General features: G+C 50.0%; 1 protein-coding gene, 2 long non-coding RNA genes and 1 pseudogene across 11 annotated transcripts in view; 2 read left to right on the plus strand and 2 right to left on the minus strand.

The window, feature by feature from the left end:
• Positions 1-5,781: 5,781 nt before the first annotated feature.
• ESRRB (estrogen related receptor beta) lies at positions 5,782-120,159 on the plus strand. 5 transcript variants are annotated; one of them, XM_077910093.1, is made up of 8 exons: positions 60,386-60,857; positions 60,973-61,343; positions 62,574-62,983; positions 81,045-81,161; positions 102,070-102,180; positions 102,630-102,791; positions 111,120-111,389; positions 117,089-120,159. In XM_077910093.1, the coding sequence occupies exons 2-8, from the start codon at positions 61,111-61,113 to the stop codon at positions 117,331-117,333; spliced, it is 1,548 nt and encodes a 515-aa protein (XP_077766219.1). In that variant the 5' UTR covers positions 60,386-60,857; positions 60,973-61,110; the 3' UTR covers positions 117,334-120,159. The 5 variants fall into 5 exon arrangements, with proteins under 5 accessions (XP_077766224.1, XP_077766222.1, XP_077766219.1 ...); XM_077910094.1 differs by lacking the exon at positions 117,089-120,159 and adding an exon at positions 112,198-113,519; XM_077910098.1 differs by lacking the exons at positions 60,386-60,857; positions 60,973-61,343 and adding an exon at positions 5,782-6,079.
• LOC144320149 (small ribosomal subunit protein uS10 pseudogene) lies at positions 36,403-36,848 on the minus strand (annotated as a pseudogene).
• Positions 120,160-127,176: 7,017 nt separating the features above from the next.
• LOC144320941 (uncharacterized) lies at positions 127,177-132,845 on the minus strand. Of its 5 annotated transcripts, none has more exons than XR_013386558.1 (5): positions 132,705-132,845; positions 131,479-131,622; positions 130,319-130,372; positions 128,651-128,740; positions 127,177-128,426 (listed from the first exon to the last, which is right to left on the minus strand). It is a non-coding gene; the product is annotated as an uncharacterized LOC144320941 (long non-coding RNA). The 5 variants fall into 5 exon arrangements; XR_013386557.1 differs by having other exon boundaries at positions 128,651-128,782; XR_013386559.1 differs by lacking the exon at positions 130,319-130,372 and having other exon boundaries at positions 127,178-128,426.
• LOC144320940 (uncharacterized) overlaps positions 132,791-141,898 on the plus strand; it is a 10,884-nt gene continuing 1,776 nt past the window's right edge. The window contains exon 1 of the long non-coding RNA XR_013386556.1: positions 132,791-133,066. This is a non-coding gene — a long non-coding RNA (uncharacterized LOC144320940). The remainder of the gene's footprint in view (positions 133,067-141,898) is intronic.

Raw genomic sequence — 141,898 nt, forward strand, 5'->3', positions numbered from 1 at the left:
ACATGTGGGGATCCCTGGGTGGCTCAGCGGTTTACTGCCTGTCTTCGGCCCGGAATGTGATCCTGAAGTTCTGGGATTGAGTTCCACTTCAGGCTCCCCTGCATAGAGCCTGCTTCTCCCCCTGCCTGTGTCTCTACCTTTCTCCCTTTCTATGTCTCTCATAAATAAATAAATAAAATCTTAAAAAAAAAAAAAAACAGGAATGAACATGTGTTGGCTAAATATATAAACATGGGGATAGGTTGGCCTTTAGTGACTTCCCAGAGGCTGTGTTCCTAAAGTCCTCTTACCCATCAGTTGATTGGACCTAAGCACTATTTTCCCAGTTACCCACTGCACCTTGGTTCTCAGGCTGACTTATGAAAGCTTCTTATTTTGTCATAGGATGCAGCATTGGTATGGACGCTGTGAAGGTGACATGGAATAGACAGACAGCACAGGTTTTGGGGTGAGCCAGAATTGGGTTCTAATCTCAGATTGTCTTCTGGCTTTTCACACTTTCAGAGCTTCAGTTTTTCTCTTCAATAGATAAAATGAGACGGATGATATGCACCGCAGGTGTAAGGTGGGCTCGATGGCCATATGTGAGGGCAAGGTGGCAGGCCAATGCTGAGCACCTGGCACAGAGTGGGTGCTCAGTACCTGTCCAACCCCATAGCCCTGTTCACTCCTGGTTGTTGAGCCTGGAGCCTCCTAGTAGAGTTGGCATTCTCCAATGAACTATGAAAGAGAGGGAAAGAATTAAAATGTTACAATACTAGTGATGGACCAAAACAGGGCATCAACCAGGGAATAATGAATAAGAAATAGAATTTCTGTCTTCATTGCTGGGATTTGGTAAAAGGCAGAACTATTCAACTGGAGAGGAATGAAGTAGATGGGGGCATGGTGAAGATGCTGAGGGGATTTGGGAGCTCCGGGATGGTTGTCACTGATCTGTTTGGATATGAGTTCCCTTAAAACTATCTTAAGGAAATGTGGACTTTGGTCTTTTTCTGTTTCTCAGGATGGCTAGCCCAGCAGGGGATGGGCTGAAACAAGGAACAATCAGACAAAAGGAGGGATGGTGGGCAGACCTTGAATATTTGACACCTGGACCCACTCTTCTCTGTGCAACAAAATTATCCTTAGTATAATCATGGAATAACTAATAGCATTATTTTCCCGATTTGTTAACTTAGAAACAAGCCATAACACTATAGAACACCAAAGATGTTCTACACCAAAGATAGGATGCAAACCCAGTGAAACTTGTCACGTGAGGACTATTCTTGAACTAACAAATATCACAACGCATAGTTCCCTTACACGCCTTCAAATGTTAAATGCAAACGAAAACTCCAAGTGGTCACATAGAAGAAAAGGACTGAAGCACTTCAAGTGACTTCTCAGTCTTTTTTTTTTTAAGATTTTTATTTATTTATTTATTTGATAGAGAAAGTGCACAAGCAGGGGAAGCAGCAGAAGCAGACTCCCTGCAGAGTAGGGAGACTGCCGTGCTGGGGTGGGGGGATCATGACCTGAGCCAAAGGTGGATGCTTAACTGACTGAGGCACCCAGGTGTCCCCCTCCTCTTTTTAAACTTTCTCTGCCTTTAGAATCTCTGCCACTGTCATCATTTCTTTTAAATCCACCCGTCGAAAACAGGATTGGCATAGCACCACAGACACTCAGACACCCTTGCACTTTGTGACTGTGAACAATTGTGAACCCCACTAGGAATTACTCTTGAGGACCACCCACCTGCTGCCGTAGCCAAGTACAGCTAAGTTAGTGTGTGTGTGGCTGACTTTGTAACTTCCACACGGAATACAATTTGTATTGAAAACTAGGTAAAGAAAATATGCTAATTTTGAATTTACATATATTATTAAAATGCAACAGCAATCACAACTCAGACCAACAAGAAATTTTCTCAGGGAGAAGAATTTTTCACAGACATTATTTTGACTTGCTGGAGTAAGGTGATGACACAAAGTAGCTTTTACTCAGCTTTACTCTTGTTTTTACATCTCTATAGATGATGACCCTCTTACTATTTGCATTCAAGGTGGCCTGTTGCCATTGGTCTACCACGTTGGTAACCCAACAGCCATTCCTGCTGCCTCTTCTAACAGAAGTGGATTCGATTAGTTTGTCACTGAATACTAATGTAGCCAGGAAAAGTGAGTCTCCCCTCAGCTTCAGGGAGTGAATGTATTTGAAACCAATCATGGTGATCCATTCCTTCTCTGACAGTGATGGGTTTGGGGTGAGCACATGCCTGGATTCTGGCCAAGAAGATGTGAGGCCAAGTTGGCTGGCCTAGGGATGAGGAATTCTTAGGAGAGATTTTCCTCTGGGCTAAAAGCAAATCAAAACCACCAAGGGAAAAGCAAACTAATGACATCAAGATTTTTTAAAAGTCATAAAGGTCAATATTTTCCCCCCAACATAAGCACACATATGCACACCCTCCCTTCCTGGAGTTGGACACAGTTAGATGAGAAAGGGATACTGACACCCCAAGAAATATCCTTCCACTGTGAGGGAATGAGGCGAGGGTAAAAGCCAATATGCCAAAGGTGGCAGACCAAAAAGGCGAAACCACCTGCCCCTGGAATTTTGCTGTGTGAGATTGTAGACCCCGTCCACCTGAAGCCATTGGACTCTTCTGGTGCTTGAAGCCAAAAGTCCCTTAGAGTTGGGGGAGGTGTATGAGGGGCGAGGATGGTCACCTGACAAGTAGCTGAGCTCAGTATGAAGAAAACCAGGGAAAGGGAGAGCGTCATATGTACTGGGCCTCCTGAGTATGGAAGAAGAAAGAAAGGTGAGTGGGGGAGGGGGAGGGTTGGTTAGCTCCAGATGACACCATTCACCTGAACATTTTGGCAGCCAAATCAGAAGCATAATGTCTAAGTGGATGGTGAGTGGGTGGGTGGAACAGAGTCCATGTGGGCCTTTGTAACCTGGAGGGTCTGTAACTCATGTAGAGACGAGCCATAGCAATCCAGGGATCATTGTGCTCGTTATGCTCCCTCTCCTCTCACCAAGGAAAGGGGTAGTAGATAATAAAATAGTTTAAATTGAGAGAACGTCAGTGACCCTAAACCATTTGCTGACTGTCTTTATCTGAGCCCCAGTCCCCTGGAAAACAGAGCCTGAGGCAAGCATTAAAATGCTGACACTTCATTTGGAAGGCGCAAGCCCAGGGAAGCTAGAAGGAGGAAGTGAGGTGAAGGCTGATGCCAAGCAGTGTGGCATGGTGTTGCTGCTATGCTGGCTGCCATTTCCTACCCAGCCTCAGAGAGACTTTGAGGGTTTCTTGGCACTCCTGTCTTTTGTAGAAGGTTTAAACAAAGAAATTACAGCATGAAACAGCAGACAGCATAAAAACTGAGGAATTCAGAGAGCTACCCCCTGAACTTCTAGGGTGCATTAGGTGGTCCCTCAGTGGGCCAGGTTTCATGCACTGGAAGTAGAGGGGGAACAGCCTGAGTGGGCTGCTGACCAAGAGAGAGAAAGGGAGGTGGTTGAGGAAATGGAGACAGTCCCTACAGAAAGAGAGAGAGAGAGAGAGAGAGAGAGAGAGAGATGGTGTCTGGACCCAAGCCTTTGCCCTGCAAACCCATCCCTCCTCATCCCGAGCTTGTCCCTCTTCGTGCGGGGCTCAGACACCTGCGGGAGGCCTTTGACACCTTCTCCAGCCCTCTCCAAGTCCTTTCCATATCACCTTTCCAGTCTGCCTTTGAAGCAAGTCCCTGAAGGCTGAGCATAAAATTCCATTTGTGCTTTTAGTAAAGGAGAGTAAAGAGGAATTATTGCTGCTCCTTGCTCGGCTGGGTTTTGTAGAATTACCCCAAAGCAGTGTTTGTCATGCCATTGAGCTGGAGGCCCATGCTTAATATGCTATCTGTTCTGACCCCAGATGTCTCTCTGCATCGCTGCCCTCCCGCCAGCTCTCCTGTGGGCCGGCTCACTCTAGGGTCACTGCTGACAAGTGTGTTACCGGTGTTTATCCATATTAAATCTTGTATCGTTGACTGCCTTTTACCCACCCCTGTAAACTCAATTTGGTTCTTCTGCAGTTTCCCTTCTTGCCTTGTCTTGTCCTTCTCTGGAAGGCAAACCCTCCTAAGTCAGGAGTTCTACCGAAGCTTCACATTCCCAACTGTTGATGAAGAATAAAGATGTTAGCGAATGTTCTGCTACAGAGCTCGGGCCTTCATCGGGAATTGCTACTGACCCGTTTGTAATTACGCCATTCAGAGTTCACCAATGGGACTGGTTTCATTACGGTATACATTTGTGAAGGTAGTGGTTGGGCGGCACTTTCCCATATAAGAACACAGGTAAAAGCTATCATCTCAATCATGTTTTATACAGCGAGAGCACTTTACAGTTTATAAACCATGTACATTTGATTTTTTTCCTCAAACCTAAAAGCATTTGCTGTTTTTTCCCCTCTCTCCATAAAGCATTTTATTAGAGCAAAAATAAAATGCATTTTATTCTGAAAAAATAATGAAATCAGAAGCTCCACCTTAATTGAGCCATTAGGAAATGAAAACACATTTGAATGTTCCCAGTTTTGAATCTGGTGTCGTTAATGCTGGGGAGACAAGCTTAGCCAACATGTTTCTTTGTTCCCACTTAATACTAACCCTTGACATGTGTGTGGTACTTTAGAATTCATTTTCCCAAAGTTTCACGTACCTTATGATTTCTCTAGGAAAAGTATTCTTGAGAATAGAAATATGCGCGGAAGCATAATTTGTGAGTTGCAAAGCAAACTGTTCGTTCTTTCTGTGGTCCGTGTTGACCAGGAGGTTTTTGCAGTTAAAACTACCAACAACCACAGAAGGTGTCTTTTTTTCCCAACAATGGGACCCTAGAAACAAACCGTGGATTCGACTATTCAAAACCAATTCTGTTGTATACTTACATTGATGAAAAAGTCACAAGAAATTGGATGATAAATTAATATGTGACACAGATGAAAATAAGGTCAAAGTTCTTTGTTATAAGTAAAAACCCCACATGCACTGTAATGGAAAATATTTAATTAGATCATTCATTCAATCAATAGCTAGTTATTCAATGCCTCTTAGGTCCCAGGTACTATCAAGGCATATTCTCTGTGTCTGCCCCCCACTCCTCCTCCTCCTCCTTTTCCCCCCCAGAAATTTGGCAGAGGACAAAGCTATCACATTCCTGATGTGTTCCTATTCTCCTGCCAGTCAGAAGGGAAAAAGATCTTTGTTTCTTTGGAGAGACCTATCTCACCTTTCTCATCTCCCCAACTTGCCTGTTCGCTGTAGTTGCCATCTCACATAGGACCTGCGGGAAGAAGGAATCTTTTTGGTAGGCAGAGAACTTTAATATACTATTCAGCTGTGTTGGTGAGAATGGGATCTTGAGACTTAGAGAAAAAAAATGAATACGGGAGCTTCGAAATATCTGGAAGCAATTCCAAGACCCCCGGTAGGGATTTCTGATCATGAAATGGATGGTGGTGGTGAGAGGAAACCCAAGCATTTACTCATCCAAGACATCTCCTTCATACTTTATCTTTGGTGTCATGGCGGCAGCGCTAATATACACGAGCCTTCTTGCCCCAATAATGGGCCATTACAGCTTCAGGAAAAGCCATCATGTTTCCGCAGCATTTATCTGTCAGCAGGAGACTATTATGGGAGCACAAGCCCACATTGTATTAGCGTTATCAGTTAATTATGATCCTTAGGACATGTGCCAGCCAATGGGCTGACGGTCTGCTGACCACCACTCAGGAATATAACCCCACACCCCAAATCCAGGCATGTGAGAAGAGAGGGGGCCCAAAGAGGTATGTGGCTGGGGACATTTTCCCTGGCCAGGAGTCCATGATCAGTGGAAATGGCCTGATCAGTGACGTACCCAGGGATGCACAGGTTAGGCTCGCGGTCTAGGCCAGGCCCACCTTAGTCACCGTGGATGGTCAATGGATGCACTTCCTGGACTCGCCTTCCCCAGCCCTTTCTCTGGGGTAGATCGGAAACAGGCTTGGATTGTGACTCAGACACTTCTACGGAGACATCTTCTCCTTCCCGGGCCATTGGTAAGGCGTGGCTACCTGCCTTGTGTGTTTCCCAATCATCTCGCCTGGAAGTGTGGGTTCGGGGAATATGAAGGTGAAGCACTAGGGTGGCATCACCAAACAACCAGTGTCCTACATTCACTCCACTTAAGGAGTCTGTGGCCCACTCTTCAAAAATTCTTGTTGGTTCTTATCTTTTAGTAATGAAGCCATCAGGTCCTCCACTCTCCCGGGGCCCATGCTGAGCTCACCAGCTCCTGCTAAGTCACCCCGCCTAAAAGATGGGGAAAGCCTCTGCTTATGGTGGGTACAGGACAACACACCACAGGGAGGGGTGCTCAGATTCTTTCAAGAATCTGAGAGACACTGCTTGCTGCTGCCTTATGTGTGTAGAAATGACTGGTGTCAGGGGAGGCTGCCACGAGAGGGGGAAGGTACCACCAAGCCTAGGTTCTGCTAACGGTGGAGATTTTCACCAGGCCAGTGGCAAGGGCTGCTGGGAGGGGTGGGGGGAGAGCTGTGGAGATCATGGCAAGGCCACTCCGGTGGCTATCAAGGTCCAGGTATAGGCACAAGGACAGCCCATTTTAAGGACTCAGCCAGACTGGGGTGGAAGAGAGCCGATGGTCAGTGTGGATCCGTGTTCAGCTATCCTTGACACACTTGGTTGTTTTTTGTACCTGGAGGAGCAGAGTGGGCCAGGCTGTGTCTGGGTATGTTTTCCCACTTATCTGCCAGCTGGAGCATTTCTCATGGTGGGACAGCAGGTCAGGAAATTGGTGTCCACCAACCAAGCAGTGCTTCCTTTTTCTCCCAGGAAACCATGTGGGGACACAGCAGCCTGGTCCCCATCATCTATCAGGCGGAAGTATGTATGGAGGGTGTTGCCGATGGCAATGTCCTTGTTTGGCTTCATATTCCTTAGCAAAGAGCAAGGAATATGAAGGGAGGAATGGGGAGGGAAAGTGAAGGGACGTGTGTACAAAGGTTTGAGAGTTGATAAGTAGAAATCCAGGCATCAAAGATAGGATACCTGCCAGTTATTCACTGGGTGACCTTGTGTAGGTCAGTTCTCCACACAGGGAAATTTCTAAGTTTCCTTATTCGTAAAGTCCGATGATGGTTCTCAGTGATTCTCCAAGCCCCTCCCAGCTGTAAGGTTCTGTAAATGTAATAAATATCTATTTAAAGGAGTTTGTTGCAAGAACAAAGTGATTGCTGTCCCCATACACCATTCACAATTACTTTGTCTAATACCTTTCGTCCCAGTTCCCCTTGGCTGGCATGCCTATCTGGGGGTGCCAGTATTGGGACACAAGATAGTAAAGGGGTGGGTGGCTTAGAGCTTGGGGCTCAGGGTGGATTACAAACGGCACCTGCTCTGGGTGAGCGGTGCCACTACGAAATAACTGGTTGAATGAATTTCAGGGTTGGAGGCACCCAAGTCCCCCTCACCCACTCATTCTACCTCCACCCCTACCCCACCACCCCCACCTTCGTGTTCTGGAGAAGAGACACCTTGGTAAGATCACACAGAGACGTCAGGAACAGATTGTGGGGTCTTTTGCACTCCGGATGGCACTGCCATCTCTCCAGGTAGAGGCATGGGACCAGCCTCTGGCTTGGGGGAAGGAACCCCATCCTCTGTGAGCTGGGTGAGGACAGAGTGGAGAAAGACTGGTCCCATGAACAATGTGGGACCCCATGGGGTTTGCCTGGAGAACCACAGGAAAAGCTGGCCCTGCCAGGCTAGATCAGGTCACCTGTCCCCTAGCTGGCCTGCCCTCTTCTCCCCTCCAGCTGGGTCTACCCCGCTCTCTTGCCAAGAAGGGAGAGAGAAAGAACTCTGCCCCTAGGCTATCGGTGAGGCAGCTGGACAAGCCCTATGGAGAAGGAAGCAGGTCTCAGGACCTCATTCCCTCCCTGGAGCCCAGTCAGCTATACCCAGAGAGAAGCCCTCAGTTACTTTCCTCCTTCTGCCTTGGATGCGGGCAGTGATTGTGTGTGAGCGGTAGCCTAGCTTTGAAAGCAACAAAACCTCCTATTTTCCCTCATTTGCCCCCAGCGGCTCTGAATCCACTGACCCGAGCTGTGAAGTTGTTTTTCTTTTCAGGTTCTATCAAGTGTGTTCTGTCTCTAGTTAAAAATGGTGCACCCACACAGAGCAAGGAGCCACGGACCCCATACAACCTAACCCCCTTCTGGTGCGGCCAGCCTGTCCCCCAGCAGGCCCTACTACGCCGCCCCAAATTGCCACGCTTCTATTCATTCAACAAAATAGTTATCAAGCAGCTGCTCTGTACCCAACACCATTAAGCACTGGGGATTCTCTGGGAAACAAAAAGAGACATGGTCCCTTACCCTCATAGGGCTTATAATCTAGTGGGGGGTGGGTGTTTCTCATACGGATCCATATATAATCCCGCCTGAATAGCAGGGCTGGCCAGGAGGCAGCGAGTTCTAGGTAGCAGGTACAAACACTGAGGGTAGTAGTATGGCACGGGCTGAGGAGGGGCACAGAGGGACACACGGCCGGCTGTCCTGCAAGGCCTTCCCTTGGGGGGCCTCTTTCCCAACTGCAACAAAGGCACACTTGGGTGCTGTGTGCTTGGAGAAGGGGTTTCAGGAGGCTGGACAGGATCCAGAGAAAGCAGTCACTGAGGTCTTGGCAAGACGCGGTGGTTGTGTAGAGGCCACAGTTAATGAAAGAGTCTCCGCACCCTGTCTCTAATACAACCAAGTACCTATGTGATTAAAAAAAAAAAAATCCGGGGCTGGGGGTTCTGCTGACAGAGCAGACATCTTCATCCATCTCTCTGTGAGATGCCTGCCTGAGCCCCGAGCCTGGAGAATCCCATGCGTTCGTTCCTCCACTTCAGCACATATGAAAAATCTCAGCTCCGTTTCCCAGCCTGCACGCGCTTGCATTTATCCAAGTCAAGTATCATCTGTGGCCCTGCTGCCCAAGCCCCAGCCCCTCCGGGCGCCTGGCCCCTCCCGGGCTTTCTCACCAGCCTCCCTGCTTTTATTCCTGAAATGCTTGAATACTGCCTGCAGTTACACTCCATTTAGACCTTATTTTGATGATAAAAGTATGTCTTTCCCCCCCCTACCGCTCATTGTCTTCTGTAGAATGTAGGAGAATAAGGTGGTGGTCTCTCCTGAGGGCATCCCGCCTCCCAGCCACAACCCCCCCCCTTTAAATAATTCTATACCTATCTGCTCCCCACACTCATTTGAACCATCAAATTATTATCTCTGGGGCTGGCACATCTCAAAAGATGAAAAGCCCCAGAAGAAGGACTGGGGCATAACTTACAGCTTGTTTTGGTACCCGTGGCAGCCCGTCACATTCAGGTTCCTGGAGGCAGCAGCAGACAGGGACACAGGTGTGTTTGTAGCTGGGGATTCAGGTGTGTATGCTGAAGCGTCTGGTTGCGGGGCCTCCAAGTTCATGTGGCAGGTAAGTTGGTTGTTTTAACCACAACTGTATTTTCCTAAGCAGACAGGGATTTATTTGCCCACGTCTGCGTCCTCAGTACATTTCTGAGAGTTGCCAATGACGAGCGTCATTTTCTACATCTAGAGAGCAGTTTTTTGGATGCACGTCCTGCGTCCAGCCGTAGGAGCGCAGTTCAGGACCAACTGGCCCAGGTGACGCGGTGGGAAGGGAATCTGTGCCTCTCCTGCTCTGACTACGCCTCACCTGCCGCTCTGACCCTTTGCACTTCTGTGCACCAAGCACAGGGCTTGAGGCCGGGAATTCCCAAGGCCCTGGCCTCCACCGGGTGTGACAGTGGAGGAATGTGACTCCTTTTTAATTTGCAAGACAGACCCATTCTAAAGGGCTGGGAGAGACAGAGAGAGAGAGAGAGAGAGAGAGAGAGAGAGAGAGAGAGAGAGAGAGAGAGGTGAGTTTGCTAGGCCTGCCGGTTAAAGGACAGGATGCAGGTGGGGGGAATATGTAAACAGCACATCTGTCAACCCCCCCAGTCCCACTAGCCAGTTGGACAATTTTTTTTTTTCTTCTTCCATGGCGAGAGGACAGGCCTTGTGGCTCTCCCGCTCAGTCCTCTTACTCCTCAGGAGGTGGGGACCTCGCCCGAGCGTCTGGTTCCATTGAAGTCTCCCCGGCTCCCCCCCCTCCCCCCACCCCTGCTCGAGTCTGTCACTTTAAGTCCAGCCCCTGAGAGATAGCCAATAGGAGCCAAACCATACATCAGTCTCCCAGCCTTAAAGCTACAGTAGGGCTAGTGGGCTCCAAGTCGCGGTGCCCGAGCCGCCTCCACGGCGTCGCGTCCCCTGTGCCCGCCCGCGCGTGTGCATGAGTGGGAGCGCGGGGCTGTGCGCAGCTCGGGCTCGGCCGCCTGCCGCCCTCGCGCCCCGCCACGGCGCTTGCTCCCACTCTGCCTTCTCCCGCGCGCGGTGCCCCTGCCCGGGCTCGCACCTCGCCCGTGCCCTTCACTCGCTCTTCCGCCCGACTGCCCCGCCGCCGTTCTCCACCAACTGGGAATGCTAAGACGGGACTGATGGACGTGTCAGAACTCTGCATCCCGGACCCCCTCGGCTACCACAACCAGTAGGTGCTCAGTTTTGCGGTCCGGGGGGCGGGGGTGTCGGTCCGTCTGCCCTTCTTGCCTGTCCGGCTGTCTCCGTCCTGGGTGTCGCAGTTCTCCTTCTAGGCATTTTGGAAGTGGCAGGAATCCCGGGGGCGCTCGGGGGGGACGTCGGGGGAGGGAGGGAGAGGGGGCCGCACGCTTCCTGGGTTTCCTTCTCGCGGTGGGGGTGGGGGTGGGGATGGGGATGGGGATGGGGGTAAACCCGCCACTAACTTTTCCCGCACCCCCTTTTACTAAACCCTTACTTTTGGGTAAGAGCCGCGCCTTCCCATTCGCTCTTTCTCTCCGCTCTTCCCCCGCGGCGAGAAAAATATTTGAGTTTCTGTGGACTAGGGAGGAGCCAGCCCGGCACAGGTGCGCGGATGTCGCAAGGATGTCCCAAGGATGTCCCGTCCCGTCCGAGAAAGCCTCCTCGGGGGAGTCCTTAGGACTTGAATGTCGATTTCCGTGCTGGGAAACCAAAGATGGTCGGGGCGACGGGGGCGAGCTCCAACGGGCGGCGCGGGCTGGGGAACTGCAGGCGCCGCGGTCCCGGAGGGGCGCCCCGAGGTGCGCACGGCCCGGCCCGGGGCGCAGCGCGCTCCGCACACCCCGCCGGGGGCCCCCCGCATGCCACCGGGGGTGGGGCCCGCCGGAGCGGGGCTGCGGGCGGAGGCAAAGTTGGCTCGCGGCTTTGGGGAGGCTGCGTGCGGCGGACCTGGCGGGGTGGTGTCCGCGCCCCCCGGGGCACCGTAGCGCTCGCGGCGCGGGAGCCCCGGGTTGTCCGAGCGGCGTGGGCGTGGGCGGCGGCGGCGGCGGGAGCTGCGGGACCTCGACTCCCAGGCCCCGCGGGTGGCGGGGTCCGGCGGCGCGCCGGGCGCTCACGCGGGGGAAAGTGGAGAACCGATCCCGCGACCGGCGTGTCCAGCCCGGGCTCCCCGGGGTCCTGCCCGCGCCCCCCGCGGTTTCCCCGGCGAGGGCCCCCGCGCGCGTCGCCGCACCTGCTCGGGGACCCGCCTCGCTCTCCCCGCCGGCTCCCCGCGTGCCGCCGCGCTCGGGGCCGGGGTCCCGCGTCCGTGTGCCGGCGCGCGCGGAGGGGACGCTCGGAAGGCTCGCAGGGGTAAGAAAATGGGAACTCCGGGTCTCCCGGACCTGCTTAACTTCGTGCTCTTCTTCCTCTTTTTTTTTTTTTTATTCTTTTTCCTGAAGCAAACTAAACTACCAAAGTCAGTGCTGGCTCCGCCACCCTTTCATTCGGTACCCCACCTCCCCCCGCCCCCCCAAGGAACCACGACATCCCTGCAATAAACGCTCTGGATAATGTGGGGTTCCAGCAAGTGTGCTTAAACCCCTCCTGGCTGCACAGACCGCCTCCACCCCGGTGGACCACGCGCGAGCGCGGAGGCAACTTCACAGCAGCGGCTCCTGTCGATGACCAGACCGCCCCAGCCTCCGCGCTGACCTCTTTGGTTACAGTTCTCGGATTTCCCCGGGGCAGAGGGTCCTTTGGGCGCCGCCAGAGTGTCGGAAGGAGGAGAGGACTTGGGATGGGCGATAAGGGGAATCTTTAATTATAATGAATTCAGCTTGCCATCAGCCTGAAAAGTGCCTTTTCGCTCTCTTTTAAAGGTTACGCTGACCCCAGCTGCTGTGGCGGGTGGGGGTGGGGGTGGGGATGGGGGTAGTGCCCCACGGTGCTCCTCCTAACTAAGCAGCGGAGCGGGGCCAACGAAGCCTCCGGGCGGGTGGGTGCATGGGGCTGGGAACCGTGTTTGATGCTTGTGGGGGCATTTTCTCACATAACAGCAAGTACCACAAATATTGGATATTTAAATTATTTAGGCTCCCTCTCTTCAGAGGTGACTTCTTTAGCCGAGCTTGAGATATCTATGTATTTGTCCCTGGCTCGCGTCACAGCCAATAAATATGAAGATTCGTATGGGGGAAGTACATCCTTGGATTATGTTGACCAGAAAAGCAAGGAGAGATGGAGGATTTAGCAGCTGGGTAATCCATCGAGGTGACGGCAACCCTGGCTTGAGTTTGAGGAGAAATATGGGCAAAGAGGGAATGTCAGGGAAGCAGCCAAAGGGGAATGATGGGGCCGAGGTCCTGGGTGTCTGGGAAGGGTCTGAAGTGGAAATCATTCGTGAAGTAAGTCTGACAGTGCTTTGAATTCTCTAGCCTCCCGGGTTTCTTTGCAAAGAATTCACTTCTCACTCCACGGGACACGGGAAAAGCCAGAATTATACCCGCCAACTCTTCGGAGGAACTAAGCGTCCCTATGAGATCCCATTTCTCAAAAGCCCAGGCAGGACATGCTGGGCGGCAGCAGCTTTGGGGAACTGGTCCCGTGCAGAGATGTGCGCCTCCCGGTGAGGGTTTGCATCTGCTGTGGTGCAGGGGTGCAGAATTTCCAGGACGAGCGTGTGTGGAGGTCAGAGGCTGGAGTGTGGGGGAGGCGTCTTTCTGACCTCAGCCCCTATCCACCGCTGCCCCCCCACCGTGGGGGGGCTTCATGACATGTAGCTTTGGAGCCCTTGGTAGCAAAGTACCAAACCGGGGAGACTGCATTCTTTGGTTTGTTGGAAGGACAGGAGAAGGAACCATCCATTACCCTTGGTGATGATTGTTCTGGGGGAACATAGACATGAGTGGGTTCCTGTGCTCTCTACACACAGTTTCCACCCATGTGGCTTAGTTGACATTCCTGGACTTGAGAAAAGCCAAGAGCACAGGGACCACAGCTCAGCCGGAAAGAACTCTCTAGCCCTCTTCTCACTTGGTAACACACAGGGAACATTTTTTTTTTAATGCTTTAGTGTTATTCTCACTATCCCAGGTGAGAAATTAACACACGTGCGTGCACACACGCGCGCACACACATGCACCCCACACAGATACATCATACCTTCATACCTTTCTCTCCTTCATTTTCATTTTCCTGTAGCCAATCCTGTAGGTGACTCCATTACCATTTCTAATCAATATTTTATGTACATATATAATCAGCCAGGGTAGGAGTGAGTGTGCTGGCCTGCGTGTGCCTATGTACAAATGTGTCCGGGACACGACCAGCTGGAGACCTCTCGGCGTCGGCAAAACCAAGGGAGCGGGGTTGGGGGGGGCTGCCTCACCTACCCTCTGTCCATCCGTCCGATGACCACTTTGCTGTGGTTAAAGAAACAAAGAACAAGCTGTCCTGAAGGAAAAATATGTGGGTTCACACGTAGGAAGAAATGCCACATGGTAATTCAGAATCAGTGACCCAGAGAAAAACAAAGGGGAAATTAATTTTTAATGGTACATTTAAAAATAAATCAGAATGAGGACATTAGTCTTGGTTTTCCAAGGGAGGGGCTCTAGGAAATAAACCTTTAATGTGCCTGCCACCCTTCTGGAGGTGTGGGCTGCCGCGGAAGAGGATGGGGTGATGGGAGGCTGGACTTGTTCGTGCCCCAAGGCAATGAGCTAGGAGGAACCGGGTCAGCGTGGAGGGCCCCAGTCCCAGGGAAGGCCCTTTCCAGCTCAGTGAGATCCTGACATCAACTGGAAATTTCCTCTTGGAGCTTATTAGTTCCCAACTCCGTGTTAGAAACAGTCCTCTATTATACCAATAATTAGGAACTATGAAAAGATGCTTCGTAAAAGATAGAGAGAGATGAGGAAACACCTTGGCCCACCAAACAGGAACCTTTTCATTCTCCTGATTGGGAGTAATCAATAAATATTCCATTTAGGCTGCGAGAGGAGGGACAGAGGGGACCTTTTGGGGAGGTGCCAGGGAGGTGGCCGTGATAGAGATTTCGTGTTTTGTGGTCCACCCCTACCTTCTTGGGGTGCCTCCCGTCCTCCCTCCGGGGGCCCTTGTAACTTTGGAGTGTTTGAGTTCCTGATCACTGTACCTTTGGCCAAATTTTTTTTTTTTTTTTTTTAAGATAATCTAAACTCATGGAAAAAGTTTGTCTTCTTCTCTTTGGTCCTCTGCAAAATGCCTTGTGTCTTTGGAGCGCTTGGCACTGGAAAGATCTGCGGGAGTCGGGCAGGCCACAGGACAGGGTGTGTGAGGGAGAGCCAGACGGTGTGTGCGTCGGGGTGGGCCGTGGAGTTAGCTGTGGGAACCTGCCGATTCAGGAAACAATTCAGAAGACAGTCAAGCAGTTACACAAGACACAGGACGCTTTTGACGCAGTCCTGCAGTGCCCTTCTCTAGAACTTGTCTTCCCAGATGCCTGAAGTGGCTTCCTTAACATGACTGAAATTATTTGTGGTTCGATCTTCAGGGGAAGGAACAGCATCACTTGGACCATAACCTACTCCTTCCAAGCGATGTCCAGCCCTGAACACCTGAACCCCCCAAGCTGTCACCTTCCCACACCTACCTGCCAGCATAGGTCTCTGTCCATCTCTCCCCCTCCCCAAGTGAGAGAGCTGGACCTGGGTTGGGGGCGGGGAGGGAGGTTCTGCACGGAATCTGCCAGAACAACTCACAGCTCCATTGGGAGCTTGTCTGGGGGTCTGGTGGCTCTTGACTGAATGTTCCTGCGGGAGACCCCGGCACGGCTTGAGCATTCCACCCCTGGTGTCCTCTGCAGCCACTCTCATTCCTAGAGGGTGTGCGGCCAACGAGGGGGCTGGGCCTGGAGAGTCAACACACTGTGCCAGGATGCCCTCGAGGGTGCAACCTGGGGACCGGCAGGGACCCAACGAATCTGAGCCTACATCCCGCCATTTGCCGATTTCTAGGCATAATCAAATGTCTTTGTAAAAGCAAGTGCTGATGACCCCTGACTGGGCTTCGGCTCCGGTGAGTTTCCCTTTCCCAGTCCCTGTGGCCTCATACCTCCTGGGAGCTGTCATATTCCTGGCCATTCTGCAGAGGAGGGGCCCACAGGCTTCAGTGGTCGGTGCTGGTGTCCCTTGTCGTGGCTGGGGTGGGATTATATCCTGGTGGCCCCATTGGTTGGTGTGGTCTGGTCTCCGTGCAGGGAGGTTGTGGTGTTTATAATTGCAAATGTAATTAGCAGACCAGCTCTGGGGGACTGGGATGCTCAACTTCTCTGCGTATCACGGTGACCCCTGTGATGGCTGGCCGGGTGGATTAACCCTAACCCGGCCAGCCTGTCCCTTCCTTCTGGTGGGGCCGCTGACCTTTCACTGATAATGGCAGAGCATCCTGGGTAACTGGTGGCAGAGCCAGACCCCTTCCTCAGAAGGGAAGTCAAGGCAGTGACTGGGGAAGGTCCCTAGTTGCGGGGTTATTTCCTCCCAAGGCCACTGGGCAAGTGATCCTTGCCTCTTGTGACAAGCATGACCCTGTATAGCGAGCCACTCTGGAACATTCTCTCCCTCACTTTCCTGACCATACTAGCAAGATGTGCTCAGAAGACTTTGGGTCCACGCTGGTCGGTGGCTCTGGGGGCTTTGTGGGAGGAAGCAGGGCTGCAGAGGGGACACGTGGTGACTTTCAGCAGTGTTCCTGACACTCAGTGGGCAGGGGAGAGGTGACCGCCTGCTGGCTCTCCGTTTCTGCTTGGGCATTCCACAGAACTGGACAGCCACGGCCGGGCCTGCTCGGGCCATGTGGGGAGCCAGGCCATAAGTGAGGGCACGGGTTTTAGTTTGGCCCAGAGACCCCCAGCCCATCATCTGACAAAAGACATCGGAAAACCAGACCAGTAGGGAGACAGGGAGCCACACGGCCTTTTTTGGTACTTGCCCATCTAGATCACCTTTCTGTACGGATCAGGATTAGAATAGAAAGGATCTTAACTGCACCTTTATTTATAAGCAATGGCTTACAGGAGTGTCAGGCCCTTTCCTGTTGCTGTTAATGCTTCTCTTGTAGAAGATAGCGCTGAACCCCAAAATATCGAAGGCTGCGTCCGTTCCTAGAAGAGCTTCCACTGTGTGTATGTGGAAGAGTGTGTTACGGTGGAATTCCCCATGAAGATGGGAGTAACAGGGGGCAAGGGGCTCTGCTCTTGAAACACAGTCCCTGCTGCCTGCCACCGTACCCCTTGCCTGGGCTGAGGTCAGGCTGTGGCCACATTCCAGTGGGGGCTGCCAAGCCTTGGGGTTTTTCCATGGAGTGGAAGGCAACTCCATAGGACCCAAGGGCCGGCTGTCCCTGCAGCTGGAGGAGTTCACTCTTTCTTAAGATCCTGTCTTCAGTTTTCTGGCCCCGGGTGAGGTGGGGAGACTCCAGAGAGGGTGGAAAGGCAGTGCTGTCCTTCTCTGGAATAACAGACGGCCACACTCAAAGGAGCATTTGGGCAGTTCTGTTCCAGGTTCTCAACTTCCCCTTCTCTTCCTGCAGATAGCCACAAAGAGCTGATAGCCTAATGAATCAAATGTTTTCCTAAATCGAGGAAAATCATACCGTTAGTGTGCACATGGGACTTTCAGTATGGAATTGGACAAGGTGAAAAAAATCTATTGGCTAAATGTCTTAAATTCAGAGTTCTGTGAGCTTGAGTTAAAAACAAACCCCAAACAAAAGTTTTCCTGGAGGTCAGAGCCATTCATTTTTTTTTATCCTCATTTTGCTGTGCTTTTTAACTATACATATTTTAGTCCCAAAGAAATTCCTCTCTCTCTCTCTCTCACTCACTCTCATTCTCTCTCTAAATTTCTCTCTTCTGTTCCTTAGGACTTTAAAATATTCTATTCAATATTGTCATTCAGCATCCCTGGGATTGAGCCCTTTTTTCTGGGAATGGTTTTCTGGATAATGTTATTTTACTTTCAATGTCATTTCATCCAGAGGTCAAAAGGCAGTTAAACAAACTCCGACAAGGTTTTGTTTTTATCTTCTGGTTTCAAATGTGATCAATTTTCATTTAAAACTGTATCAGGGTCCTCTCGTGCCAGTGACGGCAGTGGTCGGCTGCACGCCTGGCTGTCCGTGTTTACTGAAACACTGCATTGAAAATTGCACGAATATGAAGTGCCCAATTGAAGTCAACTTTTCTGTGCTAAGTGTAATTTTTGACTTGGCTCTTCTTTTTTTTTAATTGCTTGAATTAACTTGAATTCATAAATCATTTTTTTCTTGTTAATTTTTTAACATTTTGTGATATTTATTTAGATTTGCGTTTTAGGTATTTTCACCGGGTTTGTAGTTTTATTTTTTTTATTTTTTTTATTTTTTGGGGGGGTTTGTAGTTTTAAAAAGATCCCTGGAAAGGGGATTGTGAGCCTCGCAGGTCTTTTCATGTGTTCTTGGTTTCCGAAGGGCAAAGAACAAATGCAGGGCTGTGGGGCAGGGTGGAGGATGCGAAAGCTCGTGTTTTGGGCATGATCTCTCTCATGTCTTATCATGTAACGTTCCTTTGTCTTTAATTCTTTTTCCCCTCTATTTTCATTCCAGTTTGCTCTGGTCTGCTCTTGTCCTTTTATCCCTCTGTGATTTTTATGTGTTTCGGAGGAAGGAGTGTAGGATCTGTGCGTCTGTCTACCTGCGTGAATGTGTGTGTCCGCTTGCGTGTGTGCACACAGGGAGTGTGTGGGTATGTTCCTGCAGTTTGGAGGTGCTGAACCTGATTAGTCAGGGGGAGTCCCAAAGCGGAATGCCTGTTGTCCACCCTGTTCTGATTCAGCCATCAATACCCTTAACCCACCTTAACCCCTTAACATGTCTCCTGCTCCCATGTTTTGGGGGAGACAGCAGGAAGGGTCACAGACCCCCTGTTCACCCGAAGATCCCCCAGGGTAGAGGTGTCTGTTGCCTGAGAACAAGGCGATAGGGACTGGAGGTGTGGGTGAGGGTATCAGGAAGCTCTAAACTTTATTCAAAACCAATTTTTCTGTCTCTCATCTCATCTCATCTCACTGCCCAGCGCTTTGAGCTGGAGTTTGGTATCTTAGCGATGCAGAGTGAATGAGCTGGCGTATGCTTTTGTTTTTGCCTCCGTAATCGATCAGCAGAAAACATTCCCTTTTGATGGTGAAACATCCCCTCAGCACACATGCAGAGTGCGGTATTTATCCCTTCCTTTTCGCCTCACTCTTTGTCATCTGTCTCTTGGGTGTGTTGACATTGTCTACCTAAGCAGTCAAGCTAACAAGCTTTGCCAGAAACAACACCGCTTTTACAGAAATAATAGCAATAATGCGATGGTTGCAATAATTATGACAACGGTAATAACAGCTTGCAGCTTTTTCTTCCCCAAAAGCGCACAGCAATTCTCATAACGGGTTTTTCTCATAGTAACCCGGTGAGGCTTGCCGTGTCTTGCCCCCACCGTCCCCCCCTCCCCCTAACATAAATGTTTTGCTGCAAACAAAAATATGCAAAGGCTTCAGGTTTGCACGTCTACATTCATTCAGGAGTTAAAGCTGCCTGGTCTCTGAAATATGAGCAGACGGGTAGAAGAGAATATGGTGTTAGGCACACGGCCCCCCTGAGAAATGCTGGGTGTGTTGCCTTTGAACTAGGGAGGGAGAACTGTTTCTGTTTCTTGTAAGGGATGCGGTGTCAGGTCTGACCCCACTGCCACGAGCTTCTAGGTCCATGCCATGCTCTGCCTCTCGGTCCCCCCACCTTCCTCAGTTCTTCTGGCGGCAACCTCGGGAGAGGTTTTAGACCAAAGGCACACAGAGGACAAGGGGGGTTATGGCTTGGCGTGTGTGAATAGATGGGAAAAGGACTGTGTGGAAAGAGGCAGAGTCACCTCGCCACCCTTGATCGCCTTCCTGGCCATTCAGTTTCTTGGAGGCTGTCTCTCCCTGCTCCTGGGCACCTGGACCTGCCCTCTGGAGGCAGAGATTAGAGGGAGGGCACCAGGGAGCTGACCCGCTGGATCCCTGTGACCCCTCTTGTGACTCCTCGTGCTCACTCCCAGACCCGGACCAGCTCATCTGCACACTCTGCTCATCTGTGCATTACTTTTGAAGTAGGCGCTGCCTTTGTTATGTCCTCTCCCTTTCCTTTCCTTTTTTTTTTTTTTTTGTATGTGTGCCTTGGAAAAAGGAGACAGCCTAATACACCAGCCTAATATAATAGGGAGTGCCTAATAAACCAGAGTCCCGCGGCTGGCTCTGGTTTTTTTTTTTTTTTTTACTTTAATATTCTTACTTGTGTCCTTACTCAATTTTTTTTCTCTCTCCCTAAACAAAACAAACCAGACCCAAAGCTCTGGGCTTTGGGTTATTAATTGATTATTAACTGATTTAACAAACAAAACATCCTACCCCCAAGGAATCCCAGCAAGAGTCTGGCTGTGCCGCTCAGGTCAAGAGCTGCCTTTTCCCCTCAATCGGTGAGAAACGTTACAGCTTCAATTCCCTTGTTGGACCCCGAGTAAAAAATTAATTCATGAATAATAAAAACCAATCAGTCTTGTTGAGTTTAAGAAGGATTAGGAGAAAGGGTGTTTTTTCTTACAGAGAACATTTGGAATCTGCGTGTCATTGTCACCGAGTGTTCGGAGTAGCTTGCGTGTGTGCCTTTCTTCACAGCAAATGAGCTGTTTATTATCCCAAGGTGTAGCGTATCTTTCTCAGTTGTAAGGCCAACTTGCTGAGGACTATTATGGGTTTCCCACCCACTTCTCTCCCACAGTCCCATAACCTGTGATAATTCATTGAAATTAAGACAGTTTCCTGTGTAAGTGGCACATAACCAAACAGCAACACTGCTGGCATTGCCTAGGAATACGCCCCTCCATGAATGCCAGGGGGTCTTCTTGGTTTTCCTCCCCTTCCTTTGCCTGGAAAGTAATTGACCAGAAATTTACATGCCTTTGCCAGAACTAGAGAAATTAGACTTGTAGGTTCTCTTTTTACTTTCTATTAATGGTATCTCCCTCCCAGGGTTGTTGTGAGGAGTAAACAGAGGTAATTCACAAGTGCTGGGCAAGTAGTGGGTGTCTTAAAGGTTCCAGGCTCTCACTAATTTTTTGACGTCATCTTTTGGAAGTTACTTTTCATTCCTTTGACATAACCTCACAATGATAGTCCTCCTCAGCAGTGAGATTGGGGTGCGTGAACTGATTACTTCATTTAATGCGATCAATGTGGCTTGGGTTTCCATATGTAACACAAGGAGATTAGAGAAGGAATTATGATGTGGGCCTGGGATGATGAATAGGAACTATTCTCTGAATGAATCTCTGTATCTTCCACCCTGTAGGTAGAGTTGCCCAATAAAATACAAGACACCCAGTTAAATTTGGACTTTAGATAAACAACAAATTATTTTTTAGGGTTATGGCCCTGTGCAATATTTGCCAAATCTGGCAATGCAATCATAGGTGTTTTTCTTAAGTTGGTCTGATTAAGAACTACATGTCCTTTATTTTTTCTGCTTTTGACAAAGTCCAAGAGAACAATTAGGTGTTTAGTTGTTTTTCAAATTGTCTTTTAAATGACTTTTTGCCCACACTAACTTGTTAGGTTGGCCACATCCTTAGAAGTTAGCGGTACAACTGTTTTCTGTCATCCAGCTATATTGATACAATTGCAATCAGGTAAGTAAATCTGCCCAATGAGGTCTCCTAACATAGCAGCTCAGAGCTACTGAATTTTGCTTTAGGGGGCAGAGCAGGGTAAGCAGAGTCCTTTTGGAAACACGCCTTTGCATGAGGAGCAGGTCAAGGGCCTACGGCTAGAACCTGAGCTCCTGGCAACTGGAAGCTCCCCTTGCTGCACCTGGGAGGCCAAAAGCTGAGGTCTCTTGCTACCTTCCCACAAAGGGCAGGAGGCTGACCCTTTGGAGACAGCCTCCAAGGAGGCTGGGGGGTGGTGGGTGGGGGGCGGTGGGGAGACTGCCCAAATGAGCATCAAGTGGTTTAGGGAGGACAAGGGGTTGCACCTGAAACAGCCAACTGGAAACATGGAGAGACTGGGGCTCCCCAGTGGGGGGATGAACGAACCCCAGCTGCTTTTGCCTCTCGGAGCAGCACAGTCACAGAGCCTGGGTAAACACAACCATTGTTTTAAGCCCGCTACCCTCGCAGCCCCGAGTAGGGGAAATGGAAGAGCTCTAGAGCCCCCTACAGGCCCTCGGTGGCACTGCACCTCATGGGTGACAGTCCCACTACGGAGCCTTCCCAGGGCAGGAGGGAGCGTGGAGGCTCCCACAGGGTGAGCCTGCAGAAGCTCCCGGAGGAGTGAGCCCCTGACTTCAGCGTCAGGAAGCAGCTCTGGTTTTGCTCCTGCCTTTCGGAGCCGTGCTTCAGGCTCTTCAGCGCGCAGCTGCCTCCCAGTGAGGTGCTGCCCCGGCCCACACATCCACACGTGCGTGCACACCTGCACATGCACACATGCACAACACACTCGCTATGTCTGTGGCTTGCCTGGCCTCCGAACAGGCTGGAAAGGCTCAAGCCTCATTCAGGGTGAGGAAAGCCCTCCAGCTGCTGGATGCGCAGAAGCAATGGGCCGGCACCCCTTCAGAGTCTGATACTCATATTCAGATTCTCTTCTCCAAGACACCTAACTCCCTGGAGAATCAGTGTAGGGTTTGCTGGAAGAAAAGTTTTGGCGGAGATGAGGGAGCCAAAAACAAACTGTCAGATCAGAGGCGGGCAATTGTAATAATAGTAATAGTAGCAGTCATCACAATTTGTTAAGCACTTACTATGTGCTGGGCCTTGTCCTAAGAATATTTGATGTACTATTAACTTACTGCTTCCTCACAACAGCCCTGTGAAGGAGATCTTATTGCCCTCCTCAGTTTACTGGTAGGGAAACTGGGGGACAGAGACATTAGGTCACTTGCCCCAGGTCACACAGCTGGCTAAGCTGGGATTTACTCAGAAGCAACCTGGTTGCGTGCCTGCACTCCTCACTATGTTATGTGTCATTTGTGTCTAGAACTTCAGCTCTCTAATTCCAGCTTCGAGAACACCCCTTCTTACCCATGTGGGCCCGACACGTGTGTAAAGTGTAGGGTGGAGGTGGAAGGGGAAAATTGCGCTCCATGTCTTGGAAGAATTGGCCCTGGAGATTAGGTCCCTCTTCCCCCCTCAGCCCAGCACAGGGAAAGGCTGCAGAAAGGAGCTTTGGGTCCTCCTAACATCATTCTCCCAGGGCCCATGGCCAACACTCAGGGCTCCCTGATGGTCTGATCCACCTCATGCCTCCCTCTAAGTGTGTCCTAATGCATTTGGTTGCTTAATCCTCTAATCTCATGCCCTCCCCTTGTTCTGTTCACCACTGGTCCTCTAACCCCTAGGTCTGGAATCTCAGTGATGGACAGTTGTGTCCAACCTGGGCACCTGGGGGTACCACACACCAGCACCTGCAAAAGAGCATTCCAGCATTGCCTTCAAACCTACTTCTCCCCAGGTCCTCCTTAATCTCTCTCCCTCCCTTGATGCAGGGGCACCCAGCCAAGATAAGGGGCATCACTTTGGTTCTGCTCTCTCTCCTCATTGACCAACGCCTGCCCTAGATGGACAGATTTTACCTAAATATACACTCAATCTCATCTTCCCTATTCATACTGTCGCTTACTTACTCTCCAGCCCCCAGTCTGCCTGGCAGAGACTTCTGTTTATCCTTTCAACCCTGCTCATGTATTCCCCTCTGGTGGGGCCAGCCCTGAGCCCTCCTGGGGCAGTTGAACTCTCTCCTTCCGGACCCCCACTGGGTCGTAATCTGCTGGATTTGAATGCATCTCTCCCCACTGGATCATAAACCCTGGGAGTAAAAGCTTATCTGTGTGTCTGTGTTGCCTGCGACAGCACCTGCCTGGTACAGAGTAGGTGCTTGATGCATGTTGGTGGAGCTGACGTAGGGAGATCTGAGGTGGATGAAGGGGAATTCTGGGGCATGAGGAACAAGTAGAAGGCCATGGGAAAAGTGGCCAGGCGGGGCCCAGTTCTGTGGGTCTGTGGCCTGGTTGATCATTGGAGCAGATCTGGCCGGCTCGATGGGCATCCATGCCCTTCTTGGGGGCAGCACGTATAGTGGTTAGGAGGAAAGGCTCTGGCCACAGACTGAGTTTTAAGTCCTGGCCCCAGTGGGGTGCTGGAGCCAGCTCAAACTGGCCTGGGAGAGTCAATGGCTTGGGAGAGGGGATCGTTAACATTTATAGGAATTTTGTAAGCTGTTCGTCAAACACAACTGTTACTAAAAATGAAATTATATAGGGACATCTGGGTGGCTCAGCGGTTGAGCATCTGCCTTTGGCTCAGGGCATCATCCCTGGTGTCCTGGGATGGAGTCCCGTGTCGGGCTCCCTGCGAGGAGCCTGCTTCTCCCTCTGCCTGTGTCTCTGCCTCTGTGTGTGTGTGTGTGTGTCTCTCATGAATAAATAAATTAAAAAAAAAAGAAATTATATAAACTTGCAGCTAAATACATTGTATGAGCGACAAAGGTAATAAGTACTCAAAACTCATTACTCCCTGATATTTTGCTACCTTTTGCGTTCTTGAAGTAAATTTGCATCTAACAGATCTGCACAGTGGAGATGCCATGTGATGGGTCATTACTGACTGTGTCTTCACAGTAGTGCCATGTCAGTGGTGTCACATGGGTGGCTTGCAGTTGGCTCTGAGGGCAGTATGGACACCATGGAAATTGGCAGATGCTACAAATGGGTCCCCTTTTCCAGCCAGTAGGCAGGTATTTACCACCACCACCACCCCCACCCGCCTAGCTGCCAGACCTCTCAGCTCTGGGCCCCTGGATAAGTGACTTCATCCCTGGGCCTCAGACTTCTCATCCACAGTGATCCCCTTGTTGGACTCCTGTAAAGATGAAAAATTGACCCACATCAACTGCTAAGAGTAGAGACTGGCACACAGTAGTACCTACACGCCTTGGCTCTCTTTAGTATTTCTTCCTCCCTGATCCAGGCATAGCCCTATCCAAATTCTGTCTGAAACTGAGAATCTTCACAGTGGAGTGTGAGCTATGTGCCTGGGGTGTGAGGGGATTGCTTTCCCGTGCTGGACCCTTACCCGAGGGATTTGACTGTTGTTGCTAAAGAGGGGAGCAGAAAACACTAGTTTTCTTTCCATGGGGAAGAGGCCCTGATGGAGAGGTTTGCTCAAGCCTCCAGCCAGAGGGGTTTGTGCCCCAGACCCCGTGAGGAACTGGGTCTGCAGCAGCTGCCAACGTGGCCGACAGGTGAGGCCGGCACAGGTGAGGTCAGGAGAGAGATGGAGCAGGTGCCAAGAACAGCCAAGCTTCAGTGTGAAGGGAGGCTCTGCAGGGGCTGCAGCAGGTCCCAAAGACCGTGTGAGGGGCAGCTCCTCTCCCCGGGAATGCTGGAGAGTGCAGCCATGCCCACAAAGGCAAGTGGGAGTTGAGGGACTATCTAGACCACTCCCAAGTTAGTGTCCCAAGTTGGAAACAGCTTGAGTTGAGGCTGCATTGGCTGTGCTGTAGTTTGTGGGGATGCCACAGGAAATTGGGGAGTTGAGAGCATCTAGTCTGTAGCTCCTAGGGCATCCGAGGCCCAGGAGAGGGCTGGAGTGCACTAGGGCTGTCCTAGACTCATCCTTGCAGGTTCCTCAGGGTCCTGGAGGAGGGCTTTGCCCCAGCAGTTACCTGGAAACATATTCAGGCTCAGATCTCTGGTCAGGAGGCCCAGCTCAGTGACTTAGTGACACGCACAGCTCCTGGGCCAGCCCAGCCCACTTTCAATGGTAAGTGAACTGCAAGCCTATAGACACCAGGTAATGGCTAAGTCTACACAGCTTTATAGACTGGAAGGCTTGTCTGGTCACTGAGGTCTCATTTCATTCTTTGAATCCCTGGTCTGTAGAGAAATGCTTTTGGAAATGGCAGAAGAGCTTTCAGTAAATATAAGGTAAAGCTTGAGAAAATTTGTGCAATGGCTGAATTGCTGGTGGCCACCAGGACAGCTGTACATGTTGTTCACTGACAAAGAGTGCCTGGTTGAGGGGGTAGGTCTCAACCTAGTTTTTGTAATTCATGCCAGGGCACCCATGGCAGAGAGGAAAGGGGGTGAGTATCCAAGGGGTTCAAGGCCTAGAGGGGGATGAGGAGCCCCAGGCCCTGACTCCTAGTGGGAGCAGCACCCCTGGCTTACACCAACCCTGGTTCTCTATAGGCCGCTGTTCCTGTCTGCCCAGCACCACCCCTGCAGCCTGAATTTAGACTTGATAACTCTTCAGAAAGCTTTCTCTTCTGTTTAACTATAGCTCCCAGTCAGTCCCCCACAGCTCCCAGCAGGCAAGAGGCAGGAAGGGACACCCAGGCTCTGCTCTTCCTGCTGTACTTGATTCAGGATGCCCACGGGAGCAGAGACATACTGGGACCCTGTGCTGCCAGACTTAACGTGCCAGATATGTGTGGGCGTGGAGGTGGGCGAGCGGGGGGCCCTGGCCGGCAGGGCCACATTGGAGGGGAAGGGTCACTTGGTCCCTGGATTCCAAAAGTAGATTCTGGGCTGTGCTGGAGCTTGGCAACTTGGAGGGGACTGGAGGGGGAGGGAACTGCTATTTCTCTCACAGACCCCTGTGGTTCAGGACCAAGTCTCCTGACACTCTTCTTGGCACATTAATGTGGTCCCAAGCCGAACCTCTCTGCTGACCCAGGGCTCAGGAAACGGGAGCACCACCCCTGAGAAGGGCATGTGGCTCAGGTGGCCGCCACCAGGTCCTTCTAACAGGACAGCTGTGCAACGGGCAGGGCATCTGTAAGTGTCCATGCTGTGCTGGGCTGAGGCCCCTTCCCAGGAAGGAAGGAGGAAGAGCCGAGTACAGCACCCCCTCACTGCTGCCCGGGTCAGCTGCCCTGGATGGCATTGGCCTTCGTGGAGAGGAGCTGCTAGAGAGAGGTCGGTGTGTTGGAACTGGGACATGGGGCCTGTGGTCGGCACCTCGGAGGGCCTCTGTGTGGGTCTGCGGGGCAGGGACGCACCAGAGGCCACTTGCCTGCGTGTGGCAGAGAGAGCCCTGCTTTGGTCTGTGTGGTGCCGTGGCCAACATCTAGCAGGCCTGGACAGGGGGATTGAGATATTCATCTCCCCTGTATACCCTGAGCCCCTCAGCTCCACACCTGACCAGCAGAGCGGTCCCAGGAGGAGACCCTGCAGGCTTGATGTGGGGCCACAGTCAGGGACCTGCCCTGCCCTCCCTAGGGACAGGCAACCCTCAGCAAAAAGGCTGTCATCACCCCGGCAAGCGCCTCCCACTTGGCTCAGTGAGACGTCCCTGTCCCCGTGTGCTTGTGGCCTTCAGCCTGGCTCACCCCTCCCCTACCCCTCGTAACCTCCTCAGACTTTGCCAGCTACTTTTCCTGCTGGTAATAGTAATAAAAATAGGTACATGTGGTCTGGGTCTGGGATCTCTCTCTCTCTCTTTCTTTGGTCTCTACCTGCGTTTTAAAATTTTTACATTTTATGACCTCTAGACATTGTGTGCAATACCTTTATTGTGCAAGAGAAAAAGTTGCCTGGGCTAAGAGCAGTCCAAGAAATTAGGGATCCGTGGCAGCCCAGCCATGTCCACAGCGGGACCGGAGGTCAGGCCAGGAGGGGGGTCCCCCGGACGGTGTCTGTGTTGGGGGTGTGGCCAGGTGTGGGCAGCTGCACCTGGGTGAGTCTGAAGGGTTTCTCAGCAGCGGCTGGGCTGGCGGCAGGTGCCCAGGTACCTGCAGGAGCCGAATCAGAAGCCTCCCCACAGAGGGCGGGAGAACCTGAGGGTGCCTCGGTGGGCTCAGGCTAGGATCTATCCGTGCAGTCTTGCCCTGGGGGACACTTTAGATCCTGGCCTGTGCGGTAACCTCTGCTCCTGGCCACGCAGGTGAGGCCAGAGATCGTGCCCGGGACAGGTAGGCTTGGCCACGCCAGGCTAAACCAGTTTCTCACTGATTCTGCACTTCTTTCCTTTTTCTCCATCGTACTTTCTTCCTCGCCCCCTGTTTCTGCCTCTGTCATCCTTGCCCGTATATTCCTCTGCCCCTGCCAAGGACAACAGTCGTGATTGCTAATATCGACTAGATGCCCCCTGTGAGCCAGGCACCTGCGCACCTGCACACTGCTTCTCGCGGCTCCCCACACCTCTCCGTCTCTCTTTCTGGGAACTTCTGAGAGTCCTGTCTGGCTGGGGTGTGAGACTTCCTGCTTCCCTGAGGAAGGAGGCAGAATGTGGAGGCTGGGGGAGCCCCGCGAGGCTCACTGGCACCTAAGCTCTCATTTTACAGGTAGTAAAGCAAAGCCCGGAGTGTGTGAGGCCTTGTCTCAGGTTGAGCCTGGGCTGGATGTGTAGAATGAAAGACTGGGCCCCAGCCTTTTGGCCTCCCACCCCCACCCCTGCCCTCCAGCACTTTGTCCTCCACTGCCTGGCTCTCTGGATGGCCATTCTCTTTGACCGTTTGCTTCGCAAGGGCCTCCCTGGCCTCGTGGTTGTGAGGACTAGGAAGTGTGAGCCTCAGGACTAAGTAGTACAGATCCCCAACTCCACATTCCACTGCCATGCCATGGGCCTGCCCCAGGCCAGGCCACGAGATGGTAGGAGATAGAGAACCAGAGGAGGGCTGGACAGATGGACAGGAACAATTTTGAGTTTAAAAAATATATATATATATCAAGGAATGGAAAGAGTTTTAATAGACAGAAACTGGTAGGATGAAAGATGACCTGGTCATTCTGGACAAGTTGACCTCCCTCCTCCTCCACCTGGTTCCTCTGCCCTATGCCTCCTGATGCAGGCCTGCGCCCCCTTCACACTCCCCTCCCTCTCCTTAGGCTTTGCTCGGTGCCTGCACGTGGTCAGGAGCTCCTCTCCCGGTGAGGGTGTGGAGGAGAGGGTAGGGGATTTGAGTCACGGGATAATCAAGACCATGTCATCTGTCTGGCTCATGTTGGCCTTCCTGATGCCCCATCCCCTGCTTGGATGAAGAGAGGAGTGTACTGCCCTGCTGCCAACCCTGCGGCGCTCGCAGGCAGCATTCCAGCTCTGTAGCTCACGTCCACAGTCAGCACCTAACTGGCCATCCCCTATCTGAGGTCGTCGTCAGGGTCTGGCGATATTGGGTGTATATTGACGGCTGTGACCAAGCTGGCAAGGCTAGAGAAGGCCTCCGGGGAGGGGGGAGAGGGAGCCTCCTGCGTCATGACTCACACTAGGTGGACACATGGGGACAGACGAGCCCCATGTGGTTGTGGTGGACAGGGTGGGCCTTTGATGGTCCTACAGGCCTGAATTCACCTGGCTCCTCCTGCCCCCTTGCTAAGTAGCCTTGGGCAAGTCACCTAACCTCCCTGTGCCCAGCTGGACTCATCTGAGAAACAGATTACCAATTGTTCCCTTCCGGGGTGGTGGGAAGATCTGATCAAATCATTCTTATGAAATGTTCACACGAGGGTATCGTCAGGCCCTCTCCCCGTCGGCCCTGGCCCAAGCGATCTCTGGAAACATTGCTGTGGTCATCGAAGGGAAAAATGCAAATCCATTTAAAGGTATTACTGAATTGTGAGTTCATTATGTGTTTTTCCAACTAACAAAGAATAAGGGGACTAAGATCATGATACGGGGGGGAATCAACAAATGTTTTGATATTAAGAAGAGGCCCTCCCAGGTCCACATGAAGTGACAGGAAATTCAGGCAGCAGAGAGTTCAGTGGGGAAAGGTTGGGGCTGAACAAAATATACAGTTGACCCTCCAACAGCCTCGAGGTGAGGGCACCAGCACCCCCCCACCGTGCAGTAGAAGATCTAAGTGTAACTCCTGACTCCCCCCAAACTTAACTATTAACAGCCTGCTCATGACAGTATACTGACAGTATAAACTGTCAGCTAACACGTATTTTATACATCTATACGTATTGTATACTATTTTCTTACAATGAAGTAAGCAGAGAAAAGAAAAATGTTATAAGAAAATCCCAAGGAAGAGAAAATACATTTTATGGTGTTGTACTGTTTATTGAAAAGTTTTGTATAGGAGTGGACCCACACTGTTCAAACGCGTGGTGTTCAAGGGCCAACTGCGTAGAAAAGTCACATTTGTGGTTTTCTTTTTTTTTTTTTTTTAATTCCTAATGCTGGGCATCTGCCTTGGAAACTTCTGGAAAGAGACAGCCAAAGCCGTCTTTTGAGTTACCTCTGGGGAATCTGCTTGAGGATGCTGGAATTGGGAGAGATTTTTACTTTTTTTTTTTTTAGATTTTTACTTTTGACATTGCCCTTTTGATTGTTTGCAAGTAAGTATTCTATGATGAAAACGACTTTTAATTAAAAGTTTACGGAAGCCAAAGCATGCAAGCAAACTAACGGACCCTCCTGAGAAAACTTCCAAACCAGAGGGGCCCTCTGCAAACTCGGAAGGGAGTGCTCAGGACAGAGGACCTTCCAGAAGCTGGGCTGTCCTTGTCCCGGCTGCCTGCCCAGCTGCTTCCCCTTGTCGCCTCGAGGGCACTGTGCACCTCGCCAGGTGGCACGTGTGCTAGAAGCAGCCCCAAAGACCCCCCTGGAGCGGGGGAGCCCGCAGGCAGGCAGGGCCACAGGGCCTGCTGGCGAGGACAGCGGATGGGCGGCCGGGGCTCTGCCCGCCTGGCAAGGGTGGGCCTCTCCACCACAGTCTTCCTACACTTCACGCCTCACAGAGCCACTGGGGGATCGTGACTGGGCAAGTGGGCGGCTTCTCCCCTGCCTAGGAAGCCATTAATCTCGCGTCTCCACAGCCACTTGTCCTCCCCACCCGCCCTCACCCCCCCCAGCCGCCCTGGCACCGACCGACTCTTGAAAAGGACATGAAAGGGCCCTGGGCTTCTCTCCATGGTGGACCATGACCCTGGAAAATACCATCTGGCTTTTTTGTGTGTCTTCTGACACCAATTCCCCAGGTCGGGACACATCAAAGAGAGCTGTGTATGTCTGGGGACATTTCTCATTGTTATTCCTTTGGCAGGGCTTTTAGATTCAAGGTCACAGGCAAACTCAAGACTCAAGACTCCAGAGGCTGCGTGTGGGGCCTGGCACCTTCCAGTCCGATGGATGCTGGGGGGGAGAGGGCTTGCAGGGGGCCACCCGGGGCCTCCCAGAGGGCAGGACCCTATTCACTGCACAGGGCAGGCCGGTACCCCCCCCCCCCCCCCCCCCCCGCCCCCAGGCAAGGCCAGGCAGCAGAACTTCCTGGCGTTACCCGCTCTGCATTTACTTCTCTGCAGCCCGACTGTAACCACACAAAACAGCCAGGGTGTCAGGTACCCAATCTGGGTGCTAGCAAATGTGTAGAGTTTGACCTGGGCCCTAGGACCCTTGGCTTTGGCCTCAGATCTGTATTTTCTTTAAGAAGGCGGAGGTTGGTAATAAATTAAAAAAAAAGAAAAAAAAAGAAGGCGGAGGTTGGGATGCCTGGGTGGCTCAGTGGTTGAGCGTCTGCCTTCAGCTCAGGGCGTGATCCTGGAGATCTGGAATCAAGTCCCACATTGGGGTCCCCACAGGGAGCCTGCTTCTCCCTCTGCCTATGTCTCTGCCTCTCTCTGTCTCTCATGAATAAATAAATAAAATCTTAAAAAAAATAAAGAAGGCAGAGGTTGCTGGCTTTAGAGTAATTCCAAAATAGGGTTATCTGAGCTAAAGTACTTTTGTGCAAAAGGGAGGGTCTTCGATAGCCTGGGTATTTGGTACTTAGAAGCAGACGACACTCTGAGTAGTGAGGAGTCCATCGCCAGAGGTATGGAAGTGGAAAGGGGAACGGTTTGGAAGTCCTTGGAGGCTACAGCCTTGGGCAGGGGATTGAGCTCTCTGTTGTACACTTTGCTTGTCTCAAGTAAGACCCTGAATTTCCTATCAGTGGGGAGCAGATGGTGGGCCTGAGAGGGGCTGCATCGGACATTGCCTCACTTTTCCCTTTTGATCTTCCCAAAGCGGGGCAGGGCCTCCTAAACCAGCTTGCACATGTTGGAAAATTGGCTCAGTAACCCTAATAGCCAATGCACATCTGCATGTTTACTATGTGCCAGGCTCCGCACTGCACGCTTCTATCTATTTTTTTTTGGTCTTTGAATCTCAACTGTACTACAAAGTAGGCACATGTGATTCATTTTTAGGTGAAAAGACAGGGATTCAGAGCTGTTGAGCAGCATCCCCAAAGTCACAGAGCTAACAAAGGGCAAAACCAGAATTTGAACCCAGATCCACCTCCCGAGTCCTCTCTGCTGGACACACTTGTGGATGACAGATGGTTCCCCGCGATATCCTTTCTTTCTTTGTTGGAAATTGTTTGGTTCTTTTTGCCACTGTTGATGCCCATCAGAGTTCAAAGGCAGTCAAGAGACTGGGTGGTCTCTGCTTTGCGGTTTACTGCCTTGGCAGATCTAGCAGGTGGCTGCAGGGGAGAGGGCTCTCAGCGGCACCACCCAAGGCTGCTGCTGTTTTTGGAGGGGATGTAGGGGAAATAGAAAGGACTCAGTTGCATAGATGGGTTAGGGATTATTTTAATCCTCATTTTGTAAATGGAGAGCCTATGGCCCCCTAGTGTCCTGCTACAGTCAGAAGTTGAGGTGGAAGCTAGCGCCAGGCCCCTCCATGCATGTCTGGCTCCAGCCCTGCCTCAGTCTCCCTCCTTTCCAGATGGGCCCAAACAGCAGAAGCTGACCATTTAGGAGGAGATGGTGACGAAGCTGTGCACAGGGGAAAGAGGCTGGATAATTTGCTGGCTGGCTGGTAGCTTTTTAACATCAGCATCCCTATCTTTGTTTAAATAGCTAAAGCGCGGGATGCCTGGGTGGCTCAGCGGTTGAGCCAGGACGTGACCTCGGAGTCCCGGGATCGAGTCCCACGTCAGGCTCCCTGCATGGAGCCTGCTTCTCCCTCTGCCTGGGTCTCTGCCTCTCTATCTCTCTGTGTCTCTCATGAATAAATAAATAAAATCTTAAAAAAAAAAATAGCTGAAGTGCTGTGACCCACCCGACAAGAAGCTCTGTATTGTGGAGTCTGAGGCCCTCACCTGGCCCCTTTGGTCGGTCTGTGATCATAGACATGTGACTCAGCCCCTGAGCCTCCATTTTCTCATCTGCATGATGGGGATGATAGCACCCCATCTCATTGGGTACCTGTGAGGATTAGGTGAACTCTAGTCCAACACGGGTGAGATGTGACCCCCAGGAGGCCTGTCCCAGGAGCACCTCCATCCCTCACTCCTCCTCAGTAGGCCGGTGGAGTCTGCATCACCTCTGGGCTCGCTGGTGGCCAATCTTCTTCCTTTGAGGGTGGATTTAATTTTAATACCGCCAAGGTCATTTGGAGACAAGGGTAGGGAATTACTGGGTGATGAAGCTGAGCAAAGCGATTTTTGATTACAAAGAGAAGTGAGGATGGGACTCTATTTCTCATATAATCTGGCTCCAAAGGCAGGTCCCCAGAGGAGCTCCAGAAATGCTTTGACCAAAGACAGCATCCCAGGGAGCTGGGGAGAGGTGCTCAAGGTGACCCCGCTGAAGGGGACAGCACTCACCGGGGTATATAAATATCAGTTGGTCACAATTGGTCTCCCGACGTCACAGTCACACTCCACTGCTCCTGACCAGCTGCCATCACTTCGTGGAGCAAACTTGGTGGGAACTCATGTAGGCATCCCAGGGAACCCGGGGAACTGTGGCCGCCACGGGTCAGGCTCAGTCCCTGCTCCATGCAGAATACGTAACGGCCCAGCAAGATACCTCTAACTTTCTTGTCTTACCAGCCAAAGCTGCAAACAACCCAGCAGAACCCATGCTGCTGCTTTGACCAAGAGCCGCCAAATGAGCCAGAGCTTTCAAGAGACTAGCTGGAGGCAAAAGGGAAGAGGGACACATGCCCTGTTGCAGACTGTCTCCCCTTTGCTGTCCTGCCCACTGCTCCCTTGCGGTGTGTTCAATACATTTCTATCTCCCTTAAAAAAAAAAAAAAAAGGAAGAGGGACACACTCCCCTCCTGATGCCTGGTATGTTGTTTGCTCTTGAGAATTAGCCTGGCAATGAGAACCCTAAAAGTGGGCACTTGATTCCCCTTTACTTGTACTGCCATCCCCTGGCATTTTGCCTCTGGCAAAACATTTGGAGAAACTGTTACAGAAAAGGTAGAGATTTACAAGTTTTGACTAAGAAAACGGCAAGCGGAGAACACAGCGTGGGGAGACGGGCAGCGCCTGGGGGCAGAGAACACTCAGCAGCGGCAGATGGACCGACTGGCCAGTCTGAAGTCTGCAGAAATGAGAGCAAAAGGAGGAAAGTGAGAGTGGCCCTGGGAGCCTTCCAGAAGGACTCTGCCCTTTATCCTGAGATTATGGCCTTCCTCATTTGGGGTGTTTGTTTTTAAAAAGATTTTATTATTTATTCATGAGAGACAGAGAGAGGCAGAGACATAGGCAGAGGGAGAAGCAGGCTCCCTTCAGGGAGCCCATTGTGGGACTCGATCCCCGGACCCAGGGTCACAACCTGGGCCAAAGGCAGATGCTCAACCACTGAGCCACCCAAGAGCCCCTCACTTGGGGTGTTAACATAGCTTTTCTTCTGTAAAATAATGGTTAGACTAGATTCTTTTGTTTTTTTTTTAATGTTCTTACTTGATAAAATAGTCAACCCTGTATTGGTTCCCAAATCCAGTGGTGTTGAGTGGAGTAGAGTTTACCCTGTGAAATTGAAAGATGGGAACCCCTGGCTTAGAACCCCGAACCCAGAACTATAGGCTCTGCCGGGAACCCGGGGAAGGAAAGTGCAGACACGAGAACCCAGCCTTCCCACCTGCTGTCCTAGAAGGAGAGGCTTCCACAAGATGGGGCTCGGTCCATCCAGGATGCCCCCCTTCTGTGGAGCCCTGCTCCTCATGCTCTTCACAGGGCAGCGAATTCAAAGTCGCAGAGAGAGGGCTTTTGTTTCTTCACCCCTTTGGCCGGGTACCACGTGGAGCGCTGTCCTCACCCTCCCTGGATTCAGGGAGATGCCAGCTGCCCATCTGCAAAGAAAGGCCCCTCAGTCCCCTTGTGGCACCTGCACTTCAGGTCTGGGGTCCTCTTGAGACCGCCACCATCCCAGATACTCACGGGGGAGAAGCAAGAGGAGAAAAGCCCTAACCTCCTGGTGGCAAAGCCAAAGGGAACAAGAAAGGAAAATCTCAGACAGAATGGGAGTTTCATTTATGAAAGAGCATGCCTTCTGAATCCCCATTCTGGTCTTTTCCACCTGGAACATTTCAGATGAAGAGATCATGAGGAATGGAGACCCCAGTGATACATTACCTCAGAGAGCACCTTGAGGTTTAGGCACGGGGTAGGAGCAGCGGTTGGGACCGAGGCCTGCAGCCCTCTTAGATTCTCACCCTTGACTGCAGTGTCCCTTGAAGCCTACATGGAACTTAGGGCCTACAAGGTGTTCTGGGGTGGGGTGGGTGGAGAGGTTTCTGTGGTTAATTTGTCAGGGTCCCAGAGAAACAGCAAATAGAATGAGTGTGTGTGTGTGTGTGTGTGTGTACATGTATATATAGAGAGAGCGAGAGGGAGATTTTTGAGGAATCCGCTCATGCTGACAAGTCCCAGGATCTGCAGGTGAGTCAGCAAGTCCAAAGGCCTAAACCCAGGAGAGCCAGTGGTATAGAGCCAGAGGCCAGCCGGCTTGAGACCCCAGAGGAGGTGGTGTTTCAGTTTGAATCCAAAGGCAGGAAAAAGCCAATGTCCCAACTGGAAGGGGGTCAGGCAGGAGAAATTCTCTCTTACTTGGGACAGAGTTGGCCTTTTTGTTCTGTGTAGGCTTTCAGCAGATGCAACAAGGCGCACCCCCATTTGGGAGAGCAGTCTGCTTCCTTCAAGTCTGTCTATTAATTAATTAATTTTTAAAAGAACTTATTTATTTATTCATGAGAGACACAGAGAGAGAGGCAGAGACATAGGCAGAGGGAGAAGCAGGCTCCCCATGGAGAGCCCGATGCGGGACTCCATCCTAGGACCCCAAGGATCATACCTCGAGCCAAAGGCAAACGCTCAACCACTGAGCCACCCAGGCATCCCCAAGTCTACCAATTTAAATGTTAGTGTCGGGAATCCCTGGGTGGCTCAATGTTTTGGTGCCTGCCTTTGGCCCAGGGCGTGACCCTGGAGTCCTGGGATCGAGTCCCACATCGGGCTCCCTGCGTGGAGCCTGCTTCTCCCTCTGCCTGTGTCTCTGCCTCTCTCCTCTGTGTCTTTCATGAATAAATAAATAAATAAATCTTAAAAAAAAATAAATGTTAGTGTCATCCAGAAACACCCTCACAGAAGTACCCAGAACAATGTTTGACTAAATATCTGAGCACCTCAGGGCCCAGTCAAGTTGACACATAAAATTAACCATCAGAGTGATCAAAGGAATTTGGGGGAATTATGTATACTAATAGCCCTGTCTTAGACCTTCCAGTGCGTTAGTGTCTTAAAAGGTTCTGAGAAGGTCTGCAGTAAGAAACTTATTTGACTTGCTCACCTAAGTGCTTTGCTTATCTATTTGGCAACAGTATTTTTTTTAATTTTTATTTTTTGTGGAGGGGATGTAGTAATGGGGCAAGATATCTGTGATAATCCCCTAGAACTGGATTCCATGGATAATATACTGGGTAACTGCCCTGGAGACATCAAGTGAGACACCACCAGTCCTCAGAGCTTCCTCTGTCGTAACCTCCATCCCTGCAAATACTTGATTTTGGCTTCTTGGACCTCTGTCGTACCTGATGTCTGGTGTGCCACACTGGCTGCCAAGAAGGTGGCCGGCCCATGATGGGGGCTCTCATGCACTTTGAAATTGCTGTGCCATGTCATGGTCTAACTGCCTGCAAAAGTAAAAGGACTCAAGAGAGAACTTTCTGAGAGTGCTTTTTTTTTTTTTTTTTTTAAACAACTGATAATCAATTTATTAAAAAGGTTGATCTAAGCATCTGCGATGGTGACTTCAACCTTGACTCTAGGCTCCATACTGATGGAGGTAATCTGCTTAATAATCTCAGAAGGACTGTGCCGACCAATGAGTTGCTCGTGGATCCTCAACTGAAAAGGATCCCAAGTCTTAGAACCTTCACCACAAGCAGTCTTTCTCGTAGTGATTCTCAGAGTCTTGGTAGGCATCCGCACTGGTCCTTCTGCTTTGAGATTCTTTTCCTTTGCACCTCTGATCAAGTCAGCACAACCTTTTCCAAAGATTTTACGTTGTGGCTGGTTAGAGTAATTCTAATTCGGTGAATCGCCACCTCTGGTTCCACCGGTGTCTTCCCAGTGTCTTTAAGTGCCAAGGCTGCGGTGCAGCTTCCTGACCGACTTGTTCCTCAGCGAACAGCAGTGAGTCAGGAGCAGGAGCGGGGCGTCCTGGGCTCCACTCTGGCTGCCACCACGTCTTCCTCAAAGAGCCTTTCTGAGAGTTCTTAATTAGGGTGCTTTATTGGGTGCTCACTCAGGGCTGGAATGGTGCTAAGTGATTCATCTGCGTGATCTCATTTAATCTTTCCAACCACCCTTTGAACTAGGAACTGGTATTTCATTTTATAGAGAAAGAAATAGGCACAGAGAGTTTCTATGACTTTCTAGTAAGAGGGAAGGCAGGATTTGAACCCAGGCTCGGGTGCTTCAGTACCAGGCCCTTTATCGCTGCCAGACCCATTCCTGCTGTGCAGCGGGGGCCTCTTAGGAGCACAGGAAGCAGAGTCCTCACCAGGTACAGTCTGAAATCGAGCAGTTTATCTGAAAGCTCTTCATTGATAAGACCCCTTCTGATGGCAGAAGGGAAAATTAGAGATGTTAGGGAAAGGGTTCAGGAAGCACAATGCCAGCTGGGGAAGAGAGGCATGTGTTTGTAAAAGGTGTTTATGTTTCAGAGGGCAAAGCGGAAGAACATTGGCTTAGGATGCCCTGGGCCGGCATCCCCTGGCTGGGGACAGACAGACAGACCCTGCTGAGCTCTGTGTTTCACTCCAGTGCCTGAAGGGCCCAGTCCCCCCACCGTCCCCCGAGGTGATCCAGGAGAGGGCCATGTGGGTGGAGGCCGTAACAGGCCGTAGGACTGTGCTGATTTGGAGCAGGACTTCTGGACTGGCGACTGGCATGACTTGGACAAGTCCGGGTGCTCTCAAATACCTGGCCTGACGCCTGCCCCAGTGAAGTTGCTGCGTCCTGTCTTGCATACAGGGGCTCCACGGGGGAAGAGTGGTGTGCGCGTGCGTGTGGCTGGGTCTGTCTTCAGCAGCCAGTGCCCCTCAGGGCCCTCGCCCCTGCCACAGAAGCAGGTTCCCGGGCAGTGTGTCTGCAGATGTGTGGATGTGCCTGCACATCACACCTGCACACCACACCCGAGTGGATTCCTGCATGGCACGCTGCTGGCTCAGCGGTTTAGCGCCACCTTCAGCCCAGGGCGGGATCCTGGGGACCCGGGATGGGTCCGCCTCGGGCTCCCTGCGTGGAGCCTGCTTCTCCCTCTGCCTGTGTCTCTGCCTCTCTCTCTCTCTGTGTCTCTCATGAATAAATAAATAAAATCTTTAAAAAAGAAAAAAAAAACTATTAAAATGAGATTACACTGTAATACAATGTAGCCTAATATAATACAGTGTAATATGATCTCCTTGTTCATCATCTCATCATTTATCGCTCCCGCTAAAATAAAAGCTGGCTGAGGTCATAGACCTTATTTTTAAAGCCACACAATGTCCCCAACATCCCCATACCCAATGAGTGACTTGGGGTGATCTTTTCTTAAGTGCCCTGAAATTTACACCTGTATATAAACTGCTCTCCTCGGTGGAGCCCTTCTGGGAACTGCCCCTAGCTACCCCACTAACCGTAACCCTCCATCCCTTCCCCCTCCTCCCCCTTCTCCCTACCTCCTCCCGCCTTGCCTCCCCCCTTCCCTTGGTCTCCCTCCTCTCGTAGCATTCCCTTCTACCCTCCCCTCCCTCCCTTTCTCCTCCTCCCCTCCCTTCTCCCTTTACCCCCTTCCTCTTCCCCTAGTTCCCCCTTCCTTTCCCTATCCCCTCCCCTCTTTTCCAAACCTCCCCTCCCTCCTCCTTCCCCTGCCCTCTTAGTATCCCCTCTACACCCTGGTGCTCAGAGGCATCCCTGGGTCCAGCCCAGCCTCTTGACTCTGCTTAATGATGATTTTGACTATTTTTTTTCCCTAAGAGACAGGAAGTCATTTGGAACCAAGCAGATGAGCTAGTTTGTTGGCCTAGTTGGTAACCAACCCAGAGATGATAAATGAAGTGTAGGAATCAGACTAATATTTTTTTAGGATTATTATCATTATTTTTTTTTTTAGCTAGGCCCAGTGCCGGGAGAGTGGGGAGGACTACCTCCTACACTTCCTCGTGAGGTACTGTGAGAACTTCGCCTCGGACAGCAGTTCATGGGCACGATCACAAGAGGGTAGAATGTGCTGGGTAGTCTCTTCCAGTGAGCCTGAGGAGGGACAGAGCCTCTGCAAACCAGAGAGGGACATGGACAAAGCCTGGAGTCATCAGGTGCCTGCTATGGTCGGGTTGGCAAGCCACCCTTGGGATGGGGCTCTTCTCCTGGGCCATGCCTCCTCCAGCTTCACAGTGTCACGGTGGGACCATGGCAGGGACCACCCCCTCACACTATGAGCTCCCCTCTCCTGGGCTCAAGCCCAGCCCTGCCCTTGGCTGGGCATCTTACTCTATTCTGTGCCTGTTGTCTGCCTGGGAGAGCAGCTGCCCTGGAGTGTGCTGGCCTCTCCTGGGGCTGTGGGTGGGATAGAGGGAGCTGGCCGTGCTTTTCCCAGGTGTGGAGGTGGAACAGGATAGAATGACTGTGCCCTGCCTCCTGGTCTACACATTGCCATCCAGGCCCCTTGTTCTGTCCATGGTGCTGGCCCTTGGGCCCTGTTGCAGCTTCCTGCCCAAGCCCCAGGAGAGCTGAGACTCCTTTAGAGCCATCGACCCTGCTGAGGCCTCGTGGTTTAGTAGGGATCCACGCACACTCCCAGCCAAGGCTGCCCTAAGATCCTTACAAATCCATAGCACGACATACATAAAAGTTCTCGTTAATAGAATTTTTATTGCAAAAATTATTTGGAAGGATTAAAAATTAATTTGGAATATTTTGGATGCCATAACTCATTGAATTTAAAATAGGTTCTCATTTCTTGGAAATCATCGAGCCAACTTATTAAGATAATCTCACCTACCAATTCTTGTCAGATGTGACAAAATGTTATGACTAGATCATTAATAAAGCAAGTTGACATCATGGTATGCTTTGTGGACATTTAACTAAACATTAACTTTTTTTTATTTTGCATTTTTTTCCTCTACATATTTGAGAATTAATAATTTTTTTTGCATATTTCATACATGTGAGGGTATTTTTTTTTAATTCACTGGCCAGAGGCTCTGTGTATATAGAGCTGAATGGACACACCAACTCTGTTCATCTCCCCTGCGGGAAGGAGCTGGGGATAGAGGTGGAGGAGAAAGAGATGTTGGCTGGGGAAGTCAAGGGTCTCTGAGAACTGGTTGGGGTGGTGCATGGGGCTGGGACTAGGAGTCGGAGCTAGGTTCTGGACTCTGCTCTGATATTTAGTTAACTTAATCTAAAAGGGTTTTTGAACCTTGTACTGTTGCCTGGGGTGCCTCCACAGATCCATTCAGCCCCCTCCCTCACTATATTCAAGACTCTCCTCAAGGGGCTCCAACCTTCTGTAACACTTGATGTAGTGTAAAGCAATTAATACTAAAGATGAATAAAGACAATGGGGTAGGGAGTGTCCTCTGTCATGGATTAGTTTGTTTACTTGCAGGTGGTCTGTCTGGATCCTCTTCCTGGGGGCAGGGATTGTGTTTTGTTTGCAGCAGCATCTCCAGCACCTAGAACAGTGTCTGGCATCCAACCTCATACGATAAAGAACTTGGCTCCATGCATGAGTGCGTGAATGAATCTTTGCCCCACTGCCTCTCCCGTGGCTGTTGGGGGAATCAGGCAAGAGGAGGCACACTGTGCAAATGAGAAACTAATGTGGCAGTGGCCCCAGGAGTCAGAACATGTTTTCTGTTAGCAAAGGGCTGTCTAGGTGGCTCACAGAACACCACGGTTCTCAAACTTTCATCTGGGTGACAGTCACTTGGAAAGCATGTTAAAGTACAGATGGAAGCCTCGTGCCCAGAGATTCTGATTCTTTGGGTTTGGGGCAGAGCCTGGGTAATCTGAACTGCACACACCCTCTGGGCAGAACTGGTGCTGCTGGTCACCAGACTGCACTGGAAGAAGCCCTCATGGAGAACTAGCTGGAAATTTGGCTTCATTTTGCAGATAAAGACACGATGGGGACGGGGAGGGGGGGCACCTGGAGCATGTGGGTGCCTCCAAGAGGGCACAGGTACTGGGTTACTGCCTGGTGATCCTGGAACGGATGCAGGTGCTGACATTGGAGACAGAGCAGCCCAAAGCTAGTGAGCTGTATGCGTGAAGGCAGCCACTTGCTGCTTCCCCAAAGCAGAAACATTCCTCCCAGCTTGATCTGCTTGTGCCAAGTGGCCTGAGAATTTCTCTGGTGCAGCCCTGGGGTGGTCCCTATTGACGCTGGACCGCAGGTCCTGGCTACCCAGGCCTCTGACAGGCACCAAGCAGTACACAGCAGGCAGGTCACATGTGCACCAGCAACCTGTGGAAGACAGGGAATAAGGCTGTGGAGACCCGTGAGTCACCAGGCAGATCTGAGGGGCCATCAGGCCTTGGCCCAGAAAGGGTGCAAAAAAACCAGGCTCGTAATTGCTTCTGGTCATCTGGCCCTAACCACAGATTCATTCCACAAAGACGTATTAGGCATTTTCTGTGAGGACACAGAGATGAGTCAGGTGGTCCCCATCCTCAAGGACCTTAACTAGACAAAATGAGCCCCAAGGCACAAGATGTACATAGAGCGACAAGCAGCCCCCAAATAGACAGTAGGCCCTCTGTAAATCTCTGTTGAGCGAGCGAGGTGCTGGGAGAGCATGGAGGAGAGAATGAGAAACACACCAGGGGAGGAGTCTTCGGGAAGGAAAAAGGAAAAGGCAATCCACATAAAAGGTGTGAAAGTGAGGAGGGCACTTGATGGGATGAGCACTGGGTGTTCATGTTGGCAAATTATTTTTTTATTTAAAATAGAAAAACAAAGTCATAAAATATTTGGGGAGTGACAAGGAATTGGATGGGAGTGGCAGTGTAGAGAAGTAAAGGATACCTTTCATTGAGCAGTTAGTGCCAACCAGGTGATGGTAAGCTTTTTACACACATCTTCTCCTTAATCCTTTGAGATGGGTCCTGTTGCCACCACTCCCATTTTACAGTGGCATAGCCTGAGGCCCAGAGACTAAATGAATGCCCCAGGCCATTGCAGGTGTACGTGGCAGGGTCAGGTTTAACACTGTCACTTAACCAACAACGTGAGCCTCCGTTTCTTCATCTGTAAAATGAAAAACTTGAGCTTCTCTGGTAGATTTTTTGGAGAGATTAGGAAAATTAGGGCTTGAATGCACATGGAAAAATCTATAAAAGGGTCATAGGGTTCACTAAAAACCTAGTAACAGTGGTTGCCTTTGGGGAGGCTGTCTAGGGAACCAAAGATGAGGGGAGAAAGAATAACACTAGTCTCTGGGTCACTTATTGGGTCTCGAGTGTGGAAAGGTGAAGTGAGTTGGAACCTTAGGGGAAAGTGTTAGGAGGGCAGGGGGTTGGGTTTGAAAGGAGGAAGTCGTTGAGGCTGCTGTTCGCGGAGTAGGAATGGCATCTGTCTGTAGTGCGCCCCCAGCCCTCTCTCCCTTTGAGGGGAAGGACACTCTGGCGACAAGCTTCCTCCTTCCTACAGTCTGTACATTTTATCTCTGCAGACTTCTTGCAGACTTGGTTTAAAGATCTCAGCTCAATACCATTAGTGTATATCTGCAGAGGGCCCTTTGTAAAATTGATTAGAAAGTGGGCTTTTGCATGTGGGGTGGGGGGTGGGGGTGGGACCTAATCGGATTTGAGCACTAGATGGTATCTAATTCCCCCGCATCTAGCAACTGGCTGGGGGGACCTCCCTGGGAGCCAGGGCCCCTAATTTGGTTTGCGAATACATTAGCCAAACAAGCTACGGGGCTCCTTTGGGAAGAGGGTTTTTGGGGGATGGGGCAGGAAGCCCTTGGAAGGCTGAGCTAATGAAGAAGGGGGTCTCTCTGTGTAGGTCCTGGATGTTCACTGTACCTGTGATTCCTAAGGGTATGCATTTCTGAGGGGTTTGCCCAGTCGGGGAGAATGAAGCAAACTTCTACGGGGACTTGGTATGGTATTGCCTGCCATTTGTTGAGCCCCTATGTATCTATGTATGTATATTTTTTCATTTTTTAAAAAAGTAATATTCACATGTGTAATAAAAAAAGTCGAACAGTATGGGGATATAGGCAGTGACTGGTGTGTTACTCTTTCTTCCCTAAACCTTGGTTCCCTATAATTTCCCCAAAGTAACCACTGTTACCTAATTTTCTGCCTATCTTGTATCTTTTATGCAGGGTTTCCATTTACATGCATAGTTTTCTTAATCCCTCCCAGAAACCTGCAAGGAAACCCTAAGTGTCCCATTTTACAGATGGAGAAATTGAGGCTAAGACTGATTAAATGCCAGTTGATGGGTGGGAGGGCCAGGACCTAAAATGTCAGTGATCTGGCTTTAAATCCAAACAGAAGGGGCTGCTCAAAGCTAACTATGAAGTACTTAGATCTTTACTTCTCTAACCCTCACCTTGGGTTCACTCGTGCTGTCACTTTGTCCACTTGTACCCAAGCATCCTCAAAACAAAAGGGAAACTTCCGAGGGCATCTAGGTTATTTACAGCCTCCTTCAATTTGACAGCCCTTCAAGAGAGTGAGCTGCTTGCCTGCTTTACTTAGTGGGATCTTGCAGCCAGGCTCTTTCTGCCCACTTCCCTACCAGGCACTTGTGTGTGTGTGTGTGTGTGGCGCGCACATGTGCCAGTGGTAGTGTATGCTGCAAAGTAAGTGTAGCATTGGATCCTAGAGTCAGTGTCCAGCTTTGTAACTACCAACCTCATAAGGTTCTTGGGAGGTCTGAATGATATAATGGCATGGTACTTGGTATAATGATATATTAACAATTATTAGTAGGGGCACCTGGGTGGCTCAGTGGTTGAGTCTGCCTTTGGCTCAGGTCGTGATCCTGGTGTCCTGGGATCTAGTCCTGCATCGGGCTCCCTGCGAGGAGCCTGCTTCTGCCTCTGCCCTATGTCTCTGCCTCTCTCTGTGTCTCTCATGAATAAATAAATAAATCTTTAAAAAAACAAAACAAAAACAAACTCAATTATTAGTATTGCTAGCTAGATAACTTTTAACCCATTACTCATCCATTCTGTGCAAGTTACAATAGCAAGGGTATAAGAACAGTATATATAAAAAAATAAGAACAGTATATCGTTCTTATTATATGTTATTTAATATCTGATATTACTTAAAATAGCATTGTTTTAAATAAAATTAGTGTAAAAAATAAATAAATAAAATTAGTGTGATGCCATGCATACAGGAGATGCCTGGTTAATGTGATTTCCCGTTTTTCTTCCCTTCCCTTCACCAGCTTTAAATCAAGATCTTGGTTCTCTTTTATCCCTATTCTGAATCTAATTTCTGTAAAGTGAACCAGCTTCATTTCCCCGCTCAGCACTTTCCTGAGCACCTGCTATTCACTTGGTACTCTGTACTGGGGCACAACGGCGAATACGGGCCGTGGACCCTGCCAGCAAGAGGCTAATAATCAGATAGGGAGACTGACCCAGAACAGGGGAATCAATTGTAGTGTGAGCTGTCTGGGGGGTGGGAGAGTGGGGAGTGCAGGTGGGATAAAGGGACAGACTTACGGACTTCAGGCTCCCCAATACCTCCATTTCCCCTCCTGAGAAGTGGAGCTACCTCCCTCTCTTGCTTCTTGGTATTTGGAAGATGTGGAACAACCTGACTCATGTGGTTTCAAGCCCCCTCTTCTTCCCATCACCTCTCCCCCACGCCAGGTACTCCATTCCCCACCTGCCACGTCTGCTGGAAACATGGGGCTGAGGTTCATGTGCAGGGCTGCAGGAGTGCATGGACTGCCAGCCTGAGGCCTTCCATCCCCACTTCTCCTTTTGGTGGCTCCTACCCACGAATATAGCATGCCCCACGGGCTCCTGACGACCCTCCGCCCCTCCCCTACAAGCTGTACCTCCAGCACCTCCGTATCCCAACCCCAACCTCTCCCCACAAGGAGGGTTCTGTAGGGACCAGAACACCTGAGCCCCAGTGCTGTGCGGTAAAAGCCAGAATTATGTAACAGCTGGATTACCAGCGATTATTAGCTTTGCTTAAAGATTTTCCCTTTACACAAGGATCAGCTGCGGGGTTCCTTTAAAGAGCTAGCTTTGCTAATGCATTTGCACTGCGAAGAAAGGGTGCGTTCGGGGGAGAGGAGGGACCCGACTCTGGAGCAGAAGGTCCGAGTTCTCAGCCATCTGCGTGATGGGCACTTTACCTCTTGGAGGTCTCCCTGGAGAAGGGGGGGGGCTGCCCTGCCCAGCCTGGGTGGGGGCGGGGGGACGCCGAGCGGTGCGCAGCCCCGCGGCTCCAGGGGGGCCGCTCCAACCGGGGCGACCCGCACCGCCCGGGGTGGGGTGCGACGCCGCCAGCTCCGCAGACGCTCCCAGCGGAGGCTCCAGGCCCACACCCCTTAATTTAGCACCCAGGGATTTGGGGGGACCTGGCCCCTGCCCACCTCTCCCCCCCCCCCCCATGGCTCTCTGGCTCTGCGCTCACCTGCGGCTTTCCTGGCCCCGCCCCCTGCCACACCCCTCCGGCCCCCGCGCACCTGGTACATCTTCCTGGATGTGTCCCCCCAGCTTCCCACCCTGGGACTTGCCCGGTGCTGGCCCAGCGATGCCTGGAAGGTTATTCCACACCTGCTCCCCTACAGGCCAGGCTGACACCTTCCTTGTCCTATAAAACAGCTTCGATGGCTCCTCCTCCAGGAAGCCTTCCTTGACCCTCTTCCCCTCAGCAAACGTGTGGTAAAGGAAATTAAATAAATAAATGAGTCGTAACTACTACTACTATGGGGTAAATGAGGGAGGAGACCTGGCTGGCTAGAGCGTGTGACTCTTGATCTCAAGGTCATGGGTTCGAGCTCCATGTTGGGAGGAAGAGATTATGTAAAAAAATTAAATATAATTTAATTATATTTAATATAAATGTGCTTCATCCTCAGGGACATGAAGCCTCTCTCCTGCCCACCCCAGGAAGCATACAGCTTGTCCTTCAGGGCAAAACTCTGGTGTTAGACAACAGAACTCTGGATAAATCCTGGCTCTACCCCAGCCGTGTGACCAAATGCCTTTGCCCCTCAGATTTCCCATCTGTGAAATGGGATCGTAGCAGTTCTGACCCCTTAGGGTTGCTGCAAAGAGGAAGCAAGTCACTATGTGTGCTGCACTTAGAATAATAGTGCCTGGATGTAGCTCCGAGTTTGACGGTGGATTTTAGTATCAGGCCCTCGAATCAGAATTCCAAATTCTGGAACCTCGCTGGATCCCTCTGGGTCCTCCCCCGGCCCCCAGCATCCCCAGGTTGCTGAGCTTGTTGTTTCTCTGACTTTTTCCTCACTCCAGTGAACTTTCTCACTTCCCTACCCACCCCAACCAGTCAGCACAGAAATAATCCAATTTAACTTGATTATTAGTCATTATTTTCTGCTGCTGTTTTTGTTTATTACTTTTTTTTTCTAAACCATTCTAGATTTAATTGAGTTGATTGATTAGCACAATCACCGACTAGAAGGAGATACTCTGTAACCCTCTCCTCCCCCAGCCCATCTGTCCCTTAGAGGAGACCAGGGCTGAATGCTGGGGTCTGGGGTTCAGCCCTCCTCGGGGCTCCTACCCAGACTTGCAGTGGTGTAATTGGTGGGCTGGGAGCCAAGCACCTGACCTTGTCCGTCCAAGTGACCTGGGGCCCAGTCCTTACCTCTCTGAGCCTGAAGTTCTTCATCTATAAAAAGGGGATTGAACTAAAACGGGCCTCTGATCCCTTCCTACCCTCATATTCTATGAAAACTCTCCATCTGAGATCCCTACTCATCCCCAGTCTGTGAATCATTCCTTCATGTATCCAGCATCGCTGAGAGCTTGCCCTGTACCCAGCCCTTAGGCAGGTGTCGTGGGATCCAGATGTGAGCAAGGTGAGGCTCCTGCCATCTAAGAACTGAGTGGCAGGGGAAGCCCAACAAGCAGGAAGTTTAGTGTTTATAACTGTGTCCTAAGATAAACAGGGTTTGAGAAGGGAGCCCTAAATCTAGAGAGCTGTAGAGGGGGTGACCTATGGGTTCAGTTCAAAAGAGAAACAAATGATAGAAAACAAAACTGAACAGACCGGTGGGGGGAAGGGACCTTTAATGGAAGCCCCCACCTCTACCCCACTGTGTGCCAGGTACTGTCCTAAGACGTTCCTCTCCTTTTCTCCTTAATCCTCACGCCAGCCCTCTGAATAAGGGAATGCCATAGCAGTTTTACAGATGAAACACCTGAAGCTCAGAGATGCTAAGTTCCTCACCTGAAGTCACACAGTGAGTGGGAGAAGTAGACATCGAAATGAGTCTGAACAACATCAAAGAGTGTCCTCTTCGTACAGTTTCACACCATGTTATAATATGCAATATTTTGAGAAAAGTTTTAAAAAAGTTCAGCTGATTTCCCCAAATTGCACTTCTCTTTTCGTTTTTGCACACTCTTTTCCATGTATACCCTTTATATATTGTGTATATGTGTAGCTGGTGCAAAGGCCCTGGGGTAGTAACGCCCTTGAAGTACTTGGGGAAGAGAAAGAGGCCTATGTGGCTGGAACAAGGGGAGAAGAGGGGAAAGTGATGTTGGAAAGACAGCCAGGGCTAGCGCCCCTGGGGCTTTGCAGACCAGAGTTGGGACTAGATTCTATTCTCAAAGTGTTCTTCCATTGTCTTCCAATTCCTCTGGTATCAACACCTCGGCAGTTCACCCCCAGTGGATATGGCATTATTCACCAACGTTGAGACTCTTTCCAGTGGTGTTTGCATGTGTGTGCACGTGTGTACACATGTGTCTGTGTGTGTTTGAAGTAAATACTAGAGGCTACACTTCAAGCATGTGACTTTTTATGTCTGATGAACAATCTCAGTCTAAATCAGTAGGAATGAGGTAAGGGGTTCAGTGTTTGATCATCTGTATGACTCTAGGCCGATAGGGCCACACCGTGACCTCTGATGGAGCGAGGACAAGGTGTTCTAGGCAGTGGACTCATGTGCACAGAGGGACAGAGCTAAGGAAGAGCAAGCCTCAGTTCAGAGACTTCTGGCTGAGAAGGAGGCACCTAGGGGGTCAGAATGTAAATAAATGCCTCCTGCAAACAGGTCAGCACGCATGGTTTTTTCACCTTCTTTTCAAAAGGCAAAGGGGGAGCTTTTTGGTTTTTTTTTCCAATTTTTAAAAGCTTTTTATTGGAGTAGTTTTGCATTTACAGAATAACCACAGGGTTGGCACAGTGAGTCCCTGTGCACACCTGTGCGATTTTCCCTCTCACCGATCGCTTCTGTGACCGTGGTGCATTTGCCACAATGGAGAGACCTGACATTGGTACATTGCTATCCTCTAAACTCTGTGCTGGGGGATCCCTGGGTGGCTCGGCGTTTTGGCGCCTGCCTTTGGCCCAGGGCGCGATCCTGGAGTCCCGGGATCGAGTCCCGCATCGGGCTCCCAGCATGGAGCCTGCTTCTCCCTCTGCCTGTGTCTCTGCCTCTCTCTCTATCATGAATAAATAAATAAATCTTAAAAAAAAAAACAAAACAAAACTCTGTGCTGGATCCAGATTTGATTCCCGTTCCCACTGCTGTCCTTCTCGATCTTCCAGGATCCAGCCCACAATCCTGCACTGTTCTGGGTTGTCCTGCGTCTTTAATCTCCTCTGGTCTGTGACAGTTTCTCAGACCTTCCTTAGTTTCCGTGACCTTGACAGTTGGGATGCATGCTGGTCAGATATTCTGCTTTTGCATTTTTAAACTCTGTTTCCTTTTGGAATCCTGCTTTTGAGAAGCCATGAGATGGGGAGATCTAGCTCAGAACCTAGGAGTCCGAGGGGCCTGGGATCAGTCCCTGACCCCGGCCCATGAAACAACATTTCACAAGGAAACCTACCCTTACAGTGGGGGGTAAGAATATTTACCTCCCAGGGGCCCCCCTGAAGGTCAACTGGGTAGCCAAGTAAGTACTCATCAACTGGGTTTCAGTTCCAGTTTCATGCGTGGGTGGGCGCCTGGTGGCACTGATTATCCCAGAGACCTTGTTCACCTCCTCTCCAGGAGCCAGTTGTGAAAGGCCACAGGGTGTGACAACTTTGCAGGAGGCCGACACTTTGCAAAGCTTTTGAAAATGACATTCTTAATTTGATCCTTCTAATAACTCCATGAGGCTGCAAGGATGGGTTTTCCCTGCCCTGGAGATGCAGAAACCGAGGCTCAGAAAAGGTCATCAGGAACCTGCTGAAGGTCATGGAGGAAGGAAGGGACAGAGCAGAGACTTGAACGTGGACTGGGGCGGGCCCAGGTGTGGTGCTCCTCCCAGCCTGGCCTGGCTGCGCTGGCCGGGCCGGCACCTGTCGGGTGCATGTGTCGGGTGCATGTGTGAGCAGTAGCCCTGCTCTTCTGATCCTGGGCTGGAGGGGTTCTGTCGTGGGGGCCGGAGGACTGGAGTTTGGCTAGGCAGACGCATCAGGGCGGGAGACTGGAGAGTTATGGATTCCCAGTCTTTACCTGTCATATTGATCTCAGGCCATTGTATTATAGGCAGTGTTTCATTTTGTAATGTGGATTTTTTTTCTTTAGGTGATTTCATTTTTAACCCTTAAGTTACCTGTGAAACAGGCATCCAGCTTCCCAGGTAAATCTCAGGACCAAGTGTTCCTCTTTCTTCTACAGGGCCCACTGTGTCACCTCCTGTGTCATGTGTCTTCAGGCCTCTCTGGCAGATGGCTAAGGCTGTCTCCATTTTTCTGAAAGGGAAATAGAATGACTGAGACCAGAGAAGTAAGTAACTATCTCAAGGACACACAGTCTTGGAGCTGGGGCACAAGCCAGACCAGTCGTTAGGCTTTTTCTACCAGACGTAGTAAGAACTCAGGAGACCCTTGTGCTGTTTGTTTAAAAACAAAAGCAAAACAAAAAAAATCCAGAAATGTAAACTATAAAAATGCAGTTCTGCCCTTTTGTGTGTGTGTGTGTGTGTGTGTGTGTGTGTGTGATAAGGAAAAAAAATATAAACAGTTTTGGCATCTAGACCAAAAAGCCAAAATTTATCCTTAATTCTATCAAGGCATGGAAAGGTTGGAAGGGTGGGTAGTCCTTTCCAGAAGGGGCTCCTGGGGCCTATAGCTGCCATTCCCTTGATATGGGGGGTTCTTATTCCATCTACATTGAACTTTCTATATTCAGGGCTCACAGGCCACCCCCCTCCCCCACCCCCCGACCTGCCCCATAGGTCTGCACACAGATGATGTGGCCCTGGGAATTCTTCTAGTTCTAGGTGACATCGTTTCTGCTGATCCTCCATCATCGGCCAGGTGTTCACATTTCCGAAAAACCGAGTATCTTCTGAGCAGGCTGTGTTTACCTGCTGGTCCTGGTGGCTGGCCTTGATCTTTGTAGAGGTGGGTGGCACCCCGAGGGGCTGAATTCCTAGACATGGGTGTTAGGATGGATTAGAGATCAAGACGTGACCCTTCAATGGACCATAGAACCCGTGTGCCTCAACTTCAGTGGGCCTCAACAGATTTTTTTCCCCTCTGTAAAACAGGACTAAAAAATCCAGAGTTACTGTGAGGATTCACTAAGCTTCTATGTGTTAGCCACTTTGTACACAGTAAGTGCTTAGCAAGGAAGGAAATTCAGTGTTTTGATTCCATTAAATAATACAGCAGCATTACTGTCCTTTTTTGTTCTCCAAAGGCTTTCACGTCTGTTTTCTCAGAGTCTTTACAACAACCCAAGCGAAGAGGGTAGTTTTTTTGGATCCCATATACCAGTATAGCTGCTGAGATGCAGACAAGAGTAGTGATATGGCCAAGGCCATTTAGTAAAGCAGTGGGGGCACTGAGGCCTGACCCTGAGGTCCCAGGGGGCTACCGGCTAGGTTAGGTGTGTCCTGCCTGATACACCTGCCGCCATCAGGGCCTTGTTGGCAGGCATGACAGCAGCCTGGCCCCTCCGATCTCCACTCACAAGGACATTTCTTTTCATCATCCTCCCTCCCCTCCCCAAGAACAGCTGTGTTCCCCATGCCTGCTCAGACTTCCCAGGGAGGGAGGGCTCCCCAATCCCATTCTGCACTGTCAGAGGTTGGCTCCACCTCGCAAGCCAGTGGCAGGGCTGGTGTCATTGCCAGCAGCATCTTGGTGGGATGAAGGTTGCATTAGTGAGCAGTGATTGAAATGCAAAATAACATTTTGATCGAGCCAGCAGGCTGTTTATTTACCAGATCAATAGTCAGAATGCCCCATCTGGAGAAGTCCTGTGTGATAAGTGACAGCATTTCCAAGGGCAAGCCTGGTGAATCCATCCCGACCCCCACCAGCTCAGATTAGGAAAGGGCCAAGGAGCTTTCCCCTTTCTTCATTTTTCTTCTTGTATCCAGTCCACAGAGGAGATGCCTGAGACCCTGTGCGTTGTCAGACACCCCCCCACCCCACCCACCACCCACCCCACTTGCTGTGCCTGGAAGGACCTGCTCCCAGGAGAGCTGAGGAACCACAGCATTGTGTTTATTGAGCACTCACTGCGTGTAGGTGCTCCAGTAGGGGCTTTGCATTGATTGTGTCATTTAACCCTCAGAGAAACTGTGAGGTGGGTATCTTGATGTGACCCATTTTGCAGACGAGGAAACAGGTATGGAGAGGCTGGTTGCACGACCAGTAAGTGACAAAGCCAGGATCCAAACCCAGGGGACCTGAGTGTGTGACCCTCACGCCTGAGCCCTGTGGTCGGGGAGTGGCAGTGAACCCTTCCCACTTGTATGGAGTCAGGGCTCTGGCTCTGATGTCTAGGCAAGATTTCCCAACCCTACTTTTTAAAGGTTTTTATAAATTACATTGATTTTTCTATTAAAATATCTTTTTAAACTTTTTTTTTAAAAGATTTTGTTTATTTATTCATGAGAGACAGAGAGAGTCAGAGACATAGGCAGAGAGAGAAGCAGGCTCCATGCCGGGAGCCCGATGCGGGACTCGATCCCAGGACCCCAGGATCACACCCTGAGCCAAAGGCAGCTGCTCAACCGCTGAGCCACCCAGGCGTCCCTTTTTTTTTTTTTTTTTTGAAACATTTTGAACCCAGATGTGTTAATTAGTGCATCTGAGATGTTAGCTTCTCGAAGTTTCTTATAAACACATTACATGATTTTGAGTAGTTAAACAAGAACAACAAAGTAAGAAAAATCCATACTTCCTTCCTAAAATCTTTAATCCAGGATTGGTGGAATTCAATGGGCACTGATGGTGAGGTTCCTTTAGGTTCCTTCATCAGGGATTGTTGGACTTGGGTCTCTGGGTTCTGCTCTTACAACACTGGCTGGATTCCTTGCTCTGACTGTGGTACTGTGCTATGGCTCAGGCCTGGGCCTGTCCCATCCTGATTGGGTGCAGGGCCTGGGGACTCCTATCCCACCCAACTCTCAGACCTCTTCGTTCATTTGTTCACTCAATCAATGTGAGCCTGTGTGCCTGGAGTGTTCTAGACAGAGGGAACAGAAGGAAAGAGACACAGCCCCTGCCCTCGAGTACAAAGGGCAGAGGCCCTGTGGTGGGAACTCAGTGGTGCTGTCAAGAAACAGCGGGGGTGGGCAGCCCGGGTGGTGCAGCGGTTTAGCACCGCCTGCAGCCTGGGGTGTGATCCTGGAGACCGGGGATCGAGTCCCACGTCGGGCTCCCTGCATGGAGCCTGCTTCTCCCTCTGCCTGTGTCTCTGCCTCTCTGTCTCTCATGAATAAATAAATAAATAAAATCTTAAAAAAAAAAGAAAGAAACAGCTAGGGGGCCAGTGTGGCTGCCACAGAGTGAGCACAGGGCAGAGCAAGCAGGTGACAGCATCTCTAGTGGTGGGGTTGGATCCTGGGGGCCTTCTGAGCTGTGGTGAGGACTCCTGCTTTCCTGGCAGTGGGATGGGAAGCCCCTGGCTGTTTTGAGCAGAGGAGTATTGTGACTTAATCCCTTTGGCCTTGTAACTCTGGCACTTTCTGGCCCTGGGACCCCTGGCAAGATATTTAGGCCCTCTGCAAAATGGGGAAATGATAGTACCTACCTCCACAGGTTGTTACAAGGGACATAATGCATGTGGTCCCTTGCCTGGCAGGAAGCAGGGCCTTGGCAGGTGGGCACGCTCACCAGCATTACAGGGGTCAGAAGCAGGTTCCCAATTGGCTTTGGTGCCAGGTCCCCACCTGTCCAGCTGAGTTAAGATGTTTCTTTGTGATCTGCCCAGGCTGCCCATTGGTACAAGGACTAAAAATTTGAGTCTGGATGACGAAAGGGTGCTGGGAGCCCCAGGCCTCCTGTGTCATCCCTGCAGTGCACAAAGCCACACAGGAAGGCCCCCTGCCTTAGCCAGGTGGTGTCTGGAAGCCTTGTCCCCCTCCCTGGGTCTGCACACTGCCCTACAGGCACAGACGTGGGGAAGTGGGAGGTAGGCCCAGCCACAGTAATGCACAAACGAGACCCAGCTGTGTGATTGTGTAAGGAGCAGCAGGGGGGTCAGCAGTGTGAGCCGCGCACCTTGCATGCTCCCTCAGTCTTAGGTTGCATCAACAGAGGTATAATGTCAAAGATGAGAAGAATATGAGTACTGCTCTGCTCTGTACCTATCAGAATGGACCTGGAAGGCTGTGCTCTGTTGTTCTGGTGTTCCTCTTCGTGAGGAGCAGAGAGAACAGATGAGTTATTCTCCAAGGAGGACAAAGTGTGATCAGGGGTGAGTCCAGGACTAGGGGATGCTGCTCCTCATAAGGACAGGGTTCCCCAGGGAGCAGGAAGCTGCCTTCAGCAATCAGGAAGGCTGTCATATAGAGGGGTGAGGGGGGTCGGACTTGTTCTGTAGGTCCTGAGAGAAAGGGTTGTATAAACTGTAATTGGAAGTTCCAAAGAGAAGTATTTGGCTCTTGATAAAGAACTTTTTTTTTTTTTTTTTTAAATACACTCCCAAGTGGTCGGAAGATGGGCACAGCTGCCTCTCGAATGAGGGATCTCCTCTTCCCTGGGATCTTTAGCAAAGGCAGGCAGCCAGGGACAGATCAGAGGCCCTTTGAGGTCCTGGTCTGCTCTGAATGCCTCTGGCTGGAAGAGGGCCCTGCCTTCCTCTCCTCACCTCCCTACTCTTCTTCCAACAGAGCGCTTTCCCTGAGCGCCTCTCTTCTCTCGCTCTGCTTAACTGTCACCTCCTCTGTCTGGCCAGCCTATCTGGCGCTGCCCCATCCTCCCATCTGTCCCCTTCCCCTGCACCAATCACTAACTGAGTGTATACTATTTTGGTTGTTTACATGCTGTGTGAGGTAGGGTGGCTCACAGTAGCTATTATTACATGCAACCCCACTGTTTCAGTGGCTTAACACAGTAGACTTTTCCAGCTTGCCCATGATATTTTGCTTGACAGGTAGCCTTTCATGAGGTTATTCAAGGGCCCAGGCTCCTTCCAGTTTGTGGCTCTGCCATCCCTCAGGGCCCTGGGACCCCCTCCTGGACCATCTGCCTGAACGGGGGAAGACAGAGCAGGGGTGCAGGGCGGGAGTACCGTGGGAGATTTTGATGGGCCGGATAAGGAAGTGGCTGACATCATTTTGCCCACATGCCATTGGCCAGGACCTACTTGATGTCCGCAGCTCATTGAAAAGAAGGCTGGGAAATGTAGTCTCCCTGATGTCTGGGAAGAAATGAAATTGCTTTTGGTGAACTCATAGCAGTCTCAGCTATACTTATTTATCATTTTCCATTGAATCCATGTCATCATCTATTGTTACAGGCACCATTATTCTTGGAACCACTAATCAAATTAAACTAGAGCATACCATCGATTCAAGATGCACTCAAGATGCATTCATGTTTGCCAAGATGTTAAAATATGAAAAGATGGTGTAGCTTAAGGTCAACGAGACACAGTAGTCACTCCTTGAGGGCAGGAAGCTGTCCACTTTGTGCAATAATCCATCCCCAGGGTTAGAAGAGTGGCTGGCACCCAGTAGATAGCTAAGGAATCATAATGGAATGGCCGAGAGAGGGAGGGAGTGGATGAATGGATGAGATGGTATGTGAATTCCTCTCTTGGTTAAGTATCAGAATGCCCCTCAAGTGGGCTGTTGTGTCAGGGAGTCAGACTGTGCTCACCCACCTGGGCAGAGGTGCTGCTGGGTTTTTGACCAGGACTCCCAGGACTCTGCCCCTAGCCAGCACCCTTCTCTGCTGCCAGCTTCTATTTTCTTCCCCCTCGCTGCACGTTGGTGTGAAGTGTGACTTGGTTCACTCTTGAGCTGTCCATCTTACTGCTTCTGTTCCTGGCGAGGCAGCCTGGACAGCACACAGCTCATGGGAGGGACCCATTGGCCCAACTCGGGTCAGGTGCACACCCCTGGGTCAGTCGGCTGGGCCAGTGGCGTAGAGGTCTGTAAGAACGTGGCAGTTCCTGTGGTAGGGAACTCCGTCTGTGTGTGGGGGTGTGTGTGTGTGTTTGTGCACGTGCGGGTGAGCATGGTCATGTTCATGCCAGTAAGAGACAGAGAATATTGAAGTTGGGTGTCAGCTCCTAGGAGAGAGGCTAGTTAGTTCTGATAGTTGGTTCTGGTAGAGCCTGAATAAGGAGCCCCTTTGCCTGAAAAGGGACTTTCTGGGTGGAAGTTTGAGCATGCAGAGAGGCATACAAATGCATGATTAAGTGGTAGATACGTAGGTGCCCGGATGGATGAATGCTGGGAGGAGGAGAGAGTAAGCAGCCTTGCTTGGAGTGGGATTGGTATTTAAGGGACCCTAAGAGGAAGCCATCTCATCCCCAAAAGAGGGCTGCTGTAACTTCGGCTAGCATTTATTTATTGAGCACTTACTGTGTGCCAGGCACGATTCTAAGCTCTTTTCTATATTAATTCGCTCATCTTCGAGACCACCTTATGACATGACTATGATAATTCTCATCCCCATTTTACAGATGAAGAAACTGAAGCACAGAAGGGTTAAATACACCAGAAGGGACCGAGCCGGAATTCAAACTCAGGCAGTCCAGCTCCAACCACTAAGCTCCATGGCCCAGCACCGTGGCTCCTGTGAGGATGAAGTGCCATCTGGAAGTTGCCAGATGTGTTTAGTGACCGTAGGTGGGAGGTTTTTACCACATCGTGGCTTGACGTAGGGCGAAAATAAAATCAGGCTCAAGCAGAGTTCAGATAAATTCAAAGATATCAGATCTCCAGTAGCTGTGGAAAGGAAGGATGCTGGTGGCTCGTTGGGGGGCATCCCCCAAATTTGTGATGCTGTCCTTCCTCCAGACACTCCCTGTTGTGGTGTCTAGAGCCCAGAGCTGACCAGGAAGACCCAAGGAATAGCCATCTCTGGGTCCTGCTTGGGGGCACTGCACTAAGAGGATCGTGGGGAAGGCTGAGGTTGAGAATTGGGCCTCCCCAGAGGGGTCCCCTGTGACTCATTTGCCCAGAGCTGCTGTCAGCAGTGGGCCGAGCTCGGCCAGTGCAGGGACCCTCCGGGCTGTCCCGGGGCGGCTGCTCCATGTCCCCTCGTCTGTCCCTGCTTCGGCAGAGCGTCTCTCTTCTCATTATGATGGATGCAGCCTGGAAAATCAGGGATAAAAGGCTCCGATTGAAAGGCACTAATTACCCATCATTATTTTCCACACCGTAATTTGTGTGGAACGAGATTTCAATCAGTTGTCCGGGACCAGCCTGGTTTTGACTAATCTTTCTAAGACAAGATGCTTAATTACAGATTTCTGCCGTAGCTTCAGCACGCAGGGGGAGGCAGGCTCACGCTGAAGCCACTTTGCCATTGGGTCATTTTGCGGTCCTGGGTCCCGGAGAGGGCTCCACGGGGAGGAAGGGACGAGGGGGGTTAGGAAAAGTCTCCCTGGAGGAGACCAGATCAAATCGAGGTGCCACCAGAGCGGTGCTGTGGTAGTGTCGTGGCAGATGGAGGGTGGCACGCAGGCCGCTGCCTGAGTCACCACTCACTGTGCCTCTCAACCCCAGGCAGCCCCCCAACCAGCCTAGCTCTTTCGTTAGTAACTTCGAGAATCACAGCTTCTTGGGGCTTCGGTTCCTCAGCTACCTGTCACCGGGTGGGCAGCAGAATCCTGGAGAACTTACAGCCCACTGACTCCTAGCTGTGCTGGTGTGTCTGTCCAGGAAAATGGGTCCACTGTTGGAAGATACACGTATGCAAGATTTCGATCACCAGGAGCTGTGAAAATCCTTTTACTAAAAGAGGTGATTCAGACTACTCGGGGGAAAATGGTTTGAATTAAAGAAATATGTGAGTTTAAAAAAACATATATAATTATTGGACCTCATATGTACAGGATTGGATTAATTATAATCCTTGATTCCTAATACTTGTCACCATTGGCCACTTCTCCCTCCCTCCCTCTTCCCTTCCTCTCTTCCTCCCTTCCTTCCCTTCCTTCCTTCCCTCCCTCCCTCCCTCCCTCCCTCCCTCCTTCCTTCCTTCCTTCCTTCCTTCCTTCCTTCCTTCCTTCCTTCCTTCCTTCCCTCCCTCCCATGTAATAAGTGCCCACAAATCCATATCCCAACAGGAAGCTGGGACAGTTACTCACATTCAGCCAAGCAGCCCTCCCCAGCCTCTCCCCCTGTTAAAGACTCCTTCTGCATTCTGTAAATTTTTTTTTTTTTTTTTGCATTCTTTAACATTTTTAAAGGGAGTTTAGCTGTGCTACTTTCAGGTTCCTTGAGGGGCTGGTTCATAACAAGTAAAGCCTTGCTGGAGGGTCTGAGGGTCTGCTATAATGAATAGCTCGGTGGCCCCTGGTTAACGAATTAATTATGGAAATGTACATAAGAGTCTCTCAAGTGTTCAGAAACCATTTTTCTTCTGTATAGTGGATTCCTGTTTCAGGCTTATTTATTCTCTTAATTTGCCTAACAGACCACTCTCCAGTCCTGGCAAATGGCAAGTTCCTTATGGAATCTCTATCTGGGGACTTGGTTGGGGGAAGAGCTTTGCTGGTGGCCAGGTGCTGGGTTTTCTGGAAGGGGTTTCCTGGGAGAATCACAACAGTGGCCGGCGGCCCAGAGTACCTGCTCAGCACCAGCTTGGGCCGCGTGTGTTGCCTCCAATACTTCACACTCACACAGCACAACCCTATGAAGGAGGTGCTATGACTGAGCCCATTTTACAGATGAGCACTCAGGCTGAGAGACAGCGACAGCTGGTATCATCTGATGTCAGAGAGCAGGCTTCAACCCTTAAGTGACAGAGCTGCTGTTTTTGCTCTTACACGTGTGGTCTCGGCACAGAGCCAAGACAGCCTTGGGAGCACAGCCCCTCTGCACGTGACGCGGATCCTTGTGGGTAGGGGAGATGGGCTCTATCCCACAGAGGAGAGCAAGCAGGCCAGTCCAAACCCCTTCCCTCTAGCTTCTGTTTTTCTAGAAGCTTCCCTTCTGCTGCCTGCCCCCCCAGTAGGCCATTGCGAGGGGGCCAGACCTCTGAGATTCCAGCTTTGTCTCTTGCCAGCACACTGGGATTTCTCCAGCTCTACAGATCCGTAGCAAAATAGCTCAGCAGTTGGAGTTTCATTCAGAATCTCCAGGATTCTGTTGGTCTGGGTATGAGGAAGATCTTCAGCCCACTTCGTTGTCCAGCAGAGTGTCTCCCACCCCACGCCCCCGCACCCGTCCTGCCTGGTGAGCTGAAGCAGCCAGGAGGGCAGGCCACTCTGGGGCACAGGGCTTCACACTGGGTGCTGGAGGGCCAGGGGGGCGGGAGAGCTGGCTGGGGCGGGAGGGGGGCCGTGCCTAATCAGACAGTGGTGAAATTAAGGCCAGGACAGCTCTATTTGTGCTTCTGTTACCCATGGGTCACAGGGGCAGTGATGCCTCCAGGGCCTTCAACCACTGACTACTGCTCTTTCAAAGCCTGCTTAGACGGGGCCTCTGTCCCCTCCCATGAAGTCGATAGTCATCGACCCATTTGGGAACTGGGTCCCAGCCAACCACAGATGATGGACTCGATGTGACCCCTTCCTCCCCAGAGTGAAGTGTCAGCCACCTCCCCCCATCCCGAGGCTGCGCCCTCCCTGCAGGCCATCTGGGCACCCACCCTGCGCTGTATCCTCCTGGGCCTTGGCGACCAGGCTATACCTCTGACATCTTCCCTGACCCCCTCTCCAATCCCCTGGCTTTCTTGTTCCTTCCTTTGGTCTACCCTGGGCCTGCACCCCCAGAAGCCACCATGCTTCTCTTGGCTCCCCCCACCCAATCCTGTTTCCTTCTGGCCCTTCTGCTCTGATCCCCTCTGTCTCAGACCTGTACCATTCACTGGCCCAACCCTGTGCTCCCAGGTCCCCCGGCCCTCCTCCTTCCTCATACATCTATGTCAGTGGTTCTCATCTGTGGGGGATTATCCCCCAGGGAATATTCAGCAATGTCTGGAGGTTTTGGTTGTTCTCTCTGGGGCAGGGAGCAGGGTGCTATGGGCATCTAGTGGGCAGAGGACATGGATGCTTGGAAACAACCTGCAGTGCAAGTGCAAAGCATGGCCCCACAGTGAAGAACTCCCCTGCCCCAAATGTCAGTAGGGCCAGATCAAAGCTGCTGGAGGAGACGGGGCTGCCCCTGCAGAGTGGACTAAAAAGCCTGGTAAACCCTGCTCTGATTTCTCTCTCCTCCCTGCACAGTTGCTGTTGGAAGTTTCCTTTCTTTTCCTGGACTTCCTGCCCTCAGCCTTCACTCTATGTGCCTTGGGCTTCGTGGACTGAGTGGAGGGGGCAGGGAGTGAGGGGTCTCAGCTCTCCTCTCTGCCCCCCACAAACTTCCCTCTCTCTCTTACTGCTTTATCTCATTTCTCTCATACCAGATTCATGTCAAGCTTCAGGCTGCATCATCCCCATGGTACTCAAACTTGATGCCCCCAAGAGTCACACATCTGGGCTGCTAAAGCAAACCCACCTAAAAATGCAGACTTGTGGGCCCCACTTGCAAGGTCTCTTCATTCTGTCTGCAAATATGAATGAATGAGTGAGTGAATGAATGTAGGAAGACCAGTGGGGCACAGCAGGGGAGCCCCGGTGAGCCTAGTACCCCCTGGCCCCTTCTGGTGCTCTGCACACTTGTGTATGTTTAGCATCTGCCCTCTCAGAGAGCCATCGAGCTTCTTGAGATGGTGGGCTGTGCTTATCATGACCTGTCTCGTTCTCTGGCCAGCACTTGGCACATATTAGGTGCCTGAAAGAGGCGTTGACTCTCCTTAGAAAAGACACTGTGGGCGAGGCACCAAAATAATGGTCATGGGAGAGATGACTGTAGGAGTGAAACCCTCAACAGCCTCCGTACCCACCCCCAACTCCATGCACAGCTGGGATGCAGGCGACAAATTAGTGGCTGGATTTCCATGCAACTCAGGGGTCAGGGTCAAGTTTGCTTCCTTCAGCCCTGGAGTCTCTGAAGATGAGATGATAAAAGGCCTGTGTGAGGAGGCCAAGTGAGGTGAATGATGTAGGCATTGTGACGTAGTGCTACCCACCCGATGTTCCCGCGGGTCACTGAGACCGCAGATAAGGAACTGGGGGGGCTACTGTAGTTGCTGTAATTCCTGCTTGTCAGGCATCCCGAAATCTCAAATTCTCTTGAGTTTGGGGAGAGGTGGGGATGAGGGCTGGGGTCTGGTTGCTGTCTACCCAGCAGGGCTTGTCACAGAGGGCCTGGGGTATTCCTGTGACCTGCAGAGCCTGGAGCAGTGAGCAGCAGGGGATTGCACGTAAAAGGGCCCCTGGTCGGCTCTTTTCTGTGGGGAGGTCACCCAAAAGTGCTCTTGTGCCTGCTCGGGTGGATTTTCTGTCTGGGTGATGCCAGGTCATGCCATGGTCATGCCAGGAACCTGCTGGGGGACGACGGAGGGGAGGCAGGTGGCCGTGTGGAACCCAGAAGAATAACGGGGCACCAGTCAGAGCTGTAAAAGGATCCAGAGGAGACCCTCAACCGGGGCACGCTCTGCCGATGTAAGGGAAACATGGGGCGTGTAGGAGAGGCATCTCAGGGACTCAGGTACATTTGGTTTGGAACAGAAGAGATGGAGAGCCTCTATCTTCAAACACTACATTCCAGTAGATAAACTTGAGAGTAGGAGCCTTATATGTATCTTTTATCTTTGTATCTGCAGCTCCCTGGTTCTGATTAGAACTGCCTATGGGGAAGTGAGTTCCCTGTCTCTGGACGTGTTCAACTGTAGATGGATGGGACAACCCCTCGGGAGGCGTGCTAGAGATGAAATCGTTAATGGCGAAGGCCCCTCCCCGCTATGAGATTGCATTTGGTGGTGCATTTGGTGGGGTGCTTTGAGGGTGTGGCAAAGCAGCCCCTTCCCTTAGTGGTGACCAGTCCTTTCCTCAATAGACTGCTCAGGAAACAGGGGCTCCCTCTGAGCATTATTGGAGGTCGGACAGTGGCTGTTACCCAGTGGACCCTCCAGCATGAAGACCTTCCCTCCCAGCCGGAGCCATCTTTCCGCCAATGGGGCTGTAGCGCTGACCGGTTAGCCCTTTTCATTCTCCAGGAACTTTCTCTCTTTCCTTCCTCTGCTCTCTGAGCGTTAAAAGAGTTGGGCTCCTCTTTACCTCCACATGGCCAGGCCAGGTCAGGGGCCGATGGACCCAGCCAGACGCAGCCTCCTGACTCCAGGTCCTGGCTGGCCCCAGGGGTCTGGAGTGTGAGCCACAGCTGGGTTTCCCTAAACATCCACCTTCATCACTCTGCTGTGAGCTTTTCTTGCCCCTTTGGAGAGAGGCTCTTCCCCTTGTCCTGGGACCCTGTGGGAGAGTCATACCTTGCCTGCCTTCTTACCTACCCTGCATGGTTCTGGGAGGAGGGGACTTTCATTTTGGGAAACATTTGATCCTTTACAGTGATCCTGTCATGTTGGTAATGCTCCCTTGACTCCGGGAGTGAGGCAGGGACTCTCAAAGTTTGAGATTTAGGGTGAAGAAGCTGCCGGGGACACACGGAGCTGGGGTTGGAAGGCCCCCTCGTGATGTCTCATGGAGACACAGTGTCTGGGGCCGGGTGGGGCTGGGAAGCCAGGCTGCTGAAGGGTTAGGAAGGGACATGAGGAGGGAGCCTGGAGCCACTTTCCAAATGTGTCCTGGGCCAGAGGCCAACCCCAAGAGGGCAGCCTTTGTCATCAGCCCTGCCTCTTGCCCTGGCCGGGTGCCTTGCTTGGCATCTCTAGGCCCAGTCTTGGTGATGGTGGCACACGGGGGCGGGGGGGGGGAGCTCCAAGCTTGGGCTTACCAGAAGCCCCAGGAGGGGCAGGATGAAATGGGTTATTGGGTCACAGTACTGAGGGTGTCTGGTCCAGGGCCCTGCACACCCAGCCTCTCAACTGTAGCCACCACGTATTCTCGTCGTGCAGGAAGGTGGGCCAAGGACTTTGAATGGTTACCGCTCTGTGTCACCCTCATGCCAGCAATCTGCAGAGAGCTGGGGTGTTTGATCTGAAGTTTATTGATCAAACATCAAGTTTCTTTTTCTTTGAGGACTCCCAACGTTCTGGGGGGGTGGGGGGTAATGCCAGACACTTGCCCTGGGCTGTGCGGTGTCCTGACCGATTGACCTTCGGGGCCAGCATTTTATCTCCGCCGCCCTCGCCTTGAGCCCCTCCCAGCCTCCCCGCCCACGCGGTGCCCGGAGCCCAGAGCTAATTCCTGGGGCGGTGTCACACCCACCGCGCCCTCCGGAGCTCACTTGCCCGCTCTGTGTCCGCAGGCTGCTGAGCAGAATGTCCGCCGACGACCGGCACCTGGGCTCCAGCTGCGGCTCCTTCATCAAGACCGAGCCGTCCAGCCCATCGTCGGGCATCGACGCCCTCAGCCACCACAGCCCCAGCGGCTCGTCCGACGCCAGCGGCGGCTTCGGCCTGGCCCTGGGCGCCCACGCCAACGGGCTGGACTCGCCGCCCATGTTCGCGGGCGCCGGGCTGGGCGGGCCCCCCTGCCGCAAGGGCTACGAGGACTGTGCCAGCGGCCTCATGGAGGACTCGGCCATCAAGTGCGAGTACATGCTCAACGCCATCCCCAAGCGCCTGTGCCTCGTCTGCGGGGACATCGCCTCCGGCTACCACTACGGCGTGGCCTCCTGCGAGGCCTGCAAGGCCTTCTTCAAGAGGACCATCCAAGGTGCGTGTGGGCAGGGCCCCCCGGGGGCGCAGGGGGTGAGCCAGGGGTGCCCTGCCGGCAGGTGCAGCGGGCAACCAGGTGCCAGGTCGGGCCGTGCCTCTGCAGCGGTTGGGGGGGATCCGGAGGGTCCCGCCTCTGCGGGGTTCCAGTCCCGACTGCAGGCCAGACTCAGCTCGAGGGCTGTGGTCCAGCCGTGTGGTCCAGTCGGCAGGTGCTCCCACCTGGTGCCCCAGAAAATCCAAAGAGAAGCCACGCAAATGCCTCGCCGTGCGTGTCCCTCTCATCGGTAGGATGTGTCTGGAGCATGTCCCTCAAAAGCTGATTTTTTTTTTCTACAGATTTTATTTATTTATTCATGAGAGAGGCAGAGACATAGGCAGAGGGAGAAGCAGGCTCCCTGCGGGGAGCCCTAGCAGGACTCGATCCTAGGGCCCCTGGATCATGCCCTGAGCCAAAGGCAGGCAGATGCTCACCCACTGAGCTACCCAGGTGTCCCTTGAAAGCTGATTTTGGAGGAGGAAGTAGTATTCTTTGTCCTGCAGTTCCAGACCCTTTGCAATAAAAAGGGTTTGTCATTTTGTTTTGATCTTTTTCTTTTTTTTCTTTTTTTTTATTATTATTAAGAGAAAGAGTGAGGAGAGGGGCAGAGGGAGAGGGAGCATCTCCAGCAGACTCCCCACGCAGTGCAGAGCCCCATGCAGGCCTTGATCTCATGAGCCTGAGATCACGACCTGAGTAGAAATCCAGAGTGGGCTGTTTAATGGATGGACAAATAAAACACGGATGTTTTAATTGCGAAAGGGGCCAACAGAGCAAGGGACAGCCACTCACCCTGTCTGATCTCAGCATGACCTGTCTTCAAGGGCTTTTTATGGTGTTGATATCAGTTGAATCATGTTCTGATGGCTATGAGGGTGGCTGCCCCTCTCAGCCGGTAACTGAGTGATTTATTCCTATGAAGATGTGCAAGAGCCTTGGTGGGTGCCCTCTGTAAAGTCACCCCAAGGGAAATGGGGGATGGTGATGGGTCCACCCTCAAAGAGCTCATTTCAAGTTCATGGCCCAGGGGCCGGCCCAGAGGAATGGTCTGGCACACGGATAGCTGAGATTCTTACTGCAGCAGGGCGTGGGTAGAGCATTTGTGCCATTCATACAGTCAAGTTTCTATTGAGCACCTACTAAGCACCAGCCGTCGTCCTAGGCGCTATCTTATGGGATAAACAAAAAGCCCTCCTCATGCATGTAATTGAGATGAGCTGATGTCAGTTCACTGGGACAGAAATCACAAGCAGACTGGACAAAACCCAGGGGGCACCTGTCCTGTCCTTGGCCCTGCCTGGCTGTCCTGAGGGTGCCCTCCCTCCCCCCTTCCCCATTCACTTTTAAGAGTCAAGTTGAACTTTCCTGGGATAACTTGACTTTATTCAATCAACAAATATTTGTTTAAATTTCTTATGACAATGTATTTATTAAATCAGTTGAGGGCCTTAGGATAGGCCATGTTTCCAAATCTACCTATTAGTTGAGATGTTGTGGTATAGTGACTATCTACCTGGGTTCCTGGGTCGGATGGCTCCATCCATTACCTTACAGCTGAATGTCCCTGGGCATGCTGCCTCAGTTTCTCCCTGCGCTCATGTCCTCCTCAGAAAGGTGAGATGCTGTCATTCCTTCCCCATTTAGAGATGTTGAAAGAAGAGTGAGTTAATATGTTTATAAAACACTTCGAATATTGCCGGGCACTTTGTAAATGCTAAATAAATATTTCCAAGTATTATTTTCACTTTCACAATATCACTTAGCATATTACTAAGACAACAGACACAATTTATCTTACCAAGCTGGCTTTTATAATTACCTATATTTAAGTAAAGCGGTGTAATTATTTTGACTTAGGATTTCAATTATTTTAGTTATATATAATATTTATTTTTTAAATGAACCCTCAAAAAAAAAAAAAACAAAAACCCAACCATGTTAAAAATTCAACCAGTACAAAAGAATAAAGCAGTAAAAAGTAGATTTTCCTAAAACTCGAGACTCTGGTTCCTTGTAACTTACCCGAGGGAGTCATGATACACACTGTATTCAGCAAATATTTATTGAATGTATTCGCATCAGGCACTGTCCTAGCCTCCAGCGTGGTGAATGAACACATCCTGGTCCCTGCCAGCTTCATGGCCCTGAGTCTGGGGGAAGACCCTGGAGTCTCTGTATTTGGAAAGCACTGTGTGGTAATTCTAAGGTTCCTGCCTCAGCCAGGGTTGAAAACCTCCAGTTTGACAGCCAATCAGTATCATTGGATACTTGACAAATAAACATAAGATGTTTAAACCAATTTAAGTTATGGAGGTAGCAATGTATCTTTCTGCCCAAATAAGGAGGTAGTCTTGGTTAAGATTGCCATTATTTTAGATTCTGTGAAGTCAGTTTTTGAAAAATTGCTTTTTAGGAGGCAGCCACATTTTCTTCACTCCCTATTGTTCTTAAATGAGCTGGAGGGGTTCTGGAGCAACTTTTCTGAAAGTCAAGGCTGGTGTGGACTCAGAAACCCTTCTGTCCCTCAGCGGAGGCCTGGGTGCTGAGAATGTCCTCAGCATATCAAGAGCCCACATGAAGGATTTGTAAATAGCCTTAATTATTTGCTCCACGAAGAGGATAATGATCTTTTCCTAGAAGTCAGAGGACAAACAGCAGCATTTAGTACAGTCAGAACTGAATTGCTCTTGCCTCTTTTCTTTGTCACAAGTCCTGATTCCTGTTTAGAACCAGGAAGAGGTTTCTATCCAGGACAGAGGAAAGGTATATTCTAAAGCTGATGACTTGCTTTGGTTATTTTATTGATAACTCTTTGGTTTTGGTCTAACATTGATTCTGACTTTGTTGTTTCTGAATGTTATGGCTGTAGAAAATTTGGAAACATAGTTAAAGCATAGAGAGGAAAACTGTGACTCTTGGATGACCTCAGAGACAGGTGGGAACTGTGTGGCATGGTGTTCTGAGTGAGGTACTGGCCCGAAGCAGGAGAAAGAGAGACATGGCACTTGCCATCAAGACACTGGAATCTAAGGCTTAGAGCATGTGAGTCTGTAGGCCTGGCCTTAGGCTCCAAACCAGGGCATGGTCCCCTAAGCACTTACCCAATTAAGGAGGATATTCAGGCCTTTTTTTTTTTTTTTTTAACACATTTTTTTTTTTTTAATTTATTTATAATAGTCACAGAGAGAGAGAGAGAGAGAGAGGCAGAGACACAGGCAGAGGGAGAAGCAGGCTCCATGCACCGGGAGCCTGATGTGGGATTCGATCCCGGGTCTCCAGGATCGCGCCCTGGGCCAAAGGCAGGCGCCAAACCACTGCGCCACCCAGGGATCCCCTTTTTTTTTTTTTTAAAGTCTGATCACCTGGACTGAGGGGCTTTTGTCACAGAATGATCCATTAGTGAATTTATGTAAATGCTTAGAAAGCCCTGAGAATCACGCTAGCTCCCTCCTTCGATGGCTTCAGTCTCTCATTTCCCATACCAGTATGGGAGGAACTTTTATAGAAACAAGGATGTCATGGTAAACAACTCTCAGCCATTTCTTTCTTTCTTTTTAGATTTTACTTTTCAGTAATCTTTACACCCAAAGTGGGGTTCGAACCCACAGCCTCAAGGTCGAGTCGCATGCTTGACTGACTGAGCCGGTCAGGAGCAGTCCCTGCCTCCCCCCCCCACAAGCCATTTCTTTTCTATAAATATTTACTGGGCACTCTATATGTGCTGTGCTAGGTGCTGGCACTGAGGATGGGGGAAGGGGCCTGGAGAGGTGGCCTGAGTACAGCCTACAGGCTGAAGCCTGCTTTTGTTGATCAAGGTGGGTGAGGACACTGCCACACCTATTCGTTTACATTGAGTCTGGCTGCTTTGGTGCTGCAATAACAGGATTAAGTCCTTTCCATGGAGATCTTCTGGCTACAAAACCTAGAACATTTGCTGTCTGGCCCTTTGTAGGAAAAATTTGCACTCCCCTGCACTATAGCATCGAACAGGTAGGTGCAGGCCCTCTGCCCTCATGGGGCTTATAGTCAACGCCTCCTAGTGTGTGCTAAGTGTTTATTGCAACTTCACCTGCCCAATTCTTTGTGAAAGGGAGTTGTCACTGTTGGAGGCGGTGATGACACCAGAACAGATGAGCTTAGACACAAAAAAGGCACTTTACTGAAGGGACAGAGTGGCTCCATAGCAAAGGAGATAATCCTCAACCTGATTGAATTTGCTAGCATATCTAAAGAAAAAAAATGTGCTCATCAAAGAGGATCGATCAGTCCCAGAGGCATAGAAAAAGTAGGCAGACTTTGGCAAAGGCACCACTCCCAGGGGCCCAGAGTCAGCCTGGGGACAGACTGATGTCATTAAACATGCAGTTGATGTGATTAACATCTTTCTGATTGTGATCTAGTTCCCCTGTAGGTCTTCTGCTTGGAGTGAACTTGCTGGTTAGGCACATCAGTTTTTCTTTGTACTTGGATGTGCATCCCTGGGCTTATACATCAGGTTTTTGAATTTGGGCAATGGGAGTCTGCCCCAAGAGATGGAGCCCCTTGCCTGGGTTATGATATTGACCTCATGGTAATGAAAACCTTTGTAATGAGTGCCCGAGTAATGAAGTGACCTTTTTTTGGGGGGGGGGGGGCACCTGGGGGATTTGACCCTGTCACCTGGCCTCCTGTTCCTTTGGGAAACTAGAAGATGCCCCCAGACCCGCCCACTCTCCGCTGCATCTGTGGTGCCTGTGGTCACTGATTGCACAGTGACGTATTGCTGTCCACTGCCGACTGCCCGCTGGAAGAGAGGTCTCCCACCCCGGCTCTGTTCTACTCAGGCTTTGAGTCCCACCCCCTCCCCGCTTCCTAGAGACCCTCCTTCCCCCTATCTTTTATCTTCTCACTTTCTAGTCTCCTTCCTTCCACCTGCATTTAAATACCTCTAATATCTCCAGTCTAAAACAAAGAAAACAAAACCCACATCCCCTCACCCTTCCACTTCCAGCCCCCTTTACCTTCCTCAGCTCAAATCATGACCCACCATGTGGGCCAGTATGTCCTGCCCATGCCCCAGTTGCTTCTGGAGTCCAGATGAGTCCCATAGCTCATGAGTGCAGCGGGATGAGTCCTATCCTGCTGCACTCCAGTGCCTTTCACACCTAAAGAACATTTGCACTCGGGTGTCCCGGAAGCACCCCAATACGACAAGTCCAAAACTGAACATTTTCTCCTTGGGCTCCCATTCCTCGCTCCCCGAGTGTGCTGGTCAGAACTGGGTGTTCCCCTTAACCATCTGAGCCACTCAGGCACCCCCAGAACTGGGTCTTACCCTTCACTCTGCTTCCTGCCCCTCATCCCAAACCAGCGTCCCCAGCAGCCACGTCCTGTGCAGTCTCCTTCCTTCATGTTCCCTGACCTGATGCTTCTCTCCACTTGCCCTGGTCCCTGCCAGGCCACCCCTGACCCCTGACCACAGCAGCTTCTAGTCCAGTCTCCCGGCAGCTTCTAGTCCAGTCTCCCGGCTGCCAGGCTCACCCCTTTCCAGTCTGCTTTCTTCAGTGCTGCCAGGGAGACCTTTCTGAACGCATATCTGAACATGGCACTCTCCTACCTTGCTTGTGGGTAAATCAAAGTTACAGAATGTGATTGAGGATGTCCTTTGGGATTGTCCCACATTGACCTGGTTGCTTCATCCCCTGCCACTCTCCCTTGCAGACTGTGGGTCAGCCTGACTGCTCTATTTTCCAGGTTCCCAGAATTTGTTGCACGCTATCAATTTCTAGACTTTGCACATACTCTTCCCTTTACTCTGCCTCCCGGACCCAACCTCTAGTCCCTACTTGTGTCCATTAGGTCTCGGGTAGCTGGCATTTCCTTTGGGAAGTCTTCTCCCACTTCCTCATATCTGACACCTCTCCTGGGTGCTCCTGTGAACCTTCTAGCAGCACATCTACAACACTTACCACACAGTGTGGTTTTTGCTGACTTGACTGGTTCCCCAGGAGGATTGTAAACTCCTAAGGAGTAGGGTTGCATTTACTTTGATGATTTGCTAAACCCCCACATCCTCCAACAGTGCCTGGAAGTTCTCAGTGTGTCTGCATAGAAGGTAATCCCCAGAGTAATCCGGATCCAATGAGGACAAACTGAGGAAGTTTGGCTAATTTGCATATGCAAACTTGCGGGGATCCAGATAAACTAGTTAAACGTCTACTTAAAATAATGAGTTGATGTTAGTTGGATTCATATTTCGAATCACCTTATGTAAAGCATCACGTTTTTTTTGAAAAACTTTTTCCTCTCACATTTTGCAAAGCGAGGTTTATCCAACTTTTCACAGGGACCTTTGACTAAAGTGCCTTTGCCTTTCCTAGGGCCACTTTTTGAGTCACTTAACACAGTTTTTCAGAGTGTGCTTTCTTTACTTCCGTCGTCCTTACTGGAAATTTTATGAGTATATATGTGCTGCTGTCCCTAAAAATTTCATTTTGAGCTGAGAGTACAGTTCCTAGACCATTAAGATGGTTCTTTTTTAATTTGTGTCGATTTACAATAATGATTTTCACGATGTATTAGGTGCCCTACTGCTTTTGGCACTCAGCATTTGTAATCGTGAGGTCATATTCCCTGGGAATAACCACACTGATGTAAAATTTCTTTGCTCCGTTGTTCTGGATTCAGTCAGATGACTAGCAGTGATTGAGGTCTCCTTGGCAGTGGGGCTTCCATCATGATGGTCAGTCATATAAAGTGGTGCTGCACAGAGCACCTCTGTTAGGAGATGTCACAAAGTCTGGGATATTAAGCAATTTCTTTTCTTAATGCTGGTGGGGGGTGGGGGGAAACACACCTGCCTTACGTCAGAGCTTATGAAGCAGCTATTCAGTTCTGTGTTGAATATTTATTGAGTCCTAACCACAGTGCTGGGAGCAGGGGCCCCTGCCCGGCAGGGCTGATGTCCTGGGGAAAGGCAGACAGGCAATAGGATAGCAGGTAAAGAAGCATCATGACACAGTTGAGAGATATGTTGTGAATGAGCAGAGCCAAGGATGAGACCAAAGGTGGTGGAGAAAGGGATCTCATTTAGACAGAGGATTTAGGAAAGGCTGTGCCGAGAAGATGACTTTCAAGGTAAGGCAAAGCATGCGGAAGAACCTTGGGGCCAGCAGTCCAGGCAGAGGAAACAGCTGATGTGCTTCAGGACCTGAAAGAGGGCAGAGTGGTTGGTGTGAGGGAGGGCAGTCCAGGGGAGGAGATGGGGCTGGGGAGGCTGGGGAGGACGCCGGGGACAGAGGTGGGGGGCATGGGGAATGCTGCACTCGGACTTTCTTCTAGATGGAGTGGAAGCCATTGATGAATAGATGAACACACTGCTGTGGGGAGGGTAAAACCACCCTGCATTCTCCTACATCCTCAGGGCATGTGGCCAACTTAGCAGGTCACCGAGAGGCCCTTAGAGCAGCTCCTTGCTCTGTGACTTCAGATGAGAGCAAGTAAGAGAGAAGGCCTGGCAGGCAGGTGCTGTTTCTGCTCACCAGGGGCCCAGATGCAGGCTTGGAAGGAAGCTCCCCCAGGAAGGGGGCAGGGAGATGATTGATGGGTTATCCTGCCTTGGACTGCCTCCAGGCCTTTTGTCCTGGAGAATGAGGCTGGGGATCCCAGGGGACCCAAAACAAGGGGGCTGCAGAGACAGAGCCAGGAGAGAGTGGGAGTCAGGAGCGCGCGTTGCTGTCCCAGCCCTGCCTCTGACCAGCCCCCTGACCTTGGGCAGGGACTTGGGTCCTCTGGTCTGTCTCCTCATCTGTACTAAGAGTCAATTAAATGCGCAGACGGCCCTGGGGCAGTGAAAGGAAAAACAAGTCACAGTTCCTCTTTTCAGAGACACAGCCAGAGTGCAGGTCAGGTGAGACGGAGCCCAGTCAGGGGAGGGACGGCATCTGGAAGGCCAGGCAAGCAGGAATGAAAGGTGAACGTGGCTGGCAGAGCGGCAGGAGCGGGGGCCAGGAGAGGGCTGGCTCAGGGATGGGGGGCTCAGTGGCAGAGGACGGACTGGGAAAGCAGCGTGATGTCACCAGGGCTTTGTGGGCTTTGTGAAAGAAGAGTATATAGGGTATTCCAGGGCCGTTTTATCTGGCTTAGGATCCCAACTTGATGATTCCTTTCTTGATCAACTTGGCCAAGTTACTTATTTTTCTGGGCCTTAATTTCCCCATCAATGAAATGGGACTAAAGGGGCTGATAAACAGTTTCTGCTGTTGGGATCCAGTTCTTGCAGTTTGCAGAAAACAAATGAGTCCTGCATGTAAAGTTTTCAGTGTAGTGCCTGGTATATTATAACCAACCCATGATAACCCTTAAATGCATTTTGTTTTTGCTATTTATGCTCTGCAACAGGAAGCCACTGAGGAGATTTTTGAACAGGGGATTAATCCCATCTTCTTTTAGCGAGGTGATTCTGGCAAGATAATTCAGGGAAGATGGTCTGGAAGTGGGAGCATCTAGGGACAGGCAGTCCGGTCAGGAGGTGATTTTCATAGTTAAGAGATCTGGGTAACCATCCATCTGGAGGCGTCCAAGCCAACGTGGCAGGAGGGTTAACAGGAGAAGTTAGGCCAGAGAAACTTTTGGAAGTGGATTTAGTATTAATCCGCTAATCTCAATCCGCTGGATTGAGACTGACCCTTAAATTTCAAATTTAGGCTGTTAGGGGGTTGGTAAGGTTACTGGAGGCAAGGAAACCTAGAAAGAAGAATTTTCCTGGTGGTACAAAGGCTGGCTGGGAGCATGGGGTTGGGGTCAGGGACAAAGTTTGGGACATATTGAGTTTGCTCAGTTCACAGGCCTTACTTACCCTGGAGAGTTGGAAATCTGGGTCTAGAGCTCTAAGAGAGTAATCTGAGTGAGGTTTGGGATCTAATGAGATCTAGGCAGTGGTTCTTAGAAGTGCGGTCCCCAGACCAGAAGCACCTGGGAGCTAGTTGGAAATGCAAATTTCTAGCCCCACCTAGGCCTCTAATCTGAGACTGGGGGGCAGGGCCCAGCCTTCTGATGTCTCATGCCCTCAGGGAGAGCTTATTTTAGAGAAAGTTCTTCTGAAGGAGGGGCAGAGGGTGGGGAACCACTGGAGGAGCTGGTGAAAGGAAGGGAAGTAAGAGCCTTGGAAGGAGACCTGGCAGTCCCATGTCGCATGAGTTCCAACACACACATTACTCCCCCCAACCCCAACATCTCTGATTTGGGCAGAGTGCTGGTCACTTCAGGTGGCCGCCCCTGCCCTCATGTGCACATCAAAACTTGCAGAAAAGCGGTGGTGACCTGGGAGGACCACCCCCCACACCCTGTCCCCCGTCACTGACAACAATGGACATTCCTCAGAAGCACAGCGTGGTGGGCTTCCTTGTTAGCAGAGACCATGATTCTGTGGAAAACCACAAAAACAATGACTTTGATCAAAGATGAATCCGGAGTCACACTCAGAGAAGTGTTCAATTTGTTGTTCTTTTATTTCCTCTTCCATGTATGCTTAGGAAAACCGTAAGATCAAATCTCTATCTCAGTAAAGCTCAAAGAGATCTTTTAATAAGGAAATAAATGAAAATGATAGTGGCGAGGAAGCACAGTCCATTTGACAGGCACATTTCCTTTTTTTTGATGCTGCATAAAATAATGGTGCAGTCTTACCATGCAGAGCCCCGTAGAGTCAATGTGATGAGCAGAGAAGTGATCAGAGACCTTGTAAGAGTCCCTGCAGAGGGAGGGGGGATGAACTCTAACAGCAGAGTTTTAAGAGCTAGGTGTCCTCTGCCTCTGCTTCGGGCGGGGTGGCTGGGGGTGGGGAGGACCTGGAGCAGGCGATTGCATTTGACAACTGACTGAATAGTCAGATAGTCTAGAATAGTCAGTCTAGAATAGTCTAGAATTCACTGCTGAATTCTAGAGTTTTCCAGGTGGAGGTTCTTGCTTTCAGTTTGTTTGCTTTTTTATTATTATTATTATTATTATTTTCTTTCTTTCTTTCTTTCTTTCTTTCTTTCTTTCTTTCTTTCTTTCTTTCTTTCTTTCTTTCTTTCTTTCTTTCAATTGAGAGAGAACACAAGCAGGGGTAGGGACAGAGGGAAAAGTAGAATCTCTGCTGAGCAGAGGAACCCAGTGTGGGGGACCTGATCCCAGGTCCTTGGAATCATGATGGGAGCTGAAGGCAGATGCTTAACCAACTGAGCCACCCAGGTGTTCATCAATTTATTTGCTTTGATCAACATATGTTTTCAGGCACTGGGCACTATACTTGAGATAGAAAAATGAAAGATCCCGACAACTTGTATCCATAAACACATAGAAAGAGGACAACACCTAAAATCCTGATTCTGAAACACTCAGTGGGTTGCTTTAAGTGGAGGGTGGTGGCTGTGGCCTTGGGGGGCAGGGCCTCTTGCAAGATCTCCGGATCATTTCTCTTGTGTACCTACCAGGGACAGAAGGGAGGATGGTGTCTGAGCTGAGATCTGAGCTGGTGGGGTGTTTCAGGTGGAGGCAGGTAGGAGAGGGAACTGAGGGCCCAGGTTGAGGAGGTTAGGATGGACAGGTCAGAGTTGGCCAGATCATGAAAAGTCTGGTTGGCTTTGCCCTGGAGGTTAGATTTCATTCTTTACATAATAAGGAGCAGTTGGACAATTTCTTAAACTTAATTTCTAAGTTAATTTTTAACTTTTATCAAACTAATGTGTGCACACAGTTTTAAAAAGTATAATAGAAGTGTAAATCTCATAATGAAAAGTAACAGTCCCTGGCCCTTCATATTGTCTTTCCTTCCCTCATGATCCAGAGTTAGCCCTTTAAGAAAAATTTTCTTCTAGCATTTGTCGTCATAGTTATGAATATGATTTTACAGCTCCGTTTACTGAGTTGGTCATTTTGGCATTATTTCTTGACTTCCTGTTACGGACAATGAAGAATTAGTCCCAATTACACAACCCATCCCAACCACACACACATTTCCCATCTTTCCATTGTCTGAATATGGTTGCATCACAATTTTTGGTTAAATCTCTTTGCCTATTGTTAGTTCTTCCTCCACTTGTCCTTGACTCTTCTCCCAGGTTAGATCGCCTTTCTTCTGGATCCTACCTTTTCCTCTTTCTGCTTCTACTATTTTGTGTGGAGCAGGTGCTGGAAAGGCACGAGGAAGGTAAAACTGATGACGTCTTGGAAGTGCAGAAATGTCTTTACTCATTCCTTCAACCCACACGTGAGATTTATATCTTGGCTTGGTATAAAATTCTGGCTGGAAGTAATTTCCCCCCAGATGATGCTCTGCTGTTTTTCTTAGTTTCTGGTCCTGCCCTCAAGAAGCTTAAGTCATCCTCTAGCAACTCACTGTATATTGAGATCTTGCTCTTGCACACATGGTGCTGGGGAAACTTCAGTGAACAGAGCAGATAAGAAACAAGATGAATAAATGAAGTCAGGTGATGAGTGCTAAGAAGAAAACACACACACACAAAGGGTGTGTGTGTTTCTTTTGGGCTTTTTTTTCCCTTGTGGTTTCAGATATGGTGACCAGTCTTATTCTTGATCTTCTATATTTGACTTGTTTTTTACTTTCTGAAAAATTTTAGAATCTTTTCTTTCTATGCTCTCTTGGATTGAAATTTTATGGTATAGTCTGTGTTTGTGTGTTGTATTTTTTTAATTTCATATTTTTGTTTTGTGAGCATCAAAGAGTTGCCACATGCAGTTTTAAGAAATAATCCAGACAGATCCCATACTCCTTTCACCCAGTTTCCCCCGAAGTTAACATCTTTTTCAGGTTTTACCAGTTGTATATTCTGTGTGTGTGTGTTTAATTCTTTGCAATTCTATGCAATTTTCTCACTACATGGACACAATCAGATAGAGCTGCATGTACCTAGGATTCCTGGCTTTGCCCTATTATACCATAACCACCTCCCTCTCTCTCTCCCTTCCCTGACCTTTGGCAGCTATTAATTTGTTCTCCACCTCTACAATTTTATCCAGGGCTTTTTTCATTCATTCTTTTGGGCTTTTACCTTTTGTCTGGAAACTCATACTCTTCAAGTCTTAGAAATTTTCACCACTCCCCTCCTACCTCTCTTCTTTGATATCTGCCCTTGTGACAACTTCGTCTTCACCCTTTCTCTTTTAAAAACTTCTGGTGATTGGATACTGAGCTTCTAGGATCTGTCTGATTCTTACGTCTTCTCTAGCCTGTTGTCGTCTATTTCTTGGTTGTTTGTTCTGTTCTAGAGTAGCTCCTTAGCTCCTGAATCTTTAGTGGCTTTCTTATTTTTAATTTCTATGAGCTCCATTTTATACATTTTTTCCTTTTTATTGCATGCTGTTCTTGTTTCATGAATGCAGTGGGCTTTTTTTCCTTCTCAGGTTGATAGTATGCTGATAATTGCTTTGTGAGCCTTGTTGCTACTTTATTGCTTTGTCCTGGTTTCTTCTCACACCCTTTTCCCTCATTTATTTGTTTTGTTTAGTCTTTCAGATTGAAGACTTTCTTTTTTTATAAATATATTGGTAATTCTTGGCTGTCTGTCTTAAATACAAATAGGGATAAAAAGCATAGAAGGAGCATTCCCTTGGTTTATATTTATCTGCTGGTCTTCTCTCTGATGCTGTACAGTCTCCCCAATAAGAACTCTATAAATTCCTTTCTTCAGGTGGGAGTGCTACTGACTGCTAGAATTCTGGGAGTGGGCCTGGGGTGGGCTGGGTGGTCTCATTGTTCAGTCATCCTGTTTTCAGCTTTAGCTTCCCCTCTGCTCACAGCAGAGTCTAGATTCTTGAGTCCAGAACTTAACTTGCTCATGTTAAGCTGGCTTCTCTTGGATGGGTCGTGGAGGACTCCTTGGTGGCCACATGGAATGGTAGCTAAGTATTCTCTACATACAGATTACCAGCAAATTTCCTTGTATTCAGCCCCACACTCCATTACATCTTCCTCTGTATTTTGAGCCTTCCATGCCTGAGGCTTTCCGAGGTTCTGCGGTACAAATGTCATGTCATCTAGACCTCCAGCCTCTTTGGTTACTTTTATTTGTTTGTTTTGTTTTGTTTTTATATATATAGAGAGAGTACATGGTGGGGGGAGAGATGAGGGAGAGAGAGAGAATCTTGGGTAGGCTCCATGCTCAGCACAGAGCCTGACTCAGGGCTCAACACCAGGACCCCAAGATCGCACAACCTGAGCCGAAATCAAGAGTTGGACGCTCAACCTCCTGAGCCACCCAGGCGCTCCTGGCTACTTTGATTTTTTACTTCATCCATTCTTCTGCAACAGTTCTCACTGTCATGCTGCCATTCAGTGTGCTGTGATGGAGGAGTTTTGCACAGGAAGGTTATTAGCGTCACTCCAGGGGCAGTGTGGGTACTACACTGAACAGAGGCTAGTGCATAGACGAGAGGCAAGAGGCCCTGAGTGTGGGGTCTAGCTGTGGCCAGAGGGGATGGAGGGTTGAAAAATAAACTGAATAGGATGAGAAAGACCTTCGGACTGATAGGGAAGGATTCCGGATGCCACCTCCGTTTCTGACCTAAGGCGGTGGGGTGGCTTAGTGGTCGTTCTGCTGAGACAAGGGACATGGTGAGAGGAGCATGTTGGGTGAAGATAGGTTCAGTGGAGGAAGTGTGAGGAACCCAGTGGACACATCCAGCAGGCAGAGGGAGACAAGGGTGCAGAGCACTGGCAGTGCCTCTTGCTGCTGATCCTTACCAAACAGGTGCTAGCGAGGGCTGGTGGCACGAATGAGCTCATCCAGCTGGCGGGTGAGGAGGAAGGAAGGGTGTGGAGTTGAGGACCATGGGCCACATGGGAAGACAGAGTCTGTGTCCCCCAGAGGTGAAATAGATAGGGGAGTGGAACCAGGTGACTGCCATCCCCGCCCTTGCACCACAGTGACCTAAAGCAGTGGCCATTCAGGCCTGGATGCTAGCCAGCAGCCTCTGACACATGCATCCCCCAGGAGCCCTCTGAGCCCCCCTGGCGCCACCCATGAGCCCCGGGAGAGGATTGCCCACTGCCTGCAGCTGCCAGGGACAGCTGATGGGGATGCCCTTGGGCTTTCCTTCTGGGGCACAGCATCAAAGAGGGCTGCTGGTGGGGATTTCCCCTCTACCTTGAGGTCAGAGGTCATGCAGAAGTCCAGGTCAGGTCCTGGGCATTCCTGCCTCCCTGCCACACTACAGGGGCAGGTGTGCCAACTCTGAGGTCACTGGTGCTGATGTGTTTAAATGTCAGGGAGTGGCCAGCCTCACGTCTGACACCTAGAAAAGGCTTACCCCGGAGACTTTTGCTGAATTGACCCTGACCGACAGGCCTGGATGTCAAAGTAAGCAGAGTTGCCTCCATCCCTTGCTTCCATCCCCCACGCTGACCTCACTGAGCCCTTTATGTGCTTTCCGTCCCAGTATCACACAACTTTAGAAGATAGGAATGTGCCAGGCCCATTTTACAGATGAGGAAATGGACCCAGAGAGGTTTAGGTGACTTTGCCTGAAGTAACATCTGCCTGTGTCTCTGCAGGGCACACTCCTGTGTTAGAACCCCGAATGTATGCTAGCCATTGGCTGTGTCCTTGTCCTATGAGAGCCCACCTCCAAACCTGCCTCACTGCAGCTGGTGGCGAGTATGTGTGTGTGCACCCCAGACGCCCCTCCCTGCTCCTGAGCCCTCCTAGACTGCCCTCCAGAGACCACAGGAATTCTGATGAATTAATCTCATCACTTTATCGAGGAGGCACTTATAGAAATTACAAGGCAAGGCCACCAGCCTGGCTTTGCTGGCAGCTAGCCGCTTGGGCCATAAAACAAATTGAAAGGAACAAAAATAAATAAATAAAATTAGAATTCTCTCTTTCTCTCTCTCTCTCTCTCTCTCTCTCTCTCTTTCTCTCTCTCTCTCTCACACACACACACACACACACACACACGAGGTCAAGAACATTGCTCGGGTTCTTGTTGTTAACGCTCCGTCCCCTTGTCCTGGGAGGGCATCGGTGCCAAATTGACAGACATTTATTGACCTCCTGCTCGAGCGACAACCCCGCAAAACCCGGGACCCATCTTCCTTCAAGGGATGACAGGCTGGCTGTGCAGCAGAGACCAGTGAAGGTGAAGGGCTGGCAGCATGCAAGTGGCCTCCCAAGGCAGCGTGAGTTACCTTGCCAGGTGAACGCGGGCCCGCAGCGGGCCCTGTGAGCTCACTGCACAGTGGTTCAGAGGCAGACTCGAGCCAGACCATCTGGGTTCAAGTCCTTGCTCTGCCTCTTCCTGGGCTCTGCTCACCTCTCTCAACTCTAAGATGGAGAAAAAAAGATGTTCCCCTTCAGAGTTGTTGAGAAAATGAAACAGGCCCTGTATGAAAAGCAGAACGGTGGCTGCTTCATGATGAGCACTTGTCACTGTTGGTTCTGGGTGTGGATTGAGCACCTGCCGTGTGCAAGGCACCTGATCTAGGGGTCAGACGGGCGAGAGGGAGGAGAAGCAGCGTCTACTTTCCGGGGGCCCTGGGTTCTAAGCGGGGCGGTGGGGTGGTGGAGAGAGCTCACTGGGGTTGTTCTGGGCAGCTGGAACCAAGGCCTGGAAGCGTCGGTTATCACTGAGTTGCAGGAACTGATACTTATGGAAAGTGATGGGGATGTTGAGGCAGAAGAGAGAGGGGTGAGGTGGGAAGCAGCAGGGCCCAAATTCTACAGAGCCTTCAAAGCCAAGATGGCCTTGGATGAATTAGGTTCTGTTTGTGTTTCTCTCCTGTTTATCTTTTCAGTTTCTCACGCTTCTGGGAATATTGAAATTATTTGCCAAGAAGTCACACAAGCCAGAGTGCCTTAGGAAATGGATAGCGTTGGACGAAAGAGGGGAGGGGCACTCAGAATCTTCATCCCTCCCCCTTCCTGCCCTCTCCCACCCCCCAGCACAGAGGGTGACTTCTAGAGCTTCCTAACCCGTAGGAACTGGGAGGGACAAAGGTGAGAAGGTGAGGTAGCTAGAATTCAGAGACAAAGACAGGGAGAGAAGAGAAATGGAGACCTAAGGTGCCCCAGGCAGATCCGCTCCCTTCCTCACCAGTACAAAAGGGGGCTAAGGATACCACGAAGTTCTTGTGAGCATTCACCTTGTGACTGGGGCCCAACAATTTTAGTACTCCAGAGCACTTTGTCAGGGGTAGGAGTTGGTTCCGGCCCGCTCTCAGAAAATCTGGCAGTTGCTGTTGTTCATAGGCCACCATGAGGAGGCTGAGGTACGCCCCCTCCCCACTGCCCCAGACCACCTAGCTGCTGGGTTAGCAGCAGAGAGGGGCCTGGCTGGTCTTCCCAAGCTTCTCGTGGGGTGCAAGGTGGTGCAGGGGATCTGTGTGGCTTTAATCACTCATTTCACTCCCCTAGTCTCAGTTTCTGGGTCTGTGAAATGAGGCCCTGAGAGGCCTACCTCCGAGGGTTCTTGTGAGGAGTGAGAGCCAGCAGGTGCATAGTAGAAGGGACTGTTGGAACCACTAACATCGATGGGTGTGTGTGTGTGTGTGTGTGTGTGTGTGTAGGGGGGATTCAGAGGCCAGGCAGACCTGGAACTACCCTCTCAAGCCCTGTCTCAGGCTGGGAGTGATCCTTCGGGGACTGCTCTTACTGGGCCAGGTGGACGGGACAGCACCCCTGCTCCAGGGGAGTGTCCCTGGGCCTCAGGAGGGGAGTCAGGTGGGCAGCCTTCTGGGAGTCACTTCTTGCTCCCTCAGCAGGTAGGCATCTGGATGGGGTGGGGACAGGAGGTTTACCCTAGTTCAAAGTCTGTTCTCCAAAAACCATAGGCTCTGGACGACCCCACAGATTTGGGATAGGGGCCGAGAACACCAAATAAAAACAAAACAGCCCTGGGGTCGCTGCCTTGCATTTTACCTTCCAGTTGCCTCCCCACCCTCCCCACTCCACTGAGCCCCCTTTTCCTTCCCATTGGTTTGTTCTTCACACGTAGAGCTACAGGGTCCATCTTTGTTAAGTAATTGTAGGCAGGTAAGAGTACAAAGGACAGAGGCTCTGTCCTGTGTTGCAAAGGCAGCCGCAGCCTCTCCTGTCAAACGGAGACAGCATCAATTCCTACTCCATGGGATCACTATGAGGACTCAGTAGGTGATTCATTCAACACGCTTTTCTTGCTCGGCTTCTCCATGGCAGGGGCTGACCTCCGTGTGGCCAGAGAGGTAATCGGAGGGATCGTGGGTCAGGTTCAGGGTAGCCATTATAATTCATTAAAGGGGTGAGACAGAAAATGATCACAAATTCCTTCTCTAGTAATGAACTATGGTTATATAATCATCAGCTCGACGTTGAAGAGTGCTTTACAATGTATATGTATTTTTTTAAATTAATCTCTGCGCCCAATGTGAGGCCTGAACTCACCACCCTGAGATCAAGAGCCCGTGCTGCACCAACTGAGCCAGCCAGGCACCCCAGGGTTTTTATATAATTGTTAAAGCAATTTTATAACCATGATCTTGCTAATCTTTCATTTTGGAGACATCACACTGCTTTGCAGATGAGGCAACTAAGATTCAGGGAAAGTAAAATGATTTCAAGATCAACAGGCTGGAGAGGGCTGAGCCTCTAGTGGGGTGTGGAGCACAGGCCCAGGGCCATGTGGGGCCAGAGCTTCTGAGAGGCTTTTCCCGTGACTTGGGACCCCAGGCTGGAGGAAGGGCTTAGAATGACCAACATTCTGGTCAGTGCAGGGGGTGTTCTCTGCCTGGGATAAAATGCCAGCTCAGTGGTGTCTTCAGAGCTGACGGTGACTATTCCTCAGAACTGTGGCTGCCCTGGCACACTCAGACTGCTGGGACTGGGATCTCTGTATTGGAGAGAGTTGGAAGCATTTTGACAAGTGCCTCAGAGCACCTACTTGGAGAGCCACTGCCCTATGGGATGAGGGGCAGTTGTGGGTCTGGCCGGTTAATCCCCATCCAGCCTCTGGTTGGCGGTGGGGGCCCTGGATGCCACCCGGCAACCCTGTCTGTGTCTGGTTACAGGGAACATCGAGTACAGCTGCCCAGCCACCAACGAGTGTGAGATCACAAAACGGAGACGCAAATCATGCCAGGCCTGCCGCTTCATGAAATGCCTCAAAGTGGGGATGCTGAAGGAAGGTAAGAGGGCTGCATGCTCATGCTGTGCTCTACTGGGGGTCTCAGGGTCCTGTGTTCCTGTCCCCAGGGCAGTGCAGACCCTGGAAATCTCTGCACACATCCCAGGTGAGGACCCTGCTCACATACACCCTGCACACGAGTTTACAGTGGCCTTAGAGCTCCACTCCTAAGGGAGACATGGGGCGTCAGGAAGGCAGGTCTTAGACATTCCCCACTGAGTATCCTTTGGGAAACCCTGACCCCACTTGGACCCTAGAAAGCTAGCTTGGCCTCCCAGGGAAGGCCCTCCTCTTGGGTGGGGTGAGGCCCCGGTTCAGATGCTGTATGAGATGCTGCTCTACCTCGCAGCGGAGCCCAGAGTTTGGGAGTACAAGAAGCAGAGACATTAAGGGCCAGAACGACACATAATGTCCTCTTCACTTGAGCAGAGCAGCCGTGCTCTCCTGCACATGGGCAGGACACCACTGTCACCTTGTGGAGGTTTTCCGCCTGCCATGTTCCCCGCCACCTTATCCTCTCACTTTCCTGTCTCCTCCTCCTCTGCAGCTGTGTCAGCCGGCCAGCCTGGAGGCACAGGTCTCGGGTTCTGAGGGTAGGACACACCCAGATTTCAAAGACTTGTTAGGATGATAAAAAGTATAGTAGCGAAATAGTGTAGTCATTATTTTAAAAAACTGATTGCATGTTAAGGTGATAATATTCTGGATGTAGTGTGTTAAACAAAACATGATGATATTAAGATCACCTGCTTCTGTTTTACCTTCTTTAAAGTGGCTACTTGCAAATTTAAAATGATAACGTGGCTCTCATTATGTGGACCTCGCTGCTCTGGGGCTCCTCTTCATCACCTTCCCTGTTGATCTGCTCAGATGGGTGACCCTCCTTCAAGACCATTTTGGGGGATGGGTAGTGTGTGTGTGTGTGTGTGTGTGTGTCTATTTCTCCCCTGCCCCAGCTTTCGAGGGAGCTGGTGGAGGTTCTTTCGTATCAATCATATCTTTCATGATTCTGGGCCCTAAGATCCTTCCAGAAGTGAAAGGAGGCAGGAAAAGAAAAGGGGTGTGTGCTGATGATCACATAATGGGGAAGGGCTGGGAGAGAAAGGGAAGAAGCCAGTTTGGAATGTAGTCCCTCACTGAGAGGGAGGCTTCTGGAAGTCTAGCCCAGCCTTTGAGGGCCCCAGAGCACTCCTCCCACTGTCCTCTCCTTGCATCCCCTGGAGAAAAGAAGGCACGAATTTAAGATAAGATGCTTTGTCAGTTGGACAACTTGGACCTCGTTGTTGAAATCAGAAACCCCCTCCCCCAGTTCCCATCACCACCCCCCTGAGCCCTGAGCCTGAGCCCAGCCCCGCCCAGCCCCGCCCAGTGTGTGCACTTCTAAAGCAGAAGGTCCTGAAGCAGCCTCAACTACCCCCGTATCATATAGATGTTGGCCTTTCAACTGCATTTCTCATTAGCCGCATCATTTACCACATCATTTACCGCCTTTGAGATGGTGAACCCACTGAGCTGTTAGAAACACGCCAGCTGCTTCATGGGTATGTGTGTGGGGGGTCAACTGAGGAACAGTCCTCTTTCTAGAAAAAACAAAAACAAAAACAAAACAGGCTGTCTTAGACCTGCCAAAAGATTTTGTGTTAGTTCATTTTGATTCTACATGATTTTGGTCTTATCCTGGTTGTAAGGTGTGACTCCAACTAGTGGCTGACCCGGGTCCACTGACTCCTACACCAGGCTCATTCTGCTTCCCCAGAGTATCCTGGGGTGCACAGAGAAGGAAACTGAGGCATAAGAACCTCAGCAGGCTGCTTTAGTGCTGACTTCCTCTTATATGCCCTGCTGGAAACCAACTTAAGGGTGTCTAGGTCTTAGAGATGCTCCTCACTCCTCAGTCCTGCCACCTTGTCCTGGGAAGCTGGGTGTGAGGGCGCCGGGTCAGGCTGGGAGCAGCTGTCCAGTGGCCTTTTCCTGGTTGGGGTTTGTGGCCTCTCTTTGCTTACTTAACAGCATCTGAGGATCTTAGAGCAGAAGAGAGCTGCCGTGCTACCAATATGCTCCTGAGTTTGAAGGATGACAGAGTTGAGTCTTCAGGGTTGGGGTTCGAGGCCACTCTCACCCTCGGCCACTTGCTGGTTTGTGGTTTGTGGGGAGGTGGGCCCAGAGCCTGGAGCTTTCACATGCTCTGTGCTGTGTCTGCCCCAAGCCCAGGCCACCCCACCCTCAGCCCAGGATTGTGAGCTGGAGAGCTGGGGAGGCAGAAGGAGAGTTGAGGACATGGGAGGACCACCACTTGACATCCCTGACGGTTTCTAAGGACAGTGTCTAAGGAAGACTCTCCTCGGGGACTACCCAGTGCTGGGAAGAGAGTGCAGGTGCCTCCTGGAGGCCCCCCCCCAAATGGAGGAATGATGAGGGGGGCCCACTGATGGCAGAGAAGTGTGTGGCCAAGGGCACAGTGATGGCAAATGCAGCTAGGTACTCGGCAGGCCACTTCTGAGAAGCAAAATAGATGCTGTGTGTCCCAGGACTCTGTGAGGGAGAGCTAGGGGTGTCTCAGAGGAGCTCTGCCTCCGGTGGGCCCCGACCTCGGCCTCCCTGTGCTCTAAACAGCCCTGTAGTTGGCCCAGGACCGGGATGTGGGAAAGGGTTGAGACTGTTGGCAGGAGCAGAGCAGGTGTGCTGAGGTAACCCAGCCTGGAGAGGCCCTTTCTGGAGCTCAGCCTGGAGGAGGAGGTGGCAGTCACCAGAACCCGCCCCGGTACTGGCAGTTCCAAATCCGGAGGGGGCAGGATGACACAAAGGCGCCGAGCGTGGACAAAGCCCAGCGGTTCCATTTCGGTTCTGTCCCCCGCAGGGCTGAGCCTTGGCGGGATCCTGCCATCAGAAGATCCACGGGGACCAGCCCCCCTAGGAGGAGCTTGCCTCATTGAGGAGCCTGGGTCCCTGCCAGGCAGGGACTCTTGGCAGCTGCCCTGGCTTCTGCTTTTGTTCGGTTGTCCCTCCACCACTTGGTGAGCAGGAGCCCAGGCCCCTGGGACAGGTGCGGGCTCCCTGCCCCCCTGCCCCCCTGCCTCCCTCTGCCTTCCCTCAGACTGACCTGACTCCAGGCTTCCCGGGAGCTGCTCCTCCTCCTTAAGGTTCCACAGTGGGGGCCTCGCGTGGGGGAACCTGGGTCCCCTCCTCTGTGCAGGGGTGCAGGGTGGCGGGAGGCTGGAGAAAAGACGTGAATGCCTGCTCCCCTTCCTCCGCATCCCACCTACGCATCCGAAGGCTGTTTCCTACTCTCTGTCCAGCAGCCCTAGAGGTCTCTTAACAGTTTTGCTTTTCTCAAGTAAAACAGCGTGAGGGACTGCTTCATGATTTGAGGGGGGGGGGGGCAGCCACTACGGGGTGGCAGGGGCATATCTGGTCCTGTGGCTTCCTTTGGCTCAGCCTCTTCCTTTTATTTATTTATTTATTTATTTATTTATTTATTTATTTATTTATTTATTTATTTCTGGTGTTCAATTTGCCAACATATAGAATAACACCCAGTGCTCATCCCATCGAGTGCCCCCTTCAGTGCCCGCCACCCAGTCACCCCCACCCCCTGCCCACCTCCCCTTCCACTACCCGTTGTTCGTTTCCCAGAGTTAGGAGTCTCTCATGTTCTGTCTCCCTTTCTGATATTTCCCACTCATTTTTTTCTCCTTTCCCCTTTATTCCCTTTCACTATATTTTATATTCCCCAAATGAATGAGATCATATAATGTTTGTCCTTCTCCGATTGACTTATTTCACTCAGCATAATACCCTCCAGTTCCATCCATGTCAAAGCAAATGGTGGGTATTTGTCGTTTCTAATGGCTGAGGAATATTCCATTGTATACATCAGCCTCTTCCTTGAGGCTGCCTTAGGCTCTGGAATCATCCACTGAGCCATGTAGGCAATGCCCAAAGGTCTGCCCACCTTAAGCAAATCCAGTGTGTGAAAGTCTTTACTTTCAGGGAGGGGAAAAAAAGTGATTTTTCTCATCATAAAAAATCGAATACAAAATCCACAGGTGGTTGGGAGTTGATGCCCGGGCCGTCCCCCCGGCCCTGAGGGGAGCTCGCTGTGCGTGCTACTTCTCCCTTACGCTCCTGGGCCTCTACCCTTCACCGGAACAGCAGGGGTGTTGAAACCTGCTCTCCCCATCAGCGGGTCAGGGTGGGGACCAGATGGAACATGACTTGGTGAAATCCAGCGTGGGGTCGCTTCAGGATGTCACCTCTGTGGGCGTGTTATTCTAGTATTTGATTCAAAGGCAGTCGGGTTGGCACTGAGCTTTCTTCGCAGCCCTCCCATCGTGGTGGGCAGGGCGTACTGGCCGCCCTGGTTTTCCTCCTGGGTTCCCTGGTGGGCATCTCAGAGGTGGTGTCCGGCCCGAGCTGGCCCCCTGTGTGGGGTCTAACGTCAGGATGAGCATCTCCCTTGGGACAACCGTGGAGAAGCTCTCCCTTGATAGGCGGGCTTCCCGGCCTGGCCAGGGTGTTGGCCTGACAGCCCCTGCGTGGAAGAGCCTGGAAAACCATGTGCTGCATTTCTCAGGGAGCCCCATGCCTCGGCACAGCTCTGAGCTTTCAGCAGCTCTCTCTAGAAGGCTCGTCCTGCGAGCTTCGCCTTCCCTTCAGCTCCCCTCACCTCACATCACCTGCCTCAGGCCGGCGGCCTCCCTGTCCCGCTCCATTTCCTCCTCCCCTCGGCCCCTGCCTGCCTTTCCCCAAGTGTTTTCTAAAAGATATTTGATTTCAGTGAAAGCTGGGCCGACATCCATGCAATATGCTCTCACTGTCTTTGTGCTTGTTGGGCGGGCGGAGGGCTCCTCCGGGGATTCTGGGTAATTGGGTTAGTGGCCAGCTCATGTCAGGAAATTAAAAGGAGGCTCCGATCAGGTTCCCGCTGCATGGGATTTAATGGCTTTGTATTTATAGACTATTCTGCCTCTAGCCCCTGCCAGAAATACCACTTTTCTGGCCCTGCGAAGGAAGAAAGAGGATGAGAGATGACTTGCCTTTAAACATTCTTTTTCTTTTCCAAAATACATTAGTGTTCTGAAACAAACCAACTCTCCGGCACTTCAGAGAATAGTTTTGAACTAGAGCCCAAGAACACTGGCGTATATTTGTATCCCTCACCCCCAACCCCGCCCTGCTGCACCACGTTCCATCTTACACACGTCACGTGCGCGCGCACCGATGCACACACATGCGCACGTGCGCATATGCACTCAAGTCTGACAGCCCACGAGAGCTTCCCATGTGGTCTGAAGCCTCGAGGCCGCTCAGGCATGATGACCCGATGACCTTTGGTGGGGGAGATGTTGACCCCATGAAGTCATTGGGGATGATCTTGTCTGTGCCGAATCCTTATTACTGTTCATGCAGGACTTTGGGTGTGCCAAAGCACGACATAACAGGCTCAGTGGTCATAAAGACCCACCGAGACCCCAGCGTCACCACTGATCACCTCCTCCGGTACTTCACTTAAGCCTCTCTAAGCCCCGTTTTCCTCTTTTGTAACATGGGAATCCTATTCATAGCCATTTCCATCTTGCTCCCCTCTTCAGGGAAAGTCCTGGAGTTGTGCCACAAAGTAGGGTGTCAGCCATTGATTTGAGATAGGTAGTCTTCATCATGTTACGTAATTGATTTTCTTCCGAGATCCAGAAGGCAATGTTGAAGCTCCCAGAGCCTCTCTCCCTAATCCTTGGCCAATGACCTCGCTTTACATTTTCTTGAACAAATTAAAAATAGTCAAGTGGGGGAGTTTCTTACTCACCTGTTATTGAAGCCATAAGCCTACCTGTTGCTTCCTGTCTTCACCCCTGTTGGAGATTTCTCTGCTTCTGTCAAAAGCCAGTCTCTCCACCTGTGCTCTCTCTTTCTTCCTCAGGGACTTCAGTCCTGTAGTATCCTGTAGTATCATTTCTGCTTCCAGCATCGTCAAATGCTTCGTCACTCCTGGATCATTTTCTTTTTATTTTATTTTATTTTTTTAAGATTTTATTTATTTATTCATGAGAGACACAGAGACAGAGAAAGAGGCAGAGGGAGAAGCAGGCTCCATCCAGGGAGCCTGACGTGGGACTCAATCCCGGGTCTCCAGGATCACACCCTGGGCTGAAGGCAGCACTAAACCACTGAGCCACCCAGTCTGCCCCTGGATCATTTTCATTAGCAGACAAACATACTTCTATTCTCCCCTTATAAAAACAAAATATTTAAATAAAAAAACCCCACAACTGTATTTTGACCTTTTGCCTTCATCTACCTACTGCTACCTTACCCTGCTCCTCTTTCCAACAAAAGTTCCCCTAAGAGTTGATAGCATTTATTATATCCATTTTCTTACCCCATCCATTTTAAAAACAAAAGAAAATGGGAAGCCTGTGTGGCACAGTGGTTGAGCATCTGCCTTTGGCTCAGGGCCATGATCCTGGTCCCGGGATTGAGTCTCGCACTGGGCTCCCTGCATGGAGTGTGCTTCTCCCTCTGCCTGTGTCTCTGCCTCTTTCTGTGTGTCTTTCATGAATAAATAAATAAAATCTTTTTAAACAAACAAACAAATAAATAAATACAGAACACCCAAAAACTTCCTTTAAAAGTAAACGTTGAGTAGATCCAGAAAAATAGTTATAATTAGGTGAAGGCTAAGCTTCTTTAAAAAAGAAACTCCCTTCCCCTCTCAAAACAAACAAATGAAAACCAGAAGCTTAAGCAGGATAGAAATGTGGTCCTCTCTCCTCTCTCAATGTAACAGTCCAGAAGTCAAAGGTGATCCAGGACTGGTTGGCAGCTTGGCCAGCCTTAGCAGGTGGACCCAGTTATCATCATCTTTCAGGCAGCCAGAAGGAAGCCTAGCCCAGCCAGCTCGTTGGAAGGATGGGACCCAGTCGTTGGAAGGATGGGACCCAGAAGTGGCACATATTCCTTCCATTCACAGCCCATGGATGGAACCTGGTCATGTGGCCATGCCTCTCCGAGGAAGTCTGGGAATTGTAGTCTGGAGTTGGATGGGAGGCCATGGGAAAAGGGGAATGAATGATGTATTTCTGTGGGCAAGCACTGTTACATGCCAAAAATATACGTAAAGTCAATATTTCTGAGATGAATGCTCTTGCCGTGTGGTGCTGTAATTCAGGCACGTTCATTGCTGGATAGCAGGAGGCAGCCAGAGAATAAATATTTTAGGCTTTGAGAGCCAGAGGGCCTCGGCTGCAGCTGCCCAACTCTGCCACTGTTGTGGTGTGAAAGCAGCCACAGACCATGTAGAAATGAATGAACAGCGGTGTGTTCTGACGAACAGGCAAAGCATCGGGTTTGGCTCAAAGACCTTAGTTTGCAAACTCCTGCACTCTGGTATCACTGGATGAGCTCCGGAGAGTTTGTTCTTCCTTCCTTCCGCTGAGGAAGCAGGGCCGCACACATCCTGGAGTCCCGGTGTCCATGCCTAAGGGATTTCAGGCCTGCGGGAGAAGTGCCAGGTATGTGCATCTTCAGCTTTCCGAGGTGATAGGAAACTGTTTTTGATTTGGTTGTACCGACCTATTACTTGTGTTCAAACATTCTGGTTGCTCCATATCCTCACCAATGCTTTTTAGGTTTTGCTTGTGTGCGTAAAGTGGTGTCGTCTTATTGCTTTAATATGTATTCTCTCCATTGTCAGAGAGAATGTGGCCACTTGATTCCTTTTCTGTGAGATGCTTGTCTGAGCCTTTTCCCTGTTTTTCTACTTTATTTTTTTCTCATGGGTCGTGGAATTCTTTATATATTCTGGTCATTTTGTTAGTTCCAGTTTTTCAGTTGTTGGTGTTGTAAAAAGCTCCCCACTGGCTTTCTTCTCTTGGCAGAGCCCTTTGATGGTCAAGAGTTGGTAATTTTTTTATTTAAAGATTTGCAAGCGAGCAGGGTAGGGGTGGGAGAGGGAGAGGGAGGGGCAGACTCCCCGCCCCCCCTGCCCCCCAGGTCTCCATCCCAGGAACCCCAGGGTCATGACCTGAGCCAAAGGCAGATGCTTAACTGACTGAGCCAGCCAGGCGCCCCAGAAGTTAGTAATTTCAATAAATTGAATTTATCAATCTTTTCCTTTATGGTTTGCACTTTTATGTTATTAAAAAAGTTATTTTCCTAGCCTGCTTTTGTAAAGATGCTTTCCTCATGGGGCGCCTGAGCGGCTCAGTTGGTTAAGCCATTGCCTGAGGTCATGGTCTCTGGGTCCTGGGATCGAGCCCTGTGTTCAACTCCCTGCTCAGCTGGGAGTCTGCTTCTCTCTCTCTCCCTGTATTCTTTCTCTCAAATAAAAGATCTTTAAAAAGGCGAAAAAAATGCTTTCCTCATGTGCCTTACTCTTTAGGTCTCTGATCCTGCTGGAATCTATTTTTGAGTACAATGAGCTTGTCCCCCGTCACGCCCCAGCCCTGAGCCTGCACACTGCAACCTGCAGCCCCTGGGTCGCCAAATCGGGTACTCCTCTCTCTTCCCTCACTCAGCCTCTCAGCGATATTCCAAACAGCTGGCCAGCCTCCTTGTGCCCTTTTCTCTTGGCTTCTCTAATACCCTGCTGGCCAGGTTTCCCCCTTACCTCTCTCACCGTGCTCCTTATCAAGTCTTCTTCGCAAACGTATCTTTTTCGTGCTCTTTACGTGTTGCTGTTATGTGACTTGGAACTGGGCTCTTCACTTTCCATCCTAGACCTCTAGCTCTAGCTCATCCTGTCCATTCCAGATACCAGTGCCTAACTGCCCTGCTGGCACCTCCACTTGGGTGCCTTAGGAGGCATCACATTCTCCACACATCTAGAGGGTGCCTCCAACTGTGCCCCACCCCTCCCCTGCCACTCTAGCCTTCCCGTCTCAGGAATGGCACCCCTGTTTACTCTGTGCTCAAGCAAAATCTAGAAGTCATCCTGGACTCCTTCTGAGTCAATATCAAAAATGTATATCAGGATCCTCCTACATTTCTTCATCTCCATGGCCGTGAACTCTGGTTCTGGGAAGCACCATCTTCTTCCCAGACCTCAACAGCTTCCTAATTGGACTTCTGATTCCAGTTCCTATTTAATCTAATTTCCACAGCAGTCAGAGTGATCTTTTTAAAACACTCATATGATTCCGTCACTTGGCTTCATAGTATTCGATGGCTTTCTGTTGTACGTAGTACGGAATCTGAGCACTGTACTCTGGTCTTCAAGACCCTGTGTGATCCAGCAGCCCCCTCCCTACCTTTTCAGTGTCATCTGGTCCCATTCCTCTCCTGCCCCCTCACTCCTGCTCACTGTTGCTCCAGTCTCACTGGTTTACTTTTGATCCTTAAACATGACAGACTCTTTTCTATCCTAGGAGCTTTGGCTCTCCCCGTGGCTGGCTCCTCATCCTTGAAGCCCTAACTTAAATGTCATCTCAGAAAGACCTCTCTTCCCACTTCCTTTCTTATCATATCCCTTTGTTTGCTTCTTCACTGAACTTCTCTCAGCTTGAAATTATTTATTCAGTTGTTTGTTTGCATGCTTGTTTACTGTGACAGCCTCTAACCCAATTGTTATTGATTAAGAGTTTCATGAATTCCTGTGAAAATCCCGTGGAAATTCTATCATAGAACACACACAAGAACTTGCACATAAAATTTTGTAGTTTTGAGATCCCTGGGTGGCGCAGTGGTTTGGCGCCTGCCTTTGGCCCAGGGCACGATCCTGGAGACCCGGGATCGAATCCCACGTCAGGCTCCCGGTGCATGGAGCCTGCTTCTCCCTCTGCCTATGTCTCTGCCTCCCTCCCTCTCTCTCTCTTTCTCTCTCTCTCTCTCTCTGTGTGACTATCATAAATAAAAAAAAAATTTTTTGTAGTTTTAGGGGCTACACAGAACTCCTGAAGCCCACCTAAGAGGTTCCCAAAGTCAGATTAAGATCTGTTATTACAGAATCAAAGTTTTAGAGGTACAAAGAACCTGAGAAATATTCCAGGCTTCTGGATGGTAAATTGCCTTTATTTGGACCATCAGCTGTAGAGTAGGGAGTGGCTGCCTAGATACAGGATCCAAAGGCTTTCGCTCAGTTGGGATCAGTAGGCAAGAGTGCTGTAAGCGATTAGCAATGTCTGCCACAGACTAGGAAATGGGAGGCAGACCTCATTCGTGAGTTTAATTTGCCCAAGGCCACACTGCTAGTAAATAACAGCTGAGTGGTAGCTAGTCTCCTGGATTACATGAGGATTCCTTTAAGAAGCCCATTCCAACTCAGTGTAGATGGTTTAGCCTATAGCTTTTCCTCAAAGGGGAGAAGAGAGGAAGGGAAAGGAAGGGGAGACTGGGCCTGAATAGCTTTCCCCTATTAGCGTGCACAATGTAGGATGGAGACTTCTTGGCAGCTGGGAATGCAGGGACAACCCAGGCTTGCCGAAATGTCCTTGGGCACGTGATGGCCTAAGTGAGAAGGGTCCAGAGAAGAGAGCAGCTGATGGATACTCTAACAGACAAGAGGACAGGAACTCATCACTCAGGACCACTGTACCCACCCAGGAGCCATTGGCACAAGCCCCAGAATATAAGGTTTATCCACTCACAAGGCTCTCTCTCTTCACCGTTATGATATGGCACCAGGGTTAGAGGCAGCCCCAAATAGCCATCCTGTCCTAGGCAGGAAGTTGAACTCACCTGTCACCCAGATTCCCCCGCAGGGCAAGTCACTAAAGGACAAGCCCCGCACATGCTGGGACACCCGTCAGCATGCCCACATGACCTGCAGCCTCTTGGTACCCACATCACCTTCTGGGTGGTTTCCTCTTTCTAGAGATGAGTCAGCTGTAATTTGGTAGAACTTACCGACAGAGTCAACCCGAGTCCCCAGGGAAGAACACCGGTCAGATAAAGTACTGAGTAAAACAGGTTTAGTAAGTGCTCCCCAGACCTGGCAAGTAGTCAGAATCACTGGAGGAACATTGAAAAGTTATCCATTCCTGGACATCACCCCATACCTACTGACTCAGAACCTCAAAGCCGCAAGTACTCAAAGTCTGTATCATTTAGAGGTTTTCCATGGCATGTGATCCCAGAGACTGGTGGTCTCAAGTTCCAAGAAGAAGAGATAGGACTCGGAAGTCAAGGTTCAGATCCACCCTCTGATGTTTCCTGGCTGTGTGTCCCTGAGCAAGTTTCCTGTCCTTTCTGAGCTTCAGTTTTCACAGGAGAATAATAACAATCCTGTATTCTCTCTCCCTCCATATTCTTATGTGGAACTAATGAGATAGAGAAATCGCTTTGTCAGCTGTGAAGCACCGCACAGGTGTGAGCCTGCTCACATCATTCATAAACCGGGGACATTGAATTGAGGAGGAGGAGGGTGAGAGGGTGGGGTCTGTGGGTGAGGCAAAGGGAAGGGTCCTGACCGTGGAGACTTTGCAATGTCAGGAGGGATCCTGCCCTTAGACGCAGGCAGCAGCTCTGCAGAGGAGGCTGGGGGAGGACACAGCTCCCGAGGCCTTTCCCTCTCCAGCCTTGTCTGGACGTTTCCTGTGGGAAGAGAAATGTGACAGGAGCAGCACTTGGGCCAGGCTCTGGGCCAGGTGCAGGGCCACGCTCTTCAGAGCCCTAGCTGGGTATTTTTAGTGCCTGGGTAGAAAAGAAAGAAACTTGAACTGCCCCGGCCACGGTGCCCCTGCACACTTGGCTATTTTTACTTCTGAAAGACTGGGATCTCGTCCAGCTTAGGGAGGGAAAATGAAGAAAGGAGGGAGGTGGAGGGAAGCAGGAATTATTTTACTTCCATTAAGAAAAAAAGTCAGAAGCCTGACCTTATCCAGTTGGCAAGTGGACTTCTGATCCAGGATGTGGCATTTGCCACCTCTGGACACAGACGTACCGCAGGGGGCTGGAGAGGTCAGCAGATAGGCGTGGGTGGAAACAGAGGTTTGGGGAGCCTGGCACCCCTCCTTCCAGGGATTTTCTGCCCCCAGAGTGGCCCTGCTGCTTCTCTAATATTTCCTGTGTGGGAAGTGGGATGCACTCAGATGGAGGGCACCTCCCTATGATGAGCCTGGCAGGGACTGGGGGCCACACAGCTGCAGCCACAGCAGAGCCTCTGTCCCAGGTGTCAGATGGAGGCAGCGCTCCACCCTGTGGGCATGTTCTAGAAAGAAGCTGTGTGCTCCTGGGCACAATGCTCAACCTCTCTGAGCCATAGTTCCTTAAGAATTTTTTTAATTGTATCGGACTCATGTAGTTTTAACTAAGGGGATGTGTGTCTCTCTTCTAAGAAGGAGGCTATCAGTTTCCTGCCAGACCCTACCACCTTCCATAGGCAGATGAAAGGAAAGAAGTTACTATTAAGCACCTACTGTGTTCTAGGCATTTGGCTACTTGCACACATTTTATGTTATTTATTTCCACCAACCTTAGAAAGATGAAGTATTTTTAAGAGTTTTAGTAGCTTGGCTGAGATACAGTTCACCCGCTTAAAGTGCCCAGTTCAATGGTTTCAGGTATGTCGTGTTATTAATTTTTTTAATTGTGGCAAAATATCTATAACAAAGCTGACCATTGTGAAGACCATCTTTAAGTGTACAATTCAGCGGCACTAAAGCACATTGACAGTGATTCTGGTTCTCAAGCACCTTCATCATCCCAATCAGAAACCCTGTACTCATGAAACAAAAGTGACCCCTATTCTCTACCCTCCTACCCCTGGTAACCTCCAATCCACCCTCTCTCTATTCAAGATATTTCTTATAAATGGAATCATACAGTATCTCTCCTTTTATATCTGGCTTCTTTCACGGAGTGTAATATTTTCAAGGTTGGTCCATGCGGGCTGGTCAGAATGTCATCCATTTTCGTGGCTGGATAATATTCCATTATGTATGGATACACCACATGTTGTTTATCCTTTCATCTGTCAACAAACAGTTGGTTTGCTTCCGCTTTTGGCTCTTGTGAGTATTACTGCCATGAGCATTAAAATACAAATACCTGCTAGAGTTCCTGATTTCAGTTCTTTTGGGATGTACCTAGGAATGAAATCGCTGTACTAGGTGATATATGGTTGATAATCCTATTTAGCTTTCTGAGGAATTGCCAACCTGTTTTCTACAACAGCTGCACCATTTTATGTTTCCACAAATAGCTGATAGTTTTTTAAATTAATCTTTTTAATTTTTGAGGTAATTGGGAGATGTACATGTAGCTGTTAAGAAATAATATACAGAGATCCCACGTGCCCTTTACCCAGTTTCTCCCAATGGTAGCATCTTGCAAAACTTGCACAGTATCATAGCCAGGATGTTGATAGTGATACGGTCAGAATAGAGAAGAGTATTTTTAATCATAATAATATTAACTGACACTTTCTGGTGCCATTTACAGTATTTCAAGTGCTTTACACGTACTAACTCATCCAGCCCTCACAACGAGCCAAGGCACATACTATTGTTGTCATACAGGTGCAGGAATCAGGGCACAGAAAGGTGAGGAAACTTGCTCAAGGTCACTCATGTACCAAGAGGTAGAGTCAGGGATGACATCCAGGTCTGACCCTGAGGCTAGTGCTTCTCTCTTCTGCTTTGGAGGCACATACCTCTCTGGGCATCCGCACAGTTGATACCCACAGAACAAACACAGTCCCCAGATGAGCCTGGCAAGCCACAGCCAGGAGGGCCGTGGGTCTTTGCTTTCAGTCCTTTGTGATGGAGCATCTCAGCGTGGACTTGGCTACTCCTCCTGTTCACATTGCCTTTTCCCCCATTCCTGGCAAGGCTGACCAAGCACATATCACCTCCCCACTGTCCTGGTCAGGGCTGGGAAGGAACAGAGGTCCCCTCACAGGGACACCAAAGAGGACTTCATGAAGGAACTATTTACAGAAGGGTGGGTGAGAACCAGTCAGAAGTGGTGATGTACCCCAGGACTAGCAAGAGTGGGGAATTTTTAACAACTGCCAGCCTGCAGAAACCTGGCAGGAATTGCTCCAGCAAGCAGGTGAGAACTGTAACCATTCTCAGAGGTCAAAGTCAGTCTTCATCCCTACCTGTGTGGTCTCGGCAAGTTACTCAGCCTCTCATAGCTTCAATTTCTCCATTCTGTAAAACGGGCTCATAGAATCTCCCTCATAGGGATGTGGCAATCCCTGGGTGAAATAACATATGTACAATTCTTAGAGCAGAGGCTGGTACCAAGGAACAGCTGGGCAGTAGTTGTGAACTTCTCCTTATATGCGTTCGTGTCTACGAGATTTAGGGGTGTTATCATGTTGGTCTAGGAGGACAGCTCCCTACCCCATCCTGGGCTCAACCACAGGACCCAGTCTGCACAAGAACATGGATTCTAGAGATTACTAGTCTTTTTGTATTCTTAGCAAATTTATGAATACTTACATTTTGGCCTGCACATGTTCAGGGATTCACAGTATTGAACGTTGATTAAAACAAAGGATATGTATTTATCACAGTACTTAGAGGTCTGAAATACTTCGCACGAAAGTACTATTAATGTTTTTAAATTCAAGAAGTATCAATGAGGTGATATAATCTAATAATCCCAGACAGTGATTATAAGTTAATTGTATTTTAATAGGCTCCTTGAGCCTGCTTTTTAGATATTTTGGTAAAACCATGAGAACACAAACAATAAGGCAACTGTCATTTCAAGTTCAAGTTGTCTTCTTTTTTTTTTTTTTTTTTTGGCCCCCATTTGGTGTTTGTAAGACTTAAGCATCCTAATTTAGGAAATAATTGCCCGTTTTATCACTGAAAATTGCTTTCTGCTGCAAGTTACAGAGAACTTGACTGCTAGTGGCTTAAGCATCGATAAATGAGATCGATTTTCCCACCTACCAAGGACTCTGGAGATGGACGATTGCTGGCATTTTACAGGCTTCTCAGCCATAGCATCGAGGGCACAGGCTCTCTCTGTCTTTCTTTGGTGTTCTTTGGGGTCCTCACTTGGCTGCCTCATGGCTGCAGGTTGCTTGCCAAAGCTCTAACCTTCACCTTCCAGGTCAGGGCAGGAGAAAGGCAGAGCTGCACCAAACCTGTCTGTGTCTTGTATCAGAAAAGCAAAACCATTCCCAGAAGCCCCCAGCATGGACTTCCCCTTACAGCCCATTGCCCAGAACCAGGTCATATGACCAGCACTTGCTACCACGGAAACTGGGGAAGCAGGGAGGGACCTAAATTGGTAGGAGTGGCCCCGGGCACGTTGCCTCTACCAACAAAATCCCAGTTCCCTGAGCATGAAAGAGGGAATGGAAAGACAATTGTGTAGACAACTAATCATGTCTGCTAGACCCAGCCATTAGAATTTGATGCATTTTTAAGGGATTCATGATATAGCATCTTGCAGCAACATTCAGGATGAGAACGCAGTCTGGGCCATTATCTTATTTGCTAAAATTGTGAGCGGTGTACTCTAGAAAATATAAAAACACATCGGCAGATAATAAATATAAACATAGTTGACCAATGTCTGTTTTGGCAGAGTGCAGAGGAATTCAGACCTGTCCACTGTCTCTGCCCTTGAGATGCTGACCGTGCTCAGTTCAGAGCAGACTACATCAATAAAGACTAATGTGTAGAAGGCAGGGAGGTGACAGGCCTGAAAACATCGTACAAATATAGAAAATAAAGAGTGCTTGGCCATCAAAAGAGGGTGCCCAAGGATATTCCAGTCCATAAAGGGTTGTCTTATGAAAGGGGGGATGGTCTTCGTTGGGTGGGACAGAAGGTAGAAAGTGATCTGGAGGCAGAATTTAGCTCAATATGAGGGAAACTTTGATGAGGGATGGGCTGTCCTAAGGGAGTGCGTTTCTGGAGGCTGGAAAAAGGACCAGACCCAACGATTCTTTTGTTTTCCTGAATGTGAAGGCTGCATTTGAGCTGGTGCATCAGATGCTTGGTGGCTCCCACGGGCTGGGTGCTGAGCTTGGGCGAGAAAGATGAAAGAGGTCCTTGCCCAGGAGATGCCCCTGGTCTACCAGGGGGATGAGCACACAGTGTGATATGAAAAGTTGCTGTAATAGAGAATAAGCAAAGGGAGCTCAAGATGGGCATGGCCAGCTCTGGGCGGGGTGGCGGGTGGTCAGGAAGGGCTTCTCAGTAGAGATGGTACTTGAACTGGGCCTTCCAGGGTGAATCCAGATTTTTTTTTTTAAGGCTTCATTTATTCATGAGACAGAGAGAGGGAGGCAGGGACATAGGCGGAGGGAGAAGCAGGCTTCCTGAGGGGAGCCTGATGTGGGACTCGATTCCAGGACCTGAGCTGAAGGCAGATGCTCAACCACTGAGGCACCCAGGTGTCCCTGAATCCAGATCTTAATTGCCTTTGGGAACAGTGCAGACAAAAGGGACATGGGTACATCACTTAGGTGGGGCCCAGCCTGTGGGGAGAGGGTCCCTGGGTTGGGAAGCACAGGCCTATACCTTGGGACCCCTCTACCCTAAATATAATAAAACCTGCCTGGGACAGTAGAGGAGGAAGGGAGCTCAGAAAGCAGTGCTGAAGTGGGCCCTTTCCCTTAAGAACCCACAGATTGTGGGCACTTAGGTGGCTCAGTGGTTGAGCATCTGCCTTTGGCTCAGGTCATGATCCCGGGGTCCTAGGATCGAGTCCCTCATCGGGCCCCCTGCAGGGAGCTGCTTCTCCCTCTGCCTGTGTCTCTGCCTTTCTGTGTGTGTCTCTCATGAATAAATTTTAAAAATCTTAAAAAAATAAAAAAGAACCCACTGAATTTAAGAGTGGGTCACAACAGAGGGAAACAAGGACAAGGAGGCATGCATGTGAAGTTCCAGTGAATGCTGCCATGCGTGCTGCTGGGAGTGATGGCCTCCCCTGGCCTACTGGAACCACTGCCAGTTTACAGAGCATTTTCCCACAGTGATGTCATTCTGTTGTCCCAAAAGCCATATTCGGTGAGCAGAGTTGGTGTTACCATGGCCTCGTCGCCCCTGTACCTGATGATGAGACCGAGGCTGTGAGAGCCACCTGGGCCAAGGCCGTATGAGCCACGAGGGGTCAGGACAGGCCTGGGCCCTTGCTCATGGGATCCTGTGGGCTGGAGCCCTCGTGGATGTGTGGCTGGGACACGACCTGGGAAAGCAGGCAGGAAGCCTGGCTCATGTCAGGTAGCAGTTGGGGGCATAATCAAACCCAACAGACTACTTTTCTTCAGAAAACAGAATAAGCTGGTAATTGATGCGTGTATTGATTGGAGCCATTGACCATCATGCTGTGAAGATCTGAAGGAGAAAATTTAGAGGAAAGATTATACCCGCTGGGCCCTGGGGGACTGTACCCTGGAGTAACAAAGAGTGTGTACTGGCTCTTTTATTGGGCACGTTACCCAGTTGCTGGAGTCTCAGTGGCTCTTATTTATAAAATGGGGATAATGGTGCCGTCGTATATGCTACAGGTTACAAAGGCAACACGTAGAGAAAGTCCTGGATAAGTTAGCCTGTTCTCCTGATTATTCTTACTGTGACTCGCCAGAGAGGTGTCCACAGTGCTGGGGAAGAGTAGTAATAATAATGGTGATGATGTTAGTAATAGCTCTGGCTTTCTAAGCATCTGCTGGGCATTGGACACCACGACAGACCCTGGAATGGGACGGAGAGCAGAACCGCTGGCCGTAGTGGCGTCTGGTCAGTAGGGGAAGCCAGGGTGCTGTTGGACCCCTGGAAGAAGCACCCAACCCTCACGGGGGTCAGGGGGAGGAGGCCCATTGATGGATGCATCAAGACAGGTGCATCTTGAACACCCACTAAGGGCCAGGCCCTGTATCAGGACAGAGAACATTCTAGATGGAGGTAGTGATGGAGTGGCAACTGCCCATCCCCTTGCCTTGCTAAGGATCACCTGGCTCTTTCTTTGTTTTATTGAGCATTTCCCGCTCCTGTTGACAGCTGCCTGCAGTCGGATGGGCGGCCTGGAGGGGAGAGCAAGGCGTTGAAGCGGGGAAGGGGCTCATCCTGGACTCATCCTGGACTCCAGGCAGACCCCGGCGTGTAGTAGGTGCGCAGGACATGGGTGTCCTCGCCGTCCTGTGTGAATGAAGCTCGGCACTGTCACTTTCAGTCTTGCCAGCCTCCCAGGGCATGGGTGGGGGTGGGAGCTGAAGTCCTGCCAGCACTCGGGTCTGGGTCCTGCGCGGCGTGGGCCTCAGCTGCCCCCTTCACGGTCCGGGGCCCTGCTGGTCGGCGCGGCTGCAGTAGCCTGGAGTGGCCTTGGTAACAAGCTGACTCGGATTCCTAGGGGGCAGCCTGAGATTCTTGCATTGCAGACAAGCCCCCAGGTGATGCCTGGCCACACTGACACCCTTTGAGAAGGAGGGCAGCAGCCAGCAGGTGCCCCACCTGCATCCGCTCTGCCCGGGTGGTGGCCGCAGTCCCCTAGGCCCGTGTCTGCAGCAGGGGTGACGGCGCGGGTCCTCTCTGTCTCCCAGGGTCCTCGGTGAGGCCGAGCCTCAGCGGCTGACACCAGGAGCCTGCTGACCTCAGGAATGCACTCATCACTGGCTTTCTTCCTTAGTTCGCCTTCCTAACAAACTCTCCTCGCCTCACGGTCTGATCCTGGAGAACCCAAGGGCAGATGGGGTCCATTGCAGTCTGTTCCCCACCTCACCCCCCAACCCCCCAAAGAAGAAGGCGAGTTCATTAGAGGCCTCTTGGGAGGTGCAAGTTTCACTGAGAAGCCAGACAAGGCCCAGGGGAAGCTCGGGAAAGCCCAGGTGCAGCAGGTGCAATGGCCAGGACTGTGTGGCCTGAGGCTGCCCACCTGCCCCCACCAGTCCTTACCCTCTTGCTGTCTTGGGGACATTTGATCAAAGCTTCCTGTCATTGACTATGCCTGTGTCACCAGACCATGCTGGCCAGAGGGGGGCAAGTAGGAGGAACTGCCCCACTTGGATATCCATAGTGGGCATGGGTGCAGGCCTCCTATGAGATGACTCACACAATAGGGGAGGCACAGGTGGGATGCTAGGTCGAACCCCCCCCCCTTCCAAAATGCTCACTCCAGCCATGCTCTGCATCAAGTACAGGAGTGTCCATCTGTGGGGTAAGAAGGACACTATTGATGGAAACACTGAGCAGTGACTGGCCACGAAGAGACTGTCCCCTTGGGCAGTCTGGCCTGGTGGCCCTGGAGGAGGAGGCGATCTGAGCCCTTAACTGGAGGCCCATGGGCCTGGTACCATCAGCACTCCTCACCTCAAGTTGCTTTAGGGCAACTTGCAGTAGAAGGGCTGCTCCCTCCCATTCTGTAAACAAAGCGATCTTACTTTGCATGGCTCCTGTTGCTCTGGGGAACTTCCTCTCTGTCCCCAGGGGCGGAAATGTAGTAGCCGGGAGTTGTAAGAAACTGCCAGAAAATCACCCGTGGCATGAATGGGATCCAAATCCTCATTCCATTCAGTTACAGTTAATTCCTGCCTTCTCCTGCCTCTCCCCAAGAAGGGCCGGAACTGATAGGACCGGAGGCCTCTGCCACCAGCAACCAGGAGGACTGTCAGGAGGAAGTGGCGGGGAGCAAGTGCCAGGCAGGGCCCCGAATGAAGATCAACTGCTGGGGCTCTGTGAGGGTGGTGCTGTTGCCCTTTGGGGAAAGGAACAGGAAGTTGAACTTGGCCTGTCACTTCAGAGGCCGAGGTGGCCACCAAGTTCTCCTCCTCGCAAGACTCTGGCTCTGACTTTTGATGCGTTTTAGTCAAGGCCTGTTTCATGGTAAGGTGAAGGGAGCCGGCTGCTCTGCTTCCTTGGAGCTAGTTTGTTGGAGCCCATCCGTTTTTCAGGTTGGGCGCCATAGATTGGTGGCCAGTCCGAGCTTGTGTGCCATTGGATGAGGAGGCCATTTGAGGTCCTGTCCACCCTGGGAAGGGTGCCAAATGGCACCAACACGTCTGTCTAGACAGCAGGAGCTGATGGGTGGGGTGAGTTTCTGGAAGCCATATAAAACCAGGGAAATAGCACATCTCTCTAGGATAGGGCCTCACTCCTGGAGAGGGATATTAGTGTGAGTGGCCACGATTGCATTTGCACCTGCTCCTGGGAGACTTTGAGGTATTTATTTTCCTCGTATGGCCAGGACCACCTCACCTGCATCCCCATCTAGGAGCATGTGGCCCAGGACTGCGAACACTCCTGCATTTTTTTTTTTTTTTTTTAAGATTTTCTTTATTCAGAGGGAGAGGCAGAGACATAGGCAGAGGGAGAAGCAGGCCCCCTGTGGAGAACCCAATACGGGACTCAATCCTGGGACCCCAGGATCATGCCCTGAGCCGAAGGCAGATGCTCAGCTGCTAAGCCACCCAGGTGCCCCCACACCCCTGCTTCTGCTGCCCTGACCAATCCTCACCTTCCCTCTGTTCTAGAAGACAGACTGTCTTCTAGATGAACTCCGTCCTATAATCTCTGAAGGTGGGATCCAGAAATTAATTATTTGTAGTGAACACCCATCAGGATGCTGCTTATGTGAAAAGTTTGAAAATCCTTGTTTCCATTCTTTTTGAGGTGCCTGCCAGTGGCAGAGATTCCTTTCCTCTCTTGCAAGCTAATTCAACACTCCCTGGATTCACAGCAGATCTACGATAATGAGTCTTCCATCCCCGACTCCTAGAGGAGTGCTTCTGTTGTGCTTTCCCTTTGGAAACAGTAGGACTGGAGAGCTCAAGGTTGCTCGGGATAAGTTTCAAGAGGATGCCAAATCCAGAGACGGGGCCAGGCCCTGGCAGCTGGGATGGGCCATTACTATCAAGACAGTTGTTTTAGGATTGTCTGACTCCCTGGCTTGAGACTGGCCAAGGGGCAATCCGAAAGGCATCTAGTTATGGGGTCCAAAGCCAGTGTTGACAAGTTAGTGGTAACACCCAAATATTGGACAACCTGACACCTTTTCCCTTTCCTCCCCAACAGGTGTACGCCTTGACCGAGTGCGTGGAGGCCGCCAGAAGTACAAACGACGGCTGGACTCTGAGAGCAGCCCGTACCTGAGCTTACAGATTTCTCCACCCGCTAAAAAGCCATGTGAGTGCCTGGAATGTCTGGCATCCCTTGGGGCAATGCTACCTTCCCACTGCTGGTTATGGGACAATATGGATCTTAGTGAGGTCGGATTAGTGCCTGGCTTGGTGTTGGGTGCTTTGGGCTTCGTTCGGATGGCCTTTCCATGGGGGATTTACAGAATATGGCTCTAAGTGAAGCATGATCCTAAGAAGACATGGGCCCCAGCATCCAGAACATAATAACCCCATGCCTCCCATTCAAAGCATGTTCCTCTCCAGAGAATTCACCAGCAGCTTCCCTTGGAGGGACATTTATCAGTAGCCCAGCAAGTTTGTAGAGTCAGAGAAGGAAGGGAGATGACCTCCTAGGACTCCTCAGAACCCGAATTTTCTTCCTAAGCCATCTCAGGCTCCACCCCAGCCCCTTCCTCTTTTCTCCAACATTTACATTTCTTCTCTGGTCATTGGCAGTGACCAAGATTGTCTCCTACCTGCTGGTGGCCGAGCCGGACAAGCTGTATGCCATGCCTCCCCCTGGCATGCCCGAGGGTGACATCAAGGCCCTGACCACTCTCTGTGACCTGGCAGACAGGGAGCTCGTGGTCATCATTGGCTGGGCCAAGCACATCCCAGGTGAGTCACGTAGGGCGGGGGGAGGGTAGAGCCAGGGATGCTCAGCCACTGTCCCCAGTGCTGTGGTTCTGATGCGTGGGAGCCAGGACCCAGGTGCCATGTTTTCTTCTGCACTCCTTTTCTTTCTCTGTGGAATTGGAGGTGAGCAGGTGTTGGAAGGTCCTTGTAACATTCCTGAACTGCTAGCGGCTCTTCAGAACCAGTTATCATTCTAGAGGGGTGATGATTGCATCTACAATAGGTAAAGATTCAAAAGCAAATTTTTTTGAATCCTTGAAGGCTGAAGGCATTTCATAGTAGACCTTATTGGAAATGTGCTGGGAAACAATGCAGGAGAGAGTTGAGTCTCTTGCTTCCTTTAGAGGCCAGGGGACTGGAGTGGTTAAGAACATGGGCCGGGGAATCAGACTGGGATTCAAGTTCTGGATCTGTAGCTTACTGGCTGTGTCACCCTGGGCAGGTCACCCGAGCCCTCTGTCTATAAAGAATACCAGCAGTGCCTCCTTCATGGGCTTTGATGTGAGGATGAAATGTGAATAAGAGTATGATGCATGGAACACGCTAGTGTTCATTGCAGACTCACTATTGCCACGTGCCTGAGGATAAGGGAGGCCTAGCTTTTAATAGGCAGCATGGAAAGTACATGTAATAAATATGTTTCAGGTGATACAGACTTTATTTACTGTATGTGGCCCAAACCCATCTATCAGCTTCCTCCTTGTGGATAAATGGTGGAAACTGATTTTTAATTCTATTTTTGTAGATGCCAACACCCACATTTTTTGCATTATACACTTGTTGGGGAGCTTTCTAAAGCCTGTGTGGTTTATTCCCTCTATGGTTCTAACAGCCTGTCCATAGTGTGGTAGAGATATCCTGTTTTCCTCGGGGAATGATCACCATGGACTTGGATTCTCACTGGCTATGTGACATGGGGCAGTTTATCTTCCTGTCTATAGATCCTTCTCGTGCTTGTCACCAGCTCTGAAAAATGAATATGGCATGCATGGTGATGTAGCAGAGGTGCCCTAGACTTTAGATGCCACAGTCCACAGTGGATTGGGGTGAGTCAAAATGTCCCTATATAAGATGTGCGTGCATAGCCTACAGGAAGGCTTCCTGCAGACAGGGGCTTGGGAGGCGATGCTCGTGTCACTCAGCCAGAAGAAAGCGTAGAATTCCTTCCGCAGGGACTCCCTGGTGGCTGGCCCCTGGCATTCTGACTTGGGGTGGACTCCGAGTGGGGTGGGGGATCTGAGCTGGCGCACCCTTACTAAGGAGCTCAGGTTCTTGGGATTACACACTCAGTAGTTTTGAATCTGGCCTGTGCTGATTCAGCACAGATGTGGGGTCAGGCCACTGCTTAAGACACCTCAGCCTGGATTGCTCCACTAACCCAAGGCCAAATCTGGTACACGTCCCCCTGCCCCTCGCACCCTGCCCTCCCTGTTACCCCACGCTCCTCCTCCACTGTATCCCAGCAATGGCTCAGGAGTGGCTCCTGGCGGCCCCCCACGTCACTGCTTCCTTCTCCTGCCACCAATTCCTTCAACACCTCTGAGCAGAGGCGTAGAACCTGGAGGCACCTGTCTCCCATGCACCCATTCTTCTCCCATGTCCTCCCCCCACCCCCAGCTCCATCTCCCATCGGTGGCCACCAGGAGGGCAGTAGGCAGAGTGATTGTTAGGGTCACAGACTTTGTATTCAGGCAGACCTGAGAGCTGATCCCAGCTCTGTCCTTACGGGCCTTGCAAGGGATCTCATTTTTCTGAGCTTTAGCATCCTTGCCTATGAATTGGGGATCATAATAGAGGGTACAGCATACTCATCCCGGCCCCCGCACGCAGTGGGTGCTTGATAAGTGGCAGGACCATGACCGTGTCATTGTCCTCTCTGCTAATAGTATGAAAAGCCTCCTTTCACGTCTTCATTTTTCCTTGTCCAAAGCTGAATTCTTTCTGATTAAAAAAATAAAATAAACATAGGGCCTCATTTGTCTGTCTGAAACACTAATTTGCCCTATTTTGCATACATTTGCATGCTGAATTATTTGGGCCTGACCTTCTTGTGTTTAAGGTAAAATTAATTAAGAGTCTCCTGCCACTGCGTGTAAACCTCATATTAGGGCTGATGACATATCAAGTGCCTGATATATTTAAACTAATCGACTTAATCCCATCTCAGATTAGACAGAAAATTCACCTGAAATCCTGCTCATTAGCCCTTAGATAAGAGACGGAGAGAGAGAGCCAGAAAGGGAGCAGGTTTAGCAGAATAGGTGCAAGCCAGGGCCCCAGCCTGGGACTGGTGTCGGCTCCTGCTTGCCCTGGTTCCTGGACCGCAGGAGCACTCACTTAAGGCAGCTCAGGTTAGTGCCCAGGCCACTCTCCTTATGCACAGGAAACCGTATGTCATGGCTCAGGATGGGCTAGCCTTCAGTATCTGTCCAGAGCCTGGCACACAGAGGGCCCTTCAATACTTGCCTTGGCACGCATTGATTGAGGTTTTTTTTTTTTTTTTTTTGATTGAGCATTAACTCTATGTAAGGTCTCTTGCTAGAAGTTGTGCTGATAGAAAGAATTTGATTAGTTTCTGCCCCCAAGGACTTCATTTGGGAATAAGATGGATAATTTTTTAAGAAAACAAAATTATTTTTCATGGAAAATTCTAAACCTGCAAAAACAGACCGAATGATATCGGGAAGCTCCGTTAATGCTGCTGGGACCCCACAGCCCATCTCACTTCGCCTCTACCCCATGTCCTATCTCCTACCCTGAACACTTAGAATGCAGCAAGAACAACCGTGGGACAGAGTCCCCAGGCAGGAGGGACGCCAGGGGCTGCAGGGGCAGAGAGCAGAACCCGAGCAAGGTCATCAGGCCTGATGGGCAGTGGCCATGGAGGGAAAGGCCAGAGGGGCATCAGGGCGCCATGAACACAAGTTTTCAGGCCAAGCCCAGAAGCTGACCTATGCACACAGGCACTGAGTGGCCCACTTGGCCAGGAGGGAGGATCATTTGAGCACAAACTCATTTCCCAGCAGCCCCACTCCTTTCACTCCTGTTTTTGAGCACAGAGGACAGTCACACCAGTGAGTTCCATGGGGAACTGGGGCTGATGGCAACTCACTCAGAATAATGGCCATTCTTTTTCTTTTTTTAAAGATTTTATTTATTTATTCATGAGAGTCACAGAGAGAGAGGCAGAGACACAGGCAGAGGGAGAAGCAGGCTCCCTGTAGGGAGCCTGTTGCGGGACTCGATCCCAGGACTCAGGGATCACAACCTGAACCAAAGGCAGGTGTTCAGCTGCTGAGCCACTCAGGTGCCCCAGTGGCCGTTCTTTTGTTCGAGTCCATCTGCAGTTGCCCTATGCCACATGCAGTCCTGCATTGCTCAGGGGACAGGCCCCAGTCTTTAGAGTGCCCTCCTCTTGTTCCCAGTGAGTGACAGTTTGGAACCAGAGGCAGCAGCCTTTACGAGAGGGAGGGAATCCCTTGATGAATTGCAGCGTCCAGATGTTATTAGCTGGTTATCCCGCCACCCCGGGCGGCATGGAGGCTGCCCCAGCCAGGACAGCCCTGCCCGGCCCAGGCTGACAAGTGCACACCTCTGCAGGGGACCCCCCAGAGGCCTCCTACGGAGGGGTTCCTCAGCAGCCCGCTCCCAGGTAGCCACCGTCTGGCTCCCACTGGAGAGGGAATGCCAGCGGCCAATGAAATATGGGCTGCCGAGTGACAGCAGCTGTGTCTGGAGTGGCCTCAGATCCTATAATTACATCTCCCTTTATTACCTCTGCTAATGGCCCTCCAGGTCGACAGAAACGATAATAAATTAACAGATTATGAACTCCACTTGCCACAAATTATATGCTTTTTTTTTTTTTCCTTTCTTAAATTCTAGGAGCTCATGCTGTCAAATCATAGGGGGATGGGGGCTCGGGAAAAGCCTGAATGTTATCAGATTAGTTGGTGCAGATAAAGCAACTTTGGGGCAGTGGCGTGGGGGTGGGGGTGGGGGGACAGCAGAGCCCCAGGTGGGGGCAGCCAGCTTGGGCGGGGCAGGACCTCAAGGGGGCAGTGCCCAGGGGCCTGAGCCACACCAGCCTCCCCCAGCAGCAACCCCTGTGCCAGAATCACTAATTGCTGGATGGAGGAGGAGTCTTGGGCCCGGCACAGAAAAGCAGAAGTGGAGGGTGTTCGGCTGAAGGGCAGGGAGGAGTGCTTCAGCCCTTCGTTTGGGTTTAAGTAAAAGAGAGAATCTGTGCTTCTAGTAAAGATGTCAGAGGTGACAGAGGGATGGATATTAGGAGTTCCAAATCCCTCATCTTTCTTAAACATCCTTCTGGGAATTTCCTGTGCATGTATAGCCACTGTGTGCATGCCCGCGTGTATATCTGTGTGTGTGTGTGTGTGTGTGTGTGCGTGTTCTCCCCCCCACCATAGGACCATTCTTGAACACTGTTTTACATCCTGCTTCTTTCATTTAATTATATCACATAGTAGCGCCTACCTTGCGGGAGGCATTGCACTGAGTGTTCCACACGTTAGCTCATTTAATCCCAACAGTGCCATGAGAGAAATAGTAGTAATATCCCCATTTTACAGATGAAAAAATGGGCTCAGAGAAGTGGATGTGCCCAGGGTCACAGGCCGTGGCCAGCAGAGCTGGGATTCCAGCGGACAATCTGGTTCTAATGTCTGTGCCTTATTGTTACATCTTCCTTACACTTTTGTGTTATCTTTCTACACCTGCCAAAACAGTTCTACCTCATTCTTTCTAGTGGCTTCTAATATGCCATTCATTTTAGCTAATAATTACATTTATATAGTGATTACATGTATCACATTAGTTACATTTAGGTTGTTTCCTGCTTGGGGTCATTACAGACCAATCTAACAAACACCGCTTCACATTTGTCTCTGTGTATTTAGGGGGAGAAAATCCAAGCAGTGGAATTGCTAGGTTGAAAGGAGCATGACTTTGGTTTAATGCTTGATTTGGTTTTATTTTGAGAACATCTTAAATCTGGACAGGTTCGAAAGCCAAAACTAGAGAAAAATGTGCACACAAAACCCTTCCTTCCATCCTTGTCGCTTCCCCCCTCCCTTTCCTCCTAGACCAGTTTTTATTTTTCATTTTCCCTTCCAGTGTTTTCTTTTTTCAAGTACTAGAAAACATCTGGGCTCTTTCAAAAATTAAAATATATCACCTATTCCCCCCTCCCTTGCACAAAATGAAGCAGCCTCTGTACTGCTCCATGCATTTGGATTTTCTTTTTTCTTTTCTTTTCTTTTCTTTTCTTTTCTTTTCTTTCTTTTTTCTTTTTTCTTTTCTTTTCTTTCTTTTCTTTTTTCTTCTTTTCTTTTTTTTTTTTTTGCATTTGGATTTTCAAAGCCCCTTCCAGCTCCCCTTGAAGCCGTTCAAGGAGGAGGAGAGGAGTCAGGGCCCGGGCCCACTAGCAGAGAGGTCGAGCCTTGGATGGTGGCACAAACTCTCAGAGGCGCCGTCTCCCTTCCTCTGCGTTTCCCCCAGAGGGCAGGCCAGTCTCTGACTCCAACACAACTGGGCAGAGGCGGTGAAATCTGAACTTGTGTCTAAAGAATGGAGAGGGTCTTCCTGAGTTCTTGGGGTCCATTGTCTTATCCCCTGGGAGTCAGGGCCCTGTGGCATTTGTTGATTCTATTGTGCTGGGGGATAGCTTTGTCCCAGGCTGGGTGCTCGGCAGTCGGGGCCAGAAGATGGGTGCACACGGGGCAGCCCATCCCGGCACCCCTGGGTGCACTCACTGGCGGCGCTCTCACCGCCCCCTCTGGAGCCCTTCTCACCCTTCAGGGCTCACGCAGCCTCCCACACTTCCCGTGTGGGCCCAGTTCACCCGTGATGTGTTCTCGGAGCCCCCCCATCCCTCTGGCTCTTCTAACTGTCCTAACCTTGAGGTCACAGCGGAGCTCGGGGCTCAGGTCGTGCCTTTCCCTCTTTACTGCAGGCTCTTGCACCCGGGGCCTCGTTCTGGTTTGAGCTCGCCTTCTGTCCCCAGGGCCTGGCCCTTAGCAGGTGCCCAGGGAGGATTTGCTTAGCTAATGAAGAGAACCACACGGTTAATCCTAGTGGCGGTACCTGCGTGATGGGCCTCACAGGGGTCTTTCCTCCTTCCTTGCCAGAAGCCTCCCTCTTTGCCACCTTCCGATTCAATTGTCCGTTAATTTTGCCCCGTCCACCTCCTACATCTTCCCTCCGGTGTGTCTGCTGCCAGTACAGCCCCCCACGTCCCCGCACGCGCACACCCTCGTGAGCCGGCTGATTGGGATCTGTTAATTAATGTCGCCCAAGGCCTCTCCCGCTCAGAGGCCCGATAAGGGAAATTGGATGTCCATTCTGTCTGCCTTTTATTACCTCCCGGCTGTCCCTGCCGCCCCAGGCTGCCACACATCCCCTCGCGCGCCAGGAGCCAGACGACACACGCGCCCGGCCCCTCGGTGCCACAGCCTCTCCCCGAGGAGGCGCCTCAGTCCAGGCCCGCCCCTGTCCATCGCTGTCATTGCCCAGCTATTTTGTCAGTCACCCGTGGATGCCACCAGCCGGGTGGTGAGCCCAGGCTGGGGTGTACAGATTGCACCCAGGAACCGTGAGGATGGGACTGAGAGGATGCTCATCAGCAGAGGAGGACCCGCCTGGCAAAGGGGCTTCCCCCCCACCCCGGGGGTGCCCCCTAAAGCTGAACACTCATGCACTGGTTGGAAAATGGAGGGGACAGTGGGTTTTAGAATCAGGGGACAGCAGGGGAGAGTAGGGGAGACTCCATGGAAGCCCAGAACGATGGGCCTGTCCAGAAACTCCGGACCACCCCAGGCCTCCAAACATGCATGCTAATAACAACAAAAACAGTAATAGTAATGACCACCATCCTCACTCGGGCTCGCTGGGCACCAGCTGTGTGAAGAGTGGAGCTGGGTCCTGTCCGTGCACCACCTCTTTATCCTCGCAGCCCCCCCACATCAGTGCTGCACCCTTGCAGGGTGAGGTGCCAGGTCAGCAAGTGAAGTAGACGCTCACCCACACAAGCAAACTTACCCCCAGAAATCCCCCTCCTAGTTGCCTGTGACGCATGGTGCAAATGGCTTTGTGGATACGCTTTGCTCTTTCCATCACTCTGGCATGGTCAGCGTGGCAGCCAATCGCTGGGTCTCTGGTTGAAGTTAACACCTTGTGCTTAGTGACCGAGATGTTTGAAAATCAACTTGCTCCCCTCCCCTTCCTCCTTCACTTCCTACCCCCCTTCCTCCTCCTTCACTTCCTCCCCCTGCGTCTTCTCTACTCTCCCTCTCAAGTCAGGATGTTAATTGTTCCATGCCTAAGTCAAGTGCACGTACAATGCAATTCTAGACACTGTTCTCATCTCGTAGATGAAGACTTTTCATCTCCCCATTAATAACAATTGTATGAGCTCAGTGAACACGATGTATGTTCCACAATTATCTCATTTAGACCTCACGGCGAGTCTGACACAGATGCTACAGTTATACGCATTTCATAGAACTGGACCCTGAGGTTTGGGGCGATTACACAGCTTTCAAATGGGGAAGTCAGGGTCCAGGCCCTGGCAATCTCTCGAGCACCTTAGACAAGACAGTGTCCTAATTCTGGAGCCATGCCCAGCACTGACCCCCTTTCACTCTGGAGTCAGCCTCCTTGCTAGCAAGGAGGGGGAACTCCTCCCGGGATACCATGCTCCCAGAATGCAGGACAGCTTGAGTCATTGTTAGGTGGGAAGTGATGGCCAGGGCTGCAGGGGTCTGACCTCTGGAGGACTGGCTGTCCTGTGAGAAAGTGCCCCCTGACCCTGGGGGCTCTTGAGCTCTTAGCAGCCCCAGGCTGTGGTCACTAGGGGTGGGGGGCCGGGTCGGTCACTGGCCAGGAACAGCTGAGTCGTCTTCTCCACTTGGGCCCTTGGGTCAACACACACAGCTGAGACTGCACTAAGGATCAGCTGTCACTTTAAAACACCAGAACCTCCCCTGGTTGAGCAGGGAGAGAGGAATCTGGAAAGTCCCCAGAGCGAAGGGGACCCTGTATTGCTGCCTCTTGGTTCTATTATGAATTTAATAACTCCTTAAATTACAGATGCATTTAATTAATCGAAAAGCCTCTACAGACATTTGAAAAATTGCATAGAACTAACAATAATAGTGGTAACAACTGTCAACATTGACTGAAGTCTTTTTGTTGTCTAAGTCTTTCCCATGAATTCCTTCATCCAGCCCAGGATCACTTCCTCCAGCCAGCCCACCTGACTGCTGCCACCCTCCTTGCCCCTTCTTCCCGCAGGCTTCTCGAACCTCTCTCTTGGGGATCAGATGAGCCTGCTGCAGAGTGCCTGGATGGAGATCCTCATCCTGGGCATCGTGTACCGCTCGCTGCCCTACGATGACAAGCTGGTGTATGCCGAGGACTACATCATGGACGAGGAGCACTCCCGCCTCGCAGGGCTGTTGGAGCTCTACCGGGCCATCCTGCAGCTGGTGCGCAGGTACAAGAAGCTCAAGGTGGAGAAGGAGGAGTTTGTGACACTCAAGGCCCTGGCTCTGGCCAACTCAGGTAAGGAAGGGCGGGTGTGGGGCCCGCAGCGGGAGCTTCAAGATGTCTTATTGGGCTGGGAGAGCACAGCTCTGGGGCCTGTGAGCCAGGCCACCACAGGGGCAGGATGGTGTGAAGATGCCAGGACTTTTACCACCAAAGATTGTGAGGGGTTGGCCTGGAGCAGAGAGGGTGGTGGTGAAGGCCAGCAATAGGTACATCCTTCCTGAGCCCTGGGTTTGTAGGGCACTAGGCTCGGCCTCTGAGAGCTAGTCCGGCACACTGGTTAAGGACACAGACTCTATAGCTAAGTGGCTAAGAGTCAAAGCCCGCTTTTATCATTTGGGCAAGTTGCTTCCCTCTGTGCCTCATTTCCTTTATCAATAAAATGGGAACAATAAAGAGTCCCTGCCCCACCAGACTACGGAAGGCATTTGTTTAAATACAATTATATTACACTCACAACATGCCCGGCACGTAATAAGTGCTCAACCTGTTAAATAGCCATGAACTTACTGAATTCTTACAACCCTATGAGCAAGGTGCTTTTTACAGATGTAGAAATTGAGGCTTGGGGAGGTGAAGAAAATTGCCCAGGGTGACGCTGTGAAGGGGTGTCAGGGCTAGGACTTAGACCAAAGTCCTCTGAATGCAAAATCAACCCCCAGCTTCTAACCACTCCTTAAATCTCCCAATCAAATTGCTCAGACACAAGAGAAAAACAAACCTTCCCAGCTGAGTTGTCTGGTCTGTCATTAAAAAGGAGGGGCTTCGTGGGGCGCTTGGACGGCTCAGTCCGTTAAGCATCCGACTCTTGATTTTGACTCAGGTCGTGATCTCGGGGTTCTGGGATGGAGCCCTGCATCCAGCTCCATGCTCAGTGAGGAGTCTGCTCGAAGATTCTCTCTCTCCCTCTCCCCTTCCCTTACTCTCTCTGTCTAATAAATAAATACCCTCCTTTTTTTTTTTTTTAAATTCATGAGAGACAGAGAGAGGCAGAGACATAAGCAGAGGGAGAAGCAGGCCTCTCTGCAGGGAGCCCAATCAAATAAATAAATCATAAAAAAAAACCCTTTTTTTAAAAAAATTAAAAACATAAAAAGGAGGCTTCATTCCATTCCTTCGCCCCTTCCAGCTTCTGGCTAGAATCTCTAGGGAGAGGCGATTGGCGATGCAGGTGAGTGAGCTAGAATATAATGTGTGTCAGTTAGGGAGCGCCCACCCTGTGCAGGGTACCATGCCAAGTAGTGCGCAGAGAAGGCAAGAGAAAGGCTGCTCCCTGTCCTCAAGAGTGTCAGGCAGATCGGCTGCAGGGCAGCGTGTGCTAGAGTTCATTGCTTAAGTCTGGGTCAGACGGACCCAAGTTCAGATTTTAGCTCTGCCACTTAGTAGCAGTGTGACCTTGGGCACGTTGGCCACCTTCCTTAGCCCTGTCCTTGTGTGTAAAATGGGGGTATCCCAGTACCTCCTCCAAGCATTTTGCTATTAAATGATCGGCTGAAGATAAAGCATTAGCCCGGTGCCTGGCCTAGAGGAAATGTTCAATAAATATTAATTATTATCATTATTATTAATATTAGAGGAAACAAAGTGTTACCAGCACGGGGAAGCAGGGGAGCTGGTTCCCAGGTGGAGACGGTACAAATAGGGTTACCAACTGGTTTGCTTGATACTGTCATGCTTTTAGTAAAAGTCCTGTGTCCTGGGAAACCCCAGTCCCTGGTAAACCCAGACAGTTGGTCCCCCAGCAAATAGCTTCCTAAGGAATGCAGATGCCCTGCTCAGCCCCCCTTTACTGTGTTAGCGCGCCCATGGCCCAGCTGCTGAGCTTGGCTGCTAACAGCCCCCAGCTGCCTCCTTCACCAAGACCTACCATCACCTGCCTTGCCTGGAGAGTTACGTACGTTGGCAATTGCAGCCCAATGCTGGGCTCCTGGCAGGGTGGGATCAGAGCTGTGCATGGATCAGGCCCAAGCCAAGGCCATGTCCTCACTCACCTTCCTTGTTCCTGCCCTTACCCTATCCTGCCTCCTTCACTTCCCTCCTCCTGAAAGCACACCCTCCAGAAATCCATGCACCCGAACCCTGGTCTTGGGCTCTACTTTTGAGGAACCTGATCTAATACAGAGAGGGAAGCCTTTTTTTTTTTTTTTTTTTAGTTTAACTCCCTTTTATTAATAAACAAATGCAAAATAATAACTAAAAATTGAAATGCTTCTGTACCCACCATTTACATCTTAAAATTCCAGAATGGGAGTGTATTCTTTATGAGAGAATGCTTATCCTGTGGTTGTTTTTTTTTAAGTGGTTTTAAATGTACAGAGTAATTGAGCAGGTGGTAGTACAATTCTGTGGCCCCCACCCCACCCACATCCACCACTGGCATCTACCCCCACTGTTCACATCTTGTATTGGTGTGGTGATTTGTTACAATTAATGAGCCAATATTGATACATTATTATTAACAAAAGTCCCTAGTTGCCATCAAGGTTGACTCCTTGTGTTGTGTGGGTCTATAGATGTGACAAATGGGTAGTGACAGAGTGCCCCCATCACCCACCATACAGAACAGCTTCGCCCCTGGTGAGCCTGCGCTCACCTACTGAGAGGGAAGTGCCGTACTGGCCCTGGCAGAGGGGCCGGAGTTTGTGTGGTGGAGGGAACGAGGTGGAAGGAGAGGACACGGAGCGGGAACCGTGAGACCAGCAAGGCTGCCAGGCCTTGGAGGGCACGTGCTGGATTTTAGACTCTGCTGAGCGCTTCACACCTGACCTAGAGCTCAAGCTGGCCTGTGCCAGGAGAGGACAGTGAGGAGGCGAGAGGCCCTTTAATTGTTACCTCTTCCCCACCCCTGAACGTCAGGCTGTGACAGCTTTCAGATGGCTTTTTGGCTTAGCCTGCCGCTGTTCTGATCTCACAGGCAAATGCGTGCACACACACATGCACATGAAGACATGTATGCACACAAATACAGACACGTGTGCACACACACACATGCTCACAGACACATTCACGTGCGTGCACACAGGTATGTATGTACGTGTACACACAGACATGCATGCTCACAAATACACGTACGTGTACGGGCACACTTGCACTCATACAGACACGCATCCATGTATACACACATATTTACAAATAGACATGTGTACCCATGCTCACGCACAAGCACTCATGCACGCATATACACACACACACATATACACATGCAGACACACATATGCACACATGCACACACAGCACCTGAGGATTGCTCATGGTTTAGTAACACAAACCCATCAGGAGCTTTGCTGGTATCTAGCTTCGCCTGAGTACACACTTTGTTGTGCCAGACAAAGTTCCAGGAATCTGCACTTCTTACCCCAGTGGCATCTCCCAGGCCATCCTGCAGCTTCTGTGCAGGTACACGTAGATCAAAATGTAGGTGGAATTGGTGACACACAGGCCCTGGCTGCAAGGTGGAGCAATCAGCCTTGGGCAGGAAATGAGGAAGGAATAGGCCTGTCGCAGGTAAGGCCAGAAAAGAACGTTGAGCTCAGACCAGAGGCTCCAGGTCTGTGAAGGGACTGGCTTGTGATAGGGTCGGTCCAGGGGGCTATGAGAGGTGGTGCAGCGAGGTGGGAAAGTCTCCCAGTCAGACAGAGTGCCAACTAGAAGAGAGATAAGCTCCAGGAGGTCATCGGAGGAGTGGTCCTGGTGGCGGTCCCCAGGGCCACTGTGGGTGCCACTGCTGAGGTTGAGCACACGAGACAGGACCACTCACGTGTGGCTTGGGGGGCTGATGCTCGGCAGAAGAATGAAGCACATCAGAGACGGGCTGTGGCCCCGAACCCCAGCCCCTCAGGAGCCTGCTGGCCGTCTTTCACCCCAAATCCTGGCCATCTCCAAGGCTCCCTGACAGCAGAAAAAATTCATAGCCATTGATTTTGTAATTAACAGTTTATCAATGCCATCGATACAGACTCACTGATGGATTGCAAAGAAATTAATCTTGCAATGTTATTTTATTTCATTTTTGGTCGAAGGCAGCTGCCAATTTTGGCCTCCTGGGGGAGGGTGGGGGTGGGGCAAGGAAGCTGGGGCAGGCGGGGAGTCTGGATGGCCATATCCCAGCCTCACAGGGACCGGCACATCTTGGGTACACATTCTGGAAACAGCTGAGAGTGTAGGAATGGAGCCAGGCTCCATCTCCAAGCAGCAAAGGAGTCCTCACTGCTTTGGGAACAAGGGGAAGAACAGTGTGGAAGCATCTTGACCGTGGGGCCATTAGTACCCCTGCGCACTAAAGGCACTTGCCCCAGGCTGGATCCTCATCATAATGATAACATTACATGTAGTAGGTGCTTACTAAGTGCCTGGCAATGTGCAATTTCTTTTAACCCTTGCCACTACCCTATGAGGTATGGAGGCATTTGCTTCGTTTTATGGGGGAGGAAACAATGGCCAAAATAATACAGCATCTAAGACTCCAGAGTCCTGTCTTCCCCTTTCTGCTCTTCTCCCAAGAGGAAGAGGAGGCATGGACTGAGTACGGATGCAGAAGGTCAGAAGGCGTCACTGGGGTCAGCCAGTTGGAACAGCTGCCCTTGGTCTGGTACCTAAACTAACCCAGCCTGCAAAGGCATTGTTCTGCTCCTCGCTCCACCTTCCTCGGCAGCCTACGCAGAGCTTTCAGTTGCCTGGATGCATCACACACCCTTAACTTCCCGCCTGCGTTGGGCACTGCAGTTCTGGGTGGCGGCTCGAGATCTTTAAGGAATGTCAGAAGGCAGGTTATTATGTCAGAGGCCAGCGATTGGGTTCTAGGAAACTGCCTTTGCTTCAGCTGAGACCCCACTGTAACCCAGCTGTCCTCGGGTTCCTGGCTGCCCTGCTGGGATTTAGGTAACTTCCATTTGAACCCCTAATTCGTGCCTGAATCCAAAGCCCTCCTCAGGATTTTTAGAGGACTCCCAGTAGCATGCTCCCTCACCGTGGCCCTTGCATCCAGCCATGCTGTCTCAGTCCCCCAGCAGACCCCTGCCACAGGGCCCCTAGGTACAGAGCTCAGCCCCTTTGTCTGCGTTTGCATTCTGTAAGCGGCATCCTGTCAGGCCAGTGATGACATTGAAGACCAGCTGGTGCCTGGTGGCAGCAGCAACAACAGTACGGGGGACGATGCTGGTCATGATACCACCAGCTGGGCACTCACTTCCAGCTGGGCACTCACTTCAGGCCAAGTCCTGTTTTCAGCCCTTGACCCATGTTAACTCATTTAACCTCTCTGAGGTAGGGGTGGCTATCATCTCATTTACCAAAGGAGAAAAATACGGCACAGAGAAGTTAGGTAATTTGCCTAAAGTCACACAGCTAGCAAGGGAGGGATGCAAGATTCCAGCTCCCCCCCAGGCTGGCTCCCGATCCCACCCAGTACCTCCAGGGCAGTGACAGGTCTGCTCACGTCCAAGGCCTTCCGGGCCTCCGCTGCCACCTCTTGGTGGTTTCTCAAGAGATGACCTTCGTAGATACAGGTGGCTCCCTGGCTCCGAGCCTCAGCTCTGCCATGGGCCTCTGTGCCCCAGGGTGGCAGCGTAGCCTCCATGGGCCTCCACTTCCTTCTCAGTCAGGGGAGGATTTGGAAGGCCCCAGGGCATCCCCGCTACACACACACACACACACACACACACACACACACCCCAGGGCATCGGGCCACACCCGCTGACACCGCCCTGTGCCCTCAGATTCCATGTACATCGAGGATCTGGAGGCGGTGCAGAAGCTGCAGGATCTGCTGCACGAGGCGCTTCAGGACTACGAGCTGAGCCAGCGCCACGAGGAGCCCCGGAGGACGGGCAAGCTGCTGCTGACCCTGCCCCTGCTGCGGCAGACGGCCGCCAAGGCGGTGCAGCACTTCTACAGCGTCAAACTGCAGGGCAAGGTGCCCATGCACAAACTCTTCCTGGAGATGCTGGAGGCCAAGGTCTGACGGCGGCACGTGCACCCTCTCCCGCCCGCACCGGCGGCGGCCGGACGGAGACCTCCACAGCCACCAGCCTCGCCCCTCAAGCCCTGTATCATGGCCAGAGCAGCCCCCGAGTCCCAGCGCCCGCAGGAAGGAGCGTGCGGAGCCCCGGGCGGCGGGGCGCGGCGGGGGCGGCGGGGGCTCGTCTGTAACCGGCTTTTTCTTTGGTGTGTTCCTCCTCCCCGTGGGCGCTGCTGAGGCCCGGGCCAGGGCCCACTCCCCTGAGACTGGAGACCAGCGAGGAAGCACCCCCTCCTCCCCCAAACCAGCAAGAGGCCGCAGTGCAGATCCTAACCCGGCCCCCCCCCCGACCCCCTGCACTGGGTGGGCGGTGCTCAGCGCCCCGGACCCCCACCCAATTCCCGCTGGGCGCCTCCTGGAAGTTTGCCCTTCCCACGGGGCAGGTGCTTGCTTCCAGAGGCCCCGCCTACTCTGAGGTTCTCTGGGACCCCACAAGAGGCCCCACACCTTTTGGGGTCCAGAGGGCCCCCCCAGCCCTGCATCTTTTCAGCTTGGCACACACCCAGCTCCCGTGAGGGACTCATCATCAAGACAGCCGCTGCCAGCGCTCTGCATCTTCTGGGCACCTGCCCCCGGGTCCTCCCACCCGCCTGTCACCACTGCTCCGGGGCCCACTGCCTTCCCCTCCTGCCTCTCCCAGGAAATCCCTGCCGCTTGCTGCCCCTACCTCAGAGCTCGCTCAGTGGGTTCAGCCAGCCCAGGAGACCTCAAGGTCCATAGCTGGGAAGGGGGCTGGCTCAGAGAAGGGCAGGGTGGAGGCACTGTTCCCCAGAGCTCCCCCTTCTGCTTGCTTCTCCCCTTCCCGCTGTCAGCCTTCGGGGCAGGTCCGCAGCAGGTGGGCCCGCGGGAGGTTGGGGGGTGAGGAGGCCCGCCCCCATCTGCGGGCACCTGGGCACTGGTCTCCAGGGTGGTGGTCCTGGGAGGATTGGGCCAAGATGGGGAGAGGCTCCACCCAATCTTTGCAGAGTGCAGAAAGTTCTAGAAGTGAGATAAGACGGGGAGTTCAGGGGAACATGCCAGCCTACTGGAGGGGCTGGCTACTGTGGACGGTGGACAGCAGGACACCCCACTCCCAACATTCCAGAAGGTTGGGCAAATCAGTGCCCTGAGGGGTGGGCGTTGCTCTGCCACCTTTGGACTAAAGTGTGACATGGCTCCCTGAGTGCACGGAGAAGGCACAGCTCTGTGGTGGGACCCCCTGTCTTCCTGGCTGCTGTGGAGGGTGTCCGGCCACCCTGGTTTGCCCAGAATGTTCATGGTTTTAGCACTGAAAAGCCATGTCCTGGGAAACGCCTCAGTCCCACGCAAATGGGGACAGTCACCTGATTTCTGTGAATGGCCTTCAAAGTCGGTTATAACGCACTTAGGGCAGCCCTTAACACCCCATCCACTGCACACAGGTTAGCTGATGGCAGCTCAGGATCCCCTGAAGATGAAGGAGGGTTAAGTGTGGTAAAAGCATCTTCTAAGCAGCTGCCTTCTGAAGCAGGGATCAGAGTAGCCCTACCTGAGACACTTTCCTGGGGAATCCACACCCATCTACCCCAACCTCCTAGCATCTGGAGAAGCAGGTGGATGAGCCTGGACACCAGGGGGCCAGGTGCTGTCCCCCACAGCCCTACAGCCTTCCATGTGAAGCAGCCGATGCTGGTTTCGCCTTGCTACCTCTCCACCCCAGATACCACTCCTCTGAACTCCTATGTTGGGACCTGCTGAGGTCACCCCAGACCCAAGGGTTGGCTGAGACCCAGTGGTTACTGAGTGTCTCTCTGATGTCCTCACATACAAAAGGTAAAGGCTTCCAGGAGGCCTCATAGCATAGTGAAGTGTGTTCCTGTCCCGTTGGCCTGTGGGGAATCCGAGGCCAAAGCCACCTAACTGTCTGCATTGGAATTATTATTGGCCCAGATGCTTCATCCCTAGGTCTCTGGGCAGTCCCAATCGGGGTGGACACACAGGCACCTTAGCATCAAGGGACCTGAGCACAGCCCCCAGTTTGACAGCTGTTAGGAGCCATGCCCCAAGGTCTGAACTAGAGGGTCCTAACGGTGATAGAAGTTGGAGTTTGCTCCTTGGGAGCCTTCCCCAGCCTTCTGTTGGAATGTGTGCTTGAGGAGGTGGGACTGGGGGTGGCATCTCCTCCGCCGAGTAGCACTTCCCTGCTCAAGCAGGAGGACCCGAGCTGTCAGGGGCCCATGCACGGCTGGCATTTGCAGCCCATCCTTTTTTAGGAGAAGCATCTCAGTTACTGGTACAACTGGTTTGGGGTGGGTGGGTGTCCTGTACACAGTGTGTCAATGGATCTTGTGCTTTGGCAACTATCCTGTCATTAGAGCCTCTAACAGTGGGGGGAGGTGGTGATCTTGGTGGCTCTGTGCCAGCGAGGTGGATGCTGCTCATACACATAAACCCCGGTGGCCACAGGAAATGGATCCGGCACGATGGGAACTCTGTCCGGTGAGAAAGGCCCTGGTGTATACTCATGGAGCCATTGGACATTCAAAGAAAAAATTTAGGCCAACTTGTTAGTTGGAGGCACCAGCTTTGGGGCCTCCCGGGGAAGAGGGGCCCTGACTTGTGGGGGATGGTGAAGTCAGGAGAGTTTAGGACGCCCCACCCCCCAAACGGGATGGAACTCATTTGCCCCCCCCAAATCTGCTGTTCCTGGAAAATCTGTAAAGAGGAAATTGCCCTTCTCACTTGTACTCTCATGATACAGGTCATTGAAATGAACCAAGAAATAAAATGTAAAAATCCAACCATGGAGAAGGTGGTATTGGCTGGGTTTTATTTGGTCCCCATGTCCCCACCCTTTCTAAAGCTTCTAGACTGGTTTTGTTACATGTGAGGTTGTAGCCCCCAGGTTCTTTTTGCATACAGGAAACTTCGATTATTTCCCAGGCCACAAATGAAGAACCGACTAGGAAAATCTCAAGACCGGAGCGGGGCATTGGTGGAGAGGCCAGGCAGGACTTTAGAGGAGCGAGAATGGGCACCCAGCTCCGTGGCAGGGGCCACCCTTCCCTCCTGCAGACCCTCCCCAACCTTTGTGCAGGTGGGAGAAGTTGGGGTGGCGGGAAGGAGCAGGTGAGCAGTGACAAACGTGACAAGACAGAGGGGCCCGTGCCCATGGAACAGCACCAAAGAAAAGCACGATGTGGAAAGATTGTTTTATTTTCTGATAATGATTAAATGGCTGGAATGGCTTCTTAAGATGTATATATTTTTTAAAATGGCAGTCCCTCATTGCATCCCCCATCTGTACGTATTTCTGCCTCTGTTATGTGTTCTCCCCCAAATCCCCCACCCCACCCCATGTAAATCAAATGCCCTAGGATTCTTCTGGTCCCATGTATCTGGAATCTAATAAATAAGGAACGGCCAGTTGGAGAGTTTGTTCACACGTTGCCTTTCCGGGCTTGCTGTCCCCTGGACAGCACTGCCCTCAGGCCTCAGGCCGGTGCTGGGCCTGGCCGCCAGGAGAACCAGCTCAGCCTCAGAATTCTCTGGACATTCAGGTAGGCATTTTAAAAGCATGTTCAGCAGCAAGACTTGAAGAATGCAACATGAGAAGTATGATAATGGTGTGAGAAGCCCCCTGCTACTTTTTATACTTTTGACATTAGTGTGAGGCACTCAAATACTTTTCATTTATGCCAGAGAAATGGAGCGTCACATGTATGTGAACCAAAAACAGTTCACTGAATTAGGATTCTGAAGTGCATCCATGTAGCATGCCCGCAGTGCTGACTGCACAAAGGATGCGTGTGTTAATCCACACCCAGGACCCAGTGGGAAGCCTACGGGATGGCCTGAAAAAATCAAAGAGCACTTATCAGGATGCCTTTCGTTGCAAGTAAAGACACCCCAGTTTATGTCAGCTTAATGGGTTTATTGTCTTGGATTTCTGTGAAGTCCAGAAGTGGGGCAAACATCAGGCAGGGTTTGGTCCGGAGGTTCACAAAGTCAATAAGGCTATGACTCCACTTCTCTGTGTCTCTCATTCTGCCCTCTTCTGTCTGCTTCGTCCTCAAGCTAGCCTCTTTCATGGTAGCAAGAAGGCTGCCAGCTTTTTATTTCACATTGTAAGAGAGAACATCTCTTCCTACTACCATGGAAACTATCTTGAGTGTCCTTCTGAATCCCAATGGCTTTTGTGCTTATCTCAAGGGACCATTGGGACCAGCTTCAAGTAGGACTAGTCCCACTTAACTGTACAGATGTTACACAAAAAGGGTTGGGTTGCAAGCCTAGAAGACAACCAGCCAATAATGAGGCTCACAGAACACACATATGTGGACAGTTCTGGCTCTGGTCAACCTTCAATGAGCTGTTTGTAAGTTCCTTGAAGCTCTTGGAAGATCGCATTCACATAGCAGTCTTTGAACTTAATACTTAGCAAGTCTTATGCATGGAATGTATTATGGGAATGAATGTACTCAGTTTTAGGTAATTTCCCAAAGTACCCTCACTACCTCACATGTGTGTACACATATACACTTATGCACACACACACACACACACAAACACAAACCTGGTATTCATGCTGCCATCTTAAGAAAAAATACTCAGGAAACAGTCAACCATAACATCACATGATATAATCAAAATAGAAATACTTATTGGACTATCGGTATTTTAGGATTTTCCAAACTACCTCTCATCTGTATGGATAATTGTGATCAGACTACCTAATAGCTCATTTTCAAAAAGATTTAAGCCTCATTCTTCTCTAAATAATATTGTCCCTATTTTGTTACCAAAGAAGTGAAAGGGGAAAACACAACTAAGGGCCATTCATTCATTCATTCATTCATTCAACAAATGTCTACTGAGGGTCTGCCCTGTGCCAGGCACTGTTCTGGGCATGGAAACTATCAGTAAAGAAAACAAGCACAATCTCTATTTTCACGGAGCACAAGTCTAATGGAAAAAGGAGAGGGACAATGAGCATGGTAAATAACCAAATTACATAGTTTGTTAGATAAGTTCAATGAGTGGGAAAAGCAGAGTATGGATGATCAGGAATGGGGAGGTAGGATATAATTTTTAAAGGGATGGTCAGAGCAGCCTCAATGAGAATGCTACATTTAACAGTAAGGTGAAGAAAGTGAGAGCTGCGTGGATATCTGGAGAAAAAGCTCCCCAAGCAGCAGGACCAGCACGTGCAAAGGCCCTGAGGTAGCAGTATGCCACGTGTATTCAGTGAACATCAAGGACACAAGCGTGGCTGAAGTGGAAGAGGTGAGGCAAGGGGGAGAGGGGCAAGTCATGGGGGGAAACATGAGGTCATCCTAAGTGAAGCTTTCACTCTTAAGTGGAAGACTTTGAATAAAGGAACTCTGTGATCACATGCCTTTGGTTTCTGTATTGATGACAGGCTGTAGGGGGAGCAGGGTGGAAGACCAATGAGGAGACCACTGATGAGGTGACTGGCTTGGACCAGAGTCTGAGGACAGCAGGTGTTACGAAGCACTTGGGTCCTGGATCTAATTTGAAGCTACCAGAGTTGGCATCCACTGAGGTGGAAAGACGCAGGGAAGGCAATTCTGGGGGCCAAGTGGGAGGATCACCCATGTAAAGTCTGAGATGCTGTTGAATGTCCAGGAAGATGCCAGCAAGGCAGTAGGCCATAGGGTCAGCGAAATAGGGAACAGGGAATGAACTTCTCTGATAACAGGTGTTCACACAGGATCGATATTCAGCCATGAATTCCTCCTCACACCCAGCCAACGCCCCCTATTGCTCTCTATCTAGCCTCGAAGGCTGTAAAGTAAAAACTTGTCTTAGAAACACAGGTTTCTGGAGCGGAAGGGCCTTAGTGATTGCCTTTTTATGCCATTATTTGACAGTTGAGAGAACTGAGCCCAGACTCTAACCCTCTCGATTCTCAAAAACTGAGGGGTGCCGGACTGGAAGGGGCATGGCTGCTTTCTTGGTTTGGACCACCAGTTCTCAAATGGAGCGACTGTGCCCCCAAGGGCATACTTGGCAATGTCTGGAGATGTCTTTTATTGTCACACTAGAGGTGCTACTGGCATCTGGTGGGTAGAGGCCAGATGCTGCTACAGGGCACAGGGCAGCCCTCACCACACCGGATTCCCTAATCCACCATGTCAACGGCGCCAAGGCTGAGAAATCCTGATTTACACATATCCTGGGCATCATCAAGATAAAAACACGCAGGGTTCCACAGTTCAAGGTGTCAACTCATTACTAAGCTCTTCCTGCTACTAGATGCCACCTCTGCCCCACCTGGTCTGGCTCTGACCCCAAAGCATGCATCCAGGGCAAATATCCAAGCTCCCATTCAGATCCAAGCGAGCCAAAGGAGGGGAGCCCCTGGGTCCTACAGTCCTTCAATGGTGAGGTCGCGACCAATATCCTTTTCCACAGAAACTTGAGGTTTGGGGAAGCACCTGTGGTTTCCTGTCTGGAGGAAGTGGGGTCCCCTCTGGCAGACCAAGGTGCCCCCCTGTTGAGGGGTGTTAAGGAAAAAGGTGACTCCACATCCACCACCTCCGAGCCCCACGTGGCTTGTGCCCATGACTGTCCCCACATTCTGTTCCATTTGTGGGTTTTCTCTTGTTCCCTACTCTGTGCTGGGCAGGAGAGCCTGTGTCTGGTGGTCAGAAGCCAGCCTTCTCTACAGGGGATATGGGGGGAGCTTAGGAATCTTCAGAGACCTTTTCTCTGGAAAATTGGTCTCACTTCTGCAGATGTCCCTCCCTCAGCCCATCTGTGCAAAGATCGCTTTGGCAGCTGTCACGCAGCAAAGTGAAGGCACTAGGGCTCTCACTTGGGTACTGAAGAGCTTCTCCTCACTTCCCCTGTGGAGAATAGGGACAACCAGACCCTCCCGTCCCCTCTTCCCACAGGCAGACGTGATAAGCCCCCACAATCAAGCTTGGAGCAAGCCCAAAATAGGGCCAGCCTGGCTGGCCCTCAAGAAGACTTGAAAATGACCCAGTGGCCACATGAGCTGCACTTTTACCCTGGGGCCCATTGTCAAGGCTTCTCATTAAATGGAAGTCCTAGACAAAGCCCCAGCCAGTCACCGCCAAAGAAACAGCAACCCAGCAGGCCACCAAATAACCCAGAGTGACCCAAATCTCTACCCTCGGCACTGGCCACACTATCTATGGGGTGTCACATTATTGATGCACTGCAAAACTTCCCCAGGGACCTCTTTCTGCATCTCCCTGGCCCCCACAGAGCTGCTCCCATGGATCTCTCTGGTGCCCCTCCAAACTGCCCCAGCTTCCCCGTGCAGTCCCCTCCGGTGCCCCTCCTCAGGCCTCCTCTCTAGGCCAGTCCCGGCATCTCGAGCTTCAGTCCATGCTCCTGCACCAGCTGAAGAGCCAGAGGCCGATCCGGGGAGCAAAATCTCCTGGGGTATGGGGTGCAGTCAGCCGAGGAAGGCTGAAAACCTTACCACCTCAGGTACTTTATTGTGCCTCTGTTGTAAATTCACGGCGCTCCCAAAGATCAGCAGCCCCCAGAATCGCAGAGAGCTGTCCTTCCCCTGCCTGCAGGCCTTGCCATGCACAAGGTAGTTCCACCCAACCAGAACATGCCCGTCCGGGGCCCCCCTCCAGGCTCACAGGCTGGCAGTTGCGTTAAGTCCTGCCTGTCTTTGGAGGAAAAAAAAAAATCAGCTTAACATTATGGACCGATGTGATGGTGACATTTTTATCATGAATGTTAAAGGTCCCTGGGGGAAAGGCTTAGCCTCATGAACAGGCAATGTCTCAGCTGTGTGATGTCAGAGGTCAGAGCTTCCCGAAGGTACCTGGTGCCCCCCCGGACAGAACACGTTAGGGACCACGGCTGACTTGCATCTTGGAAGGGGAAGGTGGACATGGATGTCTGGAGCGAGTATTTTGTATCCTTCAAACCGTGTCGCACAGGTGGTTGGTCCTGGTGAAGGTGACTCTTCTAGTGGAGGGTCTCCTGCAGGGTGGGCCCGGGAGAGGGTGACCAGGCACACATGGCGGGGCCAGGAGATCCCTGCCTGGCCCTTGCCGGGGACCTACGTCCTTCTTCATCCTGTGGAACATGCAACCCACCTTGGCTCCACACTAGGGTCGCTACTGTGGGGATGGGTGGGATGTGGGGAGTGCACAGGAGGCCAGCAGAGGAGCCGGCCTGGGGACAGATGTGGTGGTAAATGCTGGCCAAAAGGAAAGAGAATTTGGCTCCGAGGAAATGTTCCTGGAAGGAGACAAAGCTCTCCCAGCTTCCTCTGGAAATTGCTTTGTTTAAAATGCAAAGTGCAGATGTGTTTAGATGACATCTCTGCATCCATCACCCTATGCAAATGCCGACCCTGGGGAAGAGGAGCCCCTGTAAGTCACTCGGATCCCCTAATCGAGTGTGTGTGGTGATGGCAGGCCGAGGGAACAGCGCAGGGGCGGGTGACAGCTCACCACCCAGGAGAAGGGCTTGATAAGGGGCAGCCGGTGGAGGAGGGAGCCCAGCCCTGGGGGGCAGGAACCGCTCGGCCACCTGCACCACCACCCCCTCCCCAGGCTAGCTGCTCAACGATGCAGATGTAGAGACTGATGGATGCGGGATGTGGGGTGTGGGATACAAGCCACTGAAGGACAGAGCTCTAAACAAGGAGCTGCCAGGCTCAGGGACAGTGAATTAAATCCTCTGGGGGAGCCAGGAGGACGCCCCTTGCCTGAACGCTCTGCCCCAGGGAGAGATTCTGCAGAAGTTGAATGCTGGTTGGGGGTGCGGTGGGGCCCTCGAACCTAAGCCCCCATCTGATGTCTCAATCCATCACCATACCGGAGCCTTCTGTGCGGTGTTCCAGACCCGGCTGGTACTTAGCATCCCAGTAGGATTCTCAGAGAAAAATCCAGGACACCCAGTTACATCTGAATGTCCAATAAACAAGGAATGATCTTGTAGCCTGAGCATGTCCCAAAAATTGCATGGGATTATTTGTTGTTGGTCTGAAATTTAAACTTAACTGGGGGCCCTGTATTTTCATTTGCTAAATCTGGCAAGCCTACATCCTGGCCAATCCATTCTATTTTCTGCAACCATCTTATCACCAACTCTTGAGGTTGAGCCTGCCTCTGCTTTCCTTTTGTTTCTACCCAGCTCCTTCCATCCCCACCCCCACCAGTTCCCTCCATCGCACGCCCCCCCCACCCACTCACCCGGGTTCTGCCTTCTGGGCCACATGCTATGGTTTTTGCCTCCTTTTCTCTTTCACAGATCACCTCCAACCTCCCACCACCCATAAATGTCTTGCACTCCCATCTTCTTAGCTTCTGCCTGCAGCCCTCAACCCTGGGAAGCGCTGCTCAGCCTGGCTGCTAGCTCCGCTAGTGACACACACGTTCTTCAATACTCATTCCTGGACTCAACAGGTATTCCTGGAGTTCCTGCTATGTGTCTGACCCGTGGCTAGACACTGAGGATACAGTAGTAAAACCGAGCAGGCATGGTCTCAGCTCCCCTGGGGCTTACATACTAGTTGGGTGAGATATTTAAGAAAAAGAAGTGGCAGCTAGTGAAGTAATATAAGTGTGAGCGCTAGAAAGGAATAAAGGAACTGGGATGGAGAATAATGGGATGCGGAGGGCTGCTCTGAAGAAACAACATCAAAGCCGCCATCTGAAAGATGAGACGATGCTAACCATATAAAGAGTGGGTGGCAGCATGCTCCTAGTAGGGGACGCAGCATGTGCAAAGGGCCGGGGGGTGAGAATGAGTCTCTGCAACAGCCTTCATGTTAAACAGCTCTCTCTCTTTCACATTTTACTTATTTATTTCAGAGAGAGAGAGAGGGCACGAGCAAGGGGAGGGGCAGAGGGAGAGGGAGAAGCAGACTTTGCACTGAGCAGGGAGCTTGATCCCAGGACCTCGGGATCATGACCTGAGCAGAAGGCAGACACTTAACCAACTGAGCCACCCAGGCGCCCCTTAAACGGCTCTTTTATCCCTCAGACTCTTTTTTTTTAATATTTTCACCTGTATTTCTATTTTATCCTCAGTGGATATCCCAACCTCCAGCATGCTAAGGTCTCAGACCAATCCTGTTCTTCAGCAGGTGAGGTCACCTCCCAATTCACTATGAAGATGGAGCTAATACAGCTCCCTTCTGTCACCAAGTGTCCCCCCACGGTCACATACCAGTGTCTTCCTTTCCTTTGCTCTTGAAATAAGATGCCTTCTTATTTCTTGAAATAAGTTGTTGTAGCCAGCCTGACTGGGCCCTGCCTCAGCAGACCCTATGGGGCCTTTGCACCATTGACCATGTCCTGTCTCTTGACTCCTCAACCTCACTCCTTCCGGTAGCCCCTGCTCCCCCCACCTTCAAACCAGCTCAGCCAAGACAGCTCCTCTTCTAGCTGTGACTTCATCCCCTTTGTGTTCTCAGCCATCTTTTCCAGAAGACTTCCCCATTCTGTCACCGTCCTCCACCCAGCTGCCTCCGCTATCTAAAAGGCTCTTCAAATGTGTGGTTCTTCTCCCCTGCTCCCTGCACACCCCCGTGTTGTGGGGGTTCTTCATGGTTATTTCCTTACTGGAATGCAAGGTGCCTGAAGTCAGGGACTTGGCTTTTACCATCCAAAGCACATTAGTTTGCCCGCAGGAACTGCTCAGCAAATGTTTCAGTTGAATTCAATTGGGGCATCTCTTGGGCTTCTGGAAACCGATGCAGGAGCACTCTCTTGGCGGTAAAGTATGAGAGGGCTCCCCTCAGTGGCAGGGGGTATGGGCAGAATGGGGAGGTTGGGTTGGAGGTGGGGATTGGGAGACAGCGAGAAGGAAGACGGGGCAGGTGGAGGGTGCCAGCTTTTACAAAAGGATGATAAATGATAACAGCACTGGGAACAAAACCAAACATCCTTCATGCTGTCAGAGCGATGAAGCCAGCACATTCCAAGACGCGGGCACCAGGCAGTGCCTTGCTTTTGGAAGAGGCATAGGCTCTCGGTCTCCTTCTGCTCCGAGTCAACAGCCCAATTCATCTTCCTTGGGGTGTCTTCTGGAACTGCGGGGAGACGGGTGTCCTGGGGTTAGTGAGAAGGAGGGAAGTCAACCTGAGCCATCTGTCCTCAATGTCCCCTTGCTGGGGCAGGAGCGGTCTCATGTGACCCTACTGGACCCTTTCATGCCTGGGGTCAACTAGATGGTGTTGCTTCCATTTATGTTGTGGGGCTTTTGTTCTGTCCTCTTTTAGGGAGCACTAAACTTAAAGTAAAGATGTTCTAAGAATAAGCAAATGGAAACACACCTGCTGGGAGTGATGAGAAGATCCCAGAGACTTAACCGCCACACATTTTCTTTCTTTGTCCACAGAGTGTGAAGTAGAAGAAACCCTGTACTGAGAGTCAGGGAACTTGGCTGGATTTGGGGCCCAGCTTTGCTGTGGAAGAGCCAGGGACCCCAGACAATTATTTCACCTCTCTGGGTCTTGATTTCCTAATCTCCAACTTGTTGGGTTGAGTAAAGGAACCCTAAGTTACCTTCCAGTTCTCTCATTCTGTTATTCCTTGTGCATCTCAGAAGTAGATATCTGGGTTTTCTCAAACTTAGCCTTCTTTCTTCTTTTTATGACAACGGCACCCCACTCTTTCCTTCCCTTTCCGGAGACCTGTCAATCATCCTATCCTGTCCTCCCCCCCATAAGGGGTGCGGCCAGGATCTGAGCTCAGTCAATCAAACTCTGAGATGGGGTCACATGACAGCAGCCCCCACGGATCCTGCTGTGGTTTCCAACTACCTGCTCAGGTTCCTGCCCTACCTGAAGTCATATTGTCCATCTGCCCCCCCTAGTTCTGCAAATTCTCCAGTGTTGCTCTCATAAAATCCTCTTTTCTCCAGAGTCAGTGCCTGGTGCTTGCAATCAATGACCTTAATGATCTGTTGTTAGAATCTTGAATCTAGGGTCAGAGAGTGACTGCAAAACACACAGGTCAAGTTGCCAGTGAAGCTGCCTCCTGACTAAAGAGGCTTTTAATAGAAAAAACAGGGAAGAAACTGGCTGAGCTTCACTGCCTGTCTCCTGAGAAATAAAGGCACCCGTCCAGCAATCGGGGAGCTCTTGGAGAACAGAACTTCGAGGACCCCTGAGAAGATGTAAACGTCAGTGATTCCTGGCATTTCACAGCAAGTGAATTCCTCCATGCCCACGCCCAAGCACGGGTATCCCTGTGACCTGAATGATGGCTCCCGTCTCAGAATGGGGCCAGGTAAGCCAGCAGTGCACAAAACCTCAGAACTGCCCTTGACCAGACACTGCCTGGTAGTATTTAACAAGTCAGCAAGGAAGTAGCCACTGGTGCCCTCTATGGGCTTATGGAGTGGGCTTTGCCCACAGGAAGCCCTTAACATGTGTATTGTTGAATGTCTAAAGCTTGAGCATCTGGAAAGAACCTGAGCAAGAGTCGAGGTCAGGGATTGCATATTTGTCAAAAGGACTTGAATATAAAAATGCTAAAGAGAGGTCATTTGGCCACCTAGGGAGATAGCCTGAAAAAAAAATCACAATTTTAGACTTATCTAAGTCCTTCCTTATAGGACAGGGTTTCTCAGAGTGTGGTTGCAGGATGTCTTCTGGTGGCACTTGGGCATTTAAAAGATTTTATTTTTAAATTTCTTTTGTTTTCCTTTATTTCTGTGTGTATTGCATAAAATGTCACTAGTATGTCCCAACATATGCTCTACAGATACTTTGCTTAGGAGGAAGCTACAGTAGATACATAGGCTAAATAAGTGAGTGGTTTCAATAAAGATATTAAGGAAATAGTAATAAAGTGGGATATGGGTTTGGTGAACTTTGTGAGGGTGGAGCTGGAATGAAGTTGGACAGCACCTGTGCAAGGGGAGTATAGAAACCCCCACCCCACTCCTACCTCCAGCCAGTCCTATCCCTCCGCAGATGACTGGGTGAGGAACCTACCACGAGACTGTGAGACACTCCAGCTGTGGGCCAGACTCCTTCATGTTGGATCCTCTGTAGTGCACCACCAAAACAGGAAGTACCAACAGATTGAATAATAGTTTTATGCCCTGCCTTGTTCTAGAAAACAGTTAAAGGAGACAACACAGAGCAGACTTGCACAGAAAGAAGACCAGGACACAACTTCTGGCCTCTCTTTCACCACGGATGTACCCTGTCCAACTGGTCAATCAATCAGTCCTATGTGCTTGATAGGCAGCTTCAAGCTACACACTTCTGTCTGTTGCCATCCATCCCCATTTGCTGCTGCCTGGGCCAGGGCACCAACATCTCTTACTGGACATACTTTCTGCCACCATCTCCCAACCGTTCTTCCTGACTCCAGTCTTATCCCAGCTAAGTGATTTTTTTTTCACACAGCAGCCAAACAGTTGTCCAAAATGCAGCTCATCGTCTGAGGTCTTCTTTCTTGTGTGCACAGGGTGAAGGCCACAGTCTTCAGGAAGGCAGGAAATGCCTTTCATGACCTGGCCTCTGCCTTCCTCTCCAGTCTCATCTCTTACAATTGTATTCCATACCCTATGTGCCAGCTATATTTTAGTCTTTCCCGAAAGCATCTTGCTTCTGGGCCTTTGCATATACCATTCCCACTGCTTGAAATGCCCTTCCCTTTCTTCTTCTGCTTCACTACTCCTTAATCCTCAGGATCCACTCAAGCATCATCTCCTTGAAGAAGCCAGCCCAGACTTCTCAATCTGGATCTTATGTTCCCATAGCACCTGCATTTACTTATCACAGCACTTACTATACTGGGTCCCCATTGTTTGCTTACCTGTCTACCTGCCACATAAATCCTTACAGTCTTTGAGCCAGAGGCCATACTTTTTCACCTTTGTATCCCCAGAACCTAGCTCAGTTATGGACTGAGAATAGGCTCTCAGCAAATATTTGAAGACTGAGTAGCTGACGGTCACAGGTCTGGGAAACTGCATGGACAATGGGCTTGGGACTATGGGCGTCTTAAACTCATTCATGCTGTTCACCAAATATTTCTAACTCCCCACCTTCTTGGCACACAGTAGGTTTACACTCCCTGACCTCCTTGTGGTTCAGTAGGGACCATGTGATCATTCTGGTCAATGAGTTATGAACAGAATTACCATGTGTCACTTTTAGGCTGAAGCATTTAATTGCCAGAGTTCTCTTTCCCTCTGCTTTGACAACCTGTAATAATCCAGACGGCAGCTTCTCTATCAAGCGGGGTCCTGGAGTGACAACAACACTGAGTAGAGCCCCCAGCTGACCTGTGAATAACATGTAAGATAAATGAGACTAAGCCTTTGTTTTAAGAAGCTCTTGAATTTTTTTTTAACAGACATAATTTAGGCTGTCCCAACTGGCATACCCATGCAGCCCGCAGGGCTCAAAGGACCTAATCTAAACTACATTCTACCCTTCTGTCCTCGTTTTGGTCTGGATCATGGCCTATGTTGCCCTCAGTCTGAACAGTCCCCTTTTCATCCAAAACAGAAGGAAGGAAGGAAGGAAGGAAGGAAGGAAGGAAGGAAGGAAGGAAGGAAGGAAGGAAGGAAGGAAGGAAGGGAAGAACGGAGGGAGGTAGGGAGGGAGGGATTCCTAGTAAATAGGAATCCAGCTGAACAGCTTTTGGGAGACATGGCCTCAAAAACTACAAAGTCCATGGTGAGTTCATCATCATGGAGGCAGACCAGCCCTACCTCAGACAGCAAAGGGAGGGCTGGGTAGTTTCCCCTTCTATCTTCTCTGTAGCCAGTTATTTGGGGATCTTTAAACCTCCTAAGGCATTTACCCACTAAATCTGACCCTTGCTCCATTCCTAACTCATACGTATCCTGATACCTTTTATATGTAGGTATATACACCCAGTAAGGGGAAAGGATCAAACTCACACAATATCACACCTGTACCACCTATCTCTCTGCATGCCACAGCAAGAGTCCATACTACTCACAGCTCACAAAATGTCTTTCTACTAGTCCCCACCCCTCACCTGCCAAGGGCTGTCTATTCTTTGACAAACTGAGTAAGCATGGCTCCCTGGATACCAGTCCTGTCAACCACACCCATTAGAGGTTATGGTTGGACACCAGCTGGCCCAGGTTGCATCTTGCTCTAGCCTCTGAGCCTTGGGGTCCTGATGTGGGGTCCTTATACTTTCCTGCTGGGGGGTGTGAGGAAGTAGCACATATACCATGTAAAACTATATATGTTCCAGGCCTTCTCTCACACCCATTACTCTTCATTAAGCCTAATTAGAATGCCACTGAATAATCGTATTATTCTAATGCGCCATGTAATGATTAAGAATAATGGTGATTTCCATTTCTCTTCCCGTCTCTCCCCCTACCTCCTTTTCCTTTCCACCCACAGAAAAGCTACATGTTTGCTTCTTTATGATGTCTTCCTTGACTATTCTCCCACTGGGGACTGAGAGAATGTTGGCTAGGTAAGACCATGATGGTCATACCATTCTGGTATTTTTGTCACAGAATTCTTAGCCCCAGTTATGGAACATGGCATCAAATGTTGCCAATGGAGATGAGCATCAAACAGAGAGGAGGAGAATAACCATGATGGGGTGTATATATTGGGAGGTGCTCTCCTTGATGTTTGCTCACTTAGGTTTTATGACAACAATGCAGGGGTAAATATGACAACTATCATGGAAGGATTGTCCAAACTAGAGAGCATCAGGCCTGTAAGGTCCAGGTGGGTATAACAGGGCAAGTCAGAGGTGTGCTCTTCCCACAACCTTGCCTCCATGGCATTGCGCAGGACATCACCATGTATAAAAAGGAGTATAAAAAGCTCATCCTCCCTAAACCCTGATCCCTTATTTTCACAATCTTATCCAGATTTTCTGGATGGAAGTGGTAAACTCTTGAGATCTGGGAGTTTGAAGCTACCTCTCCTCAAATGTGAGGTCTTGTCTTCAGAATATCCATCCTGAATCCAACCTTGAAATAGAAGGATCCTGGAAGATTCCACTGTCAATCTAAGATGTGTCTCCATGATATAGGGTAAAGGACATGGATTCTGAAATCAAAAGGATCTGGGCTAGTCCCTTAGTTTCTCTGAACCTCAGTTTTCCCATACACAAAATGGGAATTATGATGCTGACCTCATGATGGTTCATATAGCATGCTTAGCCTATAGTAGGCACTTAATAAAATATTTACTGGAGGTAAACTCAGTCATTAATCATGAGAAAATGTATTACTTAACTTTATATCTGAAAAGATAGTTTCACTGGGTATAGATTTTAAGTTGACATTTTGAAGATAGTATCATCACTGTCTTCTAGCTTCCATTATTGCTACTGGTAAGTGAACCATCACCCAGTTGCTGTTCTTCTGTAAGCGATCTGTCTTCTTGCTGGCCCTCTGAAAAGAATCTCTTTTTCTCTGATGTTTTGCAATGTTACATGTGCTGCATTTGGTATGACTTTCTTTTAATTTATTGTACTTAGAGTTTGTTGGACCTCCAAGATGTAGGACTAATGTCTTTCAACAGCTTCAGGAAGTCCTCAGGCATGATCTCTACAAACATTTCTTCCCCATTCCCTTTTTCTCCTTTTTTGATTCTGAGCCAGGTTTATCTTAGACCCTCTCACTCTGCCCTCTGTGCCTCTATAACATCTTTTCCTATTTTCTATCTTTGTCTTTTTGAGCTAAATTCTAGGAAATTTTTGAATCTGTCTTTCATTTTACTAGTATTTTTCTCCTCTGTTGTATCTAATCTTCTGTTTAATCTTTCCATGGAGATTTTATGTTTTCCATTTTTACAACTTACGTTTGTTTTCTCTTCATATTCCTTGGTCTTATTTTTAAATTATTTTTATTTTTAAAGAAAGGCAGACTGCCACATGCAGCACCTCATTTGGATGTGTCTAGAGTTTTGGAAACTTGACTACCTCATATTCTCCTACAAATGGACCTTGAGAGCCTATTTGCAGGTTCTAGCAGGAGAGCACAGCTACTCATATGCCCTTGACCTAAGCCGGTCCTCCTCTATCAGGTAATGCTGTCTTTTTCAACCAGGCATGCTTCAGGAGGGATGCACATGGAGCCATGAGGGAGGAAGGGGACAACCAACCAGATCAGCCAAATCAACCCTGGCGATCAGTGGTGTGACAGATCTCATAGTCAAGTGGCCCTACATCCTCCTTGGTCTTATTTTAAAACTTTGATTCTTTAGATATATTTGTGGCAGACAGAATAATGGCCTCCCAAAGATGTCTATATCCTAATTCTTGGAGCATAGAATATGTTAGAAATCACAACAAAGGGGAATTAAGGTTGGGCATGTTTGTGGGGATTCTATTTTGGGGTTTTTCTATTCTTTTCTATTGATGTATGTGTCTCTCTGCCATCTCCACAGTTTTGATTACTATAGAATTGGTACTAATTCTTCTTTAAACATTTGGTAGAATTCTCCGGTGAAACTATCTGGGCTTAGAGAGCTCTATTTTGGGAGTTTTTAAGTTACAGCGTCAATTTCCTCAAAAGTTATAGGACTGTTCAAATCTTGGCTATTGTAAATAATGCTGCAGTAAACATATGGATATATATATCCTTTTGAACTAGCATTTTTGTTTTCTTTGGGTAAAAATCCAGTAGTGAAATTACTGGATCATATGATAATTCTATTTTTAATTTTGTCATTTGCAACAATATGGATGGACCTAGAGGGCAAAATGGTAAGTGAAATAAGTCAGACAGAAAAAGACAAAAACCATATGACCTTACTCGTATGTGGAATTTAAAAAACAAAACAAAGAAACAAAAGTAAAAAGACAGAACAACAGACGCTTAACTACAGAGAACAAACTGGCAATTGCCAGAAGGGAGGTGGGTCGGGGAATGGGTGAAATAGATACGGGGGATTAAAAGCACACTGAGGAAATGTATAGAATTGTTGAATTATTATATTGTACGCCTGAAACTAAGGTAACATTGTATGTTAATTATACTTCAATTAAAAAATAAGAGAAGAAAAGGTATATAGGCATTCAAATTATTTCATGTTGGGTGATTTGTGGTGGTTTGTGTTTTTTAAGGGACAGGTTCATTTCATCTAAATTGTCAAATTTATGTGTATAGAGTTGTTTGTCGTATTCACTTATTATTCTGTTGATATCTGCAATATCTATAGTGATATTCCTTGTTTCATTCCTGTAGTGGTAATATGCATTTTTTTCTCTCTCTCTCTCTTTCTTTTTTCTTTTCTTTTTTTTTTTTTTTTGTCAGCCTTGCTAGATGTTTGTCAATTTTGTTGATATTTTTGAAGAATTAGCTCTTTTTCCCATTGCTTATTTTTTTGTTTTCCATATCACTAATTTCTGTTCTTATCTTTCTGATTTCCTTCTTTATACTTGCTTTGGGTTCATTTTGATCTTATTTTCCTGAGATCTTGAGGTGGGAGCTTAGATGGTTAATTTAACACTTTTCCTCTTTTCTAATATAAGCATTAATGCTACGCATTTCCCTTTTGGCATGGCTTTAGGTACAAAATCACAAATTTTAATATGCTGCATTTTCATTTTAATTTAGTTCAATTTATTTTTAAAAATTTCTCTTGAAACTTTCCTCTTTGATTCATAGATTATGTGGAAGTGTACTGTTTAGTTTCCAAATTGTTGGAGATTTTTCTGTTATGTTTCTGTTTTGATTTCTAGCCTGATTCCATTTTTGTCAGATACCTTCAATTTGTTGAGATTTATTCTATGGTCCAAGATGATCCGTCTTGGTTTATGTTCCATGGGCACTTGAGAAGAATGTGTTTTCTGCTTTGTGAAGTATTCTATAAATGTTGATCAGACTCTGTGGGTTTAGATTTCTGTTTAGTTGTTCTATCAATTGTTGAGAGAGGGGTATTGAAGTCCCCAAGCATATTATGAATTTCCCCATTCCTCTGCTCATTTTTGTCAGATTTTGCTTTATGCATTTTGCAGCTCTGTTGTCTGGTCTATATACATTTAGGATTCCCATGTCTTCCTTGTGGGTTGATATTTGTCATTTTGCAAAGTACTGCTTTTTGTCTGGTAATTTTCTTTGCTCTGAAATCTAATTTATCTGACATGAATATAGATACTTCTGTTTTCTTCAGATTAATATTTGTGAGGCATACCTTTTTCACTCTTTTACTTTCAACCTTCCTATAATATTATACATAAAGTGAATTTCTTATAGGTAACACTCAACTGGTGTTACGGATGAATGTTTGTGTCCCTTCCCAAATTCATATGTTGAAATACTAATCCCAATGTGCTGATATTTGTTTTTTGTTTGTCTGTTTTGTTTTGGGCTTTTTGTTTGTTTGTTTGTTTGTTTAAGTAGGCTTCATGCCCAGCATGGAGCCCAATGTGAGGCTTGAACTCAGGACCCTGAGATCAAGACCTGAGCTGAGATCAAGAGCTGCACACTTAACCAAACCACCCAGATGCACCTAATATGTTGGTATTTGGAGGTGGGGCCTTTGGAGGTGATTAGGTCATAGAATGGAGCCCTTTTGAATTTGATTAGCATCCTTAGGAGAAGCCAGACAGCTAGCTAGTTCTGTTTCCACCATGTGAAAATATAAAAAGTTAGCTCTCTGTACTCAGAAAAGGATCTTCACTAGAACTGGACCATGCTGGAGCCTAATCTGGGACTTAAAACCTCCAGAACTGTGAGAAATAAATTTCTGTGATTTAAGCTGTCCAGTTTATGTCATTTTGTTATAGTAGCCTGAGCTAAGATAGGTCATTAAAAAACCTCTCTCCATCTTTTAAATGTGTTGTGGGCCATTTACATTTAATGTTATTATTGACATGTTGAGGGTTTAAGTTGTGTTTTGTTTGTTTTCTCTCTTTGTTGTGTTTCTCTGTTCTCTTTTTCCTGCTCTCCTCTGGGTTATTGACATATTTTAGAATTTTGGTTTTATTCCTTTGTAGATTTTTTTAAATGTATCTCTTGGTATAATTTTGTTAGTGGTTGCTCTAGTTATTACATTATATATACACATAACACAATTCACTGGTGTCATCATTTTATCAGTTCAAATGAAGTATAAAAACTTACCTCCCTTTCTATTCCTTTACCCTCCTCTATTTTTTATGTAATTGTCTTAAATATTTTTCTACACACATTTAGAGCCACATCAGAACATGTTACAACTTTTGTTTCAACTATCAAACAGAATTTGGAAAATCCAAGAGGGGAAACAAAGTCTATGATGTTTACACATAATTCTGTGTACTGTGTTCTTTCTTCCTGGTATTCCAGAATTCCTTCTTTTATTCTTTCCTTTTGCTTAGAGAACTTTTCTTAGTCATTCTTTTAGGTTAGATCTAATAACCTCAAGATATCTCAGTTTTCCTTCATCTTCAAATGCCTTGACTTCCCCTTTTATTTTTGCTGGAGACAGGATTCTAGGTCAACAGTTCTTTTCTTTGGGCACTTGAAAATTATTGTGCCATTTCCTCTGGCCCCATAGTTTCTGATGAGAAATCTACTTAAATGACAATTCAAGCTGGTTTTCCCTTATAAGGGGCATTCCTTTATTGTTGCTTGCAAGGTTTTTTCTTTGTCTTTTGGTTTCAGAAGTTGACTGTTTTATTGATGTGAATTTCTTTAGGTTCATCCCATTTGTGGTTTGGTCAACTTTGAATCTGTAGGTTTATGTCTTTTGCCAAATTGGGGTAACTTTTGGTGATTATTTCTTTGAGTACTTTTTACCTCTACCTCCCCTTCTTCTCTCCTTCTAAAACTCTGATGATGCAAATGCTAGCTCTTTCATTATTGTCCCCAAAGTCCTTGAGGCTCTGTTCATCTTTTTTAAGCCTATTGTTCACACTGGGTGATTTTCACGGTTTTATCTTCAGGTTTATTGGTTTTTTTCCTTTGTCCCCTTCATTCTATGTCCCCTCCCATCTGTTGAATATAGTTCATTGTTGCTACTGCTGTTATTGTACATTTTGGTTCTAAAATGTCTACTTTTTTTTCCCTTGCTGTTTTTACTATTACTTTATTGAAACTTTTTATTTCTTAGCTAAGACTTGTTTCAACTGTTTTTTTTTTTTTTCATTTGTTTCAAGCATATTTGTTGCTTGCTTAAGCCTTTTTTTTCTAATGGCTCCTTTAAAATCTTTGTCAGTTAATTCTAACATCTCTGTCATTTTGGTGCTGGCATCTATTGACTTTCTTTTTCTATTTATTTTGAGATCTTCCTGGATCTTGGTATGATAAATTTTAAAATATTTAAAAAAAAAATATTTGAGAGAGAGAGAGCAAGACAGCAAGTGGGAAGAGGAGCAGAGGGAGAGGGACAAGCAGATTCTGCACTGAATGTGAAGCCAATGTGGGGCTTAATCTCAGGACTCTGAGATTTTGATCAGAGCCAAAATTGAGAGCTCAAACAACTGAGCCACCGAGGCACCAAGTATAACTTTTTTTTGAAACCTGGACATTGTTGGCATTATAAGACTCTGGATCTTGTTTGTGCCTTCTCTAGTTACTTTTTTCTCACATCCTTCTGGCAGAGGAAGAGAGGATGCTGCTGCCTTATACTGCCAGATGTGGGTAGAAGATGGTGCTCTTTATCACTTCTGCGTGGGGATGAGAGTTTGATGTCCCAACAGTCCTCCACTGATACCTCTTTGGCTGGGAGGGGTAGGAGTGCCTCACTACTGTTCTCCACCTTGACTCTACTGACACTATGGAGTGAGAGGTCTCATTATCAACCAAGAGCTAGGGGATGAAATCCCTAGCTCCCTACATGGCCTCCTCTGATAGCGCCCTGGTGGAGAAGTTAGAGTCCATCCTTACCTTGTCATAACGTGGTAAGGATGGACATCTAGGCTCCCCACTTGGTCCTCATTGTTGGAAGGGGGGGTGTGTGGCCTCAGGGGTTTTTTGACAGCATCTGGATAGAATAGAATAGTTACTGTCTACAAAATTTCTGTCTTGCTAGGCTCCCTTCCTGATCCTTTGGCTAGAGAAAGCAGGCTTTTGTTTGAGCTTTTTAAAATCCATGCCTACTGGTATTTCCAGTTTCCAGCTGCTTTAGCTTCAAGTTGGGGGGATATGAGGCAAAAAGAAAACACGCCAGACTTACCACTCTGTTATTCTTTGGGTTTTAACATCCTTACCAGTCTACTTCATTCTTCCACATTTCAGAATACTTTTTATATATGATGTCCAAAATTTCTAATTGCTGTTGGAAGTAATAGGGAAATGTAAGCCTAGCCTATCTTCCCAGAAGCAAATGTCCTACTATAACTTGTATAATTAGGAAAAAAGTATAAGTGAGTGACTCTGTGTGTGTGTGTGTGTGTGTGTGTGTGTGTGTGTGTGTGTGAGCATTAAGATATAGGCATATTGTGGCTGTCAGCCTTTTGGTTAGGTGCCAGGCACTGTACTTGAACTGCAGAGACAAAACAAAATTAGGCACAAATCCAGGCTCCAGAAGCTAAAGGAGAGATAAAGCAGGTTTGTAGGTAAATAAGTGCAAGTATATTTATTTTACCCGTTACACTTGTGATACCTGGTCAGATGCTCCTGGAGTCCAGCTTCATGGAGAAGGAGATGAATCCACTGGAGTTCCCAATCCATTCTCAGAAAAGGTTCTTTTCTGGACTGCCAAGCTGAGGACATCAAGGTGGTAGGAATGGGGAGCAGAAGAGAATACAGCATGGTGGTTTAGAGTAGCTCTTCTTAAACTTGACTATGCTCAAGAATCACCTGGGTCTCTTGTTAAAAATGCAGATTTGATTCAGTAGGTCTGAGCTGGAGCCCAGGATTCTGTATTTCCAATGAGCTCCCAGGTGATGCTCATGATGTTACTGGTCCATGGACCACACTTTAAGTAGCAAGAGTAGGGTGTGGACTTTGGAGTCAGACAGTGGTCAAATCCAAGCTCTGGCACAAGTGACTGGGAAAGTCACTTAACTACCCTTGGTTTCTACATTTGCAAAATGAAGACATTAATAGTTCCTGCCCCATCAGGGTGTGGAGAGGACAGAAGAGGCAATGTATGAACAGTGCCTGGCTCACAGTGAAGTCATGCCTCTGCTTTTCTCCAGCTGCTCTCTGTCCCTGATCACTGACCGTACGTGGCTGTGAGGACCGTATGGGCCTGGTGATGGCATACGCAGGGTTAATGCTCCTGCTCTTGCCCAGAGACAAATGTTTTGTGTTGAGAAGTTGCTGCTGGGAAGGAAAAGGAGGGGGAAGAAGGCCCCTTTTTTATTATTCTGAGGTGCATTTTAATTTGCACAAGCGACGTTGTGTCTGTGATGGATGACACAGAGGGAAAAATTACAGCCCAGGAAGCCCAGCAAAGGGGGAAAAAAATAAAAGAGATCTAGCAAGGATTAAAAACAGCCCATTGTGATGCTGCCTCCTGGTCAGGGGCTGGGGGCTGGGGGCTGGGAGCCTGGGGAGGCTGGGAAGGGTTGCCTGCGAAGGAAGGTGCCAGCAGAGCCAGTCTTAGCCAGTCTTAGCAAACAGAATTTGTAGGAAGTTTGCTTTTCTTGCATCTGGCTTCTTCTTACTGCATTTGATTCTCCCCTCCGTGGCATCATCACCATCTTTGGGTCATCCAACTGGGGAACCTTTTTGGGAACTCCTTTGATCTCTTCTCCCATTAACAAAACTCAGGAGCCTTGGAGCTCCGCTCTCCTGGGGCTTCCTACATCATAGCAATCACGAAAGGGCAGAATCAGAGCAGCCAAGAGTTAGGGATCTAAATGAGGAAGCTCATGTCCTGATTGCTCAGGAGCAGATCACTGAAGGCCGCCAAGGGCATTACAGACATTCTTTGGCTACTGATCAGCAATAGTTCGGATCATGGGTTCTGGAATTGGATGCACAGACCTGGGTTTGCAGCCGGATTTTTCTAATTAATAGTTGTGTGACCTTGGGCAAGTTACTTAGCTTCTTTGTGCTTCTGTTTAACTCTAGAATAGAGATAAAATAGTATCTACCTCATGAGAACTATTATAAAGATCAAATAAAATAGTGAGATTCTTCTGTCCTGAAAGAAAATAGGCCAAGCAAGATTCAGAAGGATGGGTAGAGGTAGGAAGGACAATGACCCCCCCCCCCCAAATAACTGGCTGTCCCCAGTGGAGGTAGGCGGCCTCCATGCTCATCCTCGGGACTCTCAGGGAGAAGACTCTAAAGCATGCCTGACCAATAGCTAATCCAATTCCTGCCCTCAGCCCAAGGGAGTTTCCTCTCCATAAGTTCTTGGAGATAGAGAAGCAGCTGGCTATTGTCTTCTGTTCAATGAGCACAGTCAAACTAAAGGAGGCCGCCCCCCTCTTCCTTTTGGGAGTGAAATTTAAGCAAATCTAAAACTTCTCGACACAAGACACTCATCTCTGAGCCACAGGAAAACTGCAATGAAATGATAATTCATTGCAGGAGGTCACCAAATGTTGACGGAATAAAACCAACCAACAAGTCTCAAGGGGCCTCTGCTCTAGTGCTGGGCATCTTTCACACAATCTCTTGTTAATCATCCAAGTAGCTAACATTTATGGAATACTTCCTATGG

The sequence above is a fragment of the Canis aureus genome, chromosome 9 (genome assembly GCF_053574225.1).
Source record: "Canis aureus isolate CA01 chromosome 9, VMU_Caureus_v.1.0, whole genome shotgun sequence".
Lineage (NCBI taxonomy): Eukaryota > Metazoa > Chordata > Mammalia > Carnivora > Canidae > Canis > Canis aureus.

Coding starts and splice junctions, on each gene's coding strand:
- ESRRB (XM_077910093.1), top strand. CDS start 61,111: ATGAGATTGCATTTGGTGGTGCATTTGGTGGGGTGCTTTGAGGGTGTG. Junction 102,181..102,629: donor TCCACCCGCTAAAAAGCCAT/GTGAGTGCCTGG, acceptor GGTCATTGGCAG/TGACCAAGATTGTCTCCTAC. Junction 111,390..117,088: donor CCTGGCTCTGGCCAACTCAG/GTAAGGAAGGGC, acceptor CTGTGCCCTCAG/ATTCCATGTACATCGAGGAT.